Source organism: Pavona decussata, unplaced genomic scaffold (assembly GCF_977016875.1).
Source record: "Pavona decussata unplaced genomic scaffold, jaPavDecu1.1 SCAFFOLD_81, whole genome shotgun sequence".
In the NCBI taxonomy this organism is placed as follows: domain Eukaryota; kingdom Metazoa; phylum Cnidaria; class Anthozoa; order Scleractinia; family Agariciidae; genus Pavona; species Pavona decussata.
In genome coordinates, this window is record NW_028145499.1 from 27 (window position 1) to 143,449 (window position 143,423).

General features: G+C 39.1%; 9 protein-coding genes, 4 long non-coding RNA genes and 2 pseudogenes across 19 annotated transcripts in view; 12 read left to right on the plus strand and 3 right to left on the minus strand.

Moving 5' to 3' along the window:
• Positions 1-408: 408 nt before the first annotated feature.
• On the minus strand, positions 409-7,612 carry LOC146476047 (uncharacterized). Its single transcript, XM_085114997.1, has 8 exons — positions 7,432-7,612; positions 5,855-5,935; positions 4,750-5,121; positions 3,675-4,073; positions 3,008-3,046; positions 2,119-2,337; positions 1,824-1,928; positions 409-851 (listed from the first exon to the last, which is right to left on the minus strand). The coding sequence occupies exons 1-8, from the start codon at positions 7,493-7,495 to the stop codon at positions 730-732; spliced, it is 1,401 nt and encodes a 466-aa protein (XP_084971123.1). The 5' UTR covers positions 7,496-7,612; the 3' UTR covers positions 409-729.
• Positions 7,613-12,556: 4,944 nt separating this feature from the next.
• LOC146476048 (15-hydroxyprostaglandin dehydrogenase [NAD(+)]-like) lies at positions 12,557-23,121 on the plus strand. The gene is made up of 8 exons (XM_085114999.1): positions 12,557-13,059; positions 14,713-14,836; positions 16,408-16,514; positions 17,287-17,365; positions 19,820-19,903; positions 20,431-20,563; positions 21,171-21,282; positions 22,015-23,121. The coding sequence occupies exons 1-8, from the start codon at positions 12,967-12,969 to the stop codon at positions 22,024-22,026; spliced, it is 744 nt and encodes a 247-aa protein (XP_084971125.1). The 5' UTR covers positions 12,557-12,966; the 3' UTR covers positions 22,027-23,121.
• On the minus strand, positions 14,843-16,270 carry LOC146476049 (uncharacterized). Its single transcript, XR_014865721.1, has 3 exons — positions 16,171-16,270; positions 15,650-16,007; positions 14,843-15,213 (listed from the first exon to the last, which is right to left on the minus strand). It is a non-coding gene; the product is annotated as an uncharacterized LOC146476049 (long non-coding RNA).
• Positions 23,122-23,267: 146 nt separating the features above from the next.
• Positions 23,268-28,369, plus strand: LOC146476050 (visual pigment-like receptor peropsin). Its single transcript, XM_085114998.1, has 2 exons — positions 23,268-27,110; positions 27,157-28,369. Exon 1 carries the CDS (start codon positions 25,286-25,288, stop codon positions 26,369-26,371), a length of 1,086 nt encoding a protein of 361 aa, XP_084971124.1. The 5' UTR covers positions 23,268-25,285; the 3' UTR covers positions 26,372-27,110; positions 27,157-28,369.
• Positions 28,370-33,592: 5,223 nt separating this feature from the next.
• Positions 33,593-34,733, plus strand: LOC146476051 (melanopsin-like). The gene has a single exon (XM_085115046.1). The coding sequence runs from the start codon at positions 33,780-33,782 to the stop codon at positions 34,731-34,733; it is 954 nt and encodes a 317-aa protein (XP_084971172.1). The 5' UTR covers positions 33,593-33,779.
• A 2,054-nt stretch (positions 34,734-36,787) lies between these two features.
• LOC146476052 (uncharacterized) lies at positions 36,788-39,875 on the plus strand. Its single transcript, XM_085115034.1, has 4 exons — positions 36,788-36,953; positions 37,183-37,298; positions 38,228-38,602; positions 39,666-39,875. Exons 1-4 carry the CDS (start codon positions 36,795-36,797, stop codon positions 39,790-39,792), a joined length of 777 nt encoding a protein of 258 aa, XP_084971160.1. The 5' UTR covers positions 36,788-36,794; the 3' UTR covers positions 39,793-39,875.
• A 6,962-nt stretch (positions 39,876-46,837) lies between these two features.
• Positions 46,838-48,237, plus strand: LOC146476053 (uncharacterized). The gene has a single exon (XM_085114987.1). The coding sequence runs from the start codon at positions 47,260-47,262 to the stop codon at positions 47,935-47,937; it is 678 nt and encodes a 225-aa protein (XP_084971113.1). The 5' UTR covers positions 46,838-47,259; the 3' UTR covers positions 47,938-48,237.
• Positions 48,238-51,470: 3,233 nt separating this feature from the next.
• On the plus strand, positions 51,471-57,963 carry LOC146476054 (fibrinogen C domain-containing protein 1-like). Its single transcript, XM_085115028.1, has 4 exons — positions 51,471-51,503; positions 55,807-56,033; positions 56,547-56,924; positions 57,568-57,963. Exons 2-4 carry the CDS (start codon positions 55,841-55,843, stop codon positions 57,825-57,827), a joined length of 831 nt encoding a protein of 276 aa, XP_084971154.1. The 5' UTR covers positions 51,471-51,503; positions 55,807-55,840; the 3' UTR covers positions 57,828-57,963.
• A 20,221-nt stretch (positions 57,964-78,184) lies between these two features.
• Positions 78,185-78,599, plus strand: LOC146476055 (uncharacterized). The gene is made up of 2 exons (XR_014865712.1): positions 78,185-78,277; positions 78,367-78,599. It is a non-coding gene; the product is annotated as an uncharacterized LOC146476055 (long non-coding RNA).
• A 4,531-nt stretch (positions 78,600-83,130) lies between these two features.
• On the plus strand, positions 83,131-89,328 carry LOC146476056 (visual pigment-like receptor peropsin; annotated as a pseudogene). The gene is made up of 5 exons (XR_014865728.1): positions 83,131-84,076; positions 84,377-84,442; positions 86,553-86,668; positions 87,545-87,919; positions 88,946-89,328. The product of XR_014865728.1 is annotated as a visual pigment-like receptor peropsin (transcript).
• Positions 89,329-93,112: 3,784 nt separating this feature from the next.
• Positions 93,113-94,284, plus strand: LOC146476057 (uncharacterized). Its single transcript, XR_014865713.1, has 3 exons — positions 93,113-93,272; positions 93,394-93,514; positions 93,612-94,284. It is a non-coding gene; the product is annotated as an uncharacterized LOC146476057 (long non-coding RNA).
• A 1,139-nt stretch (positions 94,285-95,423) lies between these two features.
• LOC146476058 (microfibril-associated glycoprotein 4-like) overlaps positions 95,424-143,423 on the plus strand; it is a 207,812-nt gene continuing 159,812 nt past the window's right edge. The window contains exons 1-3 of one of the 4 annotated variants that reach the window (XM_085115025.1): positions 95,424-95,745; positions 142,225-142,450; positions 142,668-143,045. In XM_085115025.1, coding sequence (XP_084971151.1) covers positions 142,258-142,450; positions 142,668-143,045 — 571 coding nt within the window. In that variant the 5' untranslated portion in view covers positions 95,424-95,745; positions 142,225-142,257. Of the gene's footprint in view, positions 95,746-137,791; positions 137,875-140,633; positions 140,812-142,224; positions 142,451-142,667; positions 143,046-143,423 lie in introns of those variants that run through there. The other 3 variants (XM_085115027.1, XM_085115023.1, XM_085115024.1) reach the window with 3 other exon arrangements.
• LOC146476059 (uncharacterized) lies at positions 111,611-112,840 on the minus strand. The gene is made up of 2 exons (XR_014865715.1): positions 112,803-112,840; positions 111,611-112,340 (listed from the first exon to the last, which is right to left on the minus strand). It is a non-coding gene; the product is annotated as an uncharacterized LOC146476059 (long non-coding RNA).
• On the plus strand, positions 117,123-124,943 carry LOC146476060 (uncharacterized). Of its 2 annotated transcripts, none has more exons than XR_014865722.1 (2): positions 117,123-124,595; positions 124,755-124,943. XR_014865722.1 is itself a non-coding variant. In XM_085115000.1 (2 exons), exon 2 carries the CDS (start codon positions 117,998-118,000, stop codon positions 124,136-124,138), a length of 6,141 nt encoding a protein of 2,046 aa, XP_084971126.1. In that variant the 5' UTR covers positions 117,123-117,427; positions 117,587-117,997; the 3' UTR covers positions 124,139-124,943. The 2 variants fall into 2 exon arrangements, 1 of the variants encoding a protein (XP_084971126.1); XM_085115000.1 differs by having other exon boundaries at positions 117,123-117,427; positions 117,587-124,943.
• LOC146476061 (uncharacterized) lies at positions 126,761-131,806 on the plus strand (annotated as a pseudogene). Its single transcript, XR_014865716.1, has 6 exons — positions 126,761-127,020; positions 127,367-127,422; positions 129,248-129,343; positions 129,565-129,575; positions 130,335-130,444; positions 131,373-131,806. The product of XR_014865716.1 is annotated as an uncharacterized LOC146476061 (transcript).

Genomic DNA, 143,423 nt, shown 5'->3' on the forward strand with positions numbered 1-143,423 from the left:
CAAACAGGACCTTGTGTACGCTCTACGTATACCGAATACTGCAAACAAGATAAAGTAGTCTTTAGCCATAGTAATAATAAAAAAAGATTTCGTTGTGCTGCTTTGAGGGTTATTGTGTTAGTGCTTGCTCAAAGATGTCTTGCCTACATGGCCTAAAGAATGCGGATGATATCTTCATGGAAAGGAAAACTTTCCCTCCATGTAAATAGTTCTAAGAGACGTTGCGACCCTCTCGACCCATAATCCCCTCCATGAGCTAAGAGATTTGACAAACAGAAACTTCTTCAAGCTTCTTCACACTTAAAACACACGGAGATGGGGTGAATGGGGTGAAGGGAGGGGGGGTGGTGCAATTGTTTGTAAAGTAAAGATTTGAAAAAATAGCATGTCATACAATCAACAACAAGCTTTCACAAGAAATCGTTTTATTGAACGGTCACCAGTATAATATTGCACTCTAGATCTAGTTCAATTTTTTGTACAACAGTTCTAAAGAAAATATATTGTGTTGATATACGCTATTTCTATACATCAGATACAAGTTTAACTTTGTATTAACGATGCATACATTTTACAAGAAAATATGGAATGAAAAAGTTGACCATTCTGAATGTTAATCTATCCAATTTCCTTTGATGTACAACAAAAAGATAATAGGGTCTGTTTCCATTGAGGGCCTTAATATCTAAAGAGCGTAGATCAATAAAATTGAAGTGGTCATCTTGTTTCTTAACACTTTCTACAGCTTTTCTTGCAGTAAAGCATCATGTATTGCGGGTTTCTGTAGCATTCCCCGCGTCTTGCCCACAAACTACATTTCAAGCGAGAATCCTTGCAGACCACACCAGTGCCTATTGTTATAACAAAGATTTTCAACGTTAGCCAAAGGACATGATAACAATTGTAATTCCAATTTTTTTGAGGTGTAAGTTAAGGTTTAATAACTCCTTTAATTGTATAAGAGTTCAGTTGAGGTCGGCATACGATCAATTTGAATGTGAAGCAGTACTGAGAGCTTATTAATCTTTTAATCTTCAACAGTGACCAGCATAATTACTGTGTCCTCATAACAACAAATATGCAGTTCGAGAAAACAAAGAGGTTTTCATTTGAGTGTCGAAAGTAATTTCGTGTTTGCTTTGAATTTGCCTTATTGCGTTCTATGATTGATTGACAAAGTTCGCGCCTTTTTGTCAACCAATCCAATCGCGTCTTGATCGTCGGGGTTTTCCCGCGCTTGACGCTGGTTACATGTATTATATACCCGGAACTCTGAATACTGCTATAGTTGTACTGATACCAATACTGTACTAATGTTGATACTTATACTACCACATGGCACGAAATTTTTGTGGATTGACGGTTTTTTCGTGTTTTGAGGGAACTAATTTTTGCGATTAGGACAGAGTGGTTTTTCTTGCTGGGAATTAATTTTTGCGATTTTCAGAAAGTCGCGTTCAAATGGATTGATGACATTTTCGTTTCTTTTTTAGTATGTGCAATCGAAATACAGATATCGGTATCAACTACCGAATGCCAACAGCAATTTCATTTTATTTCATTGTATTTGTGAAAGTTTTGTCCGTAATTTAATCTTTTTGTTTCTGAACGAAAGAGACGTTTTTTAATTAAGCAGACACTACTTTCATTAGTTTTGTGTAGCGAATTTTGTGCATAGAATATTTGGAGTGGAGTAATTTTTGCGGTAATTTTTATTTGCGGATCGCGGAAAAAACCGCAAATATAAGAACTCCCCAAACTTTAGTGCCACACGGTAATAGGTGAACGGATTCTCCTTAGGACTACAAAAATCATCCACTTACATTGATTGCAACTTTTCTTGCAGTTCTGTAACATGTAACGCGGGTTTCTACGGCATTCGCCTCTGCTCGCCCACGAAGCACAATAACGATTGTTATCTCTGCAAACTTATACCAGAACAAAGAAGTTTATTTAAATTGGGATTCAATACTTTAGTACTCATTTTTTTGATATAAGAACACTTTCATAAAATTTTAAAAGAGAAAAAAAGAGAAAATATGAAACGAATTATTTGCAAAATAATCATAAAGTTACTGCTTTTTTGAGGCAAAATTGGCAATAATCAAATTGACTCACCTGGTGGACGAGGGGTTTGAGGTTTGGGCGGCGCAGGAGTGTTGGGGGGTGGAGGGGTGTTTGGGGTAGGCGGAGTATTAGGAAGTGGTGGGGTATTGGGTGGTGGAGGGGTATTAGAAGGGGGAGGGGTGTTTGGGGGAGGCGGGGTGTTTGGTGGCCGGGTTGGCTTTGTTCCTACGGGTCGCTTGGTTCTGAAATCCATCCACGTTCCTCGGCCACCTGATGGAAACAAATATAATATTTAAAATGAAAATTCCCTGAAAAAAAAAAATATATATTCACGAGAAGGTGAAAGGAACTTTTGGAGGAGGTTGAGTATGGGTGCGACTTCCCCCCAATTCAAATTTCAGACTAGCCACGTCCCCAAACAGACTCTCGTTCTTTCCTGTTGCTAAGGAAAGCCAAGAAACAAGATTAGCGTAAAAAGTGATTATCTAAGCACTTGAACTACAATCAAGGACAAAAGTCCTCCTATTAACTACCAAATGCATTTAGTGCCACCGACCAGTTAAGCCACCACACCACAAGACAATGTTGAAATCCACAACTCATTTCCATTATCCGGGCTCGACATTTTAAGGGGAGGGGGGTGGGGGCGGAAAACGGATACTTCTCGCTCGCACGTACTGCTTTTCTGTCGCGTGCGTAGGGAAACATCGCAAATGCGAATTTGTCCCAACCCTTTTGTCCTTTATTGTAGATTTGAAATGTCCTATTTGTACTCAATCTTGTTCTCGTAGTCAAAGCTTAACGTCTCTATTACTAACAGCACGACAACTAAAGTTACGTTTGCAGAATCAATTTTCTCGCATTCTTCCGACGGTTTTAGCTCACGCCAAAAAGAAGGCGCTGATAGCTTTAATAAAAACTGAATGAAAGACATACTTACTGCTATCACAATTCATTTTGAAGTGATAAGGCTTTACACCTGTCGAGGGAGATAAACACAAAAAGATCTTATTAGTAATTTCATGTCGAAGTAATTATTGCTTTTATTGCATTATGACTATTGTTTTAATGTGGTAAGCTGTTTTTGAGCTAAACGAACCAATCGTATCTATAACAAGGGAAAAGCTTTTGAAACACAGCTTGCCCACCCCCCTCCCACCCAAAAAAATAATAAAAAGAAAAAGAAAAAAAAGACAGTAAAAACTCTAACGCCTCTCAGGACAAAAAAAATCGCAAAAACGAACGAACAAAAGAAAGAAAAAAAAAACCAGAACAATTTTTTACGTTTTGTATTTCTTAATAATCAAAACCAAGCATGTAATCAAAAGCACTCCTTGATAACCGCACATGCATTAATTGTATCTTAGTGCTAACTTCTCCTGGCGTTGAGCCTTTCTAAATGACTTTGGATGACTTGTATGACTTTTAAATAAACTTTCATTATCCAAAGGCTCTGTTTGATACTCTAAAGTTCTAAATTGCGACGCTGCGGAATGTTATTGAACAATGACAATTTTTTTGTCAAGGCAACTATTACCAATTAATTGCCCCAATTGGTTTTTAGACGAAACAAACAAAGAACAAAAACAACATCAAGAGACTCTCACCTGCCCTCTCATCGCATCGTTTCAGGTATTTGTTTTGACAAGGAAATATTTCTTTCAAAAATCCATAAAGAACGGGGTCATACGACTTCAACTCTGTTCTAGTATTGATATGGTTGTGGATTCCATTGGGAGGACTCTGCTCATCATTGCAGTCGAAGTAACTCTGAGCTCCTTCAGCGAGATACTCCCTGTCGGTGGACATGGCATACGTGTTCCTCCATCGGTAGCCAGTTCTTTTAAGATAGTTGTATCGCTGCTTCAGCCTGGCATCGAAGCTTGGTATTGCACCGTTTGAAGCGATGCCCAAATTGTGCAGTCCATGTACAAACTCGTGTAGGAAGATATCTTCTCTGGGATAACGATCTCCACTTCTGTAGCATAATATATTTTCTTCTCCGCCTGGAGAGTAGTTGATTGAAGTCTAACTTAATTTTCATTGTTGGTTTTCCTTAAGAGTAAGGAGTGCCTTTAGGTGAAAACATGCCAGTATACCTTATACAGTTACTGCCCTTAGTCCAAAATAATTCATTCTCTTTTATCAATCCCTGTCGTACGACAATTTAGCACGAGTTATGGTTTTTCATATATCACTGACACACTTCATTATTATGGTAAGGCGCAAATTCCTGGATCATCCTGTTTTACCTTCACCTGTTTTTTTACATCTAGATGTCATCACTCCACGCGATGCTATCGCCTACCGATATAATACATGTTCTGCGAGTATGAACGGAACATGTTTTTTGTATTTTCAACTGTCTCAAGACTTTTGGAGACGCAAGATTACCTCCAGTTTCTAGTAAACTGCTCTCCTGGTGAAAAGTCTCACTCGAAAATTCCACCGATTAAAAAAAATATTGTAAAACAATTTCACTGGGGTAGCGTTTATGCGAGATGGAGATAGATTCGCTCTGACAACGGTCGAAACGTCAGCACTTTTGACTAGAATCTCGAAAACAGCCTCGTTCATTAAACAGCCAGCCACAGAGACTCTACTAGGTACCGAGATGAAAGTATTACAAGACTAAGGGCATATCTAGACGAAAACTTTGAACACATGCTGTAGTTTACCTACCTGTGGAAATAGGATGTGTAAGTGTCGCTCCCAGACCCCTAGCGCGTTGGTTCCACCAGCTTCCAAGCCAGGAGTGTTCAGGAATACTTGTTACGCCTTCACTTTGGGCGATCACGCCAGCTCTTCCACGCCGTCGATAAAACCACGTGCGAATGTCCTGACGATCTGCGAACAGGAACACAACTACATAGCAAGCTCTACGAAGAGCGTCGTCCCGCACGCGACCGGAACTGATTATGGGGATACCGTATGCATGCAGGTACTTCCGGTAAAATGAGCTCAAGCGATATGCGCTTCGAACTCTTGATGGGACACCAGTCACTCTTTCGCATTCCCACGTGTTTGGCGGCTGACCTTGTCTCGACGATGATACTGAAAATAGAGAGATCAAGGTACTTTGTTTAATAAATAACCCCTTCTATTTCTTATTTCTTTTTCATGGAATTGCCAACAAAGCTCAACGTTATTCAAACCCGATTGCAAGGAACTGTTGGCGATTCGACCAAATTTTTCGGAACAAGTGCCCTACCTCTGAAGAAATGCTACTTTTTCCCCTGAATGTACTACAGACTCGGATTGATTTTATCAAATGCGTTGACAAATTTACGACAAAACAGCAGCAAGTCACTATTCAAACAAAGTAAAACAGTACCTCTCTTATTCTAGAAACAAAGTTTCAATTTCCCCGTCAAAATACCTTCCTATTTGGCACGGAAATTTTTCGGAATTTTAAACCGAAGATTTTGGCTAAACGGAAAGCGTACCTGGATCGGGATATGGAGGAGAAAGAGACGGGTGGAAAAAGAGGGGGGGGGGGGGGTAGGGAGTAGGAGGGAGGGAGGGAGGGAGGTGAGGAGGAAGGATCCTTGCTGACATCTTGTAGTAATAACTAAATTCTCCTTGAATCAATAAAAGTATTAAAGGTTTAAAGAGTTATTTTAAGTGCCATGTTCGAAATTCGGGACAGGTTAACAATTCATTGACAGGTTGTAATAGAATACAATAAAATCTGCAATTCCACAGCGACAAACCAATGAGTGGTGCCGGATCATTATAATACATGTATACGGCTCCCGTACGGACTTCCCACTATTTGTGTACTTACCTAGCCTGAACTTATCTCCACCTTTTCTAGCTTCTGCAGCCGATAAAATACTATATTCAGTAACGTTAGCTGGGGCTGGATCTGCGAAAAGAAATACAATAGAAAACATGGTTGATTTTAACTTCCACAAAACAAACTGGCTACAGACTAATGCGCCGACCAAATTGAAACTTCAAAATCCCCCCCCCCCCCCCCCGGGCACACCCCAGGCATTTGACTATTTTCTGTGCCCGGGAGTGGGGAATTTGACGGGTAAGGCCTTCCCGGGGGTGGGGAATTTGACCTTGCCAGGGTGGGGTGGGGAAAATTGAACCGGAAGTGTCAGGTTTCAAATCGCTTTTTTAGGAGGTCGCCGAAGTCGCTAACAGCTATAAACACGTGTTTGGACGAGATGGAAGAGAAAAGGAAGAGATACAGCATTACAATGAAAGCTTACCAAAAAAGGTCTTCAAAAGTGAGAGTGCTTAAATATTAATTATTTTTATAGATTGTATATAAACGATGTAGATTTTTTATACAAGGAGTCAAGCTGCGGCTTTGTTCCGCAGTGAGTAGTGAAAGAAATAAACACTGTCGAATGAAAAACCGCTTTGGCTTATAATAAAATTGCAGAATATCCTGCCACTCGAACAACATTCTACGTAGCCGGCTAACTAACTAATATGTATTTCTAGATCTTTAAACGATGTAGTTTTTTATGCAATGAGTCAAGCTGCGCCTTTCTCCCGCATTTGTGTCTGCAGAGGTTTTTTTTTTTTAAAAAAAAACATTGTCGAATGAAACCCCCCCCCCCCCCCCGAAAAGCCTAATACTCAGGCTACCCATAGGTAAACAACAAAACAATTTTTTCCCAAGAAATCAAAAGAAGGATATGGATTCACGAGGTACTGTAACAAAAGCGTGGAATCGGCAGGCGATCGAAGTGCCGAAAGTGTGGATGTTCTTGCGTGAGGCTCTTTGAAGACCGCGCGCCGCGCGTGTTCGTCGCGACTCGGAAAAGCAAACACGGACCCGCCCCTAAATGAGAATATTTGCCCAGCGTTGCAGTATGAACCTCAGAATACTGTACTTTTTCAAACAAAAATCCCTCGTGCTTCTAAGAGTTTGTATGGAATGTTGTGTTTACGCAGTTCTTTCGAATTCTCCTATGGCTTCTTGTGGTCGCACAAGCTTATCATGGCTCGCCTTCTTTGTTGTCTTTTCTTCCTTCGCAGCGTGCGGGAGTGAGTATTGTTGCAGGGTAGGTACAATCACAAGAAATTAGAACACTTGAGAATAGGCATGCTTCAGTAAAATTCATCTTGCGACTACCATATTACCAGAGATCTCTTCGACTAGCTTCGACTGTTTTAATCTTGCGAAAAAAGTCTTGCGAGAGAAGGTTCTTCAATAAAACTTAGCTGCCAAATTCGAGATATTTTTATAGATTTTTTTGCTAGTTTTACAATACGGGAATTTTACTTTTGGCTAAAATCTATCGGGAGGCATCAAGGCAGCTACCGTCTGTGCCGTAAATAGGTCTAAATAGTGCCGCTAGCAGTACAACATCTACGTTATTTCATTCCTGGATCGCTTACCTGCCACATCAGAGCCCTGACAAACGCAACAGATCAGCAAGGTAACAAGGAAGATCAGCATCATAGCTTTCTGTGTTAACTTAAGCTCCTTTCCAATCACTGCAGTGATTTAAAATTGCAGCAGCTCGGTATTCAATTTATTGCCACAGAAAAGCTTCTTCTTCCTACGTTATGACGCATTTGAAAAACAACACGAGAGCATTTCCAGACATTTGACGGAAATTGGAAACAATCAAATTTGATACGCCCTGACTATCAAAACAATAGAGCCTTTCAATTGATTATGCAGCTGCGCGAAGACCTATGTTTTATGATTCAATGTACTATTTCTTTATTACAATTTTTTTCAGTGACTTTATTTTGAAGCTCTACAATGTATCTAGCTGTATGCGTTACTAATATCTTTGTCATATTCAGGCGGTGTGCATGATAATAAGATCAACCGGATTAATTGTGTTTAGACACAGGAGACATAGATCCATTCACCGTTTATTCACCAGTATTGGGTCAGTATTGAATCATGGTCTCGTACAATAAGCCAAAACAAACTAAGCTGAAACGTCTTGTGAAAAAGGATTAGGAGTAAATTGAACGAGAGCTAGCCATGGTTCAAACAAGAAAACGACTGCAAACCGGTCGTACGTGAGCTAGCCTCTCTGCCTGGGTTGCAAAATGTTATAACTACGTATGTGACCTTTGCTCACAAGGATAGGTGTGATGAAATAAAAGCTCGAAACTAGGGACACGTTCCTATGTTATTTTTGTGGCTTTTTATACTTAAACCTTGCGCAATATCAGACTACACGCAGTAGCTTGAGTGCTGTGCTTTTTTAAAATCTAATTTCAACCCTTTTCCCCTTATACAGCTGAAACAACCTTCGTTCGAGCTGTTCCCTTAGCACTGGAAGCCGGAGGGGAATAAAAAATGACACGGACGATCCTCGTACCTCCTAAGGGTGTTGATTGTTACCGCTTAGGGTGCAAAACTGAGTCTAACCATGCAGTTTCGAGAGCTGAGCCGAAAACTACGACAGGAAATAAATAGTCACGCTAACAAAACCAAGTTCTCGTACCTTTTAATTTATGAGGGAGTGGTATTCTTTGAATTTTGGGTGGGGGTGGGCAGATGGGACTCTGCAACTCTTACCTATTATGTTCAGTTGCCAGGTTTGCAACCCTATTTTTGACTAGACTCCAAAGCTAACCCTTTAGCTTGGGAAGTATCCCCTCCTCGCGATGTTGTGAAAACAGAAACTCACAAAACAGCACAAAACCAAGGGAAATCTGACTCTCAAGGGTCAATTTCGAAATAAAAACATTTCTTGTCCAAGGCAAGGAGTTTCAAAGATGGTTTTATATACCATCAAATCGTCAGGCCCTGTAATTCTGCAGTTTCTGGATGGTAATAGGAAGGGCATGAATTAACCTCCTACGTAGTAGCCTATGTACAGATATCTCGTAGCAGTCGTTTGAGCGGAAAGAAGAAAGAAAGAAAGACTCCGACTGCGCTGCAAAGGAAGTACAGGCTAGCCTCACAATGCCGACCACGCATGACGTGTAACACTGATGCAAGAAATGTCACGATGGCGCATAGCGGTAATGTTGCACAACATAAATTCTCGGTTTTCACTGTCACGCAACTGAAAAAAAAAATCGAAACCATTCCATGAATGAAGTCAAGAAATTGACATGATATAGAGGATAAATAATTAACGCATCTGTCCAAGTGTCAGGTCTGTGCGGTATTCCGTACTCGAGTTATTTGACAAAATGTTCCACATAAATTTATAGAGCTTAGTATGGAGACGCCATGTTTGTGTCCCTCTGAGGGGCACAAACATGGCGGCCGGAAATAGGAAAAAACATCTGGAGTTCACTTTTGCCAGAAAAGAGGTTTGTTTGCTCTTGTGAATTCTCTAATGTTTAGATTAATATTTCTCCTCAAACTTAAATTGTTTAGAATGCTGAAAATCACCCGAAGAGTCATTTTTAAGATACGGAAAAGCTCTGTCACGGCCGTCCTCCTGATGTCACGCATGATGGAAACTCGGAAATTGAAACTGTTCTATTTTCAAAAGGAAGCACAACATCGAGCTAAGAAATTGTGAACAGACATATTTTTCGGTAATCTTTCCTTGAATGAAGGCAAAAATTTTGTAGGCCTCCCAGTTTTGAATTTTAGAATTTGGTAACGTCACGTGAAAACCAAGAATTGATCTAAACCTGAACACTCGCTTCACACGCGGCGAAAACCTACGAGCATTCTCGTGTTCTTAATTGCACTTTTTCCCTTCAGCTCCTTTTCTTCAGCTGATTTTCTTAGTTTTGCGCACATTCCGGCAGCTTGGAGGCGTCACGACGAAAATCAAGCAGACCAAACTTGGCCTGTACCGGACGAACGAACGAACGAACGAACGAACGAGTGAGTGAGTGAGTGAGTGAGTGAGTGAGTGAGTGAGTGAGTGAGTGAGTGAGTGAATGAATGAATGAATGAATGAATGAATGAATGAATGAATGAATGAATGAATGAATAAGTAAACTAACCAGTATCAGAAGAAGAGGAAACTGTACATTAGAAGGGTCTGGTATGGCAAAAGATCTATTTAACTATAAGCGGGGCCTCAACTCGGGGGGAAGAGGTACTCTCTATAATGTACTGACTGGAAGACTCCCCCCGAAAGGGGTACTTTTTTCAGGCTGGAGGTGTATAAAAGGGTCCAAGTATACTGAAAAGGATCTTGATAACTGTCACTGAGGTATTTAGAAAGGCCTTTCAAAATACCTAGAACAAACTCAACGCAAAGAAATGCAGTGTTTTTACTGGTGCCATTTACTTTGGAAGTAATATGAAAGGATTACCTTTTCTGTCAAAAGCGATATATAAAAGGCTCAGGGTTTGGTCCTCGATAGGGGCGGAGCTTCGCGGGCGCCTCAACATTGTCATCATCTTCCTAAAGCGCTGCGCTCTCTTATTAGTTACAGAATCTACGTCCGATTGCCGCTGCTCGCTCGGGTCTGGGGCCCGTTTCTCGAAAGACCCGGTAACTTATCGGGCCCGATAAGTATATTTTGAAATGTTTTTTCGCCGATTACACAGTGATTACAGACACGGTACTTCGCCAAAGTTTTCATAGAATTATAAGACTTCTGTTAAGAAACTTTTATCACTAAAGACACTTATCGGAAACTTACGAAAGCCGGTAACTTACCGGGCCCGATAAGTAATTTTGGTGACAAATGTTTCTTAACAGAAGTCAATTTTTGTTAGCTTTGAATACTAAATTTTAAAATCTTATTATTCTATGAAAACATTGGCGAAGTACCCTGTCTGTACTATATACAGGTATGTACGGTGCCAAAAAGAGTAAGGACTCAGTTGAGCCGTTTTGGTCTAAAATAGGGGTATTTCTGATTGATTAGACCATTCACGGCTCCTGGGTATACCAGCAGCATTTTTCGTTCGCGGGCCTTTGCCACTTATTCACTCATAGATTTTAACCATTTTTCGGTCATGAGAGTCTGAAAACTGGTGCTCCTGGTCAGGGTTTGGAGAACCGAACCCCACACTTCCACCAAAAATATTTCTCTTCGTATTGTCTTATTAGTAAAACTCTTATTCCATTCCTTATTCTATGCCGACGTTGGGATATGGTAAATAATGAAGCGGACCTGCTTTGTGTCTACCCCTGTTAGGAGTCGATTGTAATGCCTGACCTAGTCTTACGCGGAGTATTTGTAATGTGGTGGAGGCTTGTCAGTGTGTTTATGAATCTGTGTGAGCTTGAGTGACTCGTGGCCCGAGATAGATAATACCCAGCAAAGTATATTGTAGTCTTAACATCCCAGCGGCCAAGGTATTTCTATACTTATGGTATATATATCCTTGAGCATACCTTCGACTGTTTACGGTTTTCTTTAAGCTTCGCTCTTTGAGTGCGCTTCACTTCTCGGAACAAACGATGTTCATGGACAAAACAACAAGCATTCCTGTATACTCTCCAGTCAAAGATGAGGTTATGGGGGGAGGGGGGAGAGGGGCTGGTAGTTAATTTAGGAAGCTGTATGGGTAAGTTCCGCTTTTAAACCCTCAGGTCAAGGAAAGCGAAAAATAAAAATAATTTCAGTATTTTATAGGGTCCCCAAATACGCTGCGAACCAAAATGGTAACAATTAAACCCTGTATTGGAAAGCCGGTATAAAAAAAATCACCCAAAAGTACAGAAACACCTGGCTGAGAAAAGTAATGAGGACTTTGGCTTATTTTGAAGTACAAGAAAGGAGTACTTGATGTTATGTTTTATGCAATTGAAAGGGATACCCTCTCGCCGGTAAAGCCTAGTTTGATAAAGGTGAGAGGTTGAAACACCGAGGAGAAACTTTATAAATCTCGTATTTGGCGTATTTTCGCTGAAAGAATGCAAAGGATGTTGATGTTTTTCACCGACTGCTTTTCGAAAAGTGAATAGTGGGATAATTGTTAGCCACAATGCCAAGAGCCGGGGATAGGGAATTGTTGGCTCTTAATTAATTATATCGAGGGTTCGTTAAACCAAAACTTTTTTTATATCGAGTTATAGTTAATAGTTGTATTGTAACGGCTTTACGTTGCACTACCCAGCATTCTCCTAGAAGCTCGCGAACTAAAATCCTCATCAGATAAAAGGACCGGAGAGGCCTCTTGGACTCTCATTCTCGAGTTTGATGTGGAGCAGGATGCCTGCTTGCGGTAAATGTGTGCGCTCTAGTCGTTAGATTAATACAACTTGATTCTGTCTCGATTTCTTTCTTGAGAAAAGATGGAAAATTGTGTCCACACTAAAAACAAACAGGCAAATAAACGAACAAAACAAAACAAAGCCACAACAACAACCTCAATGGTTAAAAGTTTATGCCTCGATGGTGGTTCCTTTTGGGTACCGCAAGTCCAAATTTCATTTCCTGAAGTTGCATGATAGCGAGGCTATCCAAAGACCGTGCATCGATTTTCTTCAACGCCAGTTGTTCAGTAATCATATTTTACGTGATACGTTAAAATATTGCAGAAATATTAAAACTGATGCTAAAGCAGTTCATATCATCTACAAAACTTGAAGTCCTGAAACCGCTTCTGGTATTTAACATGTTGACTTCAAAATTTTACCACGTTGTAAAGATTTGCTTTGGTTCGTATGTTTAGAATGGAACATAAAGGTCTATTTCAAATTTTGTTTGTATATAAAAGTGATTCTAAATGATTATGCAAATTATCGGTAAACGGTGCAACTTTGAGTGACTTTTTACGCCTAACAATCTCAAATGTATGACTTCGATAATCTAACTTAATTATTGTTTTCTGTGTAAGCTATTGTGATTGACTGGATGTCGATCTGTTTTCACAGGTTTTGACAATTTGCCCGTTCAAACCAAACATATGCAGATTAGCTTCGTCTCAATTTGGAGGCCGTCGGTGATTATAAAATTGCATACAATTTAACGTGGCTTAAGTGAATTTAAAGCGCTGTTACTTGTGCTCTACACGATAAAAACGATTGTGCCATGAAAATCGAAGGTGGTGTAGCCTTGGTGACTGGAGGAGCTTCTGGTATAGGGAAGGCTGTCTGCGAAAAACTTTTGCAAGGAGGTGCAAAGGTTAGTAAACCGTTTCAAATGTGAAAGCCAATATAATCTAACTGATTTGCTTAAAATAGGTCACAGTCTTTTACTTTATCGATACGATCTGGTCTTGCTCTGTAAAGCTTTTTCATCTGGTTTAATTCCTTCTCTTCAAAATACTAATTAGAAATCTAATTGTCGTGGAGCCAGGATCGAAAATGCTGTCGTAAAATTCCTAACTAAGGTTTGTTTATTTAGCATCTAAGTTTTGTACTGAAATGACAACGATTTACAAAGCAACCAACAAGCTTTGCATTTTGCTTGCTTAAGCTGAAAACAAAGCACCTTTGAAGCAAGGAAGTAAAGGAATTGTCTACACTGTAGTTTTCAAGTACAAGATTTACCTGCTGAATTAATACAGTCTATGTATACATCTTGCGTGCAGTCACTTATTTCATCAGTTTAGCGTTATTCGTTGAGTTTACACTATAATTATAAATTATGAATATTTTACTGTTTGAGGTACCTAAGTTTGAATGAAACCCATGCATTTCCATTCTGCTTCGCTACTTACAATCTCGCAAAATATACTTGAGAAAAGATGGAGTCGCGAAAGCAGTTAAGGTGACTTTAGTTACAAAAGAATTCTTTGTCGTAAAGTTACTACTATTCATTGAGTTTTAATAATTTTATTATTTGCGCAAAAATAATGGCTATACCAAAAGCAAAGTAAAGGGTTTTGTGTGAAGGAAGCCATACTTCGAGGTAAAATCGCTATTTAGTGTATAAACACGAAAAAGCAGCATAACTATAATATATTCCTCTGCGCCAAGTTTTGTTCCATCACATTTTTAATTAACACCAAATTGACCTGCGTGCGTATGAAACTTAAAGCGCCCTTGAAAGGTGGTCTCTTTTGTTCATTGTATTAAAATACACAATGGGGACTGATTGTATTGGGCGTCGTCAATAATAGAACATAAGATACCATCTTGACATCGCAGTCTAGACAAAAAAAAAGCAAACTTTTGTCGAAGTAATTTGTTTTAATCGTTTTTTCTTTTAAAGATAGGCAGGGTATTGTTGACACATTCGACCTTTTGAAGACATTCAGAGTATACGTGCTTAATAAATACGAGGACGGGTGGACCATATTTAGACATATCACACTTTTTTCACAACCAGGTTAGGCTCAATCCAAAAAGGAGTGGCCTTTTGACAGTGTTTTATATCAGATGCAACAACATTATAAAAGCTTTTCAAAAAAGCAACGTGAAGGCGCCCATGAGAAGTGTGTACTTTATGATTGACTAAACTATTTCTAAAACTTGCACATACAGTAATCATGAAGTATAATATCTTGGATTTTAATCAGTCAGCTCTCGGTTGTTGTAAAGCCGATTAAGACCATTACATACATAATTTTACAATTAAAACTTAACTGAAGTTTTTACCGCGCTTGGTGAAATATTTTCAACAAAATTTTAAGGGAAAGTTAAAGAAAAGTCCAAGTCAAAAATTAAAATTTAATATCTTTTGGAAAGTCTTTATAGATTAGTAATTGAGAAACAAAGTTCACAATAACCCCGCCTGAAAGAAAGAAAGTTGTTAGGCTAATCCTAGGTTTAACTTAATCGTGATTATGAACAATTGGTGAACTAAAGACTTACATTTATTTGGTGATTCAAGGTTCATTTCCTTGACATAAACAAAACAACTGGGGAAGAGACACAGAAAGAACTGAACAGTAAATACGGCGCTGGACAGGCCAAGTTTGTTTGCTGTGACGTCACATCACATGACCAATTAGAAGGTAAAAGGTTATTAATCTATAAAGTTATTTTCACACAAGCTTATGTTGTCTTATGGTTAATTCGAGAGCTTTTACATTTTAGACTTGCTGTGTAGCATATATTTAGAGTGAATTCCGGATTGCCCCTCTTCCGGAATTAGAATACATACTATATGGTTCCGAAATATCCTTCATGGAATTACCCAGACTCAAAATAGTTTTTGAGTATCCTGTGCCAGCAAAAGTTCGCGGGTACGACTTCCAAAGTCATTCAAAACGACAAATCTTGAAATTATTTATTCCTATTCCGGAATATGATCAATAGAAATTTGCCCTCAGCATTTGCTGATTGATTGAGGACTGCCGGACCGATTATATGAGGCCAACGGGCTGACTGACTGACTAAGTAACTGACCTGACTGAATGCATGACGGACAGAATGACTGACTCACTAACTGGATGACTCACTGACTGGTTGACTCACTGACTGACTGCGTGACCGACAGAATGACTGACTGACGGAATGACTGACTGCATGACGGGCAGAATGACTGGCTGATGACTGACTGACTGACCTGACTGACTGCATGACGGACAAAATGACTGATTGACTGACTTACTGACTGACTACAGATGGACAGAATGACTGGCTAACAGAATGACTGACTGCATGAAAGGCAGAATGGCTGACCAGCTGACTAACTAACTGACTGTCTCCACGACGGACAGAATGGCTCACTGACTGACTGCATGACGGACAGAATGACTGACTGACTGACTGACTGACTGCAGATGGACAGAATGACTAGCTGACGGAATGACTGACTGCATGACAGACAGAATGGCTGGCTGACTGACTGACTTACTGACTGCATGACGGACAGAATTAATGGCTGACTGACTAACTAACAGACTGCATGACGGACAGAATGACTGGCTGCCAGCTGGTTGACGCATCTGTCTAGCTGGATGATTAACAGGCTGGTCAACTGACTGACAGCCAGCCTAACTGACTAAGTCACTGTTTGGGTGACTAGTTGAATAACTAAATAATCGGTTAAGTAAGTGGTTGGCGTCCTGATGATGGTCTTTTGGGGATGGCCTTAGACAAACCACTTGCTAAGTGACCCTCTGATTACTCATCTATTTACTTACTGATCGACTGGTCATCGCGTAGTGATTCGTAATAGCCCTTTTCTCGGTTTATTTTTCTCATTTGCATTACAATGTCATCCAACGTGGATGCGAGGCAATTTCGGGCTTAAACTACAAAATAGCCCGAAATTGCCTCACATACATGCTAGATTTTATTGTAATTCAAATGAGCAGAGTTAACCATGAAAAGGGCTATTTACAATCATGCTGTCTAGTCTGAGGACGTCTGACAGGTTACATGGGCAATTGGATAGATGTGTGATTGGTTGTTAGACTTTGTGGCCGTCTGGGCCGCCGTCCATGACCGTCTGGCTGACTGACAGTCTCACGGACCCTCACGGACGGGCTGAGCAACTCAATTTAGAGCTATAATTGTTATTTGATAGATACTTTATATTTCGTACCTGTAATAATAATCGACAAAATACTTGTTTTAGCGGAATTTAGAGCTACAGTGAAAGAACACGGCCAACTGGACATAGTGGTCAATAATGCAGCAATAATGGACGAGAGAGACTGGGAAAAAACACTTAACGTTAACCTGGTAAGTGTAACTGGCGTTTGTCGAATACCTTCAGGTGGCTGGTATATTCGGCGGAACAGATAATTCCCGAGGCTGAAAGATTGTCCGACAAATGAACAGTTTCCCGAGAGGGGAGGTTCGAGGGCAGCTGTGACATTATAAAGAAGGAGAGGCGAGGGTATTTTCGTCCTATATCCCAGCAGACCGGGAAGATTTTTTTTTGTATTTATTAACCCACGGATAAATTTCTAAGACGAGCGTGCTTGGAAACAACAAAATGGCACGGGGTGGTCACGACATCAATGCGGTAAAATAAGCCTATGCCAAGGCTACTGGGTGACAAGATTTTTTATACTGTGTTTAGATTAAAATCGTAAAGACCTGAAAAGGTGAAGTTATTTCCGTTGTTTTTCCTTGTCGAAAACATCGGACAACGCAAATCGAATCGGACGACAATTATCGCCTGCCGTACCGCCCTCCGATTTTGTACCACGTGACCTGTTTCTTCCATAAAAGCGCGCGGAATTTATTGGTGGAAGATTGTTCAATAAAATGGCTGATCTTGTTCAATAACCTATTCTCTCAAATTTTTAGAATATTTACAATAGACCAACTTCGATGTATCTATTGGCTCGGAGGCAAATGGGAATAAAACAGAAGAATTAATTACACATTAATGAACCTCCGTATAAGTATTCCCTTATGTCTCAGAGCCAAGTTAGAATTTTAATATATAATTGATTTTTTTTTTATTGCTTTCTGAAATACAAGAGATATTTATTGTTTCCTTTAGAACTCAGTTATTCGAAGTACTTTTCTCGGAATCGAGCTCATGAAGAATGGGGCAATTATTAATCTCTCTTCCACTGGAGGTAAGCTGAATATATTTTAGATTAGTGCATACCAAATCACCGGACAATTGTCACTCAAATTCTCGATAGTACCAGCAACTCAGCTGCCTGCATTTTCATGGATTTTTCTCTCGAGCTTGTTTTTTCGCTAATTTGTAAAAAAAGTGAGGAATTGCCGGTGACTATCCACTGGAATGGCACACAGCAATTTTATAACGTCGTCGGATTTTAAAGTCTGAAACTTATCGCATGTTGCATCACGGCGGCCATCTTGGTGGTTAGGAACGATGAGATTTTTCTCCTCTCCATTTTATGCAAACCGATGCGAGCAAATTTTCTTTTGTTTTGGCACCAACATGGTGGCAATGCAATCAACCAACCTGTAGCTAACACATGTAAAGCTGCTTTCTACCATTTGCATAATATAAGACGCATCAGGAAGTTTCTTACGATGGAGTCTACCAAGGTGCTAGTGCATGCCTTCATAATGGGACGCATTGATTACTGTAACAATCTCCTCTATGGTTTACCGACCACTCATATTAATAAGCTGCAACGCGTGCAAAATGCAGCTGCCAGGCTGATTTGTTCAACTCCGCGCTTTAGCCATGTTACTCCCGTGTTATTTTCTTTACATTGGCTACCAGTCAAATTTAGAATTGATTTTAAGATTTTAATAATTACTTTTAAAGCCATACATGGCCAAGCACCTGATTACATTTGTAATCTCGTTAATGTTAGGAATTTTTCCACGTATGGTCTTCGCTCAAATTCTGAACTTTTATTAGTACCACCATCCACGAAAACGAAGAAGACACTCGGTGACAGGGCTTTTACTGCTGCTGCACCATCACTGTGGAATAAATTGCCGAGCGCAATAAGGGACGAGGATAATCTCACACGTTTTAAGTCCAAATTGAAGACATTTTTATTTAGAGTTGCTTACAATACGATGTAAGGACTGTAAGAATTGTAAATAACTATTTTTAATTAATTATTTTTATTTTTATTTTTATTTTTTATTTTTTATTTTTTACATATACAATTTGTTAAGCGCATTTGATCATATACACGTGCTAATTTGCGCCATACAAATATTAATTATTTTTATTATTATTAATTACGGCGTGACGATACATACTGGGATACATTCCTTTGTTATCGTCACGCCGTAATTATAGTTTTATTTCTCTTGTCCCGTTGTTATTGGTTGTTTGTTCTATATTTATTGGCGCGTCGTAATTAGCTATATTGTGCACTTCTTGTATTTATTTCACACTATGATCACTAGCGGGTTTTGTACTGAAGATAGATGAAGTTTCATCCGAAACATGTTTACCGTTCATGACTGAAATTATTTCATACCTGCTTATTACTCTACAAAAATTACCACGTACCTGTTCCCTAATTAAAATACAGTACGTGGTCATAGAGCAACAAGTATTTACATTGACAGAATCTTCAAATAAAAAAAGCTTTCTGAATATTATTGTTCATATAAGTAAAAATATCGGCTGGTGTAAATTCGATAAAAATAAGGAGAATAGCCATTTCCAGGTTAAGTAAAGGCCAAAAGTAACAAAATAAGGCGTTATTTAATGTAAACAATTCAGTTGTTATCTGCGAAAACCAATATAAAGAATGCTTGACTGAACGATTAGTTTCCCGAGAAACAGTCCAAAAACAGAGCAACTGCTCGTACCAAATTTATACCAGGAGAAAACAACGTTTGATCAATACTAAACTAAAATCATAAGTACAAAGATTAGCCATTAAAAATTTAAATATTTTTAATTCCATTGCAAATAATATTCACCACAAATAAAATACTGGTTGTATCGTTCCCAACAACAAGGATACCAAATTTTACTTTCTACCCTTCTTCCTTCAGCTAAATGGCTTGCTGTTGAGTATAAAAGGATAAATCAATTATTCAACATGACCGAGTCCTTCTTGAACTCATCGCCAAAGATCGAAGCATAACATATAAAATTATCCAAAACAATGATATAAAACATCTAAAAGGACAGTTCGCTACCATCTTGTATAATACTGGCAAAATCGAGTTGACAAATTCTTTTTTTTTTCTTAGCAACGTCGCCGACGGATTGAAGAGATTTCAGTGCATGCCGTTTGCATTGCATTCTCCAGTACCATAATTTGTCACAGAGTTTTCCATGGTTTGTTTGGTTCTAGCCCATCGCAGATGAATTCAAATTAATTGCAACCAAGAGAGGATGAAGGTACCTTCATCCTCTCTTGTTGCAACAAAGTAGATGGTTTTCCAAGACCGCGCCTGATTAGTTAAATCCTGTTGTGTTTTTTACTCTTTTGTGTTTGGCATGTATCGGGGAGGGGGGGGGGGGGGGGGTAGACAGTTTTGCGGCGTATTATATTGTTGATTAAGGCATGTTGCATTGCCTATGTGGTTTTATAGTGTAATTAACCTCTTTTCTCTTTCCATTGTCTCAACAGGAATCCATCCGGTCTCGTTTTGTCCTGTTTACTGTGCGTCAAAATTTGGAGTGATAGGATTTACAAGAAGTGTTGCCCCGGCAAGTACATTTTACTTACTCTAAAAACCTTCTCTTTAGCCATTGCACTGGATTCTCTGTACTCATAACATGATTATTGTTTTTCTCCAGGTAGCTTCAACTTATAAGCCTTTCTATTATGTGTCTTTAGTAGATAGAACGGATGAAGATGAAATCACAAACTACAACCCCAACAAAGGATGGGCGTGGATGTTGAGAAAAGGACAATCTTAAGTACTGATCCAGTACGAGACAATATACCAACTCGTTTTCACTTCTGAACTTATCTTAAGTAAAAAAAAAAAAAAGAAAAAAAAAAAAGGATTTTCCGAAACTGACAGGGACTGAAAAACTGTATTTTGGTGGACTGTTTCACTAGTCTGAACTAAGAAATATCAGACATTCTACTAGGCAGCGCACAGCCGATCTCACATCCCCTTAGACTAATTACAGTTTGAGTAAAATGAGGGACTAGTCAACAGTTGCAGCAGTTTGAAATCTAGTAATTAACGAAAAGACACTGTTCTAATCATCTTTGGTTTCTACAGACAGCCTTCAACAAGAAAGGTATTAGAGTGAACTGTGTGTGTCCAGGAAGTACAGACACGGATATTTACAAGGCCATGGAGAAAATGGAGCTGACTCAAAAACAACATGAACTGGCATCTAACACGCCTAAACAGAGGTTAGCTTCCTTATACTTTTTTGTACTCTGCCGTTTCAGTATATGCACAAAATCGAAGAAAATTATTAGGCTTTATGGGTTGCACTTCCCACTTGACAACGGATGTATGTTTTTTAAATCTCCACGATAAATATGTCAGTAAATCAACATATTTGCTGAAGCTTCCAGAAGAGTAGAGAGGTATGAAATGTATAACTTTAATTAAGCTCTACCTGCCTCAATTGGCCTTTGCTATTTGCGGGTAAAGTTGTAATTTACCTAAGCAATTCTCTCTTTGTGTCTTTACTTGCCATTGAATTTAATAAATAAAACATTGTGGAGTTTTAAAAGCGTAATGTCTAAACAAACAGCACGATTATGTAGAGACCTGCAGAATTAGTGCCTATGTTTTGCCGCTAATGACACAAAATTAATAATGGATCAGAGAATTAACTCTGCAGTGTATGTTTAAGTGCTGAGTGATCCCCTGCTGTAGAGATCTGCCTTAGTCACAAATGTGTTGCTCTGCAGGCTTTCATTGATTTTATTGCCATATCAATGAAGCGTATGGTTTATTGTTTGGAGCCAGGCTCGTCACGCTTAACCAGTATATAATCTGTCGTTCCAGACCGGAAGCTGTGGCCCAATGTGTCGTGGATTTAATCAAAGACGAATCAGATATGGGACAAGTGGTAAAAGTGACGTATGAAGATGGCGTAGAATATCTAAACTATAATGACGTAAGTAGTCACGCCGAATGTTAAACAACCTAGTTTCCAAAATGCAAGCGTGCAATCCAAGATGGCCGCTAGATTGCAACCTTGTGCGACCGGCATCTTGGATTGTGCAATCGAATGACCCTTGAAACGAAGGTGAATAAAGTGGTTCACAGCCATTCAAGGTTTGAGTTCCAGCCTTTCTGGGGCTGGGGATTATGATCAAACCTTGACCAACGCTCTGTTTATCAACACTCGAAGAGTCTTCAAGCCTCGGAAGTATTTTTCAAATCCGTTTTCTGTACATTTTCTGGCACTTTTCCCGCAAACTAGTCCAATATATTTCTTTATCTTGTAAACTTAGAACGGTTTAGCTTTCAAAACTATAAAAATTCGAATTCTCTTAATAAACATTGAGTACGTAAAATAGCTGTCGGACCCGAATTGTCTTCGTGAGCAGTTACGAAACGCACGCCAGACTTGGAAGAGCAGCAGAAATCTGTCCTAATTGGTATACTGTTAGGAAAGTTTTTCATTGCTCTTAAAGATGAAGGTGTAAAGTCAACGTTTCGCTAAATAAAATGAAAAAAATCGTACAGTTGGGTGAGGTTTAAACGCGAACTAGAGCATACCTTCTACTTTTTCAATGAACAACTAACTGACTTATCAGCAAATGAAATGTTTTTTGGGTGACAAGCCGATCAGACACTCCCGGCCATTAAACAGTCATGGTGATAGTTCTCTTTCTTTTTGCAGATTGTTATATGATTTCCTATAACCCTTTCAAGCTGCCTTAGGCCCATCTTCGTCTAATATTCACTGACAAGTAACCTGGAGAACAGCGTCCCGAGGAAGCAGAGACGTTTGAAGCAACATCGGCATTCAAAGCCTTTTTGAGAGTGTATAACCAATTACTTGAAAAGTAAAGTAAAAGAGAAAATAGAAAAAAATACGCATTCTCCTCTCAAGAGTTTGTTTAAAAAGTAACGATATAAATTACAGTGCAACGAACTCAACCGGGGCCACCGAAAAAATCGACACTTTGACATTTAAAGAAATGTTCTCGTTTTTGATTGGTTTACAAACTACCAAAGCCAGACTCCTTTGTTGTGAACGTGACCTGTGATTGGCTTATCAATGTATTGGGTGGCCCCGGTTGAGTTCGTTGCACTGCAACAGGCAAAACCACAAGTACTAATCTATCTGAGTTGTTCCAACTTCCAAGTTTTTCATAGTCGTAGAAATGGTTTAATATTGTCATGGAGGTAGTTAACTGATACTTAAAGCGGACTAATATAGATAACAACGATGTAACTAAATTTTTTTGTCAAGTATATGATAAGTACAGTATTTGCAAATACCTGTGCAATGTATTTTAATTGTGTTTGATGTAAGATTGGGTAGAGCGCATCCTTTCCTATAAATTTATCACTATGGCAACTGCTTCCATAGTACTCGTGCCAAGTGCCAATTACGATCTCTCGTTGCAGCTAATTCTAGTTAGATCACTGACATTCTTGTTATTATTTAAATGTAGTAACTTTGTCAGTTGGAGCATTTTTCAACTGAGTGTCGCAAAACCAAACCAAAGTAATTAGTCTAACTACTCGTAAACAAAGCAGTGAACCAATCAGAACTCGAAATCTGATATACATGTAACATGCGCCAAGCGCGGGAAAACGCGTGTGAGTACGTCACGATTGTTTTCTATTGGTTGAAAAAGTGGCAAGAGTTTTGTTTAACCCAATAACAGAGCAAAGGAAAGCAAATCCGGTACCATGGACACTCAATTGCAAACTGTTCTAAGGGAGATCAGAAGCAATAAGTCTCAATAAAGATGTGACATTTTGTTGAAAATACTGACATTTGTGCCTCGCTCGCTGTACTTTATAAGCTTCCATTTAGCGGTTTCTCCGAGTCCGATTAATCACGTGATGTGATAGTATTCATCACTTGAAGAGAAACTATCAGCGCTCGCCTGGATGGATAGTAATCTTCGGCAAAAGAAAATCTCCACACCCCCAAGAGGGTCTATAGGAGGTCGGACTCTCCACACCCTTACTCCATATTTTCTTTTACACCGTTAACTCAAGCATTTTTAGGTATGGCTTAGGTCAAATCTGGAAAAAATCTGAAAACAACTATAACTAAGTAGAAATTACTGAAAAACCACCAAAATAGATTAATAGACTATATACAGTATTAAGTGACCGCGAGGCTATTTATTTTTGAAAAGTAGCGAGAGTAGGAGCAAAGATATGTCGTTCCATATCTTTGCCTCCGGCGCCAACAAATAACTTCTACTTTTTGCAAATTCATTTTACATTTCGTGAGGAGAAGTCTACTTTCACCCTCTCATTGCGCGTTAGACCTTCTTAAATCCCGTTTTCCCTAAGAAGACGAATTGAGTCTAGTTGCGGGTAAACACCGTTGCTTTTTTCGAAAAACTTGATGAGATCATAACCTGGAGCTCTATTTTTTACAACTTTGTACATAACGATTGCAAAATGTATTTTTTCCCTGATAGTTTTTAGGTCATCCCATCTTAATTCCTTTCTAATATCAGCAGACCTTTCATCGTAACCCTTTCCGAGGGGGTGCTGGTGGGGGGTGTTGTTTTGAAAAGGTCCGATCTTATAACAGGTCAGATAAGTAACTAAAAATATCAATTCAATTTATGTAAAACTTGGGGAAATGCTATTTTGTACTGTAATCAATACCGCGAATGCATAATTTATATCATTGTGCATGGATAATAAGGTTTTAAGATCCTTATGAAATTAAGAAAAGTTGGTCAGGTCACCTGGATGCTGTCATATTTTCTATTTTCTTATCTACGATATCACATTTTAGATACCCATAGGCATGTTCCTTGTTCCCGATAGTGGCAACTCAGTTTCCTAAGCAACCAGTGGCGAAAAATAAAATGCCGAGGTAAAAATAGGTGAACTTAACCATGAGTGATGAATTGTTAATAATGAATGGAGATTTTAGAAAGTAAAATAATCGCAAAAACAGCTAGAGTAATATCGCAATGTAATAATAATTAACATTGGTTTAAAAGCTTCAAAAATGGACCGTAATGAATATGGCATGACCTAAACAATACACGCTTTATTTGTTCTCTTTCAAGTTTTTGGCCAGATAAGTGCAGTATTGAAAAGATAACGAAATATAATTCTACCTCAAAGGAAATTATTCACGGAATACTGTCCAATTTTATACGTGTACACAAATCTGAACCTTTCTAAAAACTCTAATTCTAGCTAGTGCTTATTTTGTTCGTCCTGCAGGAACTGTTGTGAACACTTGGGAATTTTCAGTTTGCCAAATGAGGCAGGGTGGTCGAGTGGTTAGGGCGCCGCTCCGACCACAAGCTGGAGTTGTTTCTCAGTAGCCCCAAGTTCAACTCCTCGGCCGCACTCGTAAATATCCAGCTGGTCTGCCTCCTGCCAGTTCCTACTTTTAATCAAGTTATTTTCAATTTAAATTATTCCTTTCTGAAGTTTAATGCTCGGCTTCATTAACACTTGTGCTGTAAACACTGCCCAGGGTAAATAAAGGTTATGTATTTATTTAATATATTTTATTTTTATAAAGGATTTTTTCTCGCTTTCTCAATAATTCAGTGAACTACACGTATTCTCAAGAGACAGAATGCTGGTTTATTTATCATTTCACATGATAAAATAAGCAGGTGAGCGGGATTATCATCTTAATGCCCAAACTTAAATATTATCATATACATTAAATTGACCAATTGTAAAACTAAGATGAAGGCGCGACTGTCTGTTTTACATAACAAGCCAATAACTTATAGAATTAAGAAAATTCATTACGTCCCATTATAAGGAATACGTGCTGTTGTTGGTGTCCAAACATAACACACAAATCAAGCGAATTGCGGGGAAAACGATATAAAATCTTAAAGATTTAGCATTTGCCATACAAAACACTGGGATAAATTGGTAGCGACTGGGACTTGACAAGATGGTCACGTAGAATCACTCATCAAAGGAGAAGTTCTATGGATCAAGATATATATAACACCATCGCAGTTTTGTACGGTTTGTTAGCAGCAGGAACAGTCCTTCTAAATACAGTAGTGATAGTAACCTTTTACAAAGTGCGCGCACTTCTCATACCAGCCAGTCTACCGATACTTAGCTTGGCTATTGCTGATATCCTGTTGGCTTTAGCCACGATGCCTTTGGGAATTGCAGCCAATGTGTCTCGCCGATGGATATTCGGTAGCGCAGGATGTAATTGGTACGCTTTTAGCCACACTGTCGTTGGCTTGTCGTCCATTTTACATCATGCTCTTATCGCCCTGGAACGTTGTATGACGATTTATCAACCAATGAAGAGACATTTTAGCACGCGCAGGATGTTGAAAATAATTGTGTTTCTCTGGAGCTTTGTAGCTGTGTGGTGTTTTTCTCCAATCCTTGGTTGGTCATCGTACGTCACTGAGGGCAGTGGAGCAGTTTGTTCCATCCAATGGCAATCCACTGACACTTTTGATGCCATCTTTGTCATGTTGACTTTTGTTTTTTTCTGTTTCGTTCCATTTTGTTTTATTTTTGCATGCTATACAGCAATCGCCCTCAATCTTCGCAAAATGAGCAAAATGGCCAAAATTACCTGGGGTAAAGATTCGCGGATTACAATTGACAAGGTAACGGTGAAGAAAAAAGCAATTACTCATGGTGCGATTATGGTGACCGCAGTTCTTATCACGTGGTTACCGTACGCTTTTGTTGCGTTCCGCGCAACGCTTAGCCACCAAGAAAACATGTCCGCACTGGTATATTCTATAACGGCAATGTTTGCTAAAACATCGACCTTTATTAATCCAATAATCTGCTTTTTCTGGTACAAAAGATTTAGAGAGGGAACTAAAAAACTATGGATTCGGACAATGAGAAGTCAAGGGAGAGGTCGCCGACTTGCCCGATGCTCTCAAACCTCGATTGTCTGGTCAACTGGTGAATCGACTGTTTTTCTCAGGGCTGTTGGTTGTAGATCCGGTGACCTCTTACAAGCTGAAAATAATTTGAACAAAGTTAAGGAAAACGTAGGCATTTCCAAAGACACGATGCACTGTTTGTAAGAACCTAAATAATGTTCAAGCTGTGGCTAACCCGGGGATAAACATTCTATCTTTTAGTGATATGTTTAATGTGATATAATCGCGCAGACAAAGACGATTATACAAAGACACGATGCGCTGTTTGTAAGAACCTAAATAATTTTCAAGCTGTGGCTTGCCCGGGGATAAACATTCTATCTTTTAGTGATGTGCTTAATGTGATATAATCGCGTAAACAAAGACGATTATACAAAGACACGATGCACTGTTTTTAAGAACCTAAATAATGTTCAAGCTGTAGCTAACCTGGGGATAAACATTCTATTTTTTAGTGATGTGCTTAATGTAATATCATCGCGTACTAAATAAGACTGCAAGCAGTCCCTTTCTGGATAGTCGAGAAGTCGCGCGAAATAGATGAGCGCGAAAAAACTTGAGCAAACGAGCGGAGGGGGGCTTGGAAGTAGGCGGGAAAAAGGGGAAGAAAAGATAGGGTCCCTTTCCTTCCCGTCTCTCCCCCAGTCTCTTCTCGTTTATTTCTCCTCGCTCCAGTCTCGCTGCGCTGTAAGTGCACCCTCTCGACTAACCAGAAAGGGACTGCTTACAGTCTAGTACTTAATGGAATTAGCACCACATAATCGTATCTAACAATCGTAATCAACCTTAACACAATTCGCGTTAATTCTTCGTGTTTTCCGCTTCCCATGATAAAGTTCATTCGTCACATAACGCTACAAACTTTTCCCCTTATTGACTCCAGGTTATAAGTAAAGGTTTGGTTATACATAGACAAGTAAAGACTCCAGGTTGTCATAGCAATACAGAGGTTTTGAGATGCAACGTCAGCATATTCCTGTGGTTATTTTCGTGAGCGTTCATATGTGTTCATTGACCTACGAAATTCCTGGTGTGATTTCGGTTTAACGCTGATAATCCGTCATGCGGTCATTGGTGGGGATGTGGTGGGCATCCTTGCAATTTTTTGATGAGGGTTTATAATTGGGCAGGAGAATCGCTGTTGGTGATGAAAGGGTGGAAAATTCTTGAGATTATTTTTGTTGACGTTTATTTAACAATTATCCTGTGAAATCGCGCGTAATATCGCCTGATATTTAGTATACGAGGCCATAAGTCGGGTTGGCTGAAATCAGGGGTTTAATTAATTTTAGCTCAATACCCTTTTCAATCTTGGGGTATTCCGCAAGATTGAGAAGGACAATTGTTTTATTGTTCAACGCATTGATAACCAAGCACACTTTTACTGCAGAAATGCTGGAGACGATCGTTGTTTTGCCATTTTTCTCCCCGACCAACAAAATTACGTATATCGCAGGATATCTGTTGACTTAGGACGACGAATATTCAGTGCACCACGACCATATTTGAGAGTGTTTGTTACTTGCAACCAGTCAAAGATTTGTTTGTTGTAATGCGTTCAGCGTAAAGAACTGTTCCGTTGCTAGTGATTTCACCACCAGCATCGATCCATATTTTGTAATTAAAGTAAACGGAAACAGCGTTTGATTACGCGTAAGTGAATTATAGTGTAGTGCTAATCAAGGTTGTTTCTTCTAGTAGTGTACATTTAAGCTTTTCGTAATCGAATTAATCTGCTGACAGTCTGCGCCTTTTGTATTAAGGTAATTTGCTGTTTAATGTTAGATAACATTTTGACGAGATTTTACTTGAACAGGTGAAACTTAATAGGATTTAATTTTGGCACTATAGAGGTGCTCCAGATAAAGTGAAATGATGCGAAAAAGGTAGAATTGTAACCATTGATTGCTGATTTTAGATTCTACGTCTAGTTACGTTTGTTTGCAGGCTATGTTTTGTCGTTTCACGATTGAAATGGTGTATAAAACTAAGGTTTTTTGTAGTTGTCTGACTTTCACATTACAGTACGGTGACGCATAAAACTTTACATTATCAGAGCGGATACATTTTTCATTAGGCCACAGGTTGGGATTACTGCTTTGTACATAATGCTATTCAGTAGCTCTGCTGTTGAAAAGTGGCGAAACTCTGTAGATTAACATAGGTAAATGCGGATTGTGTCCTGCAGCTGCACACTTCTTCATGTACTGTTTCAATCGTTTTGACCATTCGCTCAAACAGCCTGGCATTGCTGTGCGGGTAACGTGGACTTGATGCGGATGTGGTCAAAGCAGTTTTGATGGGCTTCGAATTCTTGAGAATTCTGAATTCTGTGGGCGATTTTCTGATATCACAGTCTTTGACATTGCGTACTCACTGAACACGGATGTACACACTTTCACATATTATGTGATTGCTATCAGAACGTAGCTGGAATAGGTTAGCTTCTGAAGAACGTTTGACACACCTTGCAAGTACTTTGGGCCTTCTGAAGTCCGTCAGCCGGCTATAATCTTTGGCCAAAAGACCGTTTCTTGGGCTCTTAGCTACCTCTTTTTGACTCCAAAGTGACCTTCAAGGACAGTTTGAAGGTCCTTTTGCGCGGTTTTTCAGGAACTATGAGTCTTTGACCCTTGCTGCAGTAGGCCATTCTCTGTACTGAATTCTCAGTCTCTACCAGTACAGTTGCCCTTAGAGCAACTTGTAGCAATACGTTTGTGTTTCGGGCCACCCATTTATCAGGTCTTACATCAACAGACCTGGCGCTGTTCCTTCTGCAGTTGCACTGGTTGTCACCCTTTATTAGGACAGCTCCTTCTTCGATGTGTCTGACTGGATGTTGCCGTGCCTGATACAGTGGTGCGTTGGTGATCTGTTTCTTGATGGTTCATTTTCGTAAACTCTCCCACGCACTGAAACTGTGTCTTCAATTTGTTACATAACTTTGGGCCAAACAAAGATAGCTTTGAAGATTATAAAGGTTTTAGGGGTGTGGTTTCTGCGCTGCCCGGCCGCCATGGCAAAGAACATCATCTTACTACTCCGAAGTTGAACATACTCCAATTTCGAAAGTATTAATTGTCCGTTTCTATAGAGTGTGTGCACGACGGCTATGTTGGAGGACCGAAACAATACAATGATTTTCCTTTGGGAAATATATTCTATTTTTATGGAAATATCTTCTATTGTTTAGTCTCCAACATGGCCGCCGTGCACACACTCTATAGCTTGCAAACTACAACGCCTGACGCGTTACATCCTCAAAAATGAGGTTGCGCGCTAAATACCGGCTGTTTCAATAGCGCATAGTCATTCATTGACAAGTTTGGTTTAACTGCCTATGAGGTACGTAATACTGAAATTATACTTGTTTGAAAGGCCTTTGAAAATGACGAATAATGGGGTTTTCTGTTCTGAAATATTTTGTCTTGTTCTAGAGATATTCAATTAAGTTTTGTTTAAAACTTATCTCACAAAATCAAGATTATTTCGGGACATATTGGAGTGATGCTGCTCAAACTTGGTACCAGTAATGTACCTCAAGTAAGACACAAAATGACACCTACTGTGCTGTTGTCATCGTAACAGTTTCGCTTTCTGGTCTATTTAATGCTCGATTGGCGTTCCCAATGAGCTGGTGAGGAGACGTAAGCCAATATGGACACTTCGTGCGTTTAAAGTAGGACTGTCTACCTCTCCTTATTTGGTCGAAAATGGAGATACTTGGTTCATAACAGAAAGGAGCTGAGACCTAGAGTCATGTTATGGCAATATCAAATGGATGTCCTTTTGTGTCTTACATGCGTTACATTATACGTGCCAAGTTTGAATGGGATCACTTATTCTTGATTTGTAACGTCATCAATTTTGAATTTTCTTGGAACGAGAAGAGATGTTAAAAAAAAAAACCACCATTCTTCTTCTCTTTGAAAGGCCTTTCAACTGTAGGCAAAAATAGTCTTTCACTTCATCTGCACTTTATGGTATTTCGAAAGCTCCATTGTGAAGGCGCAGTTAAGACATGTAATATTATTCCAATCGTAACTTGGGTGTTCAACTTTCGGAGTAGTCAGATGCAAGATAACCGCAACGACGAATTGGTTTCTTAGCATTGAGCCCTAAACACTGAACAGTTTAATTTGCACCAATCACCACAACTTACAACTTGTAAATAAATAATTACGTACTCTTGTGTAATAGGAGGGAGAATGTGCAACCAATTACCCACTGACAAAGAAAAAAAAATTAAAAAAAAGGAGAATATAGTTTTGTTATATTTTAGGGTTTTCTGTTGTTTTCTCAGAAAACAGGCTTGATTTTATCGTGAATGCAAAATGGTTAACAATTATGGATAACGCAGACTAATCAATAAAGATACGATGGAAACAATAGCATAGAATTATTTGCCAAATTTTGTCCATGCAAATGTTACCGGCAGTTTGTTTTTATTGTGCGAGATGTAGGTTAGAGTAGATTACTCTAAGACCTTTCAGTAAATTTTTCATTATGGCAATTATAAGCGATTATAGTTGTAACACGTCTTGTTACGTGCTAGCTAAGAAGCTAACTTCTCCGTGCTAAGGGATACTTAATACCCTTCTTTGCATTAATTCAGTTAAGGCTCCAGTCCACTGAGATCACATTTTATTTTTAAGGAGAAAACAACCATTTCACCCCTAGGGTTAAGAGAGATTATCAAGTCACAGTACAGGAGTAAATGGAAAAGAAAACATTTTAGAAAAAAAAAAGTCATGTTTGCCTTCTATTATACAGTGTCGAGAGGAACTCAGTGAGAGAGGTATAGCAAGCATGAAAATTTGAAGAAGAATGGAAAAGAACGACACGAAACTGGCGCCATTTTTTTCGAAGTAACTGAAAATTTCAATTAATTTTATGAAATACATTGAGAGATGTCAGTATGTATTGCAATCATAAGTTGCCCAACCTTGAGTGTGGCAAATCTGTTAATCTATAACAACCATTTTTACACGAAACATACATGTTATTTTGTTATATTATTACATATTTTTAAAAGACATTTCCGGTGAGAACTGAGCCGTTTTAAAGCAAACATCAGATAGGACCGGAAGGAGAGCGCGTAAGCAATTTACTGCTCACCGAGAAAAATAAAACAACAGAAAAAACATAGTTCTGCCTCTTAATTGACTATGCACACTAAAGATTTTTTGGTAGTATCTTTAAGAAAACAGGTTTGATTTCATCGCGAATGCGATATGGTTAACAATTATGGTTGACGCAGACTGATAAAGAAGGAAAAGATGTCAGTAAATTATTTGCCAAGTGTGTTTGCTTAATATGCAAATATGATCGGCGGTTTGTTTTTATCGTGTAAGATGTAAGTCAGGGATAGACTGATCGAAGGGTTTCTAGTAAGTTTATCTTTATAGGCATTAGGGTATTATTTGCCGCACTTCTTAATTACCTAGCTTCTTCGTGTTTAATTTAAAACTCTACCAGTTCAGATTACATCTTTGTTATTAAACTGAAGAAGATGACCACTTTTTTCCTGAGGGTGAAGATGAGATTAAAGTTTCAGGTCTCATTACGGGTGTGAATGTCAAAGAAAAGCCGATTAATTAGAAAGAGTGCCATTTTTGTCTCACTATAATAATCATACACCGGAGATATATATGAAGTGAGCGAAAAGTATTGGCAAAGAAAATTAAGAAAAAATCAGGATGACACCTATTTTAAGCCATTTTCTTTTCAAAAAAACTAAAAAAAAAGCCAATAAATTTTGTGGAATATTTTTTGGTGAAATATCAGTTTCTATTTTGAGTTCTATTGCAATCAATTTTTTTACGCTTGAATGCATAATTAACGATTTTCCCCGTGTATAAACACCTGAATGAAAAAATTTGCTAATCTCTCAATAATTTTATGTTTGCTGATTTTCGAATCTAACTTTAAAGGTTTTCCGTGGTGTTTTAAGTGTTCCTGTAGTTGCCTGTTCTCGAGTGCGGCAAATCTGTTAAACATGGCAACCATTTTTACAGGAATATAGTTCACAATATCTTATTTAGAAAAACAAAACAAAAAACAAAAAAAACAAAAAATGACATGTTATTAAAAGGCCGACATTTTTTTTTTATTAATTTAGCCTTTCAATAAGATAGTTTACCTCTTAAGGGAGGATATTACGACAAAAATTGCTAAACTTTACAAGAAAGGAAACATTGCGAATGGAAGTGGAGATTTTGGAAATCAATAAATACAAATAGCTTAGTTCTAAAAACCACCGCAGTGTATTAATAATTTACCCTTGTCATAATGAAATGTCTGACATGGTTTTGTAATGTAGATAACACGACCAAAACTGCTCAAAGTGTAATTTGACATGAATTTTTCATACAAGTATTCTGTTGATTATATTTATATGCATAAAACTGTCGTAAGTTAAAGCCGACATAAAACTTCCCAATTTCGCCTTCAAAATGTCGCAGTTCTTACTTTCATATAACTGATATACTTCAGTTTGCTCGCCTGCTTGTTCTTGTGGCTCGCTGCAAGTGCTTTTGAGCGTTTAGAAAGCATTTATGATTAAAGCCTCTTGTATGTAAACATTTTGAAAGAAAAGAACTACTAGAAATTTAATTAGAGTGACGTCATTATGCTGCTAGGTAAAACTAGAATCACGGTGTTTAGGAGAAGAGTTGTTTTTAGAGTTCAACAAGCGCAAACAGTGCACATGCTGCACCAGCCCTCTCCCACTCCTCCTCTAGAAAAGAGCGGTTGAAAAAAAGTTTTTATAATTATTAGTTGACGTTTCGTTTTTAATTTCTAGCCGTCAAACTTCCAAACCACGAGGAGAAAGATCGTGTCACATAGATTTGAAAGTGACATTTTTTTTCGTTTGCAATCAGTTAAGCGAGTCCGGTGAACTGTAAACGCTTTTGGGAGATAATTGCCTCAGAAAGAAAATTATTCATAAGCAAGTCGCTAATCACACACATGTCAATATTCCAAACCCTCTAATCGCAAGTGCTCAGCCTGCAGAAACTGTTGTAAACAATTCACTTTCCAGTTATAATAAACTTAACTGATTCCTAGGCCGCAGGATTTTCTCACACTTTCTTGGCGCCTGAATATCCCATACTCGTATGGTTTGTATATTAGTCATATTAGTATTCTAACGGAGACAACACCGCTTTATTGGTATATTTTTACCGAAAATAAGGTAATTGTGAAGTATCTAATTGTATAAGCTAAAAGATAATGATATATATTGTGCTGACCAACTACAAGGCTAGAAGGGGCGGGAAGGTGTGACCGTTCCTTTTACATAACAGGGCAATAAATTAATAGCCTGGAGTTAAGAAAATTCTCATCACGTACGTTTCTGTTGCCCGAACACAACACCCACACCAAGCGGAATTTGAGGGAATAACGGAGGAAGCGGTTTTGATCAATCTAAAAGACTGGGCACTTAAAATTCAGAGAGCTAGGAGAACTGACAACGGCGGGTATTTGACAACATTGTTCTCAAATTTACCAAACAGTTTGCATGCTTGAGCAATAAATCAAGACTTCTATGGATCAAGATATTTATAACACCATCGCAGTTTTGTACGGTTTGTTAGCAGCAGGAGCAGTCCTTCTAAATACAGTAGTGATATTAACCTTTTACAAAGTGCGCGCACTTCTCATACCAGCCAGTCTACCGATACTTAGCTTGGCTATTGCTGATGTCCTGTTGGCTTTAGCCACGATGCCTTTGGGAATTGCAGCCAATGTGTCTCGTCGATGGATATTCGGTACCGCAGGATGTAATTGGTACGCTTTCAGTCACACTGTGGTTGGCTTGTCGTCCATTTTACATCATGCTCTTATCGCCCTGGAACGTTGTATGACGATTTATCAACCAATGGAGAGACATTTTAGCACGCGCAGGATGTTGAAAATAATTGTGTTTGTCTGGAGCTTTGTAGCTGTGTGGTGTTTTTCTCCAATCCTTGGTTGGTCATCGTACGTCACTGAGGGCAGTGGGGCAGTTTGTTCCATCCAATGGCAATCCTCGGATACTTTTGATGCAATCTTTGTCATGTTGACTTTTGTTTTTTTCTGTTTCGTTCCATTTTGTTTTATTTTTGCATGCTATACAGCAATCGCCCTCAATCTTCGGAAAATGAGCAAAATGGCCAAAATTACCTGGGGTAAAGATTCGCGGATTACAATTGACAAGGTAACGGTGAAGAAAAAAGCAATTACTCACGGTGCGATTATGGTGACCGCAGTTCTTATCACGTGGTTACCGTACGCTTTTGTTGCGTTCCGTGCAACGCTTAGCCATCAAGAAAACATGTCTGCACTGGTATATTCTATAACGGCAATGTTTGCTAAAACATCGACCTTGATTAATCCAATTATCTGCTTTTTCTGGTACAAAAGATTTAGAGAGGGAACTAAAAAACTATGGATTCGAACAATGAGAAGTCAACCACACGGTCGCCGGCGTGCCCGATGCTCTCAAACCTCTATTGTCTGATCTAACTGGTAGTGGTAGATCCGATACCATTTTGCATCCCAAAAATGTCATGAATAACAGTTGTAGTAGTAGTGACATTAATACAAGTAACAATAACTACCGAACTCCAGCTAGTGGCCAGAGCAGGACTTAAACCCGAGATTGCTGATTCCAAGTCCAGCGTCTTTATCAGTCGGCCACGACATTTCCGATCATTGATTATCCCGAGTTATTATCGAACTTCTTCAGAATCTTGTTATTAATATAATTGTTATTGTAATTTTATTAGCTCAAGTTTTCGAGTAAGAAAAAATTCCATGATTATGGCAAGAAAAATAAAACCGTTCATGCTGTGGTGAGTAACAACATAGAGCGGCTTCTTTCCTGAAGTGTATTTACATTTTACTTGTTGTGAATGGTAATGAGTTGTAAAAACGCTCGTGGCATTTTGTAATAACCAATAACATACATATCACAAATTGTAATAACACATCGAAATTTGTTACTCGCGCTGTCATATATAAAATTGGTAATAACACATTGTCGTGTTTTGTAATAATTAGTGTTAAAATAAAGAACTATATCCGGTGTCTTAACCTCTGGTTACTTATTGTTAGGTTTTAGTATTATTGTCTAGGATTAGCATTTTTATATATTTATACATTTTGATGTGAACAGTTTTTCTTCAGTGTAGTTTTATATTGTACCGACCTGACGAATTTTTTTAACCGTGTGCAAATAACAAATAATAATAAAAGATAACCATCTCGTGATATAAAATTGTTTCAGGGCTTGCCAACATCAATAATAGACTATTCCAATGACCATTTTCACCCACTGGCTTCAAAAAAACTTATAAACTTCAAACAAAAGCAATCACCCACCGTATAACACAACAATACGAGGGGGTATTTAGGAAAACAGGGACTCCTGCTACTTCCTTTGTTAGTCAATAGTTATATAGTAACTCATATTAAATCAAGTAAAAATCAATGTTAAAATTGAACGACATTTCGGAGTCGTCATGGCACCATTTTCGAGTTCAAAATGAAACTGTCAGAAATAGTTCATTGAAGATTAACATAATAAATAATTATGCGCTGTCACGCAAATACGGTTTGGCTACGGTTTGAGTCTGATTGGACATGGTGTCAATTCATGCACTAAACAGTCGAACTTTTTATTACTCTTCACAAGGACGAAAAACTGTTTGTCAAGCTCTCTCGGGACAATACAGCGTTTGAAGACGACTGGCGTTTGTCTTCTAAAATCTATTTGACTCTACCCTACCTGACAGACCCTCAACTAATGTTCGCCAGCTAGCCCACTTGTCCAAGCTCTCTGATATATATAAAGTTAGACAAGTCACCCTTATATTGAAGATAAATTCTCAGTTCGCACCACCATGTATGGAATTCATAACAAAGAGTCGCTCAACCACACATAATCTAAGAAATGCGAATAATTTAACCATTCCTTTTTCTAATAGCTACTATATGAAAAACTCTATCGCGTACCGAAGTGCTGTCATCTGGAATCTCCTTTCAGCGCTTGCAGATGGCACAGGAATCAAGGCCTTCACGAAGAAAGCTTGGCAATCATCAGATCTTAGAGAATTAAACCTTTCAGCCGAGTCACCTTCCACCACACGACATATGGACACAGATTTTGTAAACTTGTGATTAGATTTTGTATTTATTTGAGATATAGATCAAGTTTTAGAGCGAGGGTAGGGAAATTTTGAAATTTTTTTAGTTTTGTATTTTTGTCTTTTTCTTTTTGGCACGGCCCCATAAGTTTTTTTTAGCTTTAATTACCACCGTGGATAAATGAAGTTTTTATTTTATGTTATGTTATGTTATAAGCAATTTGCGTTTTCGGTCCTTTTTGTCACTTATCGTTTTTCCCTATTCTTTCACTCTGGGGATCAGTCATTTGCGGTAACTTGAGGGATCATTGCAGTGCGAGTAGAAGTGTAAGAGTGCGATTTTTTTTTTCAAAGGTGGACGAACATAGCCGAACATAGCCACATTGCTTATACAGGGAATACAATACCCCCCGGGGGTGGAAGGCTGACTTCATATGCCTTATGGATACTGTGAGAGATCTAGTATCCATATCGCGTCTTTAGGTCTGGAGAAGAATGAGACAGTTCCGATCCCAGTACTTCCCACTCCTCGCACGCCATCCTCGACGGAAAAGGAACAGGCTGTAGAGATTTTACTTCCAGCCGCAATTCAGGTACGTAGACAAAAATAGCGCTCAATTAACCCTTACAAACTGTTAGTTGCCCCCCAAACCTCAAGGACCCGCATGTTTCGCTCCAGGGTTCCATGAGTTCGAAAACAGTAAATTGCAAAATCCTTTTACTCCTCAAATGAAAGAGTGGAAAGATCCCATAGCATAGCCTGGGTACCACTGAGGTCGTATACAAAATTAGTGAATTGAATTTTGTAATCTTCTTTAACAGTTTACATGGGATTTTAAGACTGATAAGAGCTTTAAAGGCAAGCTAGAGTCTGTTTCTTCAACTTACTGTAATCAGAACAGGACAAAATGTGCGTTAAACGAGGCAAAGAGAAAAAGGTAAGTATAAATCGTTTCTATATATACATCATTCAAAAACCATAAAAATTACAATGTATTTTCATCGCTTCTCCTCAAAACCAGTCGAAAGGATTGAGATGTTCGTGGGTTTTCACCCAGGGCCACATTCTTGAAGCCTTCTCTGGATAATTTAATATGTCTTAATTTTGAGAAACAAAAGGTTTTGTTAAGAAAAATTACGTAATTATTTAGCACTGATTCATTAATATTTAACTTAAGGTCTTGGGAAATTTATGATCATTAGTTTATTGTTAAATATACACCTCTTTCTAATTATAACCGAGTTCGAGGTCCGTAATGTAAGTTACGGATCGAGTTTATTTATGGCCCAAACGCGAAGAGCGTGGGCCATAAATAAACGGGAAAAAAACGAGGATCCGTAACTTACAGTATGGACCGGAAAAACGAGGTTAGTAAAATGTTATATGAGAATATGAGAATAATCGGACGCGCGGGAAAGGAAAACGTTTAAATTTAGCAGGCCTTACGGTGAAATTGGTCCCGAAAAAATTGACCAATCACAACACGTGTACTAACTGAAACTGATTTAATAACATGAGGTAATGCTACGTCGTCTTGATTGAGCATGGGAAAGTCGATATTCGATATCACGAGCATACAGCGGTTTATAAAGGAATTAGGCAATTAATTAATTTTGATTTGAACAAGAAAGTTGGTAGTGGGGCACCCGAAATTATTATAACTATGACGAGCTAAATTAATGGGGTACTCCTTAAAGGTTACATTTAATTTGTTTGGTCGGGTAAAGATATTAAATAATCAAATGAAAAAGTGCGACAAGTACATACAAGTGTCTATGAATGTTAAGTAATATATTATTGGTAAAGCCGAATACTGTGTACAGAAATGTTGTTTTGAACGAGTTCTATTTATTTGCTTGTGACTAGACGTGCCGTTCTATTCGACCTCTACACCGCTGACCAAGTTCACCTTTTGCCTGGTTACCCTACCAATTCCTCAGGGGCTATTAAGACTGCGTTTTACGTGCAGCAGCCTCTAGGACTTTTCATCGGCAATATCTCGGTACTGCCTCGTAGCGCGCTGGTTGACATAATTGTAACGCACAAGTCAGAGCTTGAGACCGCTATTGGTGCCACCATATCACGCGTGGAAGCTCTGTTCAAACCTTTCTCGCCAACACTAACAACAAGAATGGCGTCGACACCAAGCGAAAAAACCAGTGACGACAACTGGAAATGGATTATGGTTGGTGTTGGTGCTGGAGTGGCCACTGTCATACTAACTTTGCTCCTAATTTGGTGGTAAGATACCTGCCTTCTCTATGCACTTCCAACCTTGACCGGTATGATGCTGTTTTAAATGTGTGACAAATAAAGCTCCACTCTGAGCAGAACCTCCAGCATATCTAATTGTTAATAATTCTTTACCAGGTTATTCTAACGTTTAAGTTTTTTAATAAAATGAGCTTCTAAAAGTAAGCTTATTGAGAAGCTCGTTGACTTGATACTGCTTCTGGATAGTTTAATTTTCTTTTATTTTTTGTGCGTTTTGTTCTTAAACGATCGAATTGTTGGCAAATGATATATAATTCAGGCAGTGGTGACACAGATATGACAGGAAAAAAGAAATCTCGTTCTTCCAACAGGAGGCGAACCTATGATCTTCCGATTACTAGTTTGGATGCTATACCACTGCGCTACAGAAAACTCTTGGAATTCGATAGTCGATATGTTGCATATGCGCAATGGAACGGAAATGATGGTAATGATGACTTACTATTATTATTATTGTTATTATTATTATTACATGACAATGATGACTTGCTATTATTATTATTGTTATTATTATTATTATTATTATTATTATTATTATTATTATTAGTATTATTATTATTATTATTATTATTATATTCCGACACTGACACAGGCATAATCGGAAAAAATATACCATCTTATTTATTCCAACAAAACTGTTATTAACTGTCACTGAGCGAACGGTATTGGCTGTACTCAGTGAAGTTGCTCAGAAATAAATAAACAAATATATTGTCAAACTAATTGTCAAATAAGAAAAGTACGCGCACGGCTCCCGGCTCCGTATTTTTAAATTGATTTAAAAATTTAAGGGTTTTCTAAGACAACGCTGAATTTGATGGCCTTGGATGTTCTTCAAGCTGTAAGCCACAAATTCCCTGACAAGGCCATCAAATGGCGATCAGTTCCCCAATATATCATCGTGCGTGCTTTCTACGCGCAGCCTTTTTCTCTTTTTAAAGTTACTGTTCTGTTCCGTATTTTTTTGGGAGACAAATTTTATGGATCATCTTTCATACCACCTCCCTCTCTCTCTTTTATTTATTTTCAGCGTGAGAAGGAAAACCAAAACCGCAGTGAAATCGCTTACTTCCCCAGAGGCCATGAAATTGGAAAGTTTCAAGAGACCAAGTAATGGATTTGACAACGCTACTTATGGTTCAGCTCTTGGAATATAGCTTGCCACATTCTAAACTTTAATCTAATTAACCTATTTGAGTAACATGTGTAACATGTATATGCACTGCGGATGAAAGATTAAATAGAAGAAAAGGTTTTCGCAGTTGTATACGCAACCAGACTGTTGCGAAGAACCTGAAAAATTCAGGCTTGAACGGGATTGGAACCCAAGACCTCTGCGATGCCGGTGCAGTGCTTTACCAACTGAGCTATCAGGCCAACTGGGAGCTGGTCATGTTCTGAGTTCATAATATACCCGTGAAGAATAAATGAATATGAATATATGTGTAACATGTGTAACATGTATATGCACTGCGGATTTTCTTCTATTTAATCTTTCATCCGAAGTGTCCGGCCGTTTCAATTTGGTTAAAGGGGAAGAATCACGCAAATCGGATGTGATTACAAAACCCAAAAATAATTGTCTGTCAACAGAAAAAACAACAAAAAACTGATAATTGTCCAGCCATGGCCAATTGTTCACTAGTTGTTCCTTTAAAGAATTGGGTTAATTTCTTTTCCTCTCGCTGTGCTAAAATTATTTTATAGCTAAGTGAAGGTCTTATTTCACCATTATTTCACCATTAACAAAAAGCCCATGACACTTCCCCTTTAAAGGGGGACAAGAACATAGCTTTCTTAACATTTAAGTGAAATTTACAGTGCCAGATACATCCATTTGAAGTAGATACAAGTTAAAACGCGCCTTTTAACATGTTAATATAACGAAAAAAAAAAAAAAATGGACTGGGGAAGACCGCCACGGCGCGCGGACGTGTTCTCTGAAGTTCTACACAGAATGGATTTTTTCTCAGCTAAATGAGTAAGTCTGGCAGCACTTCTGGATCAAGAAATCGACTAACAAGGTTGTAAAAGCTTTCCTTACGACAGAAGCAGTATTTCTGTACTCTTATGGGCAGAAAGCGTCCGAAGCAAGGATCGAGTTCATCCGTAGATGAAGATGACATGGCCGCCTCGAAGTTTAAATCGCTACAGAACTCTATAGATGGTTTAAACAAAGTGGTGACGGACGCCGCTTTGCGAACATCCATACCGATATAGACAACCTCTGCTTCGAATTCAAGACTGAAATTGAGGGAATTAAATCTACTATTAAAGATATCGAAAGAGGTTTGGAGACCACGCAATAAGATGTCGAAAGCGTAAAGGAGGACGTGAAGAAGGTTGCTGAGGATTTTTTGGAGAGTACTAACACCTTGAGCGGAAAAATTGTCAAACTCGAGCAGTTCTCAAAGAGCCCTGAAGTCACTGAAACCTTGAACGCAAAAATTGTGAAACTTGAAACCCAGCTCAAGCAGCAGGAAGAGGAAAATATCAGACTCGAACAGTACACGAGAAGAGAAAATCTTCGCTTCAACAACATATCGGAAATAGAGGATGAGGACTGTAAATCAGTTATTCAAGATATAATTCAGCAAATGGGGATTGACTCATCTACAATTCGATACCATGCTGTGCATAGAGTTGGAAGAAGACTGGAAGGAAGACACAGACCTATTATGGTACGTTTTGTAAGTCGTGAAGACAGAGAGCTTGTATGGTCCAAACGAGGTAAGATTAAACAATTACATCAGTTCAAAGAGGCCTACATAACGGAGGATTACGCCCGGGCGATCCAAAAAGAGAGACAAATCTTAATTAAAGCTATGATGAAGGCCCAAAATGATGGAATGGATAACGTAAAGGTAGTAGGCAGATTTCTGGTGGTGAACGGAGAGAGATTTGATTGCAAATCGATCCCGGACAATTTAATGTGACTTTAGCTTTAGTTTTAGTAAAAATGTCTTGAAGGTTTTCAGTCTTCAAACATATTTGATGAGTACGGTAACACAAATGCTGCTCGGGGGGTTTTATCTGAATATTTATCCTTTAGACTGCCTTTGAAGTCTCAAATTTAGTTCCATATTATGTCGTACAAAACTCTACAGATGTACTTGATCTTTTTGTGCATATTAATTTCCCAGTTGTATGAGAAAAAATCCCTTTGTGGATGTTTTGAACACCTAAAAAACCTCAGGGGGAAACGGTCCACTAATAGAAAATTTTAATTGTTATGTTAGTATGTTGTGCTGGTGTTCTTCTGCGTGTATATTTAAATCTTTGTTTGTTTCATGTGTATTAATTCTAACCTTCCCTAGCTACCTTTTTCCGCTCCGTGGCTGCGCGATTTGCAATGGGCAATATAAACTCAATCATAAATGAGTCTCAGTATCTGTTGTCTTATGTGAGAGGACTAGGTGACAATTTGAAAAGAAGAGAGCTCTTCAACTGGCTTAGAATGCAAAAACACTCAATCTACATGCTGTAAGAAGTTCATTGCTCTGAAGGCACAAATTCCATGTGAACCGCAGAATGGGGATATAGGACAATTTTTAGTGGGCAAGATAGCAGTAAGTGTGGAGTTGCCACTTTGTTTAACAACACCTTTAGCTTTGAAATCGTAAATTTTTCTCTGACCCAAATGGTAGATTTATTATTTGCCACATTGAAACAGAACAGAAATGTGTTACTTTGGCCACATTGTACGCGCCTAATGTTGATGACCCAAGTTTTTTTGAGCTTTTCTTTGATCATTTACACGACTTTGAGTGTGACGAAATCATTATAGGTGGAGATTTTAATCTTGTTTTGAACATAGAAATGGACAAGAAAGGCGGACTTGCTAGGACACACCTTAAGTCCCAAGAGACTGTTAAAGACCGCGCTGCCCAATTTGACTTGGTAGACGCGTGGAGAACAATAAACCCGGATAGCCGCAAATACACTTGGCGTCGGAGAAAGCCTGAAATCTTATGCCGCCTAGATTTTTTCCTTGTAAGCCAGTGTCTTATGTGTAGTGTTACGAGCGCAAATATCTCAGCTGGTTATAAAACAGATCACTCTCTTATTGACATTAAAATAGCCCTTCACTCGAACCTTAGAGGTCCAGGTTACTGGAAGCTTAACACCTCTTTTTTAACTGACATCGATTATGTTACTCAGATCAGAAGTGTTATTAAGAAAACCCATGAAGAATATCAAGATGATGATACCGTAAGCAAAGGCTTGCTGTGGGAGATGATGAAACTTAAGATAAGAGAGCAGTCAATAAAGTACGCGACGGCTAAAAAAGAAAAAATGTCTAAACGTGAAGGAGAACTCGAGAAAGAAATTAATTTTTTGCAAAATTTTATAGAATCTAATGAAATAAACCCAAACGAAAAAACAGAGATCTCTGGTACTCTCGAGGCCAGGAAACGGGAACTGGAAAAGATTATTGAGTATCGCACCAAAGGGTCAATTTTAAGAGCTAGATGCAGATGGTATAACGAGGGGGAAAAAAATACGAAGTATTTCCTAAACTTGGGAAAACGACATTTCAAGCAAAGCGCCATCACCCAGCTAAAAGTAGACGATGAGAACTTCGTTACAACTGATAAAGAAATTTTAAATCAATGTGAAGCCTTTTACAGAAACCTTTATAGTTCAAAGATTGACACCCCTAATGAAAAGTATGATCATATCTTCTTTGAGGCATCTATAAAGAAGCTAAATCAACTAGAACAGGACAGCTGTGAGGGTCTTTTGACGAAAACGGAATGCCTAAAGGCATTAAAAGAAATGGATTCCAATAAAACACCGGGCTCAGACGGGTTACCTGCTGAATTTTATAAAATGTTTTGGAATGATATTGCCGACTTTCTTCTTGGCTCAATCAATTATGCTTATCAAACAGGGCAGTTATCCGTATCCCAGAAGCGTGGGATCATTAAACTTATTCCGAAAAAAGATACGGAGCCGTACCTCGTTAAAAACTGGCGTCCAGTATCTCTGCTAAATTGTGACTACAAAATAGCCACTAACGCTGTCGCTAATCGCCTCAAACTAGTTCTTCCTAAACTTATTGATAACGATCAGACCGGCTTCCTAAAAGGTAGATTTATCGGAGAGAACATTAGACTTATTGATAGTGTCATCAACTTTACAGCTGCTAAAAACATTCCCGGTCTTCTAGTTTTCCTTGATTTTGAGAAAGCCTTTGATACAATTGAGTGGCCTTTTATACATAAGACCTTTGACCACTTTAATTTTGGCTCATCCACTCTAAGATGGATTAAGCTCTTTTACCATGACATAGAAAGCTGTCTTGAACAATGGCTGGTCTAGTAATCTTTTCAAGCTAGAAAGAGGGGTTCGGCAAGGCTGTCCGCTGTCACCTTACTTGTTCATTCTAGGCGCAGAAGATCTTGCTGACGCAATAAGGAAACACAATACTATTAAAGGCATATTAGTTGATGGACAGGAAATTAAAATCAGTCTATATGCAGACGATACAACTCTTATTTTAGATGGATCTAGGGCATCCTTCCAAAATTCACTGCAGATTTTAGAGTTTTTTAGAGCGATATCCGGCCTCCAACTAAATTATAAAAAGACAGAAGTGCTGTGGATTGGCGCTAATGCAGGAAGCGAAGAAAAACTGTGCCCCGAGCACGATTTAAGGTGGATGAGAGATAAAGTAAAAACTCTAGGGGTAGGGCTCTCAACAGACCCAGAAATAATGTTGAAAGTTAACTACGAGGAAAAAATAACAAAACTTAAGGCAAGCTTGGGCTGCTGGGAATTGCGTAGATTAAGTCTGCTGGGAAAAATTACTGTATTAAAAAGCTTAATTGTCTCTCAACTCACGTATATTTTGTCACCTTTGCCAACAAACCACAGTGCTATTGTTGAAGTCAACACCCTATTCTTTAAGTTTTTGTGGGATGGCAAAGGCGACAAGATTAAGCGTGATATAATGATAAGTGATTATGAAGATGGAGGTTTAAAGATGATTGATATAAGGCTCTTTACTCAAGCTTTGAAACTTAGTTGGGTGAAAAAATACCTTGACAAAGGAAATGAGGCAAAATGGAAGCTTTTCTTCAATGTACAATTAAGAGACTTAGGCGGAGACATTATTTTCAAAGGTAATCCCCACAAGAAGGATATATTAACTTACTTTAAGGTATCGGATGTTTTCTTGCAAGAAATTTTGCAAATTTGGTCAAATGTTATCTACGAAGATAACATTTGCTCAAAGAAACAGTTACTGTCACAGAGTCTCTGGTTAAATTCTCTTATTCGTGTTAATAATAAACCAATACACTATTTATTATGGTCTTCTCAAGGAATACAGAATATCGGTCATTTGATTGAAAATGAGACCAGATTTTTATCTTTCTCTGAATTCAAAGAACGGTTTCACATCAAGATAAATTTTCTGTCTTTCTATGGAGTGATATCAGCTGTAAAACATCTGATTATAACCTTTAAAAATAACGCCTCTCAGGAAAGCATCAACTACGAAAGTTTTCTTGATAAGTTTCTAAAGGCCAAAAATACAAATACGATAGTACACAGAAAACTTATAGAAAAGAAACGAAAGCAGCCCGTGAATAGCCAAACGAAATGGTCGGAAGACTGCATGATAGAAAAAAATGAACCTATTGACTGGAAGACTGCTTACGGGCTGCCCTTTAAATGTACGAAAATCTCAAAACTTCGCGTTTTCCAATTTAAACTGCTACACAGGAGACTTGCCACTAATGATTTCTTAAAAAAAATAAAGCTAAGGGATAACGATCTTTGCAATTTCTGCCAAATTGAAGAGGAAACTCTCATCCATCTTTTCTGGAACTGTACGCCGGGTAACGTCCGGTTTCTGGTATAATTTTAGGCAATGGCTGCTCAGAAACGAATCTTCTGTGCGTTCCCTTGAGCTAACCCCTTCCTTGGTCATAGGCTTAAAGACCCACCCACTATTTTGCAAAAATTTTTACTTTTTATTCTTAGTCGCAAGACTCTATATCTGGACTTGTAGAATACAAATGACTCATCCTACAATTGACACGTTCCCCCTTTTCCTCTCACATTACAATCTTTAAAAGGTACTTGCTTCTTGTTTTTTTTCTTTCTTGCCTTTTGCAGAGTATGTGCCACGTGGGTGGAGCGGTAGCTGGTGTGGATGCATGTTTAATTAGTCTAATTATTTAATATCACGTATCTGTTATGAGAAAAAAATGTAAACATTACGCATTTACTTGACGTGATTGTTGTAACTGTAGTGTGACAGTAATAGTGTTACAACTGTACTGTAGTGTAATTACAAATTAATTAATCTAAACAGTGTTGGGAATCTTGTCAGTATTGTAATGTAGTAATGTAGGTGTTGTAAGTATTGTTTAGTGTAAGTATTGTAAGTATTGTAAGTAGTTTTTTAGTATTGCAAAATAAAAAAAATAAAATTAAAAAAAAAATAAAAAAAACAATAAAAAAATGAAAAATAATTTGAGCAAAATGGCCCCCTTCTCTGCTCCCCCCTACCCCCTCATTGGGGTAGAGTTACTAGGCGCAGAGTCTCTGCAGAGTCGCACCCTCACCGGTCCACCCGCCGAGGGAGCTCCGTCCCATGTGGGACACATTAGGGACCTTAAGCAACGACGACGAAGGACGAACCGGAAGTCATTTTAAACGAAAACATGTTTCTAAGCATGTCCAATTTTGCCCTCGCTGACGTCACTCGTCATTTACCCAACGTCGAGAACGTGGAAAAGCTTGTTTTGACGTTCTGTGTCGTACGTAAGTATTCTTTTAAATATTTCTTCTCCTTTTACATGTTTTATCTTGTAAAAACCATGTAATTATGGATTTAAATTCCTTGTGCGAACGTTTATGTCGTTTATGGGTTCTAAATTGAAGTAAACATCCTATGTTTTCTCGTCCATTTAGGAAGGTGTGATGTCGTGTCAAACTCCTGCCGCAGGGTAAGGTTTATAATCTTTTTTCAGCCTGTACATTAGGTTCTGTGAATTGAATTTAAAGTGGATTTTACCCATCGGTTTATCGCTATTTTCAGTCTTTCATTAACCAAATATTCCTTGATTATCTAACCTTCATGTGCGTGTGCGAGAACTCTGATCTGCAAAACCCTATCTCAAAGGCTCCAAAAACATTTGCAGATTTATAGATTTATTAACCGATTTCTCAAATTCAACTTTATTCATTGCTCAATTTGTGAGAATAATGTGCCCGAGGTTGCTTAAAACTAGGATTAATGCCAGAGACAACTAGCAGATATTATTGTTTACTTTTAAAATTAATTCCAAGAGGTTTAATAACAGACCCGTGGATTGCTGACCTGCTCTAAAAAATCCATAATCTTAAATTAAAATGATGATTGCTAGTATTTATTCTAATTTTAAAATTTTAGAAAGAAACATTGTTATTCATAGATGGTTATAGTCTCAAGGAGCAACAGTCAGAATTATTGAGGAGTAATAAAAATATTTTCAAGTAGAGTTGTTTGAAGTCTAATTAGCCCTTATCTGGGTCGTTTCATCGTGATGGATGCGTATTGTTGTCGCCCAAGGGTATAAAGGTTTTTCTCTTCTAAAGTCACAACTCTCTTCTTTAGGAACAACTCCATGAAATGGACTGTGGAACATGACTTGACACTTTGTGGAGAAGTCCTATTACAGGAGCCCTTCAAGCATCCAAAAAATAGTAAAGAGAGGGGAGAGGTTTTGTCAAATATAGCGGTCAATCTCAACAGTCTGGAAAATCCATCATTCAAAGTGTCAAAGAGATCAGTCAGAGACAGACTTACTTTATTGCAGACCAAGTACAAGGGTAAAATAAGGGAAGAAGAAAAAGCATCTGGCATAGATTGTGAAGAGACTCCACTAGATGCAGCAATTGAAGAGATTCTTGAGAAGGAAAAGGCAGCTGACATGGAAAGAAATGAGCAAAGTGGTACCCAAACCTTAAAGAAACAAAGAGAGAAGGCGAGTGCTGAAGAGATTAGGCGCCAAGCCATGGAACGCCTTGGTAAAGCCCAAAAAAGAAATGCAGATTCAGAGGAAGGAAAACCCAGTAAAAAAGGGAAGAGAAGAAGCTCAGATGCTGTTGAATATCTCAAAGTGAAATTAGAGTTGGAAAGTCAGCTCAGGAGGGAAGAAATGGATTTCAAGAAAACTGAGCAGCGGATGTTGGTGGACCAACAGAGTCAAATGCACAAGCAGCAGTTAGAAATGATGAAGATGCTACAAAAACAGAATCAGTCATTGGTGGCTTTATTGGAAAAGTCTACTTGCACAAAGTGATTGACAAATTGCCATGCTGACAGGAATCACAACAAGAACCATGCAAGTATTTGATGTGGTCATAAGTTCTGCCGCCGGTGATTTTAAGCTCGACGTGGAAATTACACGTCCTGATGCTGTGAAAGAGATCTTTAAGTGCCTGTACGTGGACGACCTGCTCTCCGGAGGGCCCACAATCGAAAAGGCGAAAAAGTTAAAACTAGAAGCTACCGAGATCTTCTCTGATGCCAAATTCGAACTGCACAAGTGGCATTCGAACAGAAAAGAGCTTGAGACAGCCTGTGAAGACTACGAGCTATCATTCGCCAAGGAGAGGTTAGAGGACACACCGGCAAAGGGAGAATGCAAACTGCTAGACGTTGGTTGGGACAAGGTCGAAGATACTTTGTATATGTGTGTTTTCCTGCAACACCAGCCGAGCAAAGGAAGCATGGTATCCTGACCAACTTGGCTAAAGTGTACGACCCGCTTGGAATTGTGTCACCTGCCATGCTTGAGGGGAAAGTTCTGTATAGAGACTCCTGTATCGAGAAGAACGCTTGGGACGCCCACCTTGTCAGAGGAGACCATGAAGAAATGGAAAAAGTGGGAGAGAAGTCTACCCAAAGCAGTATCGGTGAGACGCAGTATTCCTCTCTACCAAGAAGAAATCGATGAGAATTAGCTCCATGCATTTTGTGATGCTAGCGGTCGTGGAGTGTTTGCTCCAGTTTACGCCGTGGTCAAGCAAGCTTCAGGTATATCACAAGGGCTGGTTACTGCGAAGTCCCGTCTAGCGAAACAAGGTGTTACGATTCCTCGGTTGGAGCTCGTGTCAGGTCAAATGGCCGTGAATCCAATCATCAATGTACGTGAAGCACTAGAGGGACTAACCCTTGCGACTAAAGACCACTTCTGGTTGGACAGTTCCGTTGCGTTACATTGGATTGCCGATAAAGGGGAGTACCGTCAGTTTGTTCAGAATAGTGTCAGTAGAATCCAGTCTCACCCAAACTTGCTGTGGCGTCATGTTCCGTCAACAGACAACCCCGCCGATCTAGGGAGCCGTGGTGGTAGTGTAGTAGGCACAGAACTGTGGTGGGATGGACCTGCTTGGCTCTCAGAACCTGCCAAATGGCCAGAGGACATCATGCCGGAACCAAGCCCTGAAAGTATGGCGGAACGAAAGCTCGAGACCCGTGATGATTTCGATTTGGTCCTATAACATAACATAACATAACATAACATAACATAACATAACATAACATAACATAACATAACATAACATAACATAACATAACATAACATAACATAACATAACATAACATAACATAACATAACATAACATAACATAACATAACATAACATTTTTTTTCAGGAGGCAAAACACAAATACAAAAAACATCCTGAATAGGGAAATCGTGAGGTTAACCCTGTACAAAAACAATTTCCCTAACTAAAAACTTGCAAAAATATTTTAAAATTTCTAGAACTAGATAAAATTCGAAGGCTACTGATTCAATAAAATAGTCAAGTAAATTTTAAGTCTACTCTTAAAAACAGATAATGATTCGGCATGTACAACATATCCTGGCAAGTCATTCCATTTTCTTACAATGAAAGTTTGTAAGGCCGTGAGGATTGGTGTTTGGGTCATGCGATTCCTGCATAATTCACGGAACTCCTCCAGCAAGACCAAGGGACCACTGAATACAGATGAGGTTGAGAAATGTCAGATGTTCCTAGTCAAGAGAGCACAGCTACAGGGGTTGAGCCACGCCAAATTTGACCAAGACCAAGAACAACTGAACCTGCAGCCTAGTGAAGAAGGTGTGTTGGAATGTCGAGGACGGATCCAGGGCGAGTACCCAATATACCTGCCTGACTCAGTTCTACTAGCAGCGAATATAGTGCAAAGGGCTCACGTCACTACACTCCATGGGGGAGTTGGTCCGAACCATGGCGAGAGTAAGAGAGAAGTTCTGGATACCCCGTCTTCGGAAATTGACGAAGAGAGTCGTGAGAAAATGCACCGGATGCAAACGTTTTCAAGCCGTGGCCTTTGCAAATCCGCTAGAGAGACGCGACTCCCCTCAACCCTACAGCGCCTCTGTTTAGACCTAGACCTAGACAGGATGCAGCAGCTGCAACCAGGCTTCGAATGCAGGAAGTAGCTGAGGAGGAGGGGCTGGACTAAACATTGCATAAAGAACCTTGAACTGAATTTTGAACTGAAAGAACGTTGATACTGATTTTATTCTTGATTGCTGATTTCCTTAGAGAAACACTTTTCAATCAGTTCCCTGTGTTACATATGCCTCGATTCCAACGAGTCATATGGGGGAGTATGTCGGGAACCGTGAACAATGCCTTAGATCGTTTTAGTTTTCTATTGTTTTTTGTTATGTATGACCCGAAATGACTTCAATCAATCTCCCAGAATGTACTTTGTACTCCTTGGTATCACGTATCTTGTTAGTTAGAAAAAATCCTGAACGCGGTCGAGTCGTAGTTGATGCTGTAGTCATGCCTGGAGTTTAATTGGTGTGATTATTCGAATCAAGGAGCTGATTAACTAGGAAACGTGTTTTTTTGTTGCGTTTTCGACACACGATTTGCAACGCCGTGAATCTATGTATTCTTCTAAAGACGCCGAATTTGCCGTAAATGTATATTACACCCATTTGCGTAATCTCTTGACTGTCTATAGCGCAATAGGCCGTCCATTTCAAAATGGCTGTCCATGAAATTGCTGTTAAACAGCCATTAAACCTACCGGGAAGCAGGTCTAACTTCGTATTGTTTCTTAGTCCGTGTTTAGACGAGGTCTGTTAAAACACAGTTATTGAGAACATACGTTTAAATAATCGGTATCCATGGCTTAAACATGGATTAGACGACGACTTTTATCAACGCTGTCTAACCTTCGTTTAATTAATCGGCCCAATAATTAAGTTCTTCGGCGCCCAAGGGGATAACTAAATTTCTGCCCTCTGCTTTCTGAAAAACAGAGATGGAGTGAGTGAATTGAGCAGTATTAAAAGGTATTAAAACAATAAGCTGCGCTCCGTTGGATAATTATAAAGCATGCCTACATGATAGTCGAAATTTGAATGTCAATCTTGGCCATTTGTCACCTGGTTGTTAAAAGAATTTGCTTAACGTCACTAAACCCGCAACAAAGTTAAATTTGAGTCCAAAGCGCTTTCCTTCGTCGACATTTTCTCACGCCTAACTAAAAAGCATTTGGTGTTGATGTAGAAATTGTGGAGACTAGAATTCTTTACTAGTTAATTTGTTTGTTTGGAGATGGCCAAAATAAATCCATTGTCAGCACCCAAAGAAATTACTGCAATCTTGGCATCCTGCCGTCAAATACTAGTAGATAGCGAGAGTGATTTGGACAATGTGTCTGAAGGGCTTTAAGTAGAGTTGCGCTCTGGTGGATAAACATAAAAGATGCTCACTTCAAGAATGGAATGATTTATAAACTAGAGAATTCCTAATTAGTGTTTCAATAATATTAAAGCAAAGCCGAAAATAAGTCATTTGACTCGTGCGAGTTTCTTGTGCGTCACGTCTAGAAGGTAAGTTTAATCTCCGAATAGAGACTTTATTACTCTAGTCGTTTATAAAGGTTAATGAATCAATGATATAGCTGAGGGGAAACCGTTTCGTTATTTAGTCCATTTTATGACAGTATCCTTTCAGATTGCTTCTCGGCTAAAACGTTCCGGCATTTTACAATCCCGTAAGGTATTCTCCCACGCCCTAGTTTCTGAATACACTTTTGAAGATATTCCTCAAGTCGATGGCGAGGACTTGGAGAGTGCAGACTGAATGCCTAAGATGAAGCAAATGGTACTTAACTGAGGAATTTCTCACTATTTTTAATTTTCCATATCAGAGCTACGTGTGGAGCGATAATCAAGCTTTCGACGTCAGTCATGTCAAGTGAACATCTTTTAAGAGAAGTGAAATACGTGACTAGTATTCTCGCATTTCTCAATATCAAACAGGCCTGGTACTGATCTTTTCTACATCTGAATGTACTGCGTATTTTTTTTATCCTGTAGACTCTTTAATCCTTGGACCAAAGTCCAAACTAGACGTTGCTGTGTACGTAACACTCGCATGACTTTGGCGTCGATTATCATATTTTTACTCAGTGTCGTGTTTTAAAAGAAACCGATGTCGCCTTTGTTTTGCTATTTATTGTAGACGGTCTCTGCTCCTGCTCTATACCCTTTTACAAGGGACTTTCTTCTTACTTGTTTCAAATTTAAATCCAAGCCGTTTTGTTTCGTTCCTATGTATGTTTGATTGCAGAAGTTCAAAATACTTTTACTATAGTTCTTCAGCGCCCTAGGGGATAATTAGATTTGTACTCTCAGCCACTTTCTACCAAACGGAGATGGAGTGAGTGAATTGAGCAGTATTAAAAGGTCTTTAAACAATAAGCTACGCTCCGTTGGATGAATATAAAACATGCTTACACTATAGTCGAAATTTGAATGTCAGTCTTGGCCACTTGTCACCTGGTTGTTAAACGAATTTGCTTAACGTCACTAAACCTGCAACAAAGTTAAATTTGAGTCCAAGGCGCTTTCCTTCGTCGACATTTTCCCACGCCTAACTAAAAACCATTTGGTTTGGATATAGAAATTACGGAGACTAGAATTCTTTGCGAGTTAATTTGTTTGTTTGGAGATCACCCAAATAAATCCATTGTGAGCACCCAAAGAAATTATTGCAATCTTGGCACCCCGCCGTCAAACACAAGTAGATAGCGAGAGTGATTTGAACAAAGTTTTTGAAGTACTTTAAGTAGAGTTGCGCTCTGGTGGATAAACATAAAAGATGCTCACTCCAATGAGAGAATGATTTATAAGTTAGAGAATTTCTAATTAGTGTTTCAATAATATTAAAGCAAAGCTGATAATAAGTCATTTGACTCGTGCGAATTTCTTGGGGCGCCGGACACGTCTAGAGGGTAAGTTTAATCTCCGAATAGAGACGCTATTACTCTAGTCGTTTATAAAGGTTACGGACTCAATGATATAGCTGAGGAGAAACGTTTCATTACTTAGTCCATTTTATGACAGTATACTTTCAGATTGCTTCTCGGCTAAAATGTTCGAGCATTTTACAATCCCGTAAGGTATTCTTCCACGCCCTAGTTTCTGAATACACTTTTGAAGATATTCCTCAAGCCGATGGCGAGGACTTGGAGTGTGCAGACTGAATGCCTAAGATGAAACAAATGATACTAAACTGAGGAATTTCTCACCAGTTTAAATTTTCCATACCAGAGCTAAGTGTGGAGCGATAATCAAGCTTTCGATGTCAGTCATGTCAACATCGCTTGTGAGGCTGGGTGAAATATGTGACTAATTATTCTCGCATCTCTCAATGCTAAACTGACCTGCAACTGATCTTTTCTACATCTTGATGTACTGCGTATTTTTTTTATCCTGTAGACTCTTTAATCCTTGGACCAAAGTCCAAACTGGGCGTTGCGATGAACGTCATACTCGCATGACTTTGGTGTCGATTATCATATTTTTACTTAGTCTCGTGTCTTTAAAGAAACCGATGTCGCCTTTGGTTTGCTATTTATTGTAGACGGTCTCTGCCCCTGCTCTTTACCCTTTTACAAGTAACTATCTTATTATTTCTTTCAAATTTAAACCCAAGCCGTTTTGTTTCGTACCTTTGTATGTTTGATCGCAGAAGTTCAAAATACTTTAAGTTTTTTGGCGCCCAAGGGGATAACTAAATGTCTTCGCTCTGCTTTCTAAAAACCGGAGATGGAGTGAGTGAATTGAACAGTATCAAAAGGTTTAAACAATAAGCTGCGCACCGCTGGATAAACATAAAATATGCCTACATGATAATCGAAATTTCACTGTCAGTCTTGGCCACTTGTCACCTTGTTGTTAAAAGAATTTGCTTAACGTCACTAAACCCGCAACAAAGTTAAATTTGAGTCCAAGGCGCTTCCCTTCGTTGACATTTTCTCACGCCTAACTAAAAAACATTTGGTGTGGATATAGAAATTGTGGAGACTAGAATTCTTTGCGAGTTAATTTGTTTGTTTGGAGATGACCCAAATAAATCCATTGTCAACACGTCTGAAACAAATTACTGAAATCTTGGCACCCCGCCGTCAAACACAAGTAGATAGCGAGAGCGATTTGAACAATGTGTTTGAAGGGCTTTCAAGTAGAGTTGCGCTCTAGTGGATAAACATAAAAGATGCTCACTTCAATGAGGGAATGATTTATAAGTTAGAGAATTTCTAATTAGTGTTTCAATAATATTAAAGCAAAGTTGATAATAATCTCCGAATAGAGACGTTATTACTCTAGTCGTTTATAAAGGTTACGGACTCAATGATACAGCTGAGGAGAAACCGTTTTGTTATTTAGTCCATTTTATGACAGTATACTTTCAGATTGCTTCTCGGCTAAAACGTTCCGGCATTTTACAATCCCATAAGGTATTCTTCCACGCCCTAGTTTCTGAATACACTTTTGAAGATATTCCTCAAGCCGATGGCGAGGACTTGGAGTGTGCAGACTGAATGCCTAAGATGAAACAAATGATACTAAACTGAGGAATTTCTCACCAGTTTAAATTTTCCATACCAGAGCTAAGTGTGCAGCGGTAATCAAGCTTTCGATGTCAGTCATGTCAACATCGCTTGTGAGGCTGGGTGAAATATGTGACTAATTATTCTCGCATCTCTCAATGCTAAACTGACCTGCAACTGATCTTTTCTACATCTCGATGTACTGCGTATTTTTTTTATCCTGTAGACTCTTTAATCCTTGGACCAAAGTCCAAACTGGGCGTTGCGATGAACGTCATACTCGCATGACTTTGGTGTCGATTATCATATTTTTACTTAGTCTCGTGTTTTTAAAGAAACCGATATTTGTAGAAAGTCGCCTTTGTGTTGCTATTTATTGTAGAGGATCTCTGCCGCTGCTCTTTACTCTTTTGCAAGTGCTTTTCATGTTATTTTTTTTCAAATTTAAATCCAATCTGTTTTATTTCGTTACTTTTTGTTTGTTTGCAGAAGTTTAAAATAAGTTTACTTCTTTAGCTCCTAAGTTTAGGGGCTCCGCTTTTCCGCTTTCTACCAAACAGAAATGGTGAGAGTGAATTGACCAGTTTGAAAGGTTTTAAAAAATAAGAGGTGCTCCGTTGCATTAATTTTAATGATGCCTAGATGATAGTCTGATTTCCGTTGCGTACTATCTTGTCTCTTGCTTTCAAGAACCGAACGCTTTGCATACTACTTTAAATGACTCTCATATCATTCTACTTAAGCCCTCATGACGACGTCTTTGAAACTATTTGCTGAGAGTGATTGTGGATCATTAGAAAATGCTAATCACGGGGGGAATATACAATAAAGGCTTGCTTAGATTTATGTATTTTTCAATCTTTCTTTTCGACTGGAAGTGAAGTGGCTATATTACTGATATTGGCTGCATCACACATTTCAGTTTAAACAGCTTTTAGATGAATTTGCTTTGAACAAATACCATGTCAAATCCGTATTTTCAAAGTATAAAAGAAAATAATACACATTTTATACAATAAAGAATCGAAAAATTGTCAAATACTTGTGAATTGTTCGTGGCTAGTCTGACGCGGCGTTTCGTCTCGGCCAAGAGTCTCTTCAGGGACCTTTAGAATTTGTAGGCAAACTCGTATACATACACATTTTGCCATGAGATAAGATTCGTTTCCTCTACTGCTTTACTTTCATCCTTCAAAATCACCTAAGTCTTTTAATATATTTTCAAAAACTTATTTAAACACCGCGGAAATAAGCCAGCGAAGCTAATTTATTCCTGAATGATCATTCATTTGCAGTAAGACGTTTTGCCTGGTGATTGAAAAGCTGATCATGGCTAGCTTGCGTGGCGTCTGGAGCCTAGTTTATGTTGTGGTTGTGTTAGCCACACTTGGTGCTACTAAAACTCCCAAAAAGTGTAAGGGAGTGAACGAGGCCGTGCAGGCACTACTTCAGGAAGTAAAGAACGAACTCAGGGAGCTAAGAGAGGAAATCAAGTGTTCAAACAAAACAGTCAGTGTTAAAGGTATCCGAAACGTTGACTAGTTACCGACTTTTGCCGTGTGTGTGTGTGTGGTTTTTTTTATAGAAATTGTACAGGCGTAGCCAAGCACGATTTACAGTTAAATATCTTAATGTTCTTAAATTTCTGCAAGCTGATCGGACTGCGTAGAAAACTTAACACGACAGCGACATGATAGAGACCAAACCGAGAATCAACAGAATGCGGCAACCGTGAACATCTGTTTCGAGCTGGTTGGCTCTCGCCAGCACGGTGTAGCACAGCAAAGAGTAGAACAACCAACGCGAGTCGAGTGGTCTACCGAATGCACTATATCTTTGGCTGATTAGATCTTTTACAGATCCTGCGTATACTTGCAGCATTTTCGTTGTGCGGTTCCTTGCTTATTGTTGACCTTAATGTTGCCTACTGCACCTGACATAATTTATTAACCTGGGTTTTGTAACTAGTCCACTATATCCTTTTGTCTCTTTTAACATGCACTAACAAATATGTGTATTTTATATTGTATTTTAGTTTACAAGAGCTGCTCTGAACTCTACAAAGCTGGTAAACGAACCAGCGGTGTTTACAAGATAAACCCCGACAATGGCGGTGCCTTTGATGTGTACTGTGACCAATCAACAGCCGGTGGGGGATGGACTGTGTTTCAAAAGAGAATGGACGGCTCGGTTAATTTCTACCGCGGCTGGGACGACTACAAACGAGGCTTTGGAAATCTCAATGGGGAATTTTGGCTCGGATTGGACAAGATTCATCGTCTGACAAAAGAAAGAAGCAAGCTTCGAGTGGATCTTGAAGACTTCAGCGGCAAGACAGCATATGCGGAGTACAGTTCCTTTGGTGTTGGTGATGAGGGAAGCAAATACAAGCTGACTCCTGGTTCATACTCTGGTAGGTATACAATAATAATTGCATAATCAGATAGAAGACTATATTCAATCATCGTCTTTTAAAACCTTTGCTTAAAAATATGTAAAGGAGAACGCTTATTAATTAAAAATATTCGCTTAAGATCGTTTAAAGAAAAAAAATTTAAACTCTTAACAGACACAAGAACTAAAGATAGTAATGTTCTGGACATGAAAAAATGATCATAGACAGTGTTCTTGTTACCTCTCTGCTTCTTTTTAATTAACATTAACTGTCTGTTATTCATTTTATTTTACGGAGTAAGTCAATCTGACTCTTTGATACATTGATTGTTACTTTTTTTTTCTCAATTCGGAATAAGCTCTTTGTGTAGCAAATTCAACAAAAAATAAGAATAAGCATATGAAATATAATACATTCTACTGCGAATGAAAGACATGGTAGCCCAATTCACAGTTAAGTACGCAACGTTTGCAGTTGCAAAAAGAAAGTCTGGGAAACTTCAGGGTTAAATGGGATTCATACCCATGACTTGGAGAGGAGGATAAATAAGTGAAATATATGAAATATCCGGTATATTGAATTGCTGATGAGAGATTTAAAGACTACTTATATGCTGCGACATTTTAACTCCCTACTTTTCTTTTCTGGTGTTTTTTTCTAGGAACTGCTGGTGACTCGCTTTCTTATCACAGTGGCATGGCGTTCACAACCGAAGATCGAGACAACGACATCGCTACAATTAACTGTGCCAAGAAATACATAGGAGCCTGGTGGTACAAAACCTGTCACAAGTCCAACCTGAACGGCCCGTATCTTAAGGGTTACAATTCTTTTCATGACGGTTTGAACTGGTCTAGCTTGACGGGTTTTTACTACTCCGTTAAACGAGCTGAGATGAAAATCAAGCCAGTTAATGCTTAATTAAAACTCAGCCCGCTTTCGGTTTTTGTGTTGGTTTGTTGCACGCAGTTCAAAATACAGCATTATTTGGCTTGTCGGTATCTGCAGTTTTTTCTTCTTGCTTTTTTTCATATATACGTGGAAGGGTTATTACTAAATCGGCTGAAATCTAAAATCAAACCAGTTTGGTAAACATAGCGTTCCGTTGCTTAGGTAATGTGGAAAGTTAATGCTCATGAGCAAATGTAACAGTTACAAGAAGACTTATTAAAAGGCTTTGGTATTTTATTTACCGTCATTCAATTATAATTCGATTGTCATTCAGTCCTTTTTTTCATTTCTTAAATCGCGTAAATTGTATACATCCTTTAACTATCGGCGGCGTATACACTTGTTTCCAGGTTTGCTAAAAGATCAGTGGGTCATATATTGGGACACAGAAAGTTTTTACAGTCAGTTCAATTCATGTAGCAAACAGTTGATGCAACAATTGAACGAAGTTAGAATACACGCTTTAATAAGGAGAATGGAAGCCAAAACTAGTCCTCCAACATTGACGAGAAACTTTATCCTTACTTCATAATCCCAGGACAAAAGCAGAAAATGAACAAAGAGGGTCTCAAAGAAGAATTGCAGGCCTCCTTAATCTGCCGAAGCCTTACCATGTAGCTTGATGTTCATGCATTTTGTTCCCTCGACTGCTCAAGACTTGGGAGTGCCTCGGTAACCACCCGCCTGCGGTTCGTGATTCCACTTTAGTTTTAATCATTTTGTGACGTCATTTTATGGTCTATAAAGCCAAAGCACAGTTGTTCAAAGCCCGATTAAGCTAATCCTGGATTAACTCAAACTTTGACTCAAGTTCAATTGGTTAATCGACAAAGGTTCTTCCAAAAGATTTTCGGCCGTCGGTTTTGACTTAAACTTTTCTTTACCTTTAGCTTGAAATTAGCCTTCAAACCCATTTTAACGAACAACGATGAAAGCCTCGATTCACTTTTAATCGTGGATTACTGTTAATCAGCTTTTGAGCGAGCCGGCCCTGGTTTTCACCAGCAATCGCCCCATTTCCCCCCGGCTTCGCCACTCGTTTTAGCAATCGTAAACGGTTTTCCGGTGAGCCCACCCATAAAAACCGCCAGCTACGCAGGCTAGCTCTCTCGTCTCTGGGACTTCCTCCCGGCGGCTGGTAATCGAGATTTGGTTAAAAGAAATTGTACAGACGGAGATGTAGGTAAGAGCAAGTTTCTGCCGGTAACCAAAGCAGGAATTCAGCCACTGGACTCTTTAAGAGGAGAGGCTACATCCCCTTCATAGCCTGCGTAGCTGGCGGTATTGTAGGCGCTACGCAGGCTACCCGCGCAGGGAGGGGTGCGTTCATCCGTACTGTAATACCCATAACACCACGCGCCCGATGAAAATAAAGATGGCGACAGTTTGTACACTCAGGAGAAGCGTGAATTTGTGTTAGAAAATCTGACACAGAAAATGGACGAAGACGAAAAGAGGGCAGACAAACTAGAAGTTTTTTATCACCAAGGTAATATCTACTCTGTGAAATCGTTAATTACGACTGCAAAGAACAGTGCGCCTCTATCTAACGCGTGGAAATGCTTAAACTGCTTCAACGTACAAAGTTGTATTTTACCTAGAAATCAGCTGCTAAGCTAATGTGCAGCTGTAATTACTTAAAAAGCCCTATAAAGATATTACAAAGAGATCGGAGAGTAAATTTTTGTATTACAAAATAGCATACTACGAATTCAATGCTCGCTCATACATCACAGATTAAAAAAAAAAAAACAAAACAAAACAAAAAATGAACGACAACAGCTTTAATAAACTTGTGGCATATCCTTTGGAGCAAATATATTGAGGTAAAAAATAAAATAAATAAATTACTTTATTTAAGTGTTAATGTCTTTAGCGCAGAGCACTAATTGGGAACACTTTCCAAATCGAAGGTACCTGAAGTGTAAGGCAGTTCTGGATAATTTGACCAAAGCACGATTAAGGGAACCCATGAAAGTTGGGAGTAACTAGGGAATACCCCGCTACTCCATTATTTTGTGGTCCCTGGGGGTCTCACACAAAGAACGAGAAATAGTCATACAGTGATGTGTGATGATTAGTTTTGGAGTGGCAGGGTATTCCCTAGTTAAGCCAAAAGTTGATGCTAAATTTATCTGTGAGCTTTTGCACTGTCTAATGTTAGGGCTCAATTAAAGGCCATTTTTTTCAGAGCCAGTTTTTATAGTTTTGATAATAATAATAATAATAATAATAATAATAATAATAATAACGGTTATATGCCTTATTATTATTATTATTACTATTATTATTATTATTATTATTATTATTATTATTGTTATTAAATAACAATAATAATAATAAGGCATATAACCGTTTAAATTGTTAAATCCATAGGAAAGTGAAAAGGAGACAAAAGAGGTTATCCCTTTCTAGCTTATCTCCTGAAAATAAAATAAATTAAAACATTAATTAGTTTACAACTGTTTAAAATACCAAGCATAAAGTATATAACACATCACACAATAGAAGAACTTTGTGTTCACTAGAAAAATTTGCAAGATGACATCTCAGTCTGTTCTTAAAAGTGTTCATATTTTGCGCATCAGCAATTTCGTTTGGTAGATTATTTCACTTAGCAATTATACGTATAAAAAAGGAATGTTTAAAACTGTTCAAAATTGCAGATGCAAACTTAAGTTTAAAATGATGATTTACTCCTAAGGGCCGAAATCATGTGCAAACGTACAAAATGCTGATGGATCTAATCCATTAAGTCTGTTTATTGTCTTTTAACACTCAATAAGCGACAAAAATAATCTTCTTTGTTCAAGTGTTGGCCGTTTAAGGAACTTCAGACGTTCATCGTAGAATATGTCTCACCCAATGTTTCCAAGGGCACATTTGGATGCTCTACGTTGTACTTTCTCCAAGGTGTTTACGTCTTTTTTAAGGCGCACCAAACTGGAGAGCAGTACTCAAGTATCGGACGTACTAGGCTCTTATAAAGTTTCGAAAACAACTCAGGATTTTTGGACCCACCGTTCGTCTCATGAATCCAAGCGCACTGTTTGACTTATTTGCGCATTTGTTGGCTTGCATACTCCATGACAGGTTTGAAGTAATGTAAATTCCAAGATCTTTAACTTCAGATACAGCTTTCATGTGTTGGGAAAATCCCTGGCTTTTGGAATTGAAGTGAAGCTGCCTCTTAAATGTTAATGCAAACTAGTTAGTATAAGAACAACATGATTTTCATGAAGAAAGCAGTGAGTCAATGTATACTCCAGCCTCGCTTCTAATCAAAGGCCGGGACACTGAGCACACAACTGAGCTATGCCGTGCTGACGAGAAAGCCAACCAGCTTGAAACAGCTGTCCACGGTTGCAATTTGCACTGAACACTACCTGTTCAAGAAAAAGTCTTCTTAGCTCGTTAATAAAATCATATAGTGTATAAAGTAAATGTGAAGAAGGGTGGATGCAAGAATCTAATATACAATTATAGCACAAAGTTTTTGGCTTTTTGCGTCTGAGTGAGTGAGTGTCTGCTTCATGAAACAGTCTTTCTTTTTTTAAAATAGAGTGATCATGTTTTGTGCATGTTGTCACACAACCGGCAGTATGTTGTGTCATTTTACATGCAGCTTTTGTTTTGAAGTTTTTTTTGATGGCTCACGCTTCTTTGTTCGGTTGCTCATGGGTTATTGTTTTTAGCATGTTCTGTGAAACAAAAGTTTCAGAAATGAGACATTAGTTTCTGAGCACAGTGGAGGGTCACATTTCATTATTTCCAGAGAAATCACTTACTTCCCCAGAGGCCATGAAATTGGAAAGTTTCAAGAGACCAAGCAATGGATTTGACAACGCTACTTATGGTTCAGCTCTTGGAATATAGCTTGCCACATTCTAAACTTTAATCTAATTAACCTATTTGAGTAACATGTGTAACATGTATATGCACTGCGGATGAAAGATTAAATAGAAGAAAAGGTTTTCGCAGTTGTATGCGCAACCAGACTGTTGCGAAAAACCTGAAAAATTTAGGCTTGAACGGGATTGGAACCCAAGACCTCTGCGATGCCGGTGCAGTGCTCTACCAACTGAGCTATCAAGCCAACTGGGAGCTGGTCATATTGTGAGTTCATAATATACCCGTGAAGAATAAATGAATATGAATATATGTGTAACGTGTTTAACATGTATATGCACTGCGGATTTTCTTCTATTTAACCTTTCAGCCGAAGTGCCAGGCCGTTTCAATTTGGTTAAAGGGGAAGAATCACGCAAATCGGATGTGATTACAAAACTGCAAAATAATTGTCTGTCAACAGAAAAAAACAACAAAAAACTGATAATTGTCCAGCCATGGCCAGTTGTTCAGTAGTTGTTCCTTTAAAGAATTGGGTTAGTTTCTTTTCCTCTCGCTGTTCTAAAATTATTTTATAGCTAAGTGAAGGTCTTATTTCACCAGTAACGAAAAGCCGATGACACTTCCCCTTTAAGGAAAAGACTTTCAAAAATTGAATTTAAGAAATGTCCTCTCTGCTCCAAATCTTAGGTATTCATTTACTTTATGTTTTCGTCAGATTTGTTTGGGTTGCGGTATTAAAGGCGAACACTTGCGTTTTTCCATTTTTTGAAGTTTCTAATATGGGTTTACCTAAAACACGGAATCCGGAATCCGGAATCCGGAATCCCAAATAAAAAAAGAAAATTCGTCGACATGAAAATTTCAACGAAGGTTAAGCTCACCTGGGAAACAGTTTTTATGGCTCTTGAAAAATTATAATTTCGGTCAGGAGCCCAGTGGAATTTTCTGTAGTTCCCTTTCTACCACTTGACGTCGTTAAAAATTTTGTTGTTTGGCCACAAAATATGATTTTATTATCGGCTGTTTTTTTGCTTTTTATTTTCTCACCCAACGCTAATTTGGATTTAATAACGTCGTTCGGTTGCCCTTCGATTGACGTCACAAAAATCCCAAAATGGCGGCGCGTGGGAATTTTAAGCCAAAAAAGACCAAAATTTTGTCCAATTATTTTGTCAACTAAATTGTTCTTTCCACTTTTTAAAACTAGCTGTGTGATTTATACATTATTATTTTGCTTTGAGAAAACCACATAAACAATTGATGCGCAGCCGTGCGATTTCATAGAACGAGGTAAAAGTAGGTCAATGTACTGCAATAAATCGTCCGTGGTGAAATTCTTATTCCAGGGTGATAGTATTGTTGTATAGTTTACTGCAGTAAAATACGAACCCATCAAAGGCAAACTTTGTGTAAAAAAAAAAATTATTAGTACAGTCAATAGAAAAATAATACAGTGTACTTATCGCTACGTAAAGCGCACGGAGAATAATATGTTCCTTCCTGGTTATTAAGGATTTACTTTTCTTTTGGAAACCAAAACCCAGAAAGATGTCTCTTTAACTGCCATGACCCGCCTCTTTTTGATACATACAAATTTACTTCTACCATGGAGGGCGCTCATTCAGGGCTGCGGGAAACAGCCAAGTGTTAGCACCAGAGACTGGAAGAATCTTTGGTTAGTTTTTCCTCATGCTACCAGAATCCATTTCGCTTTCTTTTTCTCTTTCTTAATCCCAGTGGGGAGTAAATAACAATGGTTCTTGTAGTCAAAAGACGTTTATACATACCATGATACTTTTAACGCTTTTTGTTTCCCTTTTTTTTTGAGAAGTGGTTAATGTGCTCTTATTCGCACACTAATTAGTATATAGAGCATACAATGGAAGCTCTCGTAAGCGGATACCCTCTGGACGCGAAAAAGGTGTCCGTCACTGGGGTTGGACGCTTACGAGAATGGTACTCGTACTTTGCCCAGGTAACAATAGACATTGAAAAAAAAAAAAAAAAAAAAAGAACATTTCCACCATTTTTTTAAAAAATGACTTTTTTGCCTTATTGCCTTATGCAATTCCGTGATAATTGCGATAACTATAATAATGCACTATAAGTCAATGTGACGAACAGCGATGTGCGGTTGATTGATTAAAATAAGATTGAAAGGCTAATGGGATTTCCTTTTAGGTGTCCGCTTCCGGGAGCTTAAAAACAAAGGAAATTCTAAATTGTAACCCCTAAAGTGTCCTTGGAGTTTGTATGGGAGTTCAAACGGGGTTTGTGAGGGCGATTGTAAGTAGTGATGTCCATTACAAGAGTTAAGGGAGCTTCCACTGTAATAATAAATAAATAAATAAATAATAAAATAATAAATGAAGGCCGATTTACATGAAATAAAAATTTTTGGCGCGACTCGGATAAAAATGGTAAGCGTACCAACGAATATAGCACTGATGTCCTGTTTACACGTCTTTTTTTCTGCCGTGCTAAGCGCTGTGAGGAAATGTTTTGGTTCGGGTATAAGGCTCAACACAAATCTTGGGTGGCGTACGCGATTATCACTTTAGAGCGCATGCGGCCAATGGCTTATTTCATTCTATGTTCAAACATGTCGGACGAGGCAGTATTTGGAGTGTTTACTTCTAAAAAGACCACACATCTTGTCGCAGGGATGTCGAAAATCAATTCTCCTCATGTTCTTCTTTCCAGAATAATAGAAAAAGTAAAAAAGGTAGCTAAGATTTGAGAACATAATTTTAAGTAAATAAATAAGTAGAGTTACACTAATGATACACAAGCCGAAATAAAATACAACAATTAGTAAAGTGCTAAATATGAAATATAAAAGACTACGCTAATTTAAGACTAAGACTACTTCGTTAACACTTAAATATATTATTACCTAATTAACAAAGTTATACTCACACAATGGGGAATAAAAGTTCGCTTCAATGAATCAATGTCTCCGAAATAGGAAAAGCAAATGTCCAGTTCTTGCACCAAGTTCTTTCCAACCAACTCTTCATTACGAAATATCCACTCCAGCCCTCGGTTTGCAACACAGTCTCTAATCCAAAACTCACTTCTTGTACAATAGCGCTCAGCTTTTCTTCATCTCATACTTCGCTCGCTTGCTTGTACTTCGCACGTTCATTTACTTGAGCTTTGCTTGTTTACTACAGTTCTAGGGGCTTCCAGGCTAGAGCTTGCCACCGGCAAATGGGTTTTGCTGAATTTTTAACAAAGCTCCCTGCTAATGTCGTTTTAGCAGTGTTATGCCTCTCTGACCCTCTTTTTTTTCTTCTTTACACAGCCTTTCCACTTCAAACCCTCGCCTTCGCTTCTCCAGTTCGCTTTTCACGCCACGGTATACGTTTATATGCTAACTTATCGAGAACCTTATAATTAATACCTAACAATCTTTTTTTTTTTTTTAACAGATGAATACTACGACTTAATTAAACAATAATTCATTAGCTAAGGAGTGTTACTGGTGGAATTAGGCTTAATAAAGTAAATAACTCGCACATGTGAAATACCTACGCTTGAATACAAACATGAACAAATTCCACAATGAAAAAAAGTAAGCACGGACAATTTCATGACACAAGAGTGACCGCCAATTTTCGGAGTCAGTTCGGAACTTTTCGGAATCAGAATAGACCAGAATACGAACAGATATCGGTTTTCTCTCGGTTTTACACGAACGATTTTATAAAGTGTTTCATGTCGTGGATCGGTCCTCGATTTTAGAGGCACACGTTTTCGTTTTAGCTACATCTTGAGACTTTATATTCACGCGACACGATCGGTTGAAATTTTTACTGAGTAGAGATATTTAAAGTTTCCTTTTACCTTTAATGTTGATTGAGTCACACGTTGTGTTTTTTTGCCATTCTGAGCCGTAAAAACCCTTCTCTGGCGCGTTTACTGTTTTACTCAGTGCGCTCCGTTGGATAGATGTAAAACATGCCTACATGATAATGGCAATTTCAATGTCAGTCTTGGCCACTTGTCACCTTGTTGTTAAAAGAATTTGCTTAACGTCAATAAACCCGCAACAAAGTTAAATTTGAGTCCAAGGCGCTTTCCTTCGTCGAAATTTTCTCACACCTAACTAAAAAACATTTGGAGTGGATATAGAAATTGTGGAGACTAGTATTATTCATTGTCAACACGCAAACAAATTACTGAAATCTCGGTGAGGGTAAAAGGCGGAAAGAGTTTGTGGAATGGAATGTGGAAAGACGTGCGGAATGGCATAATTATGCAAAATAAGAATTGCGGAATGACATAATTATGCGAGATACGATTTATGCATAATGACTCACAGAAATACATTAAACTGAAAAAGCGCGCCTTTTTTTGGGCGCCAATTTGCAAATACAGCCTTTTTGTAACCATTCAACCGAAGAATGCATCACAAAAACCCAAACGATGGTATCTTCGAATTCAAACTTTTTTCCTTCGATTCTCATCGCATAGCCGTTGATGCAACATAGCAGCTCGTGGACTTTTATCGTTCGCGAGTGAACACAAGATTTGTAATACATTTGCATTAAAGAGGTTTGTTTATTTACGTAACCTGGTTTCCATTTCCACACGAGTCGTCCGCCATTACGGGAGATGTATACAACTCAATCGAAGGCTGGTTAAACTTGACATGTTTCAAGCTTTCACAGCGCCTCGCAGGAAAAAAGACGTGAGTAAAGAACCGCCTCTGTTTAATTTTGAAACGATTTATGTCGCTTGTCGAGGATTTATCTGGTTATGACGAATGTGTTGTGAAAATACAAAACTGAATGCAAGGCTGGCACTACGGCAAAGGGCAGATTTATTAGTGGCTAATATTTCGACTAATAATGTGTTGTGGTTCGGTCATGCTCATTTCCGTTGTTTTACGTTTTATATTAATCAATTTATCATACACAGCCAAACACACACACACGCAAATAAATAAATAAATAAATAAATAAATAAATAAATAAATAAATAAATAAAAACGAAAATAAAAATTTAACCGCAATCTATACCGCAGAACTCTTTCCCCGTATTTTGACGTGTAGATTTCGGTTTTTTATTTTCGAAGGAAGGATCTTGATGAAACAAATAAAATTTTCAACTCCAATATTTTATCAGAAACAATATCTAAGCAATTCGGGAAATATTTCCGCACAGCCCCATACATAATTTATCCATGCACAACTGTCACACTAACACGACGAGCGTGAGAACAGAGTGTGTGCCAAATGTATAGATAATTATGCATGGGGCTGTGCAGATATCTTGACGCAACTCGTACTAAAAATACTGTAAGAGACTAATGTCACTTGAAGCCTACTTTCTTGTATTGTACTGGTTATCCAAAACCGTAAAATCTCGGTTTTAGAGAGGAAACATGAAATTCAGTCCACTTTGGAGAAGAGAGGGGTAGGGGGAGGGGAACTGCAATAACTGTTGCAACGTGTTGAAATAACACCCATGCCCATTTTTAACCATGAATAGTGCATGTCCCTCTGACTTATAAGTGATGGAATCACCTTCAGCGTGTATACTTTACAGTTAGAAGAACTTGCAAATAAATCATACTGATAACATCCCAAAATATTCCTAAGATAGAGAAAGCGTCTTCACCACTGTAACAACTATCATCCATCACAATGGCTGAACAATCCAGTCACATTGTATTTTATTTTCAAAGTATAAAACGTGTTACCCCAAACATTGTTTATTCTGATCTTTGAAGTGGGTATCTAAGTAGGTGTTTCAACATTATGCTAGCTTATAGTGGGGCAAAGCCTTAAAGAATATGTTAGTATTATATACTGGTTTTTCGGCTTTTTTTTCTTCTTATTTTACTGACCATTTTGTCTGATACTTGAACTGTCTCAGACAAATAAAAACTAAAATCGATCAGTTTTTAGAATTTGCTTTTAAATTTTGCCCTAATTAAATGATAATGCATCTTTGTTGTATACTGGCAAGGTTCCACATTATAAATCATTTTTTTTTTGACATTTTACAAACTGTAAGCAAGAACATTACAACATCGCTTTGAAAACGATAAGTTTGTTGAGTTGTTTTCAAATTACATTACATAACTAAGGGACCGATCGTTTATTACGTCCTATGGGGGGGGGGGGGGGGGCGGCGGTGTTTTTCTAAAAAATCGAGTGTATGAAAACTTTACCCCCCAAAAAATCTTTCAAACAAAAGTTTTACCCCCCACTGCAATGACAGTTTGAAAATTTTACCCCCCCCCCCCCCCCTAAGGTTGGCCTGGCGGTTGAATTGTTGAGAAATTCCTGGGGCCTGTTTCTCGAAAGCCCGGTAACTTACTGGGCCCGTTTTTCGCCGATTACAGAACAATTACAGACATGGTACTTGGCCAATGTTTTCATAGAATAACATGATTTTAAAATTTAGTTTTCAAAGCTGACAAAAATTGACTTCTGTTAAGAAACATTTGTCACCAAAATTACTTATCGGGCCCGGTAAGTTACCGGGTCTTTCGAGAAACGGGCCCCTGGTGACAACGCTTGGTTACATGCGGAAGTCGCTAGCTCTCTGAATCTGAACTGGCAAGAGAAACAATCAGAAGTTAGGCGAAATTCAAGTAAGGGAACGTACCTTAGAATGATGTTTTGTTATTGCTGGAGTCTATTCTTCACGGTCCTCAAAAGAAGGTACACAGAAGGTCAAAGCAGCTCGGGGTTTGAGAGCAGTACAGGAGCATTTGATGTATGGATGTGGATCAAGGATGTGAATAATTATATAGATTTTGAAGAAGCCTACAATCTCTATTCGTCTTTTGTTCAATTTTTTTGCCCAGAGAAACAAGCCTTCAGAGATAAACTGCTTGATGAAATACACGGTTTGCCTGTCTATGTCATTACTCAACCTATTACGTGCAAGAGCTTTGTCGCTCTGAAGAATAGTAGCGATATGGAGAAGTATCTAGTCGATTTTACCCCCCTCACTTTTCGTACAAGGTACAAAATTACCCCCCCCCCCCCCCACATCCCCCAAAAAGAGCTCGTTTAACCCCCTAGGACGTAATAAACGATCGGTCACTAATTATGTCATGAACAACTCATTTTTTTGCGTGAAAACAGCCTTGTTTATATTATGCTTAAGTATCTTCAAACTTTATGTTAAATGAAGATACTATTTGTAGAGTTTTCATATTACAAGCGTTATATATGTGGATATGGAAACTGCTATGACAACTAGAATTACCAGCTAAAGTTATGGTGGATATAGTTTTGGTTGTCATAAGAGAGGATCAAGTATATGTGTGGGCTTAATCCTCTAATGGTCTTACATGACTTATTGGAATGATGACGATTCCCCTTGGTTTATTTTTAGGTCAGTCATCAAGAATCATAAAAATTAATTTTTAAAAAAATTATGTGTACGTAAACAAAAAACAAAAAAACTCTGGTTGTATCGTTGACCTAAAAAAAAGTCATAAATAGTGAACAGCTGGGTATGTATCGGAACATGTATGGAGAATTCATACTTTTGATCCTCTCTTGCTTGTTGTTGTTGTTGCCAAACGTTAATTCCATGTGAACAGTTAGTTATTATTGCTCTACACTCCAAGGGGAAATGGGAGGTCAATTTTAGGGCGATGTAAAAATGCTTGTCCCTGACAGGGGTTGAAAATGTGCAGTTTTGTACCATTGCGGTGGAAATCTGAATCTCTCCTTTCAAAACCTCAAAGGAAAGCTTTTCTGTTCTGTGCAATGAGGAAACTGCTTGATTATTTCAATATTTTGTTTTGGTAACCCTTAAGGAAACTACATTGGGGCCACACCTATGCCAAGAGAGTCTGGTACAATTTAGAACATTCTGTTCAACATTTTTGACGGCTTGTCCCTTCAGTTTTATGTAAGAGTCCCCCCCCCCCCCCCCCCCCCTCCCCTGGGGTGTAAGTGTGGTTAGATTACATGTTTGTAGAGCTACTTGAGTTACTGTTGTTGAGCTACTGAGCAATCCAATCATTTATGGGTTTACCTCTGCGAGACCTGTGATACTCACCAATCAGATAAAACAAGGAAAACCAAAAAAGTCAACAATAGGTTGAGTCTAGGAAAACTTCACAGGCTCTTGTAATGAGGCATAGACCATAATACCGTAAAATTCCGGTTACGGGTGGGGATACGTAAAAAGGAAATGTCAACGGCTTTTTTAAGGGCAAGGGGGGAAGGGGTGTTACGTGTTTATATAAAGATCAAAGATGGGACTATAGGTGGAAGAGTGGTAGGGGTTTATCACGGAATAAAATTTTCGTTTACAAATAGATGGCCCAAAAATCGAGGCGATTTATTAGCAGGGGAGGGGGACTTAAAACCGGGATTTCATGGTATGGGATAACCAGTACAATACAAGCTTATATCGATTTTTTAAAATAAAAAAAAAAGGAAAAAGAAAAGAAAGTAGATAAGAATTACGGTATGGTATTAATTACCGAGGCTTCAAGTGACATTAGTCTCTTACAGTATTTTTAGTACGAGTTGCGTCAAGATATCTGCACAGCCCCATGCATAATTATCTATACATTTGGCACACACTCTGTTTTCACGCTCGTCGTTTTTGGAAGTGGGTTAGTGTGACAGTTGTGCATAGATAAATAATGTATGGGGCTGTGCGGAAATCTTTCCCGAATTGCTTAGATATAGTTTCTTATAAAATGTTGGAGTTGAAAATTTGTTACATCAAGATCCTTCCTTCGAAAATTAAAAAACCGAAATCTACACGTCAAAATACGGGGAAAGAGTTCTGCGGTATAGATTGCGGTTAAATTTTTATTTTCGTTTTCATTTATTAATTTATTTTTTGCGTGTGTGTGTGTGTGTGTTCGGCTGTGTATGATAAATTGATTAATATAAAACGTAAAACAACGGAAATGAGCATGACCGAACCACAACACATTCGTCATAACCAGATACTGTTCTCGACAAGTGACATAAATCGTTTCAAAAATAAACAGAGGCGGTTCTTTACTCACGTCTTTTTCCTGCGAGGCGCTGTGAAAGCTTGAAACATGTCAAGTTTAACCAGCCTTCGATTGAGTTGTATACATCTCCCGTAAATTGGCGGACGACTCGTGTGGAAATGGAAACCAGGTTACGTAAATAAACAAACCTCTTTAATGCAAATGTATTACAAATCTTGTGTTCACTCGCGAACGATAAAAGTCCACGAGCTGCTATGTTGCATCAACGGCTATGCGATGAGAATCGAAGGAAAAAAGTTTGAATTCGAAGATACCATCGTTTGGGTTTTTGTGATGCATTCTTCGGTTGAATGGTTACAAAAAGGCTGTATTTGCAAATTGGCGCCCAAAAAAAGGCGCGCTTTTTCAGTTTAATGTATTTCTGTGAGTCATTATGCATAAATCGTATCTCGCATAATTATGTCATTCCGCAATTCTTATTTTGCATAATTATGCCATTCCGCACGTCTTTCCACATTCCATTCCGCAAACTCTTTCCGCCTTTTACCCTCACCGCTGAAATCTTGGCAGCCCGCCGTCAAACACAAGTAGATAGCGAGAGCGATTTGAACAATGTTTCTAAAGGGCTTTCAAGTAGAATTGCGCTCTGGTGGATAAACATAAAAGATGCTCACTTCAATGAGGGAAAGATTTATAAGCTAGAGAATTTCTAATTAGTATTTCAATAATATTAAAGCAAAGTTTCTTGTGACGACACGTCTAGAAGGTAAGTTTAATCTCCGAATAGAGACGTTATTACTCTAGTCGTCTATAAAGGTTATGGACTGAATGATATCGCTGAGGAGAAACCATTTTGTTATTTAGTCCATTTTATGACAGTATCCTATCAGATTGCTTCTCGGCTAAAATCTTCGAGCATTTTACAATCCCGTAAGGTATTCTTCCACGCCCTAGTTTCTGAATACACTTTTGAAGATATTCCTCAAGCCGATGGTGAGGACTTGGAGTGTGCAGACTGATTGCCTAAGATGAAGAAAATGATACTAAACTGAGGAATTTCTCACCAGTTTAAATTTTCCATACCAGAGCTAAGTGTGGAGCGATAATCAAGATTTCGATGTCAGTCATGTCAACATCGCTTGAGAGGCTGAGTGAAATATGTGACTATTATTCTCGCATCTCTCAATGTTAAACTGACCTGCAACTGATCTTTTCTACATCTCGATGTACTGCGTATTTTTTTTATCCTGTAGACTCTTTAATCCTTGGAGAAAAGTCCAAACTAGGCGTTGCGACGAACGTCATACTCGCACGACTTTGGTGTCGATTATCATATTTTTACTTAGTCTCGTGTTTTTAAAGAAACCAATGTCGCCTTAGTTTTTCTATTTATTGTAGACAGTCTCTGTCCCTGCTCTTTACCCTTTTTTCAAGTTGCTGTCTCAGCTTATTATTTCTTACAAATTTAAATCCAAGCCGTTTTGTTTCGTTCCTTTGTATGTTTGATTGTAGAAGTACAAAATACTTTAAGCTCTTCGGCGCCCAAGGGGATAACTAAATTTCTGCGCTGTGCTTTCTAAAAACCGGAGATGGAGTGTGTGAATTGAACAGTATCAAAAGGTTTAAACAATAAGCTGCGCTCAGTTGGATAAATATAATACATGCCTACATGATAATGGAAATTTCAGTGTCAGTCTTGGCCACTTGTCACCTTGTCGTTAAAAGAATTTGCTCAACGTCAGTAAAACCCCCTGTTTCCTGGTTCTGCTGGTCGGAGGTTTCAAGCTTTAAATTTCGTTTAGGCCATGTTTCTTCTGAGAGGCTTAAAAAAGCAGGACCATTCAACCATCTACTTCCATCTACTCTCTAATGTGATAGCTGTAACTGGAAGTCCTCTGCTACCATCGTCGGCTAGGCAAAAGGACCAGGGTAATGATTCCACTGGTTTGGTTCAGTTGTGTCCAGAATCTCACCAACTTGGTTCGCAATAAAGGCAGGGTGACGCTAACAGTCGCCACGAATCCAATGGAACACAGTGCTACTGTCAGTAGACATGTAGGGAACTCTTAAAGGGCCCTAGTCAGCCACACCTTTGTTTTTGTTTATATGCGAGAGTTTGGCTATTATATTTTATTCGGAAATGTAGAAATGTAGAAATGAACGAAATTACTGTGAAACTACTAAAGATGATGAAACATACTTTCAGGAACACAACTTACAGTAAAGCAATAAGATTTCGCTTCCTCATGCAATATCAATAATTTCGATGGCATCGAATATGGCTGAGGCTGACTAGGGTCCTTTAAGACCAAAACCACAGTAATTACTCTGGCCAATTACAACACACGTAAACAATGAACCAATCAGAACTCAAGGCAAATGTATGTAGCCGGTGTTAACCGCAGGGAATGACCAAGTGACCAAGTCATGCAATTAGGTTTGGTTTTGCTCGATTGGTTGAGAAACTTGCGAGAGGTTTGTTTACCATTCAAAGCGTAGTAAAGTAAAACCAAAGCAAATGCATCAACAGTTGTCAACTTCTTTATTTTCTCCTACCGGTTTCGTCTGATAACACAGACTTCATCAGGGAGTTTGAACAAGATAGTGAGGGAACTTATTTTATATCTAATCATTATAGTACAAATCAAGTTCCGACAAGGGAGTGAACAGGGAAAAAAACACATACAAAGCATTACGTGCAGGATATGACGGAAATCCTGCGTGACGCTGAAAATGTGCAATGTTTAATTTTGGGTCTCATGGATTTAACGTTAAACCATAGCTGTTGATAGATTTTCCTTTATAACAAGAGGAGAAAATTTTAGGGATATACTAGTATGGGTAGTACTTTCTCTTCGCCTCAAATCTGGTTTCGCAGGTATCACCTAACAGCAAGAACTAACATCTATCTAATCTAAACTATGGGTTATGAACAAGCTGCGGAAGCAGCCGTGGATAAATTAAAACTTTTTTTGAACCGACTTCGAAGAGCCTCAGGTCCCTGATGAAGAAGAAGAAGAAGAAGAAGAAGAAGAAGAAGAAGAAGAAGAAGAAGAAGAAGAAGAAGAAGAAGAAGAAGAAGAAGAAGACGAAGAAGACGAAGAAGAAGAAGAAGACGAAGAAGAAGACAGCAAATGGGAATCTGATAGGTCATTTTGGTCATGTGAGTGATGTTCGGCTCTCTGTTCATGTTATCGTGACACAGACAGTAATGTATACATCCTAAGTCCGGGGTTGCCCGATCCTCTTCTTGGCGATTACCTCGGGGACTTCAAAGATGAGTTGAGCAATGGTAAATACATCGTTGAATTTGCTTCGGGGTCCCAAAAACTACGGCTACGTTACCAACAAGGGTAAAGAAGATTGTAAAGTGTGAAGGGTCTCGCCCAGATGAATTATCAGGTTCTGCGCCAAAAAGTCCTGGACGACATCCAGAATCCCTTGTAATAGATGGCGCGCCAGACCGATCTCACCAAGGGCCATCACATCGTCCGTGACGCCAAACTGTACGCCATCGAGACAACCCACCACGTCAAGAAATATCAGTTGCTGTATAATAAGCGCGTGGTTGATCCTACTGCCTTTCAAAAGTTCCCGTACGGTTATGTTAGATACACCCCCTAAGATGAGGAAACGGCAGAACTGTTGCGTGAATCGTAAAAAGGGACGTGTGACCACTAGGGAAGCGCCCAAGTTCCCGCTTGTAAATATCGTTTTTTATTAAAAATACTCGAAGGGACGCCTGGCCCTTCGGGACACGCCCACCTTCCCGCTTGTAAATTGGATTTTTTTCCATTACACTTTTCTTAGCAGTTCTAATTCTGGTGTCTTTGGATCGAGAGGGGACTGGGCACAATTCCACTCACTTCCGGTATTGCGTGACTCTCTTTCGTGACTCTCTTTTCGGTCGTAATGTCATGTCATTTGTATAAAACATCGATACGTCCAATAGATCAATTATTGTTCAATGCCTCTCATTTGCATAAAATCAGCCCTTAACGAGCCGATACAACTACTTCAGTTATCTCTGGAATGCCGCTTTCTGAGAGGAGACAATTTATTTTTCCAGGAAAGGCTGTGATATGAAATTTTGTTTCTTATTTTTGAACGCATTAAAAAGAAAATAGATATGATTTTGCATTCCACCATGAGACATAATATTTACTGCAAGGCCTGTCGTAGTGGAAATTTAATCTACTCGTAGACAATGCATACTTGAAATTGCATTGCAGAAACTGAACACCACTTTGCATCCAATAAGTAGCATCGTGAAAAACGTCTTTCCAGAAGCCTTATCGCGGCTTGTGTTGTAAAACGCAAATTTTATATAGACAATTTGTTCAAGTCTTTTTTAGATGACAGAACATTGAAGTACTGGAAGTGTAACAGAAGCTTGTTTCGATGCTGAAACGTGCTGGATTTAACTTGACCAAATGGGTTTCGAACGTGAAAGAGGTAACAAAACGCATACCAGAATCAGAAAGGGCTCTCTCAGTCTATCAAGGTGCTAGAAGAAGAAATTGTTCTGCCTGTGGGACGTGGCCTTGGTTTCATTTGGGACACAAAATCTGACTGTTTTGTTTAAAACGTGGTGAATGTGTGTGATGCGCTTTTGATCATATTTAGATGTAAAAAGCGCAATACAAGCATTAAACATTATCAAAGACGCGTGTAGCGCCCAAGAAACCTTTGAGCATCCCTAGACTTGAGCTGCAACCTGCAGATTTAAGTGCAAGGGTATCTAGTGTCGTAGTCAAGGAACATGATTACAAGCTTAGGCCTACTCTGGGACCTTAAGTCGCCTTAAGTCGCTTAAAGTTGCCTAAAGTCGCCTAAAGTCGCCTTAAGTCGCTTTAAATACCCCAGGCCGAGGAAAGGGGGGTCTCATATTAAATTGACGGGGGTGATTGCCATAGCTTTTAGGGGTTAATATTTGTGGTTTGATAACCCTTAGGGTGTTAAAAGCTAGAATTACTTCCATCAGATACACTGTGGTTGCTTTTAGGGTAATGAGCCAAAAAATATGACAGGCACCAAATGTCAATCAACTGATTTGGTACTTCCTAAATAAAATGGTAAAAAAAAATTATTCAGATCATGCCCCCAAAGCAGAATTCTTATACCTTTTAGAGCTTCTTTTCAAACTTTTCGAGTTTATCCCTTTAATTTTTATATGGGAGCCCCCCCCAGCCCCTGCCGATCTTTTAAAAATCGCTTACATTATAAAAAGCTCAAATTTCCCCCAGAGGATAAACTTCCCCATTTCAATAAAAACAAATATGAATTTAATGTCCATAACAGTGTGTTCATTGGGTTACTGATCTCTGTCAGTGACTCAACTGATGGTCGTAATATTATATATAATTCCATCAACCATCCCCCCATACAAATGTGAGAACTTAAAAGCTGGGGTTGGAGGACTCTTCCTAAAAGTAAAAGACCTGGTTGTTACACATTTTAACAGAAACCCTAAATTAATGGTACAAGAATATTCTTTCACTGGCATGGCTCCAATAATCTTGCACTACAAGAAGCCTTCTTGGCAGTTTGCCATATTTATGCGATAAACTGCCCACCTACGAATAAGCACCCACTTCGAATAAGCGCCAACCCCGAAAGCCCAAAAAGTGAATGAGAGCCTGCCCTCAAATAAGAGCCCACCCCGCCCCCTCCCAACAAAATACATTTCTGTACTAACCCAGCATGAAGTAAGATCAGTGTCAGTTGTGTTCCAAAATTGGTTTTTGATATGATACTCAACAAACTTTTATATTGTTTATGTTATATTTTGCACTTTCTGTGTCTTGTTCAAGCGAAATAAACTTGTCAGCCCCCGTTATCCCTTGTCTTGTTATTCTCTAAAAAATGCCCTGGCTTGCTGAAAATGTTGGGAGACCCTCATGGTTCCAAAATTAAGTGCCCAGGGCACAGGTCACCAAAGCGTATGTGACACAGGTTACCATGCAAACGTGATTTAAGAGTTTGTATGGAGTTAAAATTAAATCGAAATTTAGACAACAATTTTCCCTAAAAAACCCGCAAAAAATATACTTAAGTCTGAAAAAGCTTATCCGGTGTGTTTTACTTTGTTTTCAATGCTTCTCAGTGCTTCTAAACGCTGTTTTGAGCGGTTTATCTCTCAGCAGTGAACTGCACGTAGCCGGGAGGGGGTGTGTGTGGTTTGTTAGGTGCCAAAGGCTTCCCGTGGATTTCCCCGGCTGGGCACATTTTAATACTCGTGCCTAGGTTTGACCGTGAGTTTGTTCCAACATTCCAGCGACACGGCTCGGTCGGCAGCAAAAATGGCTCCCGATTTGAAATGAACTTTGTTTTCAACGAAGGTCTGTGTCTCAATAAATAAACTCCTCCGTAAATGAGCTACCCAGGAAGGACCGCACATTATCCTTCTTGCCATATGTTGAGGCAGGTAAGCGAGAGCTTAAGTTTCAAGCAAATTTTAGCGAGGTTTTCGAAGTGCTCTCCTTAAATGACAGGCCAAATTTCATTGAAATTGGACTTGTAGTTTCCTACCTTTCCGTTCACATAATACAGTGATGCACGTGGACCAGCTGCTGAGAGATAAACCGCTCAAAACAGCGTTTGGAAGCACTGAAGAGAATTGAAAACACAGCTAAACACACCGGGTAAGCTTTTTCAGACTTAACTATAATTATTGTGAGTTTTTTAGGGAAAATTGTTGTCTAAATTTCGGTTTAATTTTAACTCCATACAAACTCTTAAATCACGCTTGCATGGTAACCTGTGTCACATACGCTTTGGTGACCTGTGCCCAGGGTGGTAAATCGAATAAATACGGTATTAACACGTGTGTTTTAAAGCAGGTATGAATTAAGCAATGTATTCAAACTGTGCCGAGGCTTAGGTCATGTGCAATTACTGAGGCATGGAAAGGAAAACATGAACGGAGTTGTGGATTCCTTTTCCTGCATGAACTTTTTATTGGAATATTTTGGAGAACACAAATAAATAAAATGAGCTTTTCTTTTCTGTTGAGAAGATATTAATTTTTTCTAACTAGGTCCTAAAAAAAATTCAAGAGTCAATGTCTCTTATCAAGAATTGATGAACTTTATAAGCTTATAAGCACACTGTATGAAGGTTAAAATTATCCACTATCAGTCACTTACCGATTGGAAAACCTATCAGGCGCCATCGAACAGTATACGTACATAAATGCAAGAAAGGATAACTTCTGGATATTGACGTGCCAAATCTATTCGCGATGAGTGTCTATTTCACAACAACCATTTGACTTAAGTAGCATTTGTAAACAAACGAAGAAGCTGAAATGTGCCAGGCGTCCAGACTAGCTAAAGCTCGTTCTGATTTCATACATACATAAAATTCAGTTTCTTGCCGCAAATCTTCATTGCTAAAATGTTTCCTGTAATTGACCATTAAGTAGAAATCCACTTTTACGTACATCTTTTCCACTGCGACTCAGACTGGAAATAATTCGAAAACCTCTTAAAATAAATCCAGGAATCCACAAGTTGCATGCGTTTGAAAGAAGTGTGGGCACTGGGATCAAATAGAGATGCATGCTGGGACGATCGTCTTCAAAATGGCGGCACCAATGCATGCTTTCAAGGTATGTGTACATTTTTGTGAATTTGTTATGCGTATTCTTGTTCTGTTATGTTGTCATCAGTTGAACGGTGTATATTTTCTTTTAAATAGGGAAAACGCTACAGAAGGAGGCGTATCACATTTTTATAGCTGGATTTCTGGCTTGAAGCTGGTATGAATTTGGCAACGACGGCCATCAAGCAAGTGCAATTTGGAATGGAGGAATTCAGCCATTGACATAAGTGTTATATTAATCGTGAATGTAACAAAATGCTGTAGTTGATCAAATTATTTGATATAGGCTTGCTAAGCTTAATGTGTATTAAATATATCATTGTGATTGATTGAGTGATTTTTGATACTCTTTACATATTTGACATATTTATTACCGATCAATACTCTTGTAGATGAATTATGTATAAAAAAAATTCCAGATGTAATCACTTGTGGGCATAATGTGCATCATGTCAAATTTTTCGGGGATCATCACCCATGGAGTTTCCTGACACATAATGCTTGCATCACAACAATCCAGGCAATATTATATTTCCTTTCTTGGACACATTTTGTTCAAGTCTATGCGTGTTAGTTAAGGTCATATTGAAGGCCTCTCTGGGCCTGAACTGGGGTGTCTGTACTAAAGACTTTAAATCTTTGTGATGATGAAGCCTGGGTAATTTATCAGTTATCTTACAGCTATTTGCATTTTAAGGCTTGGTTCCCTGATTGGTGGAACGGTGGCAAGAACATCCTGTTTGCCTTTAAGGTTAAGGGTTCCATATCCATGTGGGACCTAAACAAGGCAAATTAATTAACAATCATTCCATGAGCGCGCGTTGGATATGAGATGGTAAATAACCAGCCAGGCGCGAAGCGCCGAGTTGGCTATAACTAATCTCATATCCAACAAGCGCGAATGGAATAATTGTTTTATTAAATTCTCCGCGTTTGGATATTGCTGTTGAAGTTTACTGAATTTTTATATTTTAAGAAAAAATTTCCTTTAAATTAAAACGACCGGATGTTGAGGCAACCTCCGACCAAAGCGCGCGAAACGTAATGGTCACATGACACGCGCAGCTCTTTGCAAACGGAGTTGAATGAAAAATCGAAAGCGAAGAAAATCGGACACAGTCGGACATCTAAAATTCAAGAAACGTTTAAATGTACGAACTATAACCTTTCTGAGACTAGCATTCAAGTGCTTTTGAAGTTCCAGCTCGTCGAGAAGCGTGATAGTTGTGCACATTTGAGCAAATGTTCTGCTGTTTGGTGCTGAGCGAAGGAAGAGATCAGGGCAAGGACGGCTTTTTTCTTGCTGAACTGACTTCTTCGCGGACGATTTAAAACACTTCAGGCAAGTCCACGTGTACGAGGTACAACCTCACTGAGAGAAGCATTCAGTGCAAGTTTTTAAACTTCAAGCTTATTTGAGAAGCGTAAGAGCTGTGCACATTTGTGCAAATGTTTTGCTGAGTGATGCCGAGCGACTGAAACGAACATTATGGCCGACGTTCGTACGGATTTCATAAATGAACTTTTCCTGAAGTCCCCGTAAATGCGTAAAAACATAAAGGCAGGCATAAAGCTCTTCCTAAGAAATTTCTTCGATTGGCTTTAACCTCTTACCGCCAGGATTTGCAAGCCATCCTGAAATTTTTAAAGGTAACCGGTTGTTATTGTTGTTGTTATGTGATCTAAAACTCGTAAAATTTTGAAGATTTTAAAGGAAACTTCAGAGATACGTACCATTAAATAGTGTCATACCGAACTTTGTGGCTTTTATTGTTGTTATATTGAGATGGCATTGTTTGGTATTTCTTTCTTTCTTTTTTTTTCTACATATTTCCAAAGAAACTTTCTCTTCCCGCCGAAAAAAAAATTTAGCTTAGCGACACCTGGGGCATTCGTTTTCCATATAAGGTCAAACTACGGTATATGAGCTGATAACCCAGATTTAGTGAACCAATCAGAACGCTAGAAACGCAATATCCGAGGCTGAGAATTTAATAATTGTATATGTCCACTATGGTATATTAATAGGCCTAACGATACGTGGACAACAGTCTAGCTTACTCCCCGCACCTTGTGTAAGATTCTCCTTAAGTCGAACAAAATCGCCTTAAGTCGCCTAAAATCGCCTTAAGTCCCCTTAAATCGCCTTAAGTCGCTTAAAATCGTTTCAATTTTACAGTGTGTTTTGCTTAAGTCGCCTTAAATCGCCTTAAATCGCCCTAAATCGCCCAAAGTTAAGGCGACTTAAGGTCCCAGAGTAGGCCTAAGCTTAATTAAGGTAGATTTTTCCTACCTGTCGACTAACAGTAGCACTGTGTTCAAGTGGATTCGTGGCGAATCTAAGCGTCACCGTGTCTTTAATGCGAACCGAGTTGGTGAGATTCCGGACACAACTGACAGAATCAAGCCAGTAGAATGTCAGTGGAATGGTACCAGAGGACTTCAAGTTACAGCTTTCACATCAGAGAGTAGATGGCTGAATGGTCCTATCTTTTTAAGCCTCTTAGAAGAAAGATGGCCTGAAGGAAATTTAAACTTGAAACCTCCAGCCAGCAGTAAAAGGAAAAAGAAAATTTAATGGGTATTCAACCCTCCTGCCGGAACCTACATGGGGGAGGGGGGGAGGAGTATGGGAACGTTTGGTGAGATCGTACAGGTTCTTATTGTTTTCCTGCAGAATCAAGTTCTGACCGATGAAGTGTTGTTAACTGCTATTGTGGAAGTTGGATCCCTTGACAAAAGTCGTCTTTTAACTGACGTGAGTTCAAATGCAGATGATTTTGAAGCGTTAACTCCTAACCATTTTATCGTTGGCAAAGCGACACCTAACCTTCCAACTGGAATCTTCATTGACAAGGAGATATCATGCCAAAAGTGTTGGCGACAAGCGCACGTTATTACCTCTCACATTTGGAAAAGATGGTTATGTGCGTACTTATCTGGCTTAACTTCCCGAAAGAAATGGTTCCAAGCTGCACCTAACGTGAAGATTGGTGAGCTGGTGCTTTTAGTTGACTATAGAACTCCTGAGGGTCCTGGGGCCTGTTTCTCGAAAATCCCAGTAACGCACTAGGCCCGATGAGTTTTTTTGGTGATAAATATTTCTTAACAGAAGTCAATTTTTGTTAGCTTTGAACAGTAAATTTTGAACTCTTATAATTCTATGAAAACATTGGCCAATTACCATGTCTGTAATCACTGTGTAATCGGCGGAAAAAAGTTTAAAAATATAGTTATTGGGCCCGGTAAGTTACCGGGATTTTCGAGAAACGGGCCCCTGGACTGTTGGCAGGAGTGTGAAAGCTTTCCCTTGTTCTGAGAATGTTGTAAAATCAGCTGAAGTGAAGTATTGAAACGCCCTGTGGCGAAACTGGCTCTTTCTGGAAGAGTGCTCGTCCAACCAATGTAGCCGAACACGAGGGACAAATGTGACATTTCAGTGACGTTTAAATGAAGCAAACATTAAGTCAAAAACCATTTGTAAGCACATGGTTATTTTGGTTTGGTTCTTGAACAAGAGAGTCTCTTGTCTTGAATTATGGATGGTTTTTAGTATACTACCCTACGTGCTAATCTGGAGATACAGTTCAAAAATTGTTCCTAGTTCTGGTCTGGTTATCATTGTTTTGGTTTTGGAACAGTAGTAGCGTAAACCATAAAAAACTGCTCTCGAGCTTTTTTACAGCAACATGGAAAAAGTACGAGCAAAATTGAAAATTGGCTCTATTTTTGGTGAGGAGAGCATGAGCGTTACATCTGACGCCATTTTGTTTTGTCTGTACTTTTATAGACATTGTAAATGTTTTGAACCCAGGAGTCATGTCATAAGTACGTAAATTATGATCATCCGGGTGAGTGTAGTCCTGAGAAGGACTGTTTGTGGTGACTTTGACTGACGTTTCGACAACCTGAGCGGAAGTCATCTTCAGAGTCAAGTGAATTATGGAACGTCAGTAGGTGGTATATACGTCTCTGGTTGTTAACCTGATTGGTCAACGAATGGTTTGCCAGGCCACTTATATTGGTGAGACCGGCAGGAATTTAAACGTACGACTGACTGAACACAAACGAGCAACTAGAAATGGTGATATCAACAATCACATTGCTGAGCACCATTTACAAACGAACCACAGAATCGACTGGAACTCTGCCAAGTGCATTGCTTACTGTACAAATTACTATCAACGACTCACTCTGGAAAGCTGGTTTACTAACTTAGAACAAACGCCACGGAAAGGAAAGAAAAGGTTTCGTTCATGAAAACTCGCGCTTTGGATTGGAAAAATCGCTCGATTAGACCGTTTGAATGAAAAGGATCAATGTGGTCGTTGTCATTTAGTCTTAAAACAAAAGCATCGATTGCTAGCGCGACTCTTAAAGAAGAGGTGTTAGTTTAAAACCATCACGCTTTCACTCGACGCGACGCTTTCGCCAAATATGCAAATTTCGAACTCGTGCAGTCATCGGCTATATTTGAATTTCCCTCGTGAATTTCGCTATTGTAATAACAGCGAGTTTGAATTTCCCTCCTGAATTAATAAGCCTTTGTTTGGCGTTTCAAAATCTCCTTTTAAGGCCGTATTTGCGACGCCAAACAAAGAGCATTGTCTTTGAATTTGATCAGCTTTTCTTGATACGGAGTTAAGAAAATTCTCATCACGTACGTTTCTGTTGCCCGAACACAACACCCACACCAAGCGGAATTTGAGGGAATAACGGAGGAAGCGGTTTTGATCAATCTAAAAGACTGGGCACCTAAAATTCAGAAAGCCAGGAGAACTGACAACGGTGGGTATTTGACAACATTGTTCTCAAATTTACCAAACAGTTTGCATGCTTGAGCAACAAATCAAGACTTCTATGGATCAAGATATTTATAACACCATCGCAGTTTTGTACGGTTTGTTAGCAGCAGGAACAGTCCTTCTAAATACAGCAGTGATATTAACCTTTTACAAAGTGCGCGCACTTCTCATACCAGCTAGTCTACCGATACTTAGCTTGGCTATTGCTGATGTCCTGTTGGCTTTAGCCACGATGCCTTTGGGAATTGCAGCCAATGTGTCTCGTCGATGGATATTCGGTACCGCAGGATGTAATTGGTACGCTTTCAGCCACACTGTCGTCGGCTTGTCGTCCATTTTACATCATGCTCTTATCGCACTGGAACGTTGTATGACGATTTATCAACCAATGGAGAGACATTTTAGCACGCGCAGGATGTTGAAAATAATTGTGTTTGTCTGGAGCTTTGTAGCTGTGTGGTGTTTTTCTCCAATCCTTGGTTGGTCATCGTACGTCACTGAGGGCAGTGGGGCAGTTTGTTCCATCCAATGGCAATCCTCGGATACTTTTGATGCAATCTTTGTCATGTTGACTTTTGTTTTTTCTGTTTCGCTCCATTTTGTTTTATTTTTGCATGCTATACAGCAATCGCCCTCAATCTTCGGAAAATGAGCAAAATGGCCAAAATTACCTGGGGCAAAGATTCGCGGATTACAATTGACAAGGTAACGGTGAAGAAAAAAGCAATTACTCACGGTGCGATTATGGTGACCGCAGTTCTTATCACGTGGTTACCGTACGCTTTTGTTGCGTTCCGTACAACGCTTAGCCACCAAGAAAACATGTCCGCCTGGTATATTCTATAACGGCAATGTTTGCTAAAACATCTACCTTTATTAATCCAATTATCTGCTTTTTCTGGTACAAAAGATTTAGAGAGGGAACTAAAAAACTATGGATTCGAACAATGAGAAGTCAACAACACGGTCGTCGGCGTGGATGCGGCTCTCAAACCCCGATTGTCCGTTCTAGTGGTCTATCGGTTTTATTTAACAAAACTGGTAGTGGTAGATCCGATACTACTTTGCATGCTTAAAATGTCATGAATAACAGTTTTAGTAGTAGTGACATTAATACAAGTAACAATAACTACCGAACTCCAGCTAGTGGCCAGAGCAGGACTTAAACCCGAGATTGCTGATTCCAAGTCCAGCGTCTTGATCAGTCGGCCACGACATTTCCGATCATTGATTATCCCGAGTTATTATCGAACTTCTTCAGAATCTTGTTATTAATATAATTATTATTGTTATTTTATTAGCTCAAGTTTTCGAGTAAGAAAAAGTTCCATGATTATGGCAAGAAAAATAAAACCGTTCAGGCTGTGGTGAGTATCAACATAGAGCGGCTTCTTTCCTGAAGTGTATTTAATTTTACTTTTTGGGAATGGTAATGAGTTGTAAAAACGCTTGTGGCATTTTGTAATAACCAATAACATACATATCACAAATTGTAATAACACATCGAAATTTGTTACTCGCACTGTCATATATAAAATTGGTAATAACACATTGTCGTGTTTTGTAATAATTAGTGTTAAAATAAAGAACTATATCCGGTGTCTTAACCTCTGGTTACTTATTGTTAGATTTTAGTATTATTGTTTAGGATTAGCATTTTTTTTTATTTATACATTTAGATGTGAACAGTTTTTTTCTTCAGTGTAGTTTTATATTGTACCGACCTGACGAATTTTTTTAACCGTGTGCAAATAACAAATAGTAATAAAAGATAACCATCTCGTGATATAAATTTGTTTCAGGGCTTGCCAACATCAATAATAGACTATTCCAATGACCATTTTCACCCACTGGCTTCAAAAAAACATATAAACTTCAAACAAAAGCAATCACCCACCGTATAACACAACAATACGATGGGGTATTTAGGAAAACAGGGACTCCTGCTACTTCCTTTGTTAGTCAATAGTTATATAGTAACTCATATTAAATCAAGTAAAAATCAATGTTAAAATTGAACGACATTTCGGAGTCGTCATTGCACCATTTTCGAGTTCAAAATGAAACTGTCAGAAATAGTTCATTGAAGATTAACATAATAAATAATTATGCGCTGTCACGCAAATACGGTTTGGCTAGAATTGAGTCTGATTGGACATGGTGTCAATTCATGCACTAAACGGTCGAACTTTTTATTACTCTTCACAAGGACGAAAAACTGTTTTTCAAGCTCTCTCGGGACAATACAGCGTTTGAAGACGACTGGCGTTTGTCTTCTAAAATCTGTTTGACTCTACCCTACCTGACAGACCCTCAACTAATGTTCGCCAGCTAGCCCACTTGTCCAAGCTCTCTGATATATATAAAGTTAGACTAGTCACCCTTATATTGAAGATAAATTCTCAGTTCGCACCACCATGTATGGAATTCATAACAAAGAGTCGCTCAACCACACATAATCTAAGAAATGCGAATAATTTAACCATTCCTTTTTCTAATAGCTACTATATGAAAAACTCTATCGCGTACCGAAGTGCTGTCATCTGGAATCTCCTCTCAGCGCTTGCAGATGGCACAGGAATCAAGGCCTTCACGAAGAAAGCTTGGTAATCATCAGATCTTAGAGAATTAAACCTTTCAGCCGAGTCACCTTCCATCACACGACATATGGACACAGATTTTGTATACTTGTGATTAGATTTTGTATTTATTTGAGATATAGATCAAGTTTTAGAGCGAGGGTAGGGAAATTTTGAAATTTTTTTAGTTTTGTATTTTTATCTTTAACTTTTTAGCACGGCCCCATAAGTTTTTTAGCTGTAATTACCACCGTGGATAAATAAAGTTTTTATTTTATGTTATGCTATGTTATAAGCAATTCGCGTTTTCGGTCCTTTTTGTCACTTATCGTTTTTCCCTATTCTTTCACTCTGGGGATCAGTCATTTGCGATAACTTGAGGGATCATTGCAGTGCGAGTAGAAGTGTAAGAGTGCGATTTTTTTTTTTCAAAGGTGGACGAACATAGCCGAACATAGCCACATTACTTAAACAGGGAATACAATACCCCCCGGGGGTGGAAGGCTGACTTCATATGCCTTATGGATACTGTGAGAGATCTAGTATCCATATCGCGTCTTTAGGTCTGGAGAAGAATGAGACAGTTCCGATCCCAGTACTTCCCACTCCTCGCACGCCATCATCGACGGAAAAGGAACAGGCTGTAGAGATTTTACGGCCGCAATTCAGGTACGTAGACAAAAATAGCGCTCAATTAACCCTTACAAACTGTTAGTTGCCCCCCAAACCTCAAGGACCCGCATGTTTCGCTCCAGCGTTCCATGAGTTCGAAAACAGTAAATTGCAAAATCCTTTTACTCCTCAAATGAAAGAGTGGAAAGATCCCATAGCATAGCCTGGGTACCACTGAGGTCGTATACAAAATTAGTGAATTGAATTTTGTAATCTTCTTTAACAGTTTACATGGGATTTTAAGACTGATAAGAGCTTTAAAGGCAAGCTAGCGTCTGTTTCTTCAACTAACTGTAATCAGAACAGGACAAAATGTGCGTTAAACGAGGCAAAGAGAAAAAGGTAAGTATAAATCGTTTCTATATATACATCATTCAAAAACCATAAAAATTACAATGTATTTTCATCGCTTCTCCTCAAAACCAGTCGAAAGGATTGAGATGTTCGTGGGTTTTCACCCAGGGCCACATTCTTGAAGCCTTCTCTGGATAATTTAATATGTCTTAATTTTGAGAAACAAAAGGTTTTGTTAAGAAAAATTACGTAATTATTTAGCACTGATTCATTAATTCTTAACTTAAGGTCTTGGGAAATTTATGATCATTAGTTTATTGTTAAATATACACCTCTTTCTAATTATAACCGAGTTCGAGGTCCGTAATGTAAGTTACGGATCGAGTTTATTTATGGCCCAAACGCGAAGAGCGCGGACCGGAAAAACGAGGTTAGTAAAATGTTTATATGAGAATATGAGAATAATCGGACGCGCGGGAAAGGAAAACGTTTAAATTTAGCAGGCCGTAGGGTGAAATTGGTCCCGAAAAAATTGACCAATCACAACGCGTGTACTAACTGAAACTGATATAATAACATGTGGTAATGCTATGTCGTCTTGATTGAGCATGGGAAAGTCGATATTTGATATCACGAACATACAGCGGTTTATAAAGGAATTAGGCAATTAATTAATTTTGATTTGAACAAGAAAGTTGGTAGTGGGGCACCCGAAATAACTATGACGAGCTAAATTAAAGGGGTACCCCTTAAAGGTTACATTTAATTTGTTTGGTAGGGTAAAGATAATAATTAATTGAATGAAAAAGTGCGACAAGTACATACAAGTGTCTATGAATGTTAAGTAATATATTATTGGTAAAGCCGAATACCGTGTACAGAAACGTTGTTTTGAACGAGTTCTATTTATTTGCTTATGACTAGACGTGCCGTTCTATTCGACCTCTACACCGCTGACCAAGTTCACCTTTTGTCTGGTTACCCTACCAATTCCTCAGGGGCTTTTAAGACTGCGTTTTACGTGCAGCAGCCTCTAGGACTTTTCATCGGCAATATCTCGGTACTGCCTCGTAGCACGCTGGTTGACATAATTGTAACGCACAAGTCAGAGCTTGAAACCGCCATTGGTGCCACCATATCACGCGTGGAAGCTCTGTTCAAACCTTTCTCTCCAACACTAACAACAAGCATGGCGTCTACCCCAAGCGAAAAAGTCAGCGACGACAACTGGAAATGGATTGTGGTTGGTGTTGGTGCTGGAGTGGCCACGGTCATACTAGCCTTGCTCCTAATTTGGTGGTAAGATACCTGCCTTTTCGATGCACTTCAAACCTTGACCGACATGATGCTGTTTTAAATATTAAATCTTTAGGTGTGACCATTCTATTGCAAATAAAGCTCCGCTCTGAGAAGAACCTCCAGCATATGTAACTGTAAATAATTCTTTACCAGGTTATTCTAACGTTTGGGTTTTTAATAATATAACCATCTAGAAGTAAGCTAATTGAGAAGCTCCTTGACTTGATACTGCTTCTGGGTAGTTTTATTTTGTCTTAGTTTTTGTGAGTTTTGTTCTTAAACGATTAAATTGTTGGTAAATGATTTATAATTCAGGCAGTGGTGACACCAACAGGAGGCGAACCTAAGATCTTCCGATTACTAGTTTGGATGTTATACCACTGCGCTACAGAAAACTCTTAGAATTCGATAGTTGATATGTTGCATACGCGCAATGGAACGGAAATGATGGTATACACTCGATTGCAAAAACGTTGACACCTAAAAAGCATAAGCCATGAACGATGATACGCAAAGGATTTGTGGGTAGTGATTAAAAATTGGCTCTTGTTGGCCAACTTGACACTTTAAAGAAAGCTTGGACAGTTTCCATCATTCACCACGTGCAACTAATTTTGGTTTTTGGTTAACTGTCACTAAGCGAACGGTATTGGCTGTACTCAGTGAAGTTGCTCAGAAATAAGTAACAAATATATTATCAAACTAGTTGTCAAATAAGAAAAGTACGCGTACGGCTCCCAAAAATGTAACTGTCTGTATTTTTGAGGAATTTAAAAATTTCAAGTAAGGTTTTTCTAAGACAACGCTGAATTTGATGGCCTTGGATGTTCTTCAAGCTGTAAGCCACAAATTCCCTGACAAGGCCATCAAGTGGCGATCAGTTCCCCAATATATCATCGTGCGTGCTTTCTACGCGCATCCTTTTTCTGTTTTAAAGTGACTGTTCTGTTCCATATTTTTTTGGGAGACAAATTTTATGGATCATCTTTCATGCCACCTCCCTCTCTCTCTTTTATTTATTTTCAGCGTGAGAAGGAAAACTAAAACCGCAGAGAAATCACTTACTTCCCCAGAGGCCATGAAATTGGAAAGTTTCAAGAGACCAAGCAATGGATTTGACAACGCCACTTATGGTTCAGCTCCTTCAATATAGCTTGCCACATTCTAAACTTTAATCTAATTCACCTATTTCAGTAACATGTGTAACATGTATACAGTCATTTCAACTAACGTTGTCGGTTCAAAGCATGAAGCTAAAAGACAAGACCGAAAGTTTACGTGGGATTTTTATGAATAAATTCATCAAAATCAGTCATGCTTGGAGAAAACAATAGGTTGTAATTAGCAGTACAATGACCTGCACGTGCAGGGATGATTTTGATCAAATTATTCATAAAAGATAATCCCACAAAACATTGCGAAGAAGTTCCTTCATGTTTTAATACCCGTGGCTGTCTTGCTACAGAGAGAGAACATTGCGAAGAAGTTCCTTCATGTTTTAATACCCGTGGCTGTCTTGCTACAGAGAGAGACTTCTTCTTTCTCCGATCTGACACAAACATGTTATGCATACCATATGACCGGACCAATGTCCTAGCATATGGCGGACCATGTCTGACCTAAGATACTACCCTTTCTCTTGGGTCTGCTCTGTCAGCCCCCTGTCCATATAGATATTGGATATGACTGTAGAAGAACATTGCCCGAGTTACCCCTTGTAGCCTTTCACTTTCTCAATGAATGTGTTACTACATGATAGAGCTAGAGATGGATCTAGGAAACGCATCATGGCCCGAAAGCCTTTCGTAGTTATGTCAGCCTTTGCTCAGTTTCTAGTTGTTAAATATCCGAGAATTATTACCATTATATTAAGGCTTTCAGTGTCATTAACTTCTTTGCATTTTTTTTTTTTGCCTAACATTAAATTTATTTTTACATTGAATTTAACTTTTGTAATAATACTAGGTTTCAGCATAATTCTTTGCAAGGAGAACCAAACTACTTCGCTAGCTATGATCCTCTTTTGCTCTCTCACTAAATGAAAAGTGCGCGTGCTAACAATCAATCTTAGTTTTGAGATAGTCTGGGTACTAGAGTGTGACGTTTCTGTTTGAATAAAACGTCGTGTTCAAGTAATGTCGCGAGCTCGATTAGATCAACAAACTTAACTGTTTAAATCAAGGAGCCAGGATAAACGCTCAGTTATAGCTGTAAAAGTTTCGAAGGTTAGCTGTAAATTTGCCGTTCTGCAGTTCCATGTTTCAACAATTTGCATCTCCAAGTCGTTTTACCTACTATGTGCGACGAGGAGACTTACTCAAACCGGCTGCATGTCATGAAAAATAAGAACTCTTCTTCTGTAGACGACGGACGTTCAGGTACAAGGTGGAATAATTTTTTTTTTATTTTTTTTTATTTTGCTAAAACTGCATAGAATGATACATGTCAGCTCAGGCACGTAGGGCCAGCTGTGGTGCCGCAGTTTGAAACGTGTGGTAGAGAGATTCACCCTGAATTTATTCATAATTTTCTCCCTCGCTAAGACGTTTACATATTCCTTCGTGGTTTTCGTTGTTGGTGAGCTCACTAAAATACGTACGTAAGAATTTTAATCATTATTTAACGTTAAGTATTAAATAAGAACGAAAGCTCGTCGCTTCTCACTCGTTCCGAAAAGATAAGCGTTTTAAGTTAGCACTAGAATATCAGAAAATCGATTCCTATAAACGCACAGAACTGCAAACGAGAGCTGTCCACTCGGTCGTTCAGCTGTTCATCTAGATGCTCGGGTTCGTTCACTCGGTTTCTCGTTCGTTCATTTTTTACGTGCGAGCGCTAGGTGGACGGTTAGATCGTTAACTCGGTCATTTGGCTATTCGCTCGCTCGCTCGGATGTTAGTTCCCTCGTGATTCCGTTTGTTCGTTCCCTTCCGTTTCTGGTTTGTTCGGTTGTTCCTCCGTATGCCCAGTTCTTCTTGCTATTCATGGGCATAAACTTGTTATAAACAATAAAATTTAACCAAAAAAAAAGCTCTATTAAAGCATTGCAAAGAAGTTCCTTCATGTCTTAATACCCATGGATGTCATGCTACTGAGAAAAACTTCTTTTTTTTTTAATGTGACACAAAAATCTGACAAAAAAGTTAACTAAGCTAAGCGCACTTAAGTCTGTCAAAAGTAAGTTTCTTCTTTCTGCAATTTTTCATTTATTTAATTTACAGCCTTTAATGATTAATAAGTATTTCAAGAACAAACAGAGGCCCCCAATTCGGCAAACAACCGTGAAATTGGCAATTGGCGATGTTCATTCGGTCGTGCGCTCGTGCGGATATTCGGTTGTGTCTGATCACCTTGCCTTGTGCCAGTCTGGTTATTAAGTTAGTCATTCAGTGTTCTATGTGGTTCCGGCATTGTGTTCATTCTTGCTTCCGTTTGTCTGTCTCTTCCGCACTTTCGTACGGGTTCTGCCTCCTCCCCCAGTTCTACTGGTGGCACGGCTCCGGCTTACTCAAAATCCTATCATGGGCTCATACATAAAATTTAACCAATAACATTTACCAATTAAAAGCTGTATTAAAACATTGCGAAGAAGTTCCTTCATGTTTTAATACCCGTGGCTGTCTTGCTACAGAGAGAGACTTCTTCTTTCTCCGATCTGACACAAACACGTTCTTCAGTTCCATGTTTCAACAATTTGCATCTCCAAGTCGTTTTACCTACTATGTGCGACGAGGAGACTTACTCAAACCGGCTGCATGTCATGAAAAATAAGAACTCTTCTTCTGTAGACGACGGACGCTCAGGTACAAGGTGGAATAATTTATTTATTTTTTTATTTTGCAAAAACTGCATAGAATGATACATGTCAGCTCTGGCACGTAGGGCCAGCTGTGGTGCCGCAGTTTGAAGCGTGTGGTAGAGAGATTCACCCTGAATTTATTCATAATTTTCTCCCTCGCTAAGACGTTTACATATTCCTTCGTGGTTTTCGTTGTTTGGCGTTTTTAGAACTCTCTACCGGGTCTGTTCACTGTGCCCCTGACGAGATTGACAGACCTTCTGAGCAGACGGAGCTTTATTTTGCTTCTGTCACTCTATGCTGTTTCTTAATTATTTTTTTGGTGAGCTCACTAAAATACGTACGTAAGAATTTTAATCATTATTTAACGTTAAGTATTAAATAAGAACGAAAGCTCGTCGCTTCTCACTCGTTCCGAAAAGATAAGCGTTTTAAGTTAGCACTAGAATATCAGAAAATCGACTCCTATAAACGCACAGAACTGCAAACGAGAGCTGTCCACTCGGTCGTTCAGCTGTTCATCTAGATGCGCTGGTTCGTTCACTCGGTTTCTCGTTCGTTCGTTTTCACCCGCGAGCGCTAGGTGGACGGTTAGATTGTTAACTCGGTCATTTGGCTATTCGCTCGCTCGCTCGGATGTTAGTTCGCTCGTGATTCCGTTTGTTCGTTCGTTTGCGTTTCTGGTTTGTTCGGTTGTTCCTCCGTATGCCCAGTTCTTCTTCAGTTCGCGGGTGTCCTTTGGAAAAAAATTCGTACGCGCGCAATTCTTAATAAACCTCTAACAAACTATATATCATTATAAAGCTTAATAAATGTAGTTTCCTATGAAAAATATAATTTAGCGATCTTTTCCTTTTTTAAGTGCCAGGAGCCAGTAGAACCTCGAATCGACCGATGGTCGTTCCATTGAATTAATCGGTTATCGAACGCCGCGCGAAGAACGAAATCGCTGCACAGTATTATTCACAAGGCATCAATCAACAAAAAGGTGTCAGGCTTTTTCGAAATTCTGATTGGTTATTTAGATATCCATGTCTAAAGTTTGAGTAGCAAAAAATATTTGAGGCGTGTTGCGTAAACAGTCGCCACGGGAAAAATGTTTTGAAAATCAAAATTCCCTGACACCTGTTTGTTTGTCATTATTCCTCGAATCTTCTGGCCAAATTTCACGACAATCCGTCAAAACTACATACCCTATTAATTCGTTCAAAGTCGACATACTCTGCCAAAATTCAAGTGCGAGTTTTCGCTCGATAAAGGTTTGCAAGAAAAACAAGCCTCCACAGGAGATTATGACACCTCATTACGTGGCGAGCCAATCGAGCAACAGGACCCCATGGCGTCAACAACAATAGCACAGAATTTCGCGGAAAAGTATCGCGTTGCAGACACGTTTTAGACTCCGCTGTAGTGATCGAGCGAGATGGGGAAAGTGGCGAAAGCAAAACGTAAAAATCAACCAGGAAAACGGGGAAAAACCAAGGCTAACGAAACCGAAAGCGCGTCTGCGGAGAGTTTGAGGAGTGCACTGATATCAGAGATGAAATCTATTGGGTAGGTTGTTCGTTTTGATTGCGTGTATAAATGTAATTTACGCTTCAAGCAAAATCGATTATTCATTTCGTATCAAAAGAAATGTATAATGAAAGAAAATCACATTTTTACTGTTATTTAGGTACGATGGTGATTTCTTCGCAAGAAATCTTCAAGATAGCGTGAAGCGGAGCAAAAAGCGAGAGAAAGGGCCACGCAGACCGCGCTATCTCCAGTATTACACGTGGGCTCATGCGCTTCTGGTGAGTTCTATTTCATCGGTCTAATTCTTGCTGATTTTATGCCAATGTTTCATTACAAACGCGCAGTAAAACGTTATTTGGTTTTATCTCGCTGCAGAAGAAAGAAATCGGCCCAGAGGATGCACAATATGATATTTGATATTTTCACAGGACGCTTGCAAAGTTACCCTGCAGGACTTTTGCACGGCAATCGACCTCTGTGTACTTGATCCAATAACAGTGGATATATTTGAAGGCCGCTGCTCCAGTTCTTCGTGATCACCTTCGACAGAACCTTCAACGTCGACTAGAGTTTCTTGGTCGAACCAAGAGCCTTTGTTGATCTCTGCAAGATTACGTTTTCGATCTTCGCTGAAACCTATCTTTCCCTTTTTCTTAGGCCCTGGCTTCTTCCGGGATTTTATCCACAGGCCCTTTTCGTTTTTTAATGACTTTTCCATGTGGGAAGCGCGAAGAATATAAAATTCGAAGTGCTGGCGAGAAATTTTCTGCAGGCGAGATGTAAACAAAATATGCTTATTTCTGAAATAAGAGCTCCCGGATGAAGCGTTTTGCCGCGAAAATTCCTCTGGGGCGTCTCGCACTAAGAAGATTATGACACCTTTTTTATTTATTTACTTTTATATGGAAATACGTTTTCCTAAATATCTCGCGCTTTATTTAATATATTTCAAATTTTTTTTCAGTTAATGTTAGATAAAATCCCCAAATTCTATTTGGTCGAAAAAAATGTTTTTTCACTTTTTCACCCTATCGAACCCAGGAAGTACCCTTAAAGCATTGCAAAGAAGTTCCTTCATGTCTTAATACCTATGGATGTCATGCTACTGAAAAAACTTCTTTTTTTTTTAATGTGACACAAAAATCTGACAAAAAAGTTAACTAAGCTAAGCGCACTTAAGTCTGTCAAAAGTAAGTTTCTTCTTTCTGCAATTTTTCATTTATTTAATTTACAGCCTTTAATGATTAATAAGTATTTCAAGAACAAACAGAGGCCCCCAATTCGGCAAACAACCGTGAAATTGGCAATTGGCGATGTTCCTTCGGTCGTGCGCTCGTGCGGATATTCGGTTGTGTCTGTTCACCTTGCCTTGTGCCATCGGGGCATCTCGTCTGGTTATTAAGTTAGTCATTCAGTGTTCTATGTGGTTCCGGCATTGTGTTCATTCTTGCTTCCGTTTGTCTGTCTCTTCCGCACTTTCGTACGGGTTCTGCCTCCTCCGCCAGTTCTACTGGTGGCACGGCTCCGGCTCACTCAAAATCCTATCATGGGCTCATACATAAAATTTAACCAATAACATTTACCAATTAAAAGCTGTATTAAAACATTGCGAAGAAGTTCCTTTATGTTTTAATACCCGTGGCTGTCTTGCTACAGAGAGAGACTTCTTCTTTCTCCGATCTGACACAAACATGTTATGCATACCATATGACCGGACCAATGTCCTAGCATATGGCGGACCATGTCTGACCTAAGATACTACTCTTTCTCTTGGGTCTGTTCTGTCAGCCCCCTGTCCATATAGATATTGGATATGACTGCAGAAGAACATTGCACGAGTTACCCTTTGTAGCCTTTCACTTTCTCAATGAATGTGTTACTACATGATAGAGCTAGAGATGGATCTAGGAAACGCATCATAGCCCGAAAGCCTTTCGTAGTTATGTCAGCCTTTGCTCAGTTTCTAGTTGTTAAATATCCGAGAATTATTACCATTATATTAAGGCTTTCAGTGTCATTAACTTCTTTGCATTTTTTTTTTTTGCCTAACATTAAATTTATTTTCACATTGAATTTAACTTTTGTAATAATACTAGGTTTCAGCATAATTCTTTGCAAGGAGAACCAAACTACTTCGCTAGCTATGATCCTCTTTTGCTCTCTCACTAAATGAAAAGTGCGCGTGCTAACAATCAATCTTAGTTTTGAGATAGTCTGGGTACTAGAGTGTGACGTTTCTGTTTGAATAAAACGTCGTGTTCAAGTAATGTCGCGAGCTCGATTAGATCAACAAACTTAACTGTTTAAATCAAGGAGCCAGGTTAAACGCTTAGTTATAGCTGTAAAAGTTTCGAAGGTTAGCTGTAAATTTGCCGTTCTGCAGTTCCATGTTTCAACATTTTGCATCTCCAAGTCGTTTTACCTACTATGTGCGACGAGGAGACTTACTCAAACCGGCTGCATGTCATGAAAAATAAGAACTCTTCTTCTGTAGACGACGGACGCTCAGGTACAAGGTGGAATAATTTTTTTTTATTTTTTTTTATTTTGCTAAAACTGCATAGAATGATACATGTCAGCTCAGGCACGTAGGGCCAGCTGTGGTGCCGCAGTTTGAAACGTGTGGTAGAGAGATTCACCCTGAATTTATTCATAATTTTCTCCCTCGCTAAGACGTTTACATATTCCTTCGTGGTTTTCGTTGTTGGTGAGCTCACTAAAATACGTACGTAAGAATTTTAATCATTATTTAACGTTAAGTATTAGAAAAGAACGAAAGCTCGTCGCTTCTCACTCGTTCCGAAAAGATAAGCGTTTTAAGTTAGCACTAGAATATCAGAAAATCGATTCCTATAAACGCACAGAACTGCAAACGAGAGCTGTCCACTCGGTCGTTCAGCTGTTCATCTAGATGCGCGGGTTCGTTCACTCGGTTTCTCGTTCGTTCATTTTTTACCGGCGAGCGCCAGGTGGACGGTTAGACGTTAACTCGGTCATTTGGCTATTCGCTCGCTCGCTCGGATGTTAGTTCGCTCGTGATTCCGTTTGTTCGTTCGTTTGCGTTTCTGGTTTGTTCGGTTGTTCCTCCGTATCCCCAGTTCTTCTTGCTATTCATGGGCATAAACTTGTTATAAACAATAAAATTTAACCAAAAAAAAGCTCTATTAAAGCATTGCTAAGAAGTTCCTTCATGTCTTAATACCTGTATGGATGTCATACTACTGAGAAAAACTTCTTTTTTTTTAATGTGACACAAAAATCTGACAAAAAACTGACAAAAAAGTTAACTAAGCTAAACCCACTTAAGTCTGTCAAAAGTAAGTTTCTTCTTTCTGCAATTTTTCATTTATTTAATTTACAGCCTTTAATGATTAATAAGTATTTCAAGAACAAACAGAGGCCCCCAATTCGGCAAACAACCGTGAAATTGGCAATTGGCGATGTTCCTTCGGTCGTGCGCTCGTGCGGATATTCGGTTGTGTCTGTTCACCTTGCCTTGTGCCATCGGGGCATCTCGTCTGGTTATTAAGTTAGTCATTCAGTGTTCTATGTGGTTCCGGCATTGTGTTCATTCTTCCTTCCGTTTATCTGTCTCTTCCGTACTTTCGTACGGGTTCTGCCTCCTCCGCCAGTTCTACTGGTGGCACGGCTCCGGCTTACTCAAAATCCTATTATGGGCTCATACATAAAATTTAACCAATAACATTTACCAATTAAAAGCTGTATTAAAACATTGCGAAGAAGTTCCTTCATGTTTTAATACCCGTGGCTGTCTTGCTACAGAGAGAGACTTCTTCTTTCTCCGATCTGACACAAACACAAAAACCATATCTCGAGCTAGGATTTTGAAAAATCATGATTCTTGCACGAAAATAAAGGTAAGGAAGTGTACGTGTACTATTCAGAGAAATCTAGAATGTCGATTCGCAAGAAAAATTTCTATTCACTAAATTGTTTCCAAGTTAAAGTTAGCAAATCCGGTCGTGTTTTTACATTTCGCTGTCACGCGCATAATTTGATTGCATACATCTTAAACTTTGAAAATTCATATTTCGATTTCCATTAATCTTAAAACGGTAGTTTTATACTTTTAAAAACTTTATTTATTGGAATTTTCGATAATTTCTAAGCAATGTAAATTGAAACGTTTTTTTTTTTCTCGAAAAATGCAGGCGAGTGAGAGTCTGCGAGTTGTTGGAAACTAGAGACAACAAAGTTTGCGTTTGGAAAGATGGTGTCGCTACCGTCACAAATATATAATGCACACCCTCTTTTTGTTTTCCTAGGCTACAAAAAAAGGCTCCTCATTGAAGAATATGAAAGGGCTGCGAGTGTTAATATTTAATTAACATGAGGAGAAAAAGCAATTTGAGTATTTTCGTTTAGTTTTTGAGGTTTTTCAGACTTTGAATTCGGTTTCTTCTTTACATAATCAAACTGATTTAGCACCTCTGAGAGGAATTCGAGGAAAAATCCAAGCAGTTGCTATGAAAAGTGTATTCAGCGATAACTATCAAGAATTGAAAATTGTTGCGCAAATTTAGATTTACGAAATTATATATTTTTTTTGGCAAAGTTTAATATGGTGTAACGTTGTTTAGAAGGTGTTCATCATTTGACAGTCCTTCCACAAGGTGGTGTTATTTGCCGTATCCTCTCATTTTTAAGCAAACGATTCTATTTCATTATTTTTATTCAGTTTAAGTCGTCAAAAAAAATAGATAAGATATTCCTTTAAAAACATTATTGAAGAACCTCTCAGTCTCCTAGAAAGCAAAATTGCTAATTGTATGACATTGTTCACCAATAAACCAAATCAATAAAGCCATCATTTCGGACTAGAAGAGAGTTAGATGAACAGCAAGGTAAGTTCAGATATTTCTTTCCGAAAAAGGAGTATTACAATCGATAGTCGGTAGAGAAACTTCTTGTAATTTGATGCCGGATAATTTGTCGGACACGAGTTTAAAATTACTGAAGAGGCAGTCTTTCTATCATTTCAACATAAAGCAAATTTACAAACAAACTCCTTAGCCCCAAAGATTTATGCCTATCTTCGGCAATTAAAGCGCCGGTTAGATTTTACCGAAGAAAAGGTGATCATCCTGAAAATAATAATAATAATTCTTACCCAAATACAAAGCACAAATTTGCAGAATGACGAGTTCAGGAGCAACATCAAAGGTTCATTTCGATTTACATCTGTTTTTAATTATTATCATGTTTATTTATTTTAATACAAAATAAAGTAAAGAACAAAAAAATACATATTTCAATAACAGAAAAAAAGTGTTAAGGAAGTTTAAAAGGAAATCATAAGGCTTCTAATATTACGTTCCCTCGAAATAAAACAAAACGAATTTACTTAAAAATAAATAGAATAAATATATAAAATAAAACAAAAATCAATTTTCCTCGACACAAAATAAAATAGATATTTTTTAAAGGCATTAATCACCTAGGAAAATTTGGATAATGTATTACACCATCGGCTCAACTGAAATTCCACCCTCTCAAATTCAATTAGCACTCAGATATTTCAAATATGGCAGTAACGACTTTGGAACTTCACATTATCCGCAAAACACAGCCAGATCAACCATTGACTAGAGAGAAGTAATGTCTTTGACAAGAGTCGATTTCCAGTCATTATGTGCTCAGACCAAGGTCTTCCTTCCTCAGTACCACGTTGGGAAGAAGATTAAAATACGGGCTCAACTCGACCTCATAGCTAAATTTATGTTATGGCCTTTACACAAATTTCGACAAGATTTAAATTTCTTAAAGCTTACGTATAGTTCTCTTAGGCGTTTTGCGGCCTTGAATAGCCTCAAAACAATTAGAACTTCGATGAAAGTGGATCACTCACAAGAATTAGATAAATTCGAAGCTAACGAAAACTGACACCTTTTTTAAAACTACTTTGGGAGGAAAATAAAGGTAGTCGCGGGCCATTTAAAAAATCGTCGCTTTATTTATCATTGCAAAGGATTGATATTTCAGTTGAATTACTTATGAGACACAAATATTTATAATGGACTTTTAGCCGCTTCGTTAATACTTTATTTCGAATTATTAATTTACAAGTAACACTTTTCTTAACGTTGAGCAGAACAAGTATTCAGCAAGTTTGATTTATGACTAAGAGTTGACGTGATGTCCCACGACTTTGCCGACATAACGACATTTAGATTTAGAGTTAGCTCATGTGCGGAGATGGCTTCCAACATTTCCTCTTCTCAAAGTCAAGGTGAGTTTACTCGCTTTCCGTGATCCATGCACATCATCAGACTGAGTCTTATCTTTATTACTTTATCTTTAAGTACCCAGAGAGCCTAATTGACGTTTACCTCGATTGTAAAACATGTGACAACCTCGTGATCAGTTTAAAGTCAAGTTGTCGGCATTTGTCATGTAATTCCACGTGGCATTTCCTGTTACCACGCTCTGCCCTTTCTTCGCCGGGCGTCGGTCTTAAATCGTTATCTACAGTAATACAGTTAGCGCTTATAAGGATTTATTTGGATGATAGTGTTCACCTCAATGTTTCGGGTCAGTAATTGCTGTACCGTAGTTACCGTGGCGCGCTTCTCGAAGCAGTTGATCGTAATAAGAAGATGTGACTCGAAAGCCATGTGTTAGTGCCTCGCTGACTTTTTTATGTTAGCCTTGTGTTCGTTTAAAGGCCGATGTTCACGGTCAAGCGCATGCGCGAGCAGACCGGCTCAAAATAAATTGTACGGGTCGACACTAAATTCGATGCAAGCTTGAAGTGGAACAATCTGTTGAAATCGCGCCCGAATTTGGATCATCCGCTCTTTGTTCTTCGCTTTTTATAATCTTTGTTTCCTGTTGTAAATACAAGTTCGATTTTTGTAAGGTCAAAAGTGTTTTAGCATCCGAAAACGACATTTTTGTCGATGGATCGTCAAGGGAGACGTCGCGGCCGACTGGCGACGGGACGTTCTGTGGACTCTCTGGAAGCACAGAAGTTAAAGCGGACAGAGTGGAGTGGATGTAGAAACAGTAGAAATCCTGTGTGGTTAACAAGATACGTCCACCAAACGTGGAAAATTGGTAAAGGTATAAGTCTGTTTAAAATAGACAACGATTTCGCGCCACATCTGCTTTCGCTGGAAATGGCAAAGGTCACCAACTGGCTTTGGATGAACTCGCGAGGATTTTCTAGATTTCAATCGTACTGTTTGTTCATATGGAAGTCAACTGTCAAAAACGGAGAATTCGATAGACAAACAGCATCAAACATCAGTGTTTTGCTTTGGATGGAAAAAATTGTACAACACTGAGACGCGAAGCGAATAAATATGTGATCAAATGTGCGAGTTAGTTGTAGTCGTCTATTAGCGAGCTCGAATAGCGGGCAGTACAAAAACAACCCAAAAGATTTGCGGCAAACTACAAAATCTACTGTAAGGTATTCATTTATATATAAAATTATGGTCATTGCGAATGGCAAACGCAGTTTTGATTTGCCACCATGGCAGAGTTTTCTCAAATGCATTCCAGCATCTCGGAAGGACGCTCAGTGTTGTTGTTACTAAACGGTCGCATCGCTTCTTGAAGCTTGCGGATTTCTCGTTCTTCTCCTTCTTGCTGGTCTAATAAAATTAGGCTATCGAACGAACACACTATAGTAAGTTTATCACTGAATGCTGATGAAATACTGGATTTAAGTACGTAAGTTTGAGGGAGCTTCTCGGCTTTTCGAACCGCGCGTAGTAAAAAAAGGTCGATGCCGCGGGGTATCGACATTGTACTAGAATAAAACCGTATACGTTCGCATAAGTTTATAAGTTCTGGCATTTCTTGAATGTCATGGGACATGCACGAAGCGGCGCTATAAAAATCCCCATGTGTTTTTCATGGACAGCCTTTTTGTTTCTTTCTGAAACGTGACCGAAACACTGGCCGGTCAGTTTTATTTTCATGCCAGCAAGTTATAAGACTTGCCCGCCATATCCCGCTGGTGTTGTGTACTCACTTCTAATTGGTCCAAAAACAGTTGGCTTGACAGCGCTTACGTTATCGCTGGCACATGCGCCGAACCGTGAAACTCTCCCTTTAATTTATTTGTTTGCAGATTGTTTGGTTAGTCATATATAGTTTTGTACTCCTATAACTATCACGAATCTTGTTAGTTAGAAAAAATCCTGCACGCAGTCTAGTGTAGTGGATACTGTAGTTATGTCTGGAGTTTAAGTGGAGTGATTATTCGAATAAAGGAGCTGATTAACTAGGAAACGTGTTTTTTGGTGCGTTTTCGACAAACTGGCACCTCCGACGGGACCTGAACGAGTATGGAAAAGGAAAAAGCAGAGATAAACGCAAAAATCAAAACGTTAGATTTAAGAGTCAAGAAGACAGACGAAATCCTCCAAAAAGATGATCGAACGGCGCCGCGTGTCGGCGTTGGAGAGGCAAAGAGCTTCTCTTGAGAGTGTGGTGACCGCAGCTACGACCCTGAAGGATTCGTTAGGGGAGAAGAAGTTTGCTGAAGGCGAAGACGAACAAGCAGTTCAAGAATGGACGGAAGAATTGGAAGAATCGGTTGACGAGGCGGATAAATGCATGCGACAATTAGCAAGCAAAATAAAGCTTATCGATCGGAAATCAAAACATGAAGCCGCCGTCTTTGAGCACAAACAAGCCATTGCGCTAGAGAACGAAAGGATCGAGCAACAACGAGAAACCGGAGCGTGCGCACGCTGAAGAGATGGCCTTTGAGCAGAAGAAACTCATGTGCAACAAGCACAAAAGAAGCCGACGGAAACCGCGGGAGCGACTAGCGATGTTGTTAAATTGCCAAAGCTTGTAATTACTAAATTCGATGGGTAACCTCAAGTTTGGATGCGTTTTGGGGGTCAGTTTGAGACACAGATTGACAAATCATCTGCTCCAGAGTAACAAAGTTTTCGTATTTAAAAGAATTGCTGGTTTTGAAGGTCCGAAATCTGATTGACGGACTTGCGTTCACGCCCGAAGGTTATCAAAAAGCTAAAGATTTACTCGCGCGACGCTACGGCAAAACCAGTGAAGTTGTGGGAACTTACGTTCGGAGCATACTCGAGCTGCCTACGATCAAAGAGAGGGATGTGAAGAAGATTCACGAACTCTACGAGATCCTGCTATTTAACGTCGGATCTTTGCGGACTTTGGAAAGTGTAATGTCCTATTACATCACTAAGCCACGGCAAGAAAACCCTCATTTACCAGTGATTTTACCAAACGGAGAATTCTAGGAAAATTTAGTATTTGCCTTCAGTTTTCCGATGTTGGAAAATGTTCTGTGAATGAGAAGTTTTTCTTTTGTGAACGCTGGCAAAATGTAAAGTTTATCATATGTTTTCCATCGTGGCGGAAAACCGCCAGTCAACGCCTTGTATTCAGAACCGTTTTCTTTATATTTTCCCGCCTGGGTGAACGCGGCGTTTATCGTAGGTTTTCTTGCTGTATCTGTTTGCGGTTAACACAAGGTAAACGTGGTATTTACTGTTAATTTTGCTGCGCTCGAAAAACTCCTGTGAACACTTTGTTTTCCAAAATGTTTTCAGACGGTTTTCCCAAGAGGGTAAACGTGGTGTTTGTCCTACGTTTTCTTTACATTTATATTCACGGTAAACACAAGGAAGACATGACATTCGCCAGCAATTTTGCTGGGCTGAAAAAACTCCTGCGAACACTTTGTTTTCCAAAATGTTTTCAGATGTTTTCCCAAGAGAGTAAACGCAGTGTTTGTCTCGCGTTTTCTTTACATTTATATTCACGGTTAACACAAGGAAGACATGACATTCGCCAGCAATTTTGCTGCACTCGAAAAACTCCCGTGAACAGTTTGTTTTTCAAAATGTTTTCAGATGTTTTCCCAAGAGGGTAAACGCGGTGGTTGTCTGTCGTTTTCTTTACATTTATATTCACGGTTAATATAAGGAAGACATGATATTAACCGTGAAGTTTGCTGCCCTGGAAAAACTCCCGTTAACACTTTGTTTTCCAAAGTGTTTTCAGGAGTTTCCCAAGAGGTTAAGCGCTAAGTACCAATCGACTCTGGGACTGCGGGAGCACTCGTTTTACTCACTTCATTTAAATATTCATCAATTCTGGGACTGCAGGACTGCCAAAGCACTCGTTTTACTCACTTCATTTAAATATTCATCAACTCTGGGACTGCGGGACTGCCAAAGCGCTCGTTTTACACACTAAGATTTAAATATCCTTCTTTACATTTTCCCGCCTGAGTGAACGCGGCGTTTATCGTAGGTTTTCTAGCTGTATCTGTTTGCGGTTAACACATGGTAATCATGAGATTTACTGTTAATTTTGCAGCGCTCGAAAAACTCCTGTGAGCACTTTGTTTTCCAAAATGTTTTCAGACGGTTTTCCCAAGAGGGTAAACACGGTGTTTGTCTCACGTTTTCTTTACATTAGACTGTTCACAGTCCCCCTATTTTTCCGTGGGATTCTCGAGACCGGGTATGCTTCGATGGAGCTGCCGCCATCTTGGTTTGTAATCTGGGGAGACTGTCTAAACTACCGAGGGGAGGGGAGTGGAGTTTGCTATTTTTTCGCTTCCCATCCCCAACTATACTAACACCCACTCCCGCTCCCCTCGGTAGTTTAGACACTCTCCCCAGATCGCGCTCGCTTTTACAAACTAAGATGGCGGCGGTTCCATCGAAGCACAACCTCGTCCCCAGGGCCGTCCGCGCGGTTAGCCACGACGAACAGCCCTGGTACAGGCTGATAAAATCTGCTCAAATCGTGCAGATTACCTCGCTTTCAACCTGGCGCAGAGAGCATGGGGTCAACGTCCAAGTTTAAAAAAATGGCGGTCACTTCCTTCCTTCAAGCTCTGAATTTTGCTGTTCAGTGCTGTTGAATGCGATGTTTCTGTTGTTTTTAAGGTAGCCCAAGTTCGCGCCTTAGAAGTAGTGCATTTATAGGACAAGATGTGATTGAAGTTTTGCCCACTGGTTACGGTAAATCTTTAATATTCCAGTTAATTCCCGACCTCATTAGCTTTAATTTATCAGACGGGCGGACGTAGTGATGTGCAAAGCGACTCGGTTATTATCGTTGTTTGTCCATTAGACAGTTTGATGGGATGAAAATACAGTATAGCTCGAGAATCACTTTGTTTATTAATGGAAGTTCTTGCTGGGGCAGTTCATAAACTTGTAATATGTATTCTTGTGTGAAACTTTCTACTGGATGCCTGGGCCCAGCTGTGTTTATAAGCAACAGAGCACTGTCACTCAATCATTCTTATAACTATTCAGTTGATAAAGAGGCTACAAAAATAGGCTGAACAAGGGGCATTCCCTGTATATCTGTTTCCCATCGCTCACCAATCATCTGGAGAAGAACTGGCTGATATTCAGGCCATGTTTAATGCAACCAGGCCCTAGCTTCTGTTGATAACTGATTACAGATAAAAGGTCAAACTTCTTATCAGCCATCTCTTTTAATTAACAGAAAAATTCGAAACTTAGTAATGAGTAATGAGATATGTACACTACAGTTATTTATATTTACAGTGCAATCTCAGTTATTTGAACCCTCAATTTTTCAACACTTCCATTTCCTTGAACCAATAACTGCTAATTCCCTTGGATTTGCTTCAGTCAGATTTTTACCTCCTATTTTTTGAACAAAATTCAGTTTCCCTAGGAGGTTAAAAAAATTGGTATTCCACTGTAGTAATTTATGTATCATTATTATACAAAATGTTATACACCAAGTCAATTGTTTTCTTTTACTTACTTTTGATTATCCAACAATAACCATTTATTTTTCATGCATGGGTTTTGTGACGTCAGTTACCAGTGCTACAGTTTTCTAAACCTAATCACATAGTCTGGTGTAACTTTTTCAGTAATATTAGGAACAAGATGCCCCTAATGGCATTTTCCCGGAATGCAAAATGTGGCCTCATTTATTCCCATTGTATGCGCAGATTTATAACACTATCCTAGTTAATGGAATAGTTTGAGTCACAAAGATAGTGTGATGTTAATGTTGTTTCCGTATTCCCTTGTGTTAATACTAAAACGTAGACTGACTCACGTTCTATTCTGGTTATGTAATTTCAATAAAAGTGTAAGATTACAAATTGTTCTCGTTTCACCAAAAAAACCCCAAACAAACAAAGAAAACAGGCAGAAAGCTTTCCTAAAAGAAAACTTTTAGTAAAATTGACAATCAGAACCTTTAATCTTTTTGTGAAGTGGATTTCCAGAAGCGTTTAAGCATCAATTCGACAAAGTGGTGTGACATGTGTTTTAGCTTATTAATGACCTCTTGTCCTCGTGGTTCTGCAACTGCCAAACAAAACATGATGTCTTCGCCAGCAACTGTCCAATTATCACCGTTTTAACTGTCGAGTGCTTCTTAGAAGTTGTTCTTTTGATTTACCGCTTTAAAAGGGTTAATGTTCTTTTTGGAAATGGCATAGTGAGTTTAAAACAATTAAACAATCTGGCCGCTACAATAGCCACAAAAACATCCCCTCTTGGGAAGAGCAGAATTTAATTCAGGTTTAATGAATAAATCAAATGATGATTTGACGTCACACAGGTAGGGATTAGGGGGTCCCCTCCCTTGTGATATACGCGCCAATAATGGATTTTCATTGGCCCACTTTTGTTGAAGACAATCGGAACAATACATCCCTACTAGGAGAGGGGAGAGTTTAATGAATAAATTATTAATGTGCAGATTTAAAGCAACCATGAAAAAAAAAAAAGATATACAGAGCCCATTTTTTGACATGGTATGCCCTCAGGGCATCCCGCGTAAAAACATTACTTAACATTTCCTTTTCCACTCTGTCCAGGGTTCGTGTAAAATATTCTTTAGTTATGTAAGTGATAAAATGCTTTTAAGTTGCAATATTTATTTCAAAGTATTAGTTTTTCATCATTTTGTGAACTCAGAAGAGGACTTTTATATGCACACTCAACTCTCTCTTAAGCACTCTTGTACCTTATATTTTTTTATGGGAAAAACAAGATGATGAAATGTACTGTAAGGAATATTTTACAGAATGCTTATAAATGATACATGGTAGGTATTTTGTTGTGTAAAAATGAATGCATTAGGACTTTGCAGATGAAGTGCTATCCGTAAGCTGGAGTGGTGAGGCTGCAGCAGTGTAGTGATTAGCACTACTGACTTCTTCAACTGGGTTTTTACTCGTAAGGACAAAAGGTTAATGGGTTGAAGCAAGGCCCCTACCTTAATTGAGAAATTAGAGAATAAAATCTACAGTGTAAATTTTTGTGGTGGAAGGAACCCTTCCAACACAGAAATTTACACTCCAGAGATAATTCTCTGATTTCTCAGTTGTATCATCAGTACTTAACACAGCACAAAATATTTTTTTTTATAAATTATTTCATTATTCCTTAATTGTTGTCAGTGTTATTTTCAACTTTACTCCAAGTTAACTCTCTCATATAGCAAAGTGTAAAAAAACTGTTGGGGATAACTGCCTGATGGATTTTTTTTGGTAAAGATTTTGACAGGGACAGTTGAGGATTCATTACTCCAGTGTTACTTGATTTTAACTTTACTCCAAGTGAACTCTCTCATATAGCAAAGTGTAAAAAAACTGTTGGGGATAACTGCCTGATGGATTTTTTTTGGTAAAGATTTGGACAGGGACAGTTGAGGATTCATACTCCAGTGTTACTTGATTTTATTTCAATCAATTTCACTAATTTTAATTTAAAACCAGGTTTAGATGACTAGGGACTAGGGAAACATTTTTTTTATTGGATAATTAGACTTTCGACGTTTATTGCATTCAACATAGAAATAACTCATTCCTAATACAGATTGGAGTTAAGATTGTATGGGGCAACCAATGTTGATTGCCGTGAATGAAAGGCACTTGGGACACATATCTGGCACCCACCCCCCTTCAAAATTTTGCAGGGGCAGATGAAATCATCACCAACTTGGCAAAGGAGAGAGAACCTAGGATTGAGGTCATCAAACACACTCCCTAATCCAGTTTTGATTATTACTACAGTCAAACCTCTTTATTATGGACACCAAGGGGGCAGGGATAAGTGTCCGCCTTATAGAGGTGTTCGTTTTAGAGAGGAAGGCTTTATATGGATTTCGGTCTCTCAGGGACCAATTGAACTGTCCGTAATAGAGAGGTGTCCGTATTAAAGAGGTGTCCGTAAGGAGAGGTTTCACTGTAGTTTTCATATATAAATTATAAGAAGCACAGGTGATTGTTGTGTTGACTTTGCAGTATTGAATAAGAGCCAGCAAATTACTGCTTTGGTTTCCCTGAAAAAAATGCAGGTTGCACTCTCAAAACAAAAGAACTAATGTGGTTGACAGGAAGTTATGAGAGGTTAATGCTTTTCCTATTCCTTCCAAAACGAATGGAAAAATTATAATGCATTCTTGGATTAAGTTAAGAGTAAGAAAGACATCTTGACTCTCTTACTAGTAAATTAATATCAATTGCATGGAGCTGAGCACCTAGTTTGAGTTCATACAAAACCAAAATAAACAACTTAATGTGTACAAGAATAGCTATCCACCTACCAATTACAGAATGAGCTTTTCAATCCAATTTATTGAATTAATGAGCTACAAGTACAGAAAAATCAAAATGACACAAAGCTAACTTGGCTTGAAATTTTTCTCCTGTATTCAAACATCTTCAATGTGCATCTCCCTCAAACAGAACCTAAACATCAACAAAAAAATCACTCAATTTGACCAGAAAACGATGAAATCTTAAATATTTTCTAAATCCCTATGATTAAAGAATCGTTTGGGACCGCGGTGTACCAGTTTGGAACGATATCTTTATTGTGCATATTATGTTACCGACCACATGAATTCACATAACAACACTGGCCTGCTATTGCCCGTATTAGCTTGCAATTTTAAATATTATCTTGATTAAAGGTTACTTCACGAAAATTGCTTCCTCTTCAAAAGACAAAACACTACAAACAGTTTTAAGAGTGAGCATGCATACATAATGATTTGTATTCTCTTACCTCCTCGATTGACAGAGCCGTCGAAACTTTCGCCGTCCACCGACAGAGCAAAACCCCTTCTTCTTTTAACAGAAAACATTTTCCTTCAACCCTAATAAATCTGCTATTATTAGAGCGGAACATTTCCACACAGTCGCGCAGGATCGAAAAATACGATGGCGCGTAGGACAAATTCGATCGCTCCTACACTTAAAATTTTTTGCAAAGCTCTTAAAATGATCCTTGCTATTTTTATACACCATTCTGATACAGGAAGACGTATAAACACTGCTATTTTTATCCAAATCTCTAGAACAAGGCGAAGCTAACCCAGCCATGTTTGTTTATAAACTTTAAGTTCGCGCGTGTAAAGAAGAATCTGGGTACTAGCGCAAAATGGTGTGGCCAATCAGAAATACTAATAGAATTTTGTCTAAAATTTTGGCAATCTTACAATGGCAATGCTCGATAGATCAGCCTGTACCAGGGCTGTTCGTCGTGGCTAACCCCGCGGACGGCCCTGGGAACGAGGTTGATCGAAGCATACCGGTCTCGAGAGGTCGGCATTAGGTAACATAGGGTGAAGCGGTCCCGACTGATCGGAATTTTCCGATCGTCCTTGTGACGTCATCGTCCGACTGCTTTCACGAAATAAACAAATATGGCGCTGACATATGGCTGAAGTGCTTTATATGGCTGAAGTGCTTTATTATCCTTTGCATTGTGTGATAAATTTGCCGGCGGCCAGCTCTGTTGGGACAACTATTCCTCAGTTTACACACTGAAGGACTGACAAAGCAGATTTTTTCGAGGAGTGGATGAATGTTTACATGCCTTTACCATTTTATCTTTGCCCACCGCTTCACTCGATGTTACTTCTTTGAACTGTAGCAGAGGACACTACATATTAAACATAGGGTGAGGAGGATCCGAGCCCAACTGGATCCAGTCTTCGTTTGGAAAAGTATTCCTCATTAATTATTTGACTCAAAAGCAGTTCTTTCGATGAATACATGAACATATGCTGTTATATGAATTTTCAACACCTGATGAAACTGTTTACATCTTTCACGAGAATATAAGCCTACTTAACTCGACGTTTATTACTTCTTTGTACTGTTTTTGCACTACATAATAGGGTGAGGGTGACTTGTAGTGGCATTTGCAGAAATAATCATAAACAACAAGTGGTTTTTCGTTGCAGGTCAAATAAAGCGGGATAATGTCAAACACAACGCGTGCGCCTTTTCTGTGTTATTTGACCGATATTTCGGAAGAGTAGCAACTACCATCCCTTCCCCTACTTGGGCTTGCTTTTGGCTGTTAATTTTTAACTCCCTTCTTCCGCTGGACTGCCTATATTAGCGGGAACCCGGGAAAATCTGGCGGGAGATTTGAGTTGTAATTTACCTTTGCGTAGCTCGCGTCTTGATAATGGCAGAAAATTATGACGATTGTACATGTGCTTCTTGCGAACAAATTCCCGAAAGAACCTGCTACGTTTCTTCAATGGATCAGGTCGCAAAGCTAATTTCAAGTTTTGAAACGAAAAATACTGTAAAGTTTTCCTGTTACAAGGGTATTGGTAACTTCGGAAATCATGGTGAGTTAATATTTATTAATTTTTGGTTAACTTTTGCCCCCATAATACAGTTCTGCTGAGTCCTGTCAATTGCTGCAAATGTGGGGATCTAACCTTTGGAATAATAATAATAATTAAAAAAGAAGATCAATGGATTTAGAATCCACAGGATGACACTGAGACACTTCTTACAACAAATTATAACAACACAATCCTTCCTTTAACTTAACATTTTGTGATACTTTTTTTGAATTATGGAGTTCCTCATGTACACAAAACTTCAATTAGATGAATGAAGTGTTAGTGAAAATTAGGAACTTCACTCTGGACAGTGCTCATTTGTTATTAGAATCTTTGGTGACTCTACAAATTCAATCCCAGGAGAATGCCCCTTACAACAAATCCACCCCAGCCCCCTCCCCAACCCCTTCCCATTGCCATGCCCTGGAGAGGCTGATGAAAGGATCAAATGATTGAAAAAAAAAAAGAGGAAAACTTCTGATTAGGTTTACTCAAATTGTTAATGTGGTTGGATTATTTCAGAAGTCTGGATACAACAATTCTGCATAGTTGTAAATGCAAATGTCACCATAGATGCTATTTGTTGCTGGGTACACACCAGAGACATAATTCCTATTAAATTGCAGTTTGTAGTCTTTCATGATCACATGCATGCCCTTTCTGGTCTTGGTATCATGTCCAAAATTCAAGCAATTTTTTTAAATAAAAACAGGCACCAATATACAGACATCAATGCTTGCAATGTGGTCGATTGATTTTCAAACTATAACACTGTGCCTAGATTACAGGAAAGGAAATCACAGACTTTATTGGGAGGAGCCAAAGGAGGTCCATGGTAAAAAAAATAGAATTCACTGGAGTACCCTTTTACATTCTGGACTGCAAGATCTTGGACTGCCAGCATGGAAAGGATAGAAATGCTGCTCTCAAAAGGAAGAAGCAACAGCAAAGAGAAGAGGTGAGTGTATACATACACAGTATTTTATTCACTGCTGGATTAGTAAAACTCATGAACAGAGAAACCATCTCAACTTCACCACCAAAACTGTTTTTATTGTCAAAACAATGGAAATGAATGCCTAATTTACTGACATAAAAGATGCCCAGACACTGCTTTAACCTCCATGTTGCAATAAACATTTATTTCTTTCGCTTCTTTCAAAATGCTGGGCAGAGTTATATGACTACTAAATATAGCAAGGTTGAAATTAAGAGAAGTGGTAGCATTTCCAGATTACAAGGTTTGTGAGTTCAAAAATTGTTCATAACAAAAGCAACCAGTGCTAGTTATAACCACAAGGTGGTGGCTGTGGCTAAGGCCAATTGCAATAATAATAATAATAATAATAATAATAATAATAATAACAATAATAATAATAATAATAATAATAATAATAATAATAATAATAATAATAATAGTTGGAAAGTGGAAGATGCAAACAGCAATTGTGCCAGCTTTGTTGTAGGAGCACTTGACATCATCAAAAAGGGCTGGATAAGTACATTCAACATCACTGAGCTTCAAAATAAATCCTCTCCTGGGAATGGCTAATATTCTAAGGAAGGTTCTTTCAATTAAGTGAATTCTTTAGTACCTGATCGAGGACCATGGTTTGGCCTTGGTGCTGAAGAGAAGAAAAGCTCGCAATCAACAACAACAACAACAATAACAATAATAATAATGATAATAACAATAATACTAATAATAATAATAATAATAATAACAGTAACGAGAGTATATATTCAGTAATTTAATTAAGCAACTTTTATTGTCCCTGAAGGTTACAATATTGAAACAATTTCAATGTCATGAAATTTAACGAATACCTGGGTAATATGTGTCCTAATATAATGTTGGAATATAATTTTTTTTTCTGTCCACTACAAAATGCAATTATTAAATGAATAATAAACAACCCCTATGCTGTAGATTGAAAAAGATACCAAACATGAGAGGGAAAAGGCCTCAAAGAGATTGCGAAAAGATGTGGGAAAAGGAGAAGTGAGATCTGAGCGAAGAATCTACATTGAGTTCCCGTCCCAGGAAGACCATGCACATCACCTTATGGGAGAGGTGAGATAATAAAGGGAAAGTGCAAAAACTGTTATGAATTGACTGGTTGGGACCTCTTTGACCTACTGGCTTTGGTTCAATAATTACAACTCACAAAATTTATTTATATTTATATTCTTGCCTCTGATACAAACAGCCATTTCACAAAAAAATGAGCTAGGAACTTCTTCAGCTGCAATGTTCAGTCATTACACAGCAATTGACATTAAGCATAAATGTTATCAATTTTTTTCTCTAAGTGATGCAAATGCAGCCTGTGTCTTTTTCTCCTATACAGAGTATTAATTTCACAAAAACAGTGTACAAGATTTTTTTTTCCATTCAAGTTCTGTCTTAATTAACAAAGATCCTATCATTCTAACTTTCATTACTATTGCAGTGTGGTGGCCTTTGTCAACCTGTTGATGAGGGATTTATTAGAAAAATTGATGCACTAGTTAATGAAGGTGTGAAAGACACTCGCGAAATGAAGAGACAATTATCAACAAGATCCATATCAACATTAAATACATGTACCGGTAATATTCTCTATATAATTTTCTTAGGGTCTTACTTGCAAGAAAGATATTATGACATGTCATGTCATCCTCATGTATTTCATTCTAATTTACCTTATTATCAAGCATAATGAGTGATACTGTATGGAGCAATTAGACGCCAGTCATTACTGATTTGTTTTGGGTGCACATTTAGCATGATTTCTCATCTGTTCAGTAAATACATGTATGAAATTATACTTTTGTTACATTACCCCCATGATGTTATCAAATACAGTAAAAAGTTTAAATTTTTAAACTAGCCACATATGTTGAATACTAAATGATTTCAATTACCAAAACAATGTTACTAAATTAACTTACATGTATTGTAGTCCACTTCATGGCAACAAGAACCAAGTGAAGTAAGGTAGGCTATGGGGGAAATGGGGAATGTTTTAAAATTTTGTAGTTCCTGGTAAACCAAGTTTTCAAGCACTAGCTATAGCTGTTTTAGTGAAATATAGCCTGTAGATAAATCCTCAAAGCTTTCACGCATGATCGTGGTTATTGTTTTATTTCCCATGATTAAAGATAGCAAAATATTGTCCAATAGTTAATATTAACATTACAACAGGGAGGAGGACTAAAGCAAACCTTTTGGGCTTTTACAAAGAAGTCCCCCCATTTAAAAAAATTTAAATAAATATATTTTTATACACTTCAGCATAGGTTGTTGAAAATTCATGTATTCATCGAAAGAACTGCTTTTGAGTCTCTGAGTTTGCAAAAAAATTAATGAGGAATACTTTTCCAAACGAAGACTGGATCCAGTTGGGCTCGGATCCTCCTCACCCTATGTTATGTAGTGTCCTCTGCAACAGTACAAAGAAGTAACATCGAGTGAAGCGGTGGGCAAAGATAAAATGGTAAAGGCATGTAAACATTCATCCACTCCTCGAAAAAATCTGCTTTGTCAGTCCTTCAGTGTGTAAACTGAGGAATAGTTGTCCCAACAGAGCTGGCCGCCGGCAAATTTATCACACAATGCAAAGGATAATAAAGCACTTCAGCGCCATATTTGTTTATTTCGTGAAAGCAGTCGGACGATGACGTCACAAGGACGATCGGAAAATTCCGATCAGTCGGGACCGCTTCACCCTATGTTACCTAATGCCGACCCCACGGAAAAATAGGGGGACTGTGAACAGTCTATCTTTACATTTATATTCACGGTAAACACAAGGAAGACATGACATTCGCCAGCAATTTTGCTGGGCTGAAAAAACTCCTGTGAACACTTTGTTTTTCGAAACTGTTTTCAGATGTTTTCCCAAGAAAGTAAACGTGGTGTTTTTCTCGCGTTTTCTTTACATTCAAATTCACGGTTAACACAAGGAAGACATGATATTCACCGTGAAGTTTGCTGCGCTGGAAAAACTCCCGTGAACACTTTGTTTTTCAAAATGTTTTCAGATGTTTTCCCAAGAGGGTAAGCGCTAAGTACCAATCGACTCTAGGACTGCGGGAGCACTCGTTTTACTCACTTCATATTTAAAAATATTCATCAACTCTGGGACTGCGGGACTGCGGGAGCACTCGTTTTACTCACTTCAGTTAATATATTCCGGCATTAACTCTGGGACTGCGGGACTGCCAAAGCGCTCGTTTTACTCACTTCATTTATATATTCATCAACTCGGGCTTTGGGAGCACTCGTTTTACTCACTTTAATAGATTTAAGTATCCATCGACTCTAGGACTGCGGGAGCACTTCTTTTTCAAGTAAGATATTTAGCAATCGAGACATCATATTCACCGTGAAGTTTGCTGCACTCGAAAAACTCCCGTGAACACTTTGTTGTCCAAAATGTTTTCAGGTGTTTTCCCAAGAGGGTAAACGCGATGTTAGTCTCGCGTTTTCTATTCCTTTCTCCTGACGGTTAACACAAGGAAAACATGACATTCGAAGGAAATTTTGCTTAGCCTGCGAACAGGCTCCCAAGTGGGGTATAGTCGTAAGGGCGAAAAGAAAAGTCAGTAAGCCGGGCAAGCGGTGCACGGTTTTGCTGCGGTTGAGCCTGAATAGAAATAACGTGCGCCACAACGAGAACATTGTATGCGACGTCTGTTCCTTTTCTTGAAGTTTGCAGGAGAACTTCGTTAAATTTTAGTGGAAACACCAGAGTTCCGAATTCTTTTCTTCTTGTGACAAATTTTGGCGCCTGCAGCTTGCCTGCAACGAAAACTGCTGATCAAAACTACTTTGGGCTTTTGAAATGCTGGCCAAGAAGGAGTCTTTGTGGCTGTAGTCAGGGAGCATGTGTAATCCCGTGGGATTTTCTTGAAGATAACAAGCCACCTATCTGAAAGTGTCAAGGGGACCCTTAGGAACACAGAAAATGTTGTCGGCAATTTTGCGACTTGCACCGGCAGCTGTTACGGTGGTTTTAAAATAGGCCCCGTATGGCTCAGCATGGAAACGAGGCTGAGACTTAAATTGCTCATAACTATCGATATTTGCAACCAAATGCCACCAAACTTGCTCAGATTTATTATGAGGTGATATCTAACATGTCAATAGTCAGATTAATAGTTAACAAGGTCACGTGACCATGTTGACATAGAAGCGAGGCTCCTACATTAGATTGCCTATAATTATCGCTTATTTGAACCAATTGTCACCAAACTTGCTCAGATTGGTTATAAAATTGTATCTGACATGTTAATAAACATCAAAGTAATACACATAGTCACGTGACCTTTTTATCATGGAAGCGAGGCTTGAAAAGAAAATTGTTTACATTCGGCATCATAATACGTACATTCTTTCAAAAATTACTGTCACTGTACTGTTCCCCAATGATTCCTGCTTTGATACCTGCTTTGAATTCTGATATAATAATCGAAATTAACGTTATTGCTGGACAGTGGTCTTTTTCATCAGCTACTCACACTGTCGTGATCTTTTATGGCGAATTTTTTTATGTTTCTGCTTCTCTAGACCCCGAAAAGACAAATCTAGAATTTGATTTGTGCATTATTTGCCAGAAAAGAGAGAAGGAAAGTCTTGTTTGCAAACCTTCAATTGATTCCTACGGAAAATTTTTGAGATTTTGTCAAAGAATGGGCTAGTTATGGCAATAAACAGTAGTACTCGGAGGCTTGGGTTAAGCTGCAGGATATTTCAATAAAAGATCTTGAGGAAAAGGGTTCTTCATGGCATCGATCCTGCTACAAGGGTCTTGCCCACACAGGAATGATCAAGAGAACGATGGGGAGGTATGAAAGAGAGTTATCTGGCCCAAACGAATCTAGGCGTAAGTCTCGATCGGGAGCTGATAGTATTACTCTAGGGTATTCTCAGCTGACTCGGTCGCAAACTTCACCTTTAAACAAAGCTGCTTGCTTTTTTTTGTGATGGTCAAGCAGGTTATAGGGAGATGCTATTTAATGTTAGGACACTATCTGGCGGAGAATCACTGCGTAAAGCCATCACTTTGTCAAGTAACGAGAAGCTTGCCGTTAAGCTAAATACCGCCATTGCCTCCAATGATGCACATTCAATTGACATCAAGTACCACAAAAACTGTTGGTTGAACAGCGTGACCAATATTTTGCGTAAGCCCGCTCCCGCTTCTGGAGTCCCTTTTAGAATGGCCAGTGAGATAGCAGCCAAGATAGAATTCTTAACCTTAAGTGAGATTACTTTAAGTGATGGGAAGATTGTACCGATTTCTCAGTTAGAAGCTGCATACAAAGAAATTCTTAACGCAAACAACGTCGCCAATGAAACCATGAACGGTAAGGCATTGAAGCAACTACTCCAAAATGGAATTGCCGACATCGAGTTTCACAGGCCGAAGTGAGTTAACGAATCGGAAAGGGTTAGCGCGAAGAAAGGAAGAGATAGAGCGATCCAAAAAAATGAAGATCAGGATGATATGAAAGATGACAAGATGAAGACGTTATTTTATGCCGCTGCAATGATTAGAAAGTCTATCCGAAAGTGTAAGAAGTGGGTATTTACCGGCGCCCTTGATAACATCACTGACGAAAACGTACCCAAATGTCATGGAACTCTTCAGCTTGTTTAGGTGGGTAATACAGGGCCCATTTGACTTGCTTTCGTCAGAGAAAAAGTCCAGTGAGGTACACAAGCGTGCAATAAGCCTTACTCAAAGTACCGTGACCATGTGTCTATCTGATCGCCAGGTGAAGTGCAAGAAGTCAGAAACTACTAGGATGACAGCTGAGATATCTCGAAAAATGGCTATAGGACTTGCTGTCCATCAAGCTGTGCGCAGCAAGGAGTTAATCAGCATACTCCACAGGTTTGGGATGTCAGTAGATTACAACCAAGTGCTAAGAGTAGAATCCCAGATCGAATCAAATGTCCTTCAACGAATGGAGCAGAATGGTAGTGTCTATCTCCCTTCAGACATTGTAAAGGGACTGATAACGTCGACTTCGCCGAAGATACTCCTGATGGCAAGCGTACGTTCCATGGCACTGCAATTGCGATTTACCAACGCACCGATGCCCAAGACCAGGTGGTTCATGTTAATGTCGACCCAACTCTACAAGGCCGTTCAATAAAAGATCTCCCAGATTCCATTACCAGCCTTGTGGAATGCCCTGCCCCGCCATTGAAGCCCAAATGTCCTGTTAATGCCAAGTTCAGTCTTGCCGTGAAAGAACTGTTAGCCCTGAAACGCCTTTTATCTATTTTGTTTTCCAGATGATTTAGTTGTTGCGATATTGTTTGATTACGTTAATATTTGCCTAAGTCACGCTCTCTGTTAGTCGTTGCGCAATTCATGTAGAGTCTAGTTACGTATTAAAATTAAGTTGGCTACTTTCTCAGATTACACGCTTATTAGGGTTTCAAAAGGTCACTTAGGTTAGTTGCTATCGAGAGATCGTTCGCTACGCTATCCTCGCTATCGGAAAAAGCTAGAGATCGCTACACAGCTACGCTACCAAACCTTGCCAGGAGCTCTACCAAAGTAAGCGATTTTAGTTATTCTATCTAAATGTTATTGATTATTGTCGTTATTTAGCTCAGTTTGATTCGATTAGGAATAGCTGTTCATTACACGTTGTAAGTTGTATCAGTTAGTAGATTATTGTTACATAAGGCTTTCTTTGTTGATTGCCTTTTTTAGTTCGAACCACAATACAGCGTAATCGCCAGAACTCAGCTACTTCGCTACTCAAGCAAGCTATTTCACTAGTAATAAAGTTATTGGCCGTGTGAAGAAAACCTTTGTGTGTTTGTGCGATTACTTGACCTTTGCTACCACGTGGAATCGAATTGAACTTTGTGCGTTTGGATGTAAGCTTCGGCAAGATAACCTGTGATCCTCTGAAGATCACATTCGTTCGAATTTGACGAGACTCTTTGGAGTTTGCTACCTGTTTGAATTTGAAACTCGTTATTCCAAGGCCATCTCCTTCAAAGACCTTAGAGCATATGAATCTTGACACTTAGCGACGGTGGAATGGTTAACGCAGTTGTTATGTAACACACAGTCACGTTGCAAAGCTCGCGCTCGGAAATTGGACACCGATCGATCATGGCTTCTAATTATGAAACTAACGTGGATGGAAATCAGCAAAATATTAGGACAAGAGAGCGAAATCGAACCCTAGATTGGGAAGGAATCGAATCAGAGAACCTACGGACGCTAAAACAATCAAGAGGTGCATTGAAAGGAAATATTACCAAGGCTCAAAACGATATTCAAGAACTCATGCATGACCTTTCAAACGTAGATCTGGTCAAACGGAAGTTCGAGGAATTGAAACAGATCGTTGACGACTTCAATAAGACTCACATCGCCTATCACGAAAAATTGACGAATGAGCACGACATAGCCGAGTCTAGCGAATATTTCAAGGCTGTGAATGAGTTGTTAGCAAAACTAGAGTGTGGCATAACAGACTGGATCAAATCTACAGAAACACCCTCGTCTCGAAGGCAATCACCTCCGACCCAGACGATTCCGGAAATTGACCCCGACGATTCTATCAGCAATGTTGGTTCTCGTCACAGTACGAAACTTACCCGCCTCTCGAAATCAAGTTCGGGCAGTTCGAAAGTGTCTCGGTCCAGTTCTCTTTCAGCCGCGAAAGCTCGAGCCGCTGCAAAACGTGCAACGTTAGAGGCGGAGGCTGCTAATCTGGAACGCCTACAAGCCATCCAACAGGAGGAGCTTAACTTGAAAATGAAAAGACAAGAATTGGAACTTCAAACTGAAATTGCGAAGGCTCATGCTGAGGAAAATGTTTACATCTTGGCAGAATCAAGTCAGGTGGGAAGTTATGCAGACTTCGACTTAAGCACCCGCACCCACAAGAAATCTTCGCTGATCCTGGCTCCAGATCTCCAGCGAAATCCAGTGCAAGAAAGATCAAACCTTCCACCTGCAGCCATGTCAGCTAAAACAGTAACTTTAAACCCAGCAGCTAAGAGTTGGATTCCTGAAGAGAATTTCCAAAGCGATCGAAAGCCCCCAAGGCCATCTGATATTCCTCACGTTTCAAGTTTCAAAGAATCTCCGGTTTACGTTCCAAGTATCAAAGAAGCCCAAGTTAAAGTGGAACCAGATGAATCAAAATATGGTAATCAAGCCCTGATTGGCTCCCTTACTCAAAGTCTTTTGGAAGCTCAGTACCAGCAAGATCGTCGAATGCAAGAGCTGATTTGTCGACAGCAGGAAAGTACCCTAGCTCTAACGCTGCCTCAACCTGAAGTACCGACATTTAATGGAAATCCTACGGAGTACTGGACATTTATACGGGCCTTCGAAAATCTCATCGAACGAAGAACTACAAGCGAGAGTGCTCGATTGTATTACTTGGTCCAGTATACCACTGGAGAGGTCCGCGAACTCGTGAAAAGCTGCCTCACGATGAAAGAAGACACTGGATACCAAAAAGCCCGTGATTTACTGAAATCGAGGTATGGCCAAAGTTATCGGATTGCCAGCGCATTCGTCGACAAGCTGGTTAAAGGACCTGCCATCAAGGCAGAAGATGGCGAGGCGCTAAGAAGATTCTCTATTCTTCTCACCAGTTGCAAAAATACACTTCAAGATATCGGCTACTTGAACAAAGTCGAAAATCCAGACACCATGAAAGCCATAGTCGGCAGGCTACCTTTCGGTCTTCGCCAGAAGTGGCGCGATGTTGCAGACAATATCACCGAGAATAAAGAAAGGGAAATCACTATTGGGGACCTCAGCAATTTTGTCACCTCAAAGGCCAGAGCAGCTACCCATGCTGTATTCGGTGACCTGCAAAGCCACCCGCCATCATCTACAGGAGGTGTTAAGCTAAAACAGAAACCTGCGCCGCGAAATGCATCGTCCTTCGTGACACAAACTGAGCCCAAGCGAATCAGCGTCGACCTGAGGAAACATCAGCTCCAAAATGACCGGAAATGCCCTCTCTGTGGTTTGAATCACTGGCTATCCCATTGCAGTGCCTTCAAAGAAAAATCCTTACGCGATAGGCTATCATTTGTTCGGTCAAAGGGTTTATGTGACAACTGTCTTGTTCATGGCCATATGGCGAGTTCCTGTCCGAAGCCAAGGTTCTGTAGAGTGACAGGGTGTACCGGGAATCATTCTAGCTTTCTACATCCCAGAAGTGTGGGCCAAGTCGCGAGTCCGAGTGCAGGAAACCTTGCGTCAACCGAGAACAAGCTACAAACGCAAGACAGCTCATCAGAAGCCTTAAATGGATACGTGAAAGGAAGAAGCGAAGAGGCGAGTAACAACCAAAGTAAAGTCTCTGCTATAACTGGCTTGGCAGTGGTCCCAGTGAAAGTAAAAGTACCAGGAGGCGACGACGTGGTCCAGACTTACGCATTCCTAGATAGCGGCTCCAACACTACCTTCTGCTCCGATGATCTTGCAAGACAACTAGGGTTGTCAGGCCAGCGAACAACGCTATCATTAACTACAATGGACAAGGAGAATAGTAAAACGGAAAGCCTTGTGGTAAGCTTGGAAGTGCTGGATCTAGAGGAAGAAAATCTCGTACAGCTTCCCATCGTCTTTACAAGACCGAAGCTGCCTGTATCAGTGGCAAACGCAGCTAATCAGCAAGATATTGATCGATGGCCACACCTCGCGGGTATCAGCATACCGAAGATTGAAGCAGACGTCGGCTTGCTAATTGGAAGCGATGCTCCTGAAGTACTGGAACCGAGAGAGATAAGACCGAGTCAAAATGGTGGACCGTACGCCTCAAGGACCGTGTTTGGATGGGTCGTAAATGGTCCTCTAGGCAGGACCCAAAGCTCTGCTACCCGTACCGCCAATTTCATCAGAACCGATGTCGAACTCTCTGAACAGTTTCGCAGCTACTGTAATATGGAATTTAACGACTCCATTCATGACCGTAAACATTCTCTTTCACAAAACGACAAGCGCGCCCTGCAAATAATGAATGAAACGGCCACACTCAAGAACGGTCATTATGAGATTGCGTTGCCGTGGAAAATCAACCCACCCTGTCTTGACAACAACAAGCCTGTTGCGCAACACCGACTGCGGCTATTACAGAAACGTTTGTCGAAGGATCAAGAACTGTTGAAGAAGTATAAAGAGTGCATGGAAGATCTTCTTCAAAAGGGTTATGCCAAGGAAGCGCCAGTATCTGAAACCGCGGGTAAGACCTGGTACCTTCCCCATCATGCAGTGTTCCATCCAGCCAAACCAGGAAAGGTGCGCGTAGTCTTCGACTGCTCAGCAAAGTATCGGGGAAGCTCGCTAAATGACCAGCTGTTACAGGGGCCGGACCTCACCAATTCCCTTATCGGTGTGTTGACGAGATTCCGTCAAGAAAACGTGGCTCTAATGTCAGACGTAGAAGCTATGTTTCATCAAGTTAACGTCAATCCTAATGACTGCAGCGCGTTACGTTTTCTGTGGTGGCCTAATGGCGACCTAAGCTTAGAGCCAGAAGAGTACATGATGACGGTGCACTTATTCGGGGGAGTGTCTTCTCCTAGCTGCGCTAACTACGCCTTGCAGAAAACCGCAGACGATAACAAAGGGAACTTCGCCGCAGAAATCGTGAGTTCAGTGAAACGGAATTTCTACGTCGACGACTGTCTGAAATCGGTGAAATCAGATGAAGATGCTATTCGCCATGTGAGGGACTTGACAGAACTACTCAAGAAAGGAGGCTTCCGGTTAACGAAATGGCTATCAAATTCCCGAACAGTTGTAGAGTCTGTTCCTGAATCAGAGCGAGCGATGTCAGTGAAAGACCTGGATTTTGACCACATTCCGATTGAAAGAGCACTTGGCGTGCACTGGTGTGTGAGTTCCGACACATTCAGATTCAAGGTCAACATTAAAGATCGCCCAGCTACCAGAAGGGGAATCCTCTCAGTGGTGAGTTCGATATATGACCCCCTTGGTTTCGTTGCTCCTTTCATCCTTCCTGCCAAGATACTTCTCCAAAACCTGTGTAAGAAGAAACTCGACTGGGACGACAAAATCTCTGACGAAGACCTCGAACGTTGGAAATCTTGGCTAGATGCGCTGCCGAAGCTCGAGCAGTTCTGCATTGACCGGTGCTTTAAGCCCTCTGACTTTGGAGAAGTTGTCTCATGCCAACTGCATTACTTCTCCGATGCATCTGAATTAGCATACGGCGCTGTGGCCTACCTCAGACTGGTTAACGCAAGTGGTGCAGTACATTGCTCCTTTGTCATTGGAAAATCCAGGTTGTCACCTTTGAAGACGGTTACCATTCCAAGAATGGAACTCTCCGCCGCTACGTTATCCACCAGATTGGATAGGATGATTCGAGAAGAGATCGAGTTGGCAATTGACGAATCATTTTACTGGACAGACAGTATGTGCGTACTTCGCTATATCGAGAATGAAGAGAAAAGGTTCCAGACGTTTGTAGCAAACAGAGTGGCTGCTATACGCGAGCAATCCCTACCAACTCAATGGAAGTATGTTGAAACAAAGCTCAACCCCGCTGACGATGCTTCGAGAGGATTAGCAGTTGACGCCATAGTAGATAGTAACCGCTGGACGAAGGGTCCGGATTTCCTTTGGCAAAGCGAAGAAATGTGGCCTGTGCGTCCTGTTGCCATGGATCCAGAAAAGGAACAACAGTGCTATTTAGAAGAGAAGAAGGCAACCTTTGTCTGTTTCGCTCGTGATGAGAGTGCCAGGGTCAGTGAAATTTTCGAGCGCTTTTCATCATGGCTTCAGCTGAAGAGAATTGTAGCCTGGATCATCAGGTACAAGAATGTGCTCCGAAATGCTGTTAAGAAGCGTAAGAAAGGAGAACCGTTGCAGTTTCTATGCGACAATAAAGCAAGCCCTTTGAGTATCAAGGAAATGGAAGATTCTGAGAGGGCAATTATCAAGGCAGTACAAATCCACAGCTTCCACGAAGAATTGATGTCTTTAAAAGGTGGCCACTCAGCAGTTAAGAAGTCAAGCAGAATCGCAAAGTTAGATCCAGTGCTCGTGGATGGAGTTATACGTGTCGGAGGTCGTCTCCAAAACTCGCCGATCAAGCAAGAGTCCAAACATCCCGTGATACTCCCTAAAGACCATCACATCTCTGCCCTCATCATACGTCACCATCACTTAGTCTGTGGTCACTGTGGCCCAGAGCACACGCTTTCATTGTTAAGGGAGAAGTACTGGATAACAAAGGCAAGAGTTTCCATTCGCCGCATCCTAAGTGCGTGCTTCGACTGCAGAAGAAGACAGGCGCCTGTAAATCAGCAGAAAATGGCCAGCCTGCCGGAAGACAGAGTGAACCCTGCGGGACCCCCATTCAGCTATGTTGGAGTGGACTGCTTCGGTCCCATAGAGGTGCGACGCGGAAGGAGCTTAGTTAAGAGATATGGCGTATTGTTCACGTGCTTGTCGATCCGTGCAATCCATATCGAAGTTGCGCACAGCTTGGACACGGATTCTTTTCTGGAAGCCTTAAGAAGGTTTATAGCAAGAAGAGGCCAGCCATTGTTGATGAGGTCCGACAACGGCGGGAATTTCGTTAAAGGGGAAAAGGAGCTACGTGAAGCAGTTTGCGAGTGGAACCAAGACAAGATCCACAATTTTTTACTGGCGAAGAACATCAAGTGGATTTTTAACCCACCAGCAGGTTCCCATCATGGAGGTGTGTGGGAGCGCTGTATTCGGACAGTGAAAAAGGTGATGAAAGCGCTCTGCAGAGAACAAACTCTAGACGATGAAGGCCTCCTGACGCTCATGTGCGAAGCAGAAGCGATTGTAAATGGCAGACCGATTACCAAGGTGTCGGATGATCCCAGGGATCCTGAAGCTCTCACGCCAAACCATCTTCTCTTGTTGAGATCGGGACCGACCCTTCCTCCAGGCGTCTTTGTAAAAGGCGACGTGTACTCGCGCCGACGATGGCGGCAGGTCCAATATCTAGCGGATGTGTTTTGGAGACGGTGGCTACGCGAGTATCTACCAGCACTGCAAGAACGACAGAAATGGGGAAGTGGGAGCCGGAATCTCATGGAAAACGATGTTGTTCTTGTTGTCGACGAAAGTGCCCCGCGAAGTTCGTGGCCACTGGGACGTATCGTTGAGGTGTACCCAAACAAGAGGGACGGCTTTGTGAGGAGCGTCAAGGTCAAGACGAGGTCCTCAGTCCTGGTGCGGCCGGTGGACAAGCTAGTGCTGTTGGAGGAGTCATGAACGTTTGTGCTATTCAAGTACTTAGAACATTGTTTTAGATTTAGTCACTTAAGTCGGACATTACTCGTTGTTACTGTTTTTGCGTTTCAAGCTGATTGAATTATCTTAGTTAAAGGCTTAAGCTTTGTACACCTTTAAAGGGGCCGGAATGTTAGCCCTGAAACGCCTTTTATCTATTTTGTTTTCCAGATGATTTAGTTGTTGCGATATTGTTTGATTACGTTAATATTTGCCTAAGTCACGCTCTCTGTTAGTCGTTGCGCAATTCATGTAGAGTCTAGTTACGTATTAAAATTAAGTTGGCTACTTTCTCAGATTACACGCTTATTAGGGTTTCAAAAGGTCACTTAGGTTAGTTGCTATCGAGAGATCGTTCGCTACGCTATCCTCGCTATCGGAAAAAGCTAGAGATCGCTACACAGCTACGCTACCAAACCTTGCCAGGAGCTCTACCAAAGTAAGCGATTTTAGTTATTCTATCTAAATGTTATTGATTATTGTCGTTATTTAGCTCAGTTTGATTCGATTAGGAATAGCTGTTCATTACACGTTGTAAGTTGTATCAGTTAGTAGATTATTGTTACATAAGGCTTTCTTTGTTGATTGCCTTTTTTAGTTCGAACCACAATACAGCGTAATCGCCAGAACTCAGCTACTTCGCTACTCAAGCAAGCTATTTCACTAGTAATAAAGTTATTGGCCGTGTGAAGAAAACCTTTGTGTGTTTGTGCGATTACTTGACCTTTGCTACCACGTGGAATCGAATTGAACTTTGTGCGTTTGGATGTAAGCTTCGGCAAGATAACCTGTGATCCTCTGAAGATCACAAGAACTTTCAATCCAGATAAGAATGCAAGATGCTGCGTGGCTTCTTGGGAGAAATGTGACAAGAATCCAAGCAGACAACTCCCAAGCTATCAAGGCAATTGAGCAGCTAGATACTCAACCGAAGAAGATCACCAGCATCCCAGTCTGCTCTGCCTATAACTCGCTGGTCACTGACCCGTTACCCACCACACGAGTGGGAACCCCTCCTTTAGTTGCTGCGCCAGCCCACGAGTGGTCCACGCTTTTGCCTGTGCTCATGCAAGCACAAGATATTAGCGTCAAAGTGGTTGGCCCAACAAGGAAGACAGTGATCTTGCTGGATTTAGGGCTATGCCAGCCTGCAAAGAAACTTCAAATGGCACGTCGTGATCTGAAGCACCTCATTCTTCGACCTGGAGAGCTCCACATTGTGATGGCTGCTTTCATTCACGCTGATCAAGAGAGCATCACTGCACTCGCAGACCTGGGAACCACTGTTCAGCCAAATGGAAATACCTATGCTGGGATCGAAAAGCTAGTTTGCAAGCTGTACCAGGCAAATACACACATCACCAAGATAAAGGAACTGAAATGGCTCCTGTTCCGTAAGAAGCAAGCTGAATCGCAGAGACTGCCGCCCACCCTAGCAGCACTGAAGGAAGCTATCAAGAGAGCACATCACCAGCGTATGGTATGGAACAACGACATCGTGTCAAATCCAGAACTGCCATCGCCATCGAATTACGGATGGAAATTGGAATAAGGTACATATTAATGTAACATATGTTTATCTGAAATTATCCATCCATGGCCAAGAATAATTCGCAAAAACTTAATGTATATGGCATGTATATGCTTTCATTGACAGATGAATGGTTTCCAATAAGGACACCATTAACGCCAGCGCCAGATGACGTGCTCCATTTACTCAAGTGTGGTTGTTCAAGGGAGAGGCGCTTAACGAACCGATGCCAATGTCACAAGGCCGGACTCCCATGCACTGATCTCTGTAGTTGTATGGACAATGAAGACGAGCCCTGCAATAATGCCATTGAGGAGGAAGAGGAGATGGGTACTGACTCCAGTGATGACGAGGAGGAAGTGGATGTTGATGATGACGATAAAGAATAGATGACTCGTAAAAATCAAAGCTTCGGTCATTTTTGTATACCGCTTAAGTTAAAAAGGACAAACATAAAAATGTCTGAAATGAGTATTTGCAGAAAGTCTTGGGTATTTATTTAACAGCCTTGTTTTCATGCCATGAATGATGATATAAATGACCATGTCATTATTCAAAGTAGGTGCCATTGGGGAACAAGTGATAGCAATGTTTGAAAGAATGTACATACAATTATGCCGGATATAATCATTTTTTTGTAAGAGCCTCACTTTTATGTCAACATGGTCACGTAACCTTGTTAACTATCATTATGACTATTGACATGTTAGATATCATCCCATAATAAATCTGAGCAAGTTTGGTGGCATTTGGTTGCAAATATCGATAGTTATGAGCAATTTAAGTCTCAGCCTCGTTTCCATGCTGAGCCATACGGGGCCTATTTTAAAACCACCGTAGCAGCTGCCGGTGCAAGTCGCAAAATTGCCGACAACATTTTCTGTGTTCCTAAGGGTCCCCTTGACACTTTTAGATAGGTGGCTTGTTATCTTCAAGAAAATCTCACGGGACTTTGAATCGCGACATATGCTCCCTGACTACTGTTCGTGTGGCGTTGTGGGACTGATTTAGCGCGGTGCGCGTGGCTTTGTGGGACTGATGCAGCTCGGCGCCTGGGGACGAGGCAGGCTTCTTGGATTGTTTATACATTAGTTGCCTAAGTTGTCTTCACAATCGGCGGCGTCATATGCCGTCTGATGCCGTTTTTAAGGCCATCGAAAAGATCCAGGAAACTGTGGAAAATGGTTTCAAGGCCATAGAAGCAAGGATCGCTTCTTTGGAGGAGAAGGTAAATCACGATGTAGCTACGCAGGCTAACAGCGTTGGATCGTGTACGCCATCACCAAACAGTTCAGGCAGAAAGCGAAAGATTCACAGAAACCCTGATCTGTCGGTAAGTAGGCTCTTTATGGAAAGCCGATCATGGATTTGTTGTTTCTGTTTATGTTTGCTCATAGGAAGGGGACATATCTTAGTTTCTACGCCAAATGAACGTTGGAAACCTTTGTATTTTTCAAATTTCGCGCCTCGGTCGGCGAGCAATTTTTCACACCTTTTCGTCTGAAACCCCCGCGTAACGGCTAGGAGATCATTTTTTTTTTATGAAAACGACCTCAAAACATTGCGATTTGGTGACCGGCAAGCTTGGCAAAAATACAACCTTTTGTATCCCTAGGCCACTGCGTTCTAAGCATGGAGATTCAGCAGTCTTTATAAGACAAAATATTTTGTGTTCAGAGCACTATATCCGCTCCAAGATGGATCAGTTAGAACTGTCCTGGAATACTGACAAGAAGTGAGTTCTTTAAGTTTTTTATGCATCAGTCAATTTTAGCGGCTTTTGTTACTTTTAAGGAGGCTCGTAAGGGTTTTGTCATTGTTGTAGTGTCTGTGAACTTATGAAAGATAATTGCAAAAAATTTCATGTGGGAATATGGACAAACTATAAACATCTTTGTAACTCAGTTGTTGGGCAATACCTTAAAGGTAGTTCTGATGTTACTTGGGTTACCATGGCAACAGGTTAGCTCACATAAAATGACCTCTAACTTTCAGATTTTGCATAGTCAGTTACCTACTGTATTTATTGCTTGTTGGAAAGCATCCTAAATTCTTTAACTCCTTTGGAAATATTACAAAAGTTTTCTACAGTAGTAGATCTTGTGTTATTCCAAAAAAGGCATTTTTTCACGTACAGAATATTCAACTTGATAAATTTCACCCAGACAATTCTGTTGGAAGTGGCATACTGAATGTTGCATGCATGCAAAAAATCAAAATAGGTCACTGTGCAAAATTTCGAGATTACCACAAATGTTTCTTGCAGCTTTTATTCCCGGTCGCGTAATTGATTGAGTTCGGCAATCAAACCTAAAAAATTGTGTGAGAGTTCGCTTTCTGAATCCAATCGAACTTAATCGAATGGTGCAAACCATCAGTTGAAATAGACGAAAATTTTGAAAAGTCTTTTTTAGCATGTAAGAACAACAAAGAATTAGGTGAAATGAACAGTAGATTGATGTAGCTTTGCTGAAACATCATTTTATGATCTACTACTGTTATCATTCTTAATCGAATGTATGCCAACTTTGGCTACCAAACCTAATCAAACCAAATCAAAGGTCAATTGCTCCAATTTTTGTGTGAGAGTTTGATTGTGTTTGATTGTCAAACTCAGTTGATCCCAATCGTTCGATTAAGTTAGATAAATGAAATGTTCTACATGTATTTGGTTCGAGTAGTTACGTCGGGCACACGCACACATGGCTACAAACCCTTTTGAGCCTTTTGGGACTCACGCTAAGGAGAGAAAACAGTGTCTAAACGTACACGTAAAATTGCGTGGATATTAATCATGCGATGATTAATTTTTTTACGTTTAGGTTTTTTGGAGTTTGGAAAGCAGATTTCAAACAAATGCGTGGATTTTACATGTGCATTTAGACAGTGTTTTCTGTATAATATAGTGCGAATCCCTTAAAAGTAATAAAAGCTCTTTCAACAGTGCCCAAAAATAAAAAATAAATATATATATATATATATATATATATATATATATATATATATATATATATATATATATATATGTAATTTAGTACAAGTGTTTACTACCAAGGGTTCCACTGTGAAGCATTCATACCTTTCAAATAAATAAATAACAGTAATATTGACAAGTCCTTGGGGATTGTTCTCTGTACTGACCCACACTCTTGCTAGTGTGCTAAATGTCTCTTCTTTGAATTTACTTTATATGGTTTCCCTATGCATCAGGGGAAGAAGTAAGCAGCTTATAAGATGATCCACTTTTAAGATGGCTCCATAGGGTTTTCACTTAGGTTCTATTTTAGGGGAATGACCTTAAGTAACTAGTAGCTGGCTATTGAATGTACATGACACATTACATGCTCTCTCGTCCTAAGGATTGACAAACCTGATCATGCCTGAGATTGTTGCTGTTGCTCTTTCATAAATTCAGCTTACAGTTGTGTACCTTCTTCTCCTTAGTTAGCAGATGAGTTTATATATGAATTGGTAGCATCAAATATTGCAAAATGATTGTTGTTGTTGTAGTAGTTATTTTGAATGGATTAATTTTGTGGCACATTTATTATCATTTGTAGGGAGAATGAAGACCCAAACCGGGCAGTTACAACAACCTTACTAAGAGAGATCAAAGAAGTAGAACAAATCAAAAATGATCCACTCTTCACAGAGAGGTAATTTTGGGTAAGTTTTTATATAGATGTACTCAACACATTCAAACAAGGATGTGCATGTCTGTGTGTATACTGTATGACTTAATAATTATTAAAAGGTACTGGATTTTCAATAAATGCAAGGCAAGGCCCAGATGATATAACAGCAGTGGTCACACTATCACTATTACCAAATGAATAGGAAAAAACCTTTGTCACTTGGCAGCCATGTTGAGTCATAGAAGAATGAAAAGTTTTGTTTTCACATGGCAAGCCTCGCACTGCAAATTATTCTTGTTTTCTTCTGAGACTCAACATGGCCACATGTGACAAAGGTCTATTCACTGGGATTTCACAAGACTGGGAGTGAGAAAGAAGGGAGGGAGCCTGTGGACATTCTTTTAATGGGGCATTCCATGATACCAAATTCTGGTATCATGATTTGATTGGTTAGATACTTTTTTTAGATAACTGTTGACAGCTTTGCAAACAATGTTAACTTTAGTTATTAAACATCATTTTGAATGGCTTGTGGTGTAAATTTGCATCATTTTGTCAAAGAAGCTGAGCTTCTTGCTTCTAGTTTGGAGAGGCAAAATGATGGCATCAAAAAGATGTTGACAGCCTCTTTCCCTTTTCTTTCTTGCCCTCAGACCAATCTCTGCTTGTGGTTTCTCTTCACCCTATAACCCACTTAGGAGCTTGTTCACACTGGCAGGATAGAGTAAAGTATATATCAGGCTGCTGAAAGAGCAGTTTTTGTTTCATATTTTATTATATTCTCATCTTTTTCTTTTGAGAAAGCCTACTTTTTTAATAAAACCCTGACCAGTGTACCCACATGAAGCAAGAACAGCCACAATTCTGATTGTTATATCGATCATGTGCACAGGGCTTGCGTAGAATGCATTAGGATGATATGGTTTGTAAACCTTCAGTCCTGAGAATACAAAAATATATGAAACAGAAAATTTATTGTACTGGCAACTAATTCAGTGTGTTGTGCTTTCAGATGCTATTTCTCAGAACTATGCCTCTGGCAAGAAGAGAAAGAGGCAAGAAGAAAATGGCACCTATGAAAAGTATCAGCAAGAGCAGAAGAGGAGGCAAAGGATCAAAAGGGTAAGCATTGTATCACTGATAAAATAACACATGATAGGATGTAAGTTTCAGAACAGATTATTGCTGTACACACTTGAAAGATATAAACCATGAACGACAACACCCAACAGCTTTTGGGAAACTTTTGACCCACATGACTGTATGAACTTATTTGTATTTTTTTTTGCTAGAGAGTAAAAGCACATGAAGATTTTAAGGCTTAAAATTTGCATTTTTCTTGTAGACGAGAGAAAAACATGAAATATGCATACCCCATAATTCCATAAAGTTGTATTGTTTGCACTTTTCCCAAGGCAATGCTTTTTTTTTTTTTTTTTTTTTCAATCTAGTGAAAATGTTTTGGATCCCAGGTTTGGTTTATACTAAATATATTCCCGTAGATGCCACTATCTGATTTAGTTTAAACAACCGATGCATCTAGTAGAACACATCAACTTTTTTTTTTCTAAGATTACTTTCAGGTATTTGAAAGGAATGTTTGTTTAGCTAATGCAGTTTGATTTCTGTGGATTATTCACAAATCCCATCCCTTGAATTTATGAGCTGTTGTTGAATTTCCAGAAATCCTAACTAGCTGTACAGTACATCACTCTTGACACTTCATTTTTCCCAAAGAAAGCAAAGGGAATTAGTTTTCTTGTGATATGAAAGTTTTAGGTGATGTTTCATCAAATATTGAAAGAAAATGCAAGCTCCTCATCCATTAACTAAGTACAAATTACTTATAAAAGGCTTTCTGTAAAAGGACCAGTGGGTTACAGCTCTGTTATAATAAATTGAAAGTCTCAAGGCATCACAGTGATGCTCCATGTACGCTGAAGTGCATTTGCTGCCTATTTTTGAATTATGTATAATCATTTTGCCTCAAATTAAAAACAGTTATTTGCTCTTAATAACTTGTTTCTATCTGTCAATTCTGTCAATTTAGAAACTGGAAAAAAAAAAGACTGAAAGTTGTGATTGAAGAAGAGAAAGAGGACGAAATATTTGTATCCCTCCACATCAGCCTTGTCTCCTCAGATGAGTCCGAAGATGAAGGAGATGCCTTGGCCACCAGGCCTTTAACCTGGAGAGTGGAGGAAGTGTCAGACCTTTTTAAGACACTGGATGACAGGTGGAAGGCAGCAATGACACCACAACAAAAGCGTCAATCAGTAAGCCGAAGAAATGGCCTTCCAAGTCTTCGGAGCCCAAAATTATGGAGTTCCCCAGCAGTTAGTTTGGGTTGTACGATCTTTGTAGATCACTCAGCTATAGTTTTGGGGGCAGTAATGTTATTAAGGGTTTCATGCAAAAGGTATGCAAGCTGCTTGAAATCAACACTTTTCTGGCTGTATACAAGAACTCAATGAGTTGAAAGATTTTTTATTAAACAAAGTCTTTGAAGTCCTTGAAACTTAGTCTTGCAGTTATAATAGAATCAATCAAGCTCATAGCTTTTGCATTTTACCCTTCAAATAATAACAAAGAAATTATTTTTTCTCATAGACTGCCTCCTTTTTGGATATCATGACATTTAATACTAGGGTTATACATTGTAGTATTTTTCTTCATTTCAGTGTTTTTGCCTTTATAATCTTTTACATTTTTACATGATACAACTGTATCTTGTACAGGGTATGTGTATATAGTTTCTTTAAGTACAAGATATAAAAAAAAAAATATTCTACAGCTGTTCTTTGACTGTCATCCACATTTTTTTTTTTTATTTGAATGAAGTTTTTTGGAGAGCAGTTGTCTCCTGAACAACATGTACAGGGTATGTGTCTATAGTTTCTTAGTACATGTTGTTTAAGAGACAGCTGCTCTCCAAAAACCTTCATTCAAATAAAAAAAAAATAGTAGATGACAGTCAAAGGACAGCTGTAGAATTTTTTTTTTTTCATTACTACAAGTTGTTCATGCATGTGATTGACTGTGTTGAAATGCACATGTGATCATACTAAAAATTTAATGACATCTCTTCCAAGTCACAACTTTTTGAGTTGAATGAAACTTTTGGGTGCTTGGGAGAGGTAGCTTGACTGCAAGGTTAAGTTTGTACAGGGTGACATTGCATCAGGGTTTGTGTTAATTTTACTTGCTTACAATCTAAGAGGTTATAGTAAATGAGCGTAATTTGCTTCTTTGCCAGTAGGTAATACTGATAACTGATTGTAGTAATGTTGGTGGGTCCTTTTTTCTCAGCTTTGTTTTTGTATTCTTGTTGTATTATATAAAATTCTGAGTTCTCTTTTGGACAAACTGACACCACATCTAGTTTACTACGGTTAAATGAAAGAGCAGTGTTATTTAATTTCATAGACATTGTTTGTTGGAGTGGGGGATGAAAGTAACTATAAATCTAGAAACTTATTTTGTTTGTTTCTCATATCTGATTTTAGTATTGTAATACTTCAACACCAGTGTACATTTAAATAAACGATATTGTTGGAATTCAGAGTTGTTATCTTTCATCCTAACATTTAACACTGGGGAGGGAAGTTTTTATAACGTAGTCCGCTGTTTCCCTTAGTTCATTTCAAATGAACAGTTAGCAAAAACCATAAATCGCGCCAAATAATCTAGAGTTTGGCTGGGGGAATGGTGAAGCAGGAAAACCCTCGGAATTCACTACCCCAGAAAATAAGACAAAAACACGCCTAGCGTATATCGGAATATAAAAATAATTACCATGTGTAAACCGAACAGCGAACGCTGGAAAACTAGCGTTTTCTTGAATTCACCGTACCAGAAATACAAGAAAACGCGAGGAAGAACGCCGGATACAAACAATTTTCCGTGCGTTTATCGTTCGGTGAACGCAAGAAAATACGCGTTTTCTTGAATTCACCGTCCTAGAAAACAGCATGAAACGCCAGAAAAACACAGGCGAACGCCGGAATATTCATTATTTTCCGAGTTTTGACGGTTTGGTGAACACTGGAAAACAGGCGTTTTCTTCAATTCTCTTGAATTCACTGTCCCAGAAAATGTAAGAAAACACAGCAAAACGCTTGTGAACGGCCGATTATTCGCTGTTTTCCGAGCGTAAACGGATCGGTAAACACTGGAAAACATACGTTTTCTTGAATTTACATGAATTCACCGTCCCAGAAAATGTAAGAATACGCAAGGAAAACGCTTGCGAACTCAGGAATATTGGCTATTTTCCAAGCGTTAACTGATCGGTGAACGCTTGAAAACATACGTTTTCTTGAATTTACATGAATTCACCGTCCCAGAAAATGCAAGAATACGCAAGAAAAACGCTTGCGAACGCCGGAATATAGGCTGTTTTCCAAACGTTAACTGACAGGTAAACGCTAGTTTTCCAGTGTTTACCTACGTTGAACAGGGATTTTCCGTGACGTAAAACAACGGAAAACGCGGGTTTTTATCGGATAACGGCGGTGAACGCGACGTTGGTCGGTGGGAAAACTCCAGTAAACGCCCGGAATACAAGACGTTTTACGAGCGTTAACAGGCCGGTGAACGCCAGAAAACGTGCGTTTTCCAGCGTTCACCGCCACAGAAAACTGCCGGATAATGGAACGAATACTCCAATTCACCGGCACGAAAACTCGCGGAAAAGATTGGATTTTCCGTTTTAGTGAACACTGAAAAATACTGGAAAATACCACATTTTGCGTAAGTTCGCCGCGTGTTTTCTGAACGGTAAAATCCCACTTTTCCTGCCGTGAGCCTTGCTGCTGCTTGATGTGTGTTGAACTTGTAATTTCTACGGTTTTCTGTTTCACAGGGTCTTAGTTTTCGTACTACGAAAACTAAGACCGGGTCTTAGGTCTTAGGTCTTAGGTCTTCGTTTTCGAGGGTCTTCGTTTCCGTAACACATCGCTATCCAAGAACTAGGCCTTCCCGCCATTTCCGTGGAATAAATTACCGTTTTGGCGCGAAAGAGTTTGTCATAAATTAGTTTGAGTATAGCGTGGTGAAATTCATTATTTACATATCATAAAAGTTACGCTTGGTGAAGTGAAAGTATTTATATATAATGGGTTTGCACGCGCGGCGAAAAGTCTGTCATATATAAATAATAAATTTACACCCATAAGAACCTATGATATGGCCTCCCTCACCATGAGTCTCCCATAGCTCAGTGGTTAGAGCGTCCAACCGGTATCAGGAAGGTCATAGGTTCGATTCCCGTTGGGGGCCCTGGAAAAAATTCTTTTTTCCGAGTTATTCGACTTGCGAACGTTTCTTCATTATTTTCACTTTATCCAAGTCGCCATTCCATTTATCATTTAACCAAATTTACACTTGGCGAGGTGAAATTTCATCATTTATAAATAATGGATTTGTACTCTCGGTGACATTCATTATTTATAAATAATAGTTTTTACTTGGAAAGACGAAATGTTATTATTTATAAATAATGAATTTACGCGCCGGGTGAACTTCATTATTTATATATAATAGATTTACAGCTGGTTTGCCTAACTTCATGATATGTAAATAAATGTTTAAGAAACAACTTGATTTATAAATAAAGAAAGTTGTCAAGCGAATTATTTACTTATTATTTGTTTTGTGATTCATACTATATACATATCAGGTTTGCCAAGAACTAATGATTTAGATATCACTTGACGAATACTTATTCCTTATTTGTAAATAGTTTTTTCATCATTTCCAGTTATTTATAAATAATGAAAAACCAGCATGAATTTGGTCTAAATGATAAATTTACAAACGGTGCCTCATACATAAGAGGGACTAACCCTTGCGACTTAAGACCACTGCTGGTTGGACAGTTCCCTTTCCTTACATTGGATTGCTGCTAAAGGGGAGCACCGTCAGTTTGTGCAGAATCGTGTCAGTAGAATCCAGTCTCAGCCAAACTTGCTGTGGCTTCATGTTCCGTCAACCGACAACCCCGCCGATCTAAAGAGCCGTTGTGGTAGTGTAGTAGGCGCAGAACTGTGGTGGGATGGACCTGCTTGGCTCTCAGAAACTGCCAAGTGGCCAGAGGACATCATGCCGGAACCAAGCCCTGAAAGTATGGCGGAACGAAAGCCCCATCAAGAACTGTTCGCAGTTGGAGTCGAGACCCGTGATGATTTCGATTTGGTCCTATGGAAGTTTTAACTACGTAAGGCCGTGACGATTGGTGTTTGGGTGATGCGATTCCCGCATAATTCACGGAACTCCTCCAGCAAGACCACGGGACCACTGAATACAGCTGACGTTGAGAAATGTTAGATGTTCCTAGTCAAGAGAGCACAGCTACAAGGGTTAAGCAACCCAAATTTGACCAAGACCAAGAACAACTGAATCTGCAGCCTAGTGGAGAGGGAATGTTGGAATGTCGAGGACGGATCCAGGGCGAGTACCCAATATACCTGCCTGGCTCAGCTCTACTAGCAGCGAAGATAGTACAACAGGCTCACGTCACTACACTAAATGGCGAGAGTAAGAGAGAAGTTCAGGATACCCCGTCTTCGGAAATTGTCGAAGAGAGTCGTGCGAAAATGCAGCGAATGCAAACGTTTTCAAGCCGTGGCCTTTGCATATCCGCCATAGAGACACGATTCTCCTCAACCCTACAACCCCTGTGTTTTGACCTGAGACGGCAAGAATTTGCTTAACGTCACTAAACCAGCAACAAAGTTAAATTTGAGACCAAGGTGCTTTCCTTCGTCGACATTTTCTCACGCCTAACTACAAAACATTTGGTGTGGATATAGAAATTGTGGAGACTAGAGTTCTTTGCAAATTTATTTGTTTGTTTGGAGATGACAAAAATAAATCTACTGTCAATACCCAAACACTGATTACTGAAATCAAGGCACCCCGCCGTCAAACACAAGAAGATAGCGAGAGGGATTTAAACAATGTTTCTGAAAGGGCATTAATTAGAGTTGCGCTCTGGTGGATAAACATAAAAGATGCTCACCTCAATGAGGGAATGATTTATAAGCTAGAGAATTTGTAATTAGTGTTTCAACAATATTAAAGCAAAGCCGATAATAAGTCATTTGACTCGTGCGAGTTTCTTGCGGCGACACGTCTAGAAAGTAAGTTTAATCTCCGAATAGAGACGTTATTACTCCAGTCGTTTATAAAAGTTACGGACAGAATGATATAGCTGAGGAGAAACCGTTTTGTTATTTAGTCCATTTTATGACAGTATCCTATCAGATTGCTTCTCGGCTAAAATCTTCGAGCATTTTACAATCCCGTAAGGTATTCTTCCACGCCCTAGTTTCTGAATACACTTTTGAAGATATTCCTCAACGCTCAAGCCGATGGCAAGGACTTGGAGTGTGCAAACTAAATGCCTAAGATGAAACAAATGATACTTAACTGAGGAATTTCTGACCAGTTTGAATTTTCCATACCAGAGCTAAGTGTGGAGCGATAATCAAGCTTTCGATGTCAGTCATGTCAACATCGTTTGAGAGGCTGAGTGAAATATGTGACTATTATTCTCGCATCTCTCGATGTGAAACTGACCTGCAACTGATTTTTTCTACTTCTCGATGTACTGCGTATTTTTTTTATCCTGCAGACTCTTTAATCCTTGGACCAAAGTCCAAACTAGGCGTTGCGATGAACGTCATACTCGCATGATTTGGTGTACTGTTATCATATTTTTACTTAGTCTCGCGTTTTCAAAGAAACCGATGTCGCCGTAGTTTTGCTATTTATTGTAGACAACGGTCTCTGCCCCTGCTCTTTACTCTTTTGCAAGTGCTTTTCTTATTATTTCTTTTAAATTGGAATCCAAGCCGTTTTGTTTCGTTCCTTTGTATGTTTGATTGCAAGAAGTTCAAAATATTTTAAGTTCTTCGGCGCCCTAGGGGATAACTAAATTTCGGCGCTCTGCTTTCTAAAAAACGGAGTTGGAGTGAGTGCATTGAGCGGAAGTATTAAAAGGTTTTTTAAACAATAAGCTGCTCTCCGTTAAATAAATATAAAACATGCCTACGTGATAGTCGAAACTTGAATGCTACCGTTGGCCCGGCTAATCACCTTGTTGTTAAAAGAATTTGCTTAACGTCACTAAACCAGCAACAAAGTTAAATTTTAATCCGAGGCGCTTTCCTTCGTCGTCATTTTCTCACGCCTAACTAAAAAACATTTGGTGTTGATGTAGAAATTGTGGAGACTAGCGGTTCTTTGCGAGTTAATTTCTTTGTTTGGAGATGGCCAAAATAAATCCATTGTCAGCACTCAAAGAAATTACTGATTCTTGGCACCCCGCCGTCAAATACAAGTAGATAGTGAGAGTGATTTAAACAATGTGTCTAAAGGGCTTTCCGGTAGAGTTGCGCTCTGGTGGATAAACATAAAAGATGCTCACCTCAATGAGGGAATGATTTATAAGCTAGAGAATTTGTAATTAGTGTTTCAACAATATTAAAGCAAAGCCGATAATAAGTCATTTGACTCGTGCGAGTTTCTTGCGGCGACACGTCTAGAAGGTAAGTTTAATCTCCGAATAGAGACGTTTATATTACTCCAGTCGTTTATAAAGGTTACGGACTGAATGATATAGCTGAGGAGAAACCGTTTTGTTATTTAGTCCATTTTATGACAGTATCCTATCAGATTAATTCTCGGCTAAAATCTTCGAGCATTTTACAATCCCGTAAGGTATTCTTCCACGCCCTAGTTTCTGAATACATTTTTGAAGATATTCCTCAACGCTCAAGCGGATGGCAAGGACTTGGAGTGTGCAGACTGAATGCCTAAGATGAAACAAATGATACGTAACTGAGGAATTTCTGACCAGTTTGAATTTTCCATACCAGAGCTAAGTGTGGAGCGATAATCAAGCTTTCGATGTCAGTCATGTCAACATCGCTTTAGAGTCTTAGTGAAATATGTGACTATTATTCTCGCATCTCTCAATGTTAAACTGACCTGCAACTGATCTTTTCTACATCTCGTTGTACTGCGTATTTTTTTTATCCTGTAGACTTTAATCCTCGGACCAAAGTCCAAACTAGGCGTTGCGATGAACGTCATTCTCGCATGTCTTTGGTGTCGATTATCATATTTTTACTTAGTCTCGTGTTTTTAAAGAAACCAATGTCGCCTTAGTTTTGCTATTTATTGTAGACGGTCTCTGCCCCTGCTCTTTACTCTTTTGCAAGTGACTATCTTATTATTTCTTTCAAATTGAAAACCAAGCCGTTTTGTTTCGTTCCTTTGTATGCTTGATTGCAGAAGTTCAAAATACTTTAAGTTCTTCGGCGCCCAAGCGGATAACTAAATGTCTGCGCTCTGCTTTCCAAAAACCGGAGATGGAGTGAGTGAATTGAACAGTATCAAAAGCTTTAAACAATAAGCTGCGCTCCGTTGGATAAATATAAAACATGCCTACATGATAGACGAAATTTGAATGTCAGTCATGGCCACTTGTCACCTTGTTGTTAAAAGAATTTGCTTAACGTCAATAAACCCGCAACAAAGTTAAATTTGAATCCAAGGGGCTCTCCTTCGTCGACATTTTCTCACTCCTAACTACAAAACTTTTGGTGTGGATATAGAAATTGTGGAGACTAGAGTTCTTTGCCAATTTATTTGTTTGTCTGGAGATGACCAAAATAAATCTATTGTCAATACCCAAACAAATTACTGAAATTTTCCCACCCCGCCGTCAAACACAAGTATATAGCGAGAGCGAGTTAAACAATGTTTCTGAAAGGACTTTAAGTAGAGTTACACTCTGGTGGATATACATAAAAGATGCTCACCTCAATGAGGGAATGATTTATAAGCTAGAGAATCTTGGCACCCCGCCGTCACACACAAGTAAATAGCGAGAGCGATTTAAACAATGTTTCTGAAGGGCTTTTTAAAAGTAGAGCTGCACTCTGGTGGATAAACATAAAAGATGCTCACCTCAATGAGGGAATGATTTATAAGCTAGAGAATTTGTAATTAGTGTCTCAATAATATTAAAGCAAAGCCGATAATAAGCCATTTGGCTCGTGCGAGTTTCTTGGGGCGACACGACTAGAAGGTAAGTTTAATCTCCGAATAGAGACGTTATTACTCTAGTCGTTTATAAAGGTTAGATATAGCTGAGGAGAAACCGTTTTGTTATTTAGTCCATTTTATGACAGTATCCTATCAGTTTGCTTCTCGGCAAAAACGTTCCGGCATTTTACAATCCCGTAATGTATTCCTCCACGCCCTAGTTTCTGAATCCACTTTGGACGATATTCCTCAAGCCGATGGCAAGGACTTGGAGTGTGCAGACTGCATGCCTAAGATGAAACAAATGATACTTAACTGAGGAATTTCTCACCAGTTTGAATTTTCCATACCAGAGCTAAGTGTGGAGCGATAATCAAGCTTTCGATGTCAGGCATGTCAACATCGTTTGAGAGGCTGAGTAAAATATATAGGACTATTATTCTCGCGTGTCTCAATGTTAAACTGACCTGCAACTGATCTTTTCTACATCTCGTTGTACTGTGTAGTTTTTTTTATCCTGCAGACTCCTTAATCCTCGGACCAAAGTCCAAACTAGGCGTTGCGATGAACGTCATACTCGCATGACTTTGGTGTCGATTATCATATTTTTACTTAGTCTCGTGTTTTTAAAGAAACCAATGTCGCCTTAGTTTTGCTATTTATATTAGACGGTCTCTGCCCCTGCTCTTTACTCTTTTGCAAGTGACTTTTTTATTATTTCTTTCAAATTTAAATCCAAGCCGTTTTGTTTCGTTCCTTTGTATATTTGATTGCAGAAGTTCAAAATACTTTAAGTTCTTCGGCGCCCAAGGGGGATAACTAAATTTCTGCCCTCTGCTTAAAGCTTTCTAAAAACCGGAGATGGAGTGAGTGAATTGAGCAGTATTAAAAGGTCTTTAAACAATAAGCTGCGCTCCGTTGGATAAATAACATGCCTACATGATAGTCGAAATTTGAATGTCAGTCTTGGCCACTTGTCACCTTGTTGTTAAAAGAATTTGCTTAACGTCACCAAACCCGCAACAAAGTTAAATGTGAGTCCAATGCGCTTTCCTTCGTCGACATTTTCTCACTCTTAACTAAAAAACATTTTGTGTGGATATAGAAATTGTGGAGACTAGAATTCTTTGCGAGTTAATTTGTTTGTTTGGAAATGACCAAAATAACTCTATTGTCAATACACAAACAAATTACTGAAATCCTTGCACCCCGGCGTCTAAAAACAGGCAGATAGCGAGAGTGATTGAAGCAATGTTTCTAAAGTGCTTTAGGTAGAGTTGCGCTCTGGTGGATAAACATAAAAGATGCCCACTACAAGGACGGAATGATTTATAAGCTAGAGAATTTCTAATTAGTGTTTCAATAATATTAAAGTATAGCCGATAATAAGTCATTTGACTCGTGCAAGTTTCTTGCAGCGACACGTCTAGAAGGTAAGTTTAATCTCCGAATAGAGACGTTAACGTTATTACTCTAGTCGTTTATAAAGGTTACGGACTGAATGATATAGCTGAGGAGAAACCGTTTTGTTATTTAGTCCATTTTATGACAGTATCCTTTCAGATTTCTTCTCGGCTAAAACGTTCCGGCATTTTACAATCCCGTAAGGTATTCTTCCACGCCCTAGTTTCTGAATACACTTTGGAAGATATTCCTCAAGCCGATGGCAAGGACTTGGAGTATGCAGACTGAATGCCTAAGATGAAGAAAATGATACTAAACTGAGGAATTTCTTACCAGTTTTAATTTTCCCTAGCACGGCTACATATGGAGTTTCATTTAAGCTTTCGATGTCAGTGAAATCAGTCAACATATTTTGAGAGGCTGAGTAAAATATGCAACTATTATTCTCGCATTTCTCAATATCAAATTGACCCACAAGTGATTTTTTTCTACTGACATCTTGATGGACGGCGTATTTTTTTTATCCTGCCGACTCTTTAATCCTTTAACGATAGTTCGAAATGGACGTTGCTATGAATGTGAAACTCGCAGGACTTTAGTGTCGATTACAGTCGTATTTTTACTTAGGCTCGTGTTTTTAAAGAAACCGATATTTGTAGAAAGTCACCTTTGTTTTGCTATTTATTGTAGAGGATCTCTGCCGCTGCTCTTTACCCTTTTGCAAGTGACTTTCATGTTATTTGTTTCAAATTTAAATCCAATCTGTTTTATTTCGTTCCTTTGTAGTAGTTGTTTGCAGAAGTTTAAAATACTTTTAGTTATTCAGCTCCTATGTTTAAGGGCTCCGCTCTTCCGCTTTCTACCAAACGGAACTGAATGGTGTGAGTGAATTGACCAGTTTGAAAAGTGGTGCTCCGTTGGATTAATTTCAAAGATGCCTAGATGACAGTCTGATTTCCGATGTTTACTCCCTTGTCTCTTGCTTTCAAGAACCGAACGCTTTGCGAACCACTTTAAATGACTCTCATATCTACTGAAGACGTCTTCGAAACTATTTGCTGAGAGCAATTGTCGTTTGTTAGAAAATGCTAATCACGGGGGGAAAATACATGCAATAAAGGCTCGCTTAGTTTTATGTATTTGTCAATCTTTCTTTTCGAAGTGGAAGTGAAGTGGCCATATTGGTTGTATCAAACATTTCAGTAAGACAGCTTTTAGGTGAATTTGCTTTGAAAAAATATCATGTCAAATCAGTATTTTCAAAGTATAAAAAAATAATACACATTTTGCAATGAGATTAGATTCGTTTCCTCTGCTGCTGATCTTTCATCCTTCAAAATCATCAACACGTAGGCCTTTTAGTCTATTTTCAAAACTTATTTAAACACCGCAAAAATAAGCTGGCGAAGCTAATTTACTCCTGCCTGATCATTCATTTACAGCAAGACAATTTGCCTGGTGATTGAAAGCTAATCATGGCTAGCTTGCGTGGCGTCTGGAGCCTAGTTTATGTTCTGCTTGTGTTATCCACACTTGGTGCAACTAAAACTGCCAAAAAGTGTAAAGGATTGAACGAGGCCGTCCAGACCCTACTTCAGGAAGTAAAGAACGAACTCAGGGAGCTAAGAGAGGAAATCAAGTGTTTAAACAAACCAATCAGTGTTAAAGGTATCTTAAAGTTGTCTAGTTACCGACGTTGACCTTTTTTTTTTTTTAAGAAATTGTGCAGGCGGAGGCAAGCTCGGTTTACAGTTAAATATCTTAATGTTGCCTACTGCACCTGGTTACCTGGTTTTTGTTGATACTGAAACAAAACTAGCCCACAACATCCTTTTTTCTCTTTTAACATGCACTAACAAATATTTGTATTTATATTGTATTTTAGTTTACAAGAGCTGCTCTGAACTCTACAAAGCTGGTAAACAAACCAGCGGTGTTTACAAGATCAACCCCGACAATGGCGGTGCCTTTGATGTGTACTGTGACCAAACAACAGCCGGTGGGGGGTGGACTGTGTTTCAAAAGAGATTGGACGGCTCGGTTAATTTCTACCGCGGTTGGGACGACTACAAACGAGGCTTTGGAAATCTCAATGGGGAATTTTGGCTTGGACTGGACAAGATTCATCGCCTGACAAAAAAACCAAGCAAGCTTCGAGTGGATCTTGAAGACTTCAGTGGCAATACAGTATATGCTGAGTACAGTTCCTTTGGTGTTGATGATGAGGGAAGCAAATACACACTCAATCTTGGTTCATACTCTGGTAAGTATACTATAATAATTGGATAATCAGATAGAAAGCTATATTCAAACAGCGTTACTTGTAAGTTTTGTTTAAAAATGTGCAACTCTACTAATTAATGAGAACGTTCATTAATTCAAAATATTAGGGGAAAATTCAAACTCTTAACAGATACAAGAACGAAAGATAGCAATGTTTCGTGCATGAAAAAATGACCATAGACAGTATTCTTGTTACCTCTCTGATTTTTTTTAATTAACATTAACTGTCTGTTATTCATTTTATTTTACGGAGTAAGTCATTCTGACTCTTTGATACTTTGATTGTTACTTTTTTTCTCAATTCAGAATGAGCTCTTTAATTTGTGTAGGAAATTCAACACAAAATAAGAGTAAGCAT

Coding starts and splice junctions, on each gene's coding strand:
- LOC146476060 (XM_085115000.1), top strand. CDS start 117,998: ATGGCTTCTAATTATGAAACTAACGTGGATGGAAATCAGCAAAATATT.
- LOC146476051 (XM_085115046.1), top strand. CDS start 33,780: ATGGATCAAGATATTTATAACACCATCGCAGTTTTGTACGGTTTGTTA.
- LOC146476048 (XM_085114999.1), top strand. CDS start 12,967: ATGAAAATCGAAGGTGGTGTAGCCTTGGTGACTGGAGGAGCTTCTGGT. Junction 13,060..14,712: donor TTTTGCAAGGAGGTGCAAAG/GTTAGTAAACCG, acceptor TGGTGATTCAAG/GTTCATTTCCTTGACATAAA. Junction 14,837..16,407: donor ATCACATGACCAATTAGAAG/GTAAAAGGTTAT, acceptor TACTTGTTTTAG/CGGAATTTAGAGCTACAGTG.
- LOC146476052 (XM_085115034.1), top strand. CDS start 36,795: ATGCCTTATGGATACTGTGAGAGATCTAGTATCCATATCGCGTCTTTA. Junction 36,954..37,182: donor TACTTCCAGCCGCAATTCAG/GTACGTAGACAA, acceptor CTTCTTTAACAG/TTTACATGGGATTTTAAGAC. Junction 37,299..38,227: donor AACGAGGCAAAGAGAAAAAG/GTAAGTATAAAT, acceptor GCTTGTGACTAG/ACGTGCCGTTCTATTCGACC.
- LOC146476053 (XM_085114987.1), top strand. CDS start 47,260: ATGAAATGGACTGTGGAACATGACTTGACACTTTGTGGAGAAGTCCTA.
- LOC146476047 (XM_085114997.1), bottom strand. CDS start 7,495: ATGATGCTGATCTTCCTTGTTACCTTGCTGATCTGTTGCGTTTGTCAG. Junction 3,047..3,674: donor ACGATGCGATGAGAGGGCAG/GTGAGAGTCTCT, acceptor CTCCCTCGACAG/GTGTAAAGCCTTATCACTTC. Junction 1,929..2,118: donor TCAAACCCCTCGTCCACCAG/GTGAGTCAATTT, acceptor TTCTGGTATAAG/TTTGCAGAGATAACAATCGT.
- LOC146476054 (XM_085115028.1), top strand. CDS start 55,841: ATGGCTAGCTTGCGTGGCGTCTGGAGCCTAGTTTATGTTGTGGTTGTG. Junction 56,034..56,546: donor CAAAACAGTCAGTGTTAAAG/GTATCCGAAACG, acceptor ATTGTATTTTAG/TTTACAAGAGCTGCTCTGAA. Junction 56,925..57,567: donor GACTCCTGGTTCATACTCTG/GTAGGTATACAA, acceptor GTTTTTTTCTAG/GAACTGCTGGTGACTCGCTT.
- LOC146476050 (XM_085114998.1), top strand. CDS start 25,286: ATGGATCAAGATATATATAACACCATCGCAGTTTTGTACGGTTTGTTA.